The sequence below is a fragment of the Eleutherodactylus coqui genome, chromosome 11 (assembly GCF_035609145.1).
Source record: "Eleutherodactylus coqui strain aEleCoq1 chromosome 11, aEleCoq1.hap1, whole genome shotgun sequence".
Taxonomy (NCBI): domain Eukaryota; kingdom Metazoa; phylum Chordata; class Amphibia; order Anura; family Eleutherodactylidae; genus Eleutherodactylus; species Eleutherodactylus coqui.
In genome coordinates, this window is record NC_089847.1 from 107,160,810 (window position 1) to 107,304,988 (window position 144,179).

The 144,179-nt window shown below is 44.0% G+C and overlaps 1 protein-coding gene across 1 annotated transcript; it reads left to right on the forward strand.

Annotated features, from left to right (window-relative positions):
• The first annotated feature begins 5,527 nt into the window (after positions 1 to 5,527).
• Positions 5,528 to 118,884, forward strand: BBOX1 (gamma-butyrobetaine hydroxylase 1). Its single transcript, XM_066583222.1, has 8 exons — positions 5,528 to 5,757; positions 8,107 to 8,525; positions 32,182 to 32,296; positions 60,510 to 60,708; positions 95,531 to 95,636; positions 107,778 to 107,974; positions 116,100 to 116,266; positions 118,612 to 118,884. The coding sequence occupies exons 2-8, from the start codon at positions 8,142 to 8,144 to the stop codon at positions 118,770 to 118,772; spliced, it is 1,329 nt and encodes a 442-aa protein (XP_066439319.1). The 5' UTR covers positions 5,528 to 5,757; positions 8,107 to 8,141; the 3' UTR covers positions 118,773 to 118,884.
• Positions 118,885 to 144,179: the final 25,295 nt, after the last annotated feature.

The window sequence follows — 144,179 nt, forward strand, 5'->3', positions numbered from 1 at the left end:
GTGATTTTCGAGGAAGGGCTTTAAATCTAAGCCTTTCCCTGAAAATCATCACTAGCTATAGTAAAAAATATATACCCACCTGTCTGCCGGGGCTCAGGTGTGTCTAGCCGCCGCTTGTTCTCCCTGCATTTTTAATCCCCGCCTGCTGAAAAGCTTCAGAGCAGTGCACGGAGAACAAGTGGCGGCTAGACACTCCCGAGCCCTGGCAGACAGGTGAGTATATATATTTTTTTACTACAGCTAGGGATTATTTTCAGGGAAAGGCTTATATTTAAAGCCCTTCCCTGAAAATGACTGCGAGGGTGACGGTGTCCTATTGCTTTCAATAGGGCAATGCCTTCCCCATTGAAATCAGTGGGAGAGCTTCGCGATCCGGAACGGATTAATGGCTTTTCCATTCATTTCAATGGGGAAAATTGATTTGACTTACGAGTGTTTTGGATTAAGAGCTCCGTCACGGAACAAATTAAACTCCTAACCCAAGGCACCACTGTACAGTATTCCACAGGAAAGCTAAATGAGAGCAGAAAGTGCCATGCAGAATGTATATTCACAGATATATGGAAACAGAGCAAAGCTTACTACATAGATATGGTAGTAAAACCAAGCTTACTATATTGATATCATACCAGAACCCAGTATACTACATAGATACAGTACGAGAACCAAGTATATTGCATAGATGCAAGGACAGAACCAAGATTACTACATAGATACAGCAATACAACCATGATTACTACATAGATATGATACCAGAGCCAAGTTTACTACATAGATTTGGTAATAGAACTGAGTTTATTGCATAGATACAGTACCAGAACTAAGCTTACTGCATGTGATAATACCAAGTACCAAAACCAAGCTTACTACAAAGGCACATGGATGTCTGTGTTAGAAAGAAAAATCCACTACCAATACTGTACAGTACAAAATACTGTATATAAAAATTTATATATATATATATATATATATATATATATATATATATATATATTTGCAGCAGTAAAGAATACACCAAATTATTGGGTGTGGAAATGCTGCAGAATCGCCACACCTTTAACCCTTTGCGTAGCAACAGGTGAAATCCGCAATGAAAATCTATAGAATAAATTGACATCCTATGGATTTTGTACATGAATGAGTTTTTTTTAAAGGGACACTATCACCACCCAACGAATACCAGGGTCAGATTACGGTTGCCCACATTACAGAGCAGTTCTTTATGATTGGGCCCTTTGAGGGCCCCCTTCCAGGTTAAGCCACACCCTTTGAATCCCCTGACAGTAATAGATCGCGCTAGTGACTCCTTCATAGTAATAGAATATCTCTAACTATAGTCAGTTAACAACTAGAGATGAGCGAACGTGCTCGGCCACGCCCCTTTTTCGCCCGAATACCGCGATTTCCGAGTACTTCCGTACTCGGGCGAAAAAATTCGGGGGCGCCGTGGCGGCACGGGGGGGTAGCAGTGGGGAGTGGGGGGGAGAGGGAGAGAGAGAGGGCTCCCCCCTGTTCCCCGCTGCTACCCCCCGCACCGCCACGCCTCTCCCCGCCCCCCGGCACCCCCCGAATCTTTTCACCCGAGTACTGAAGTACTCGAAAATGGCGGTACTCGGGTGCGTAAGTACTCGAAACGAGTACGTTCGCTCATCTCTATTAACAACTCTTCATAGTGATAATGATTACAGTGCGGTTACCTCCAGTGATCACATATGGTGTCATCTCTGATTGGTGTCATTCTCTCTCCCTTTTTCTTCTCTATCTGTGCCAGACCGTCACAATGACTTCTCCCAGCCACAACTTGTCTCTGCAGAATTTGACACAAAGAAATCTTTGGCTCCTTGCTTTTCCTCCCTATGTTTTCCACATCTCTACACAATCCAAAATGTCCCACATAGTAATTAAGCCCCCCCAGTAAGTGCTACTTTTAGTGCTCTCCTCACAGTAAAAGTGCCCCTTTTTCTGCCCCAACAATAATAATGCCAGTTTCCTGCACCTTGTTGTTAATAATGCCACCTTTTCTGCCATGTAAGTAACAATGCCCCCTTGATCTGCCCCTGTTATTAATAATGCTGCCTTTTCTGTCCCTGTAGGTAATAACTCTGCTTTCTTCTGCTCCCGTTATTAATAAACCTGCCTTTTTCTGTCCCCATTACTAATAATGTAACCTTTTCTGCCCTGTAAGTAATAATGCCATCTAGTCTGTCCTCATTATTAATAATGCTGCCTTTTTTCTGCCCATGTTATTAGTAATTCCCAGCTTTTCTACTACTGTAGACAACAATGCCACCTTTTCTGCCTGATTATTAATAGTGCAGCTGTTTTACCACTGTAGTAATTAATAATGCCACCTTTTTCTGTCCCTGTTATTATTAATGCCACCTTTTTATTTCCCATTATCAATAATGCCGCCCCTTTTCTGCCCTCATTCCTAATAATGACACCTTTTCGGCCCTGTTGGTAATAATGCCATCCTTTCTGTCCCCGTTAGTAGTAATGCTGCCTTTACTGCTCCAGTAATTAATAATGTCACTAGAGATAAGCGAGCATACTCGCTAAGGCAAATTACTCGAGTGAGTATTGCCATTTTCGAGTACATGCCCGCTCGTGCCAAAAGATTCGGGGGCCGGCGGGGGTGAGGGGTGAGTTGTGGGAGTGAGCATGGGGGAGCAGGGGGGAGAGAGAGAGAGATCGCCCCCGCCCCCCATTCCTCCCAGCTCTCCCCCGCCGGCCCCCGAATCTTTTGGGACGAGAGGGCATGTACTCGAAAATGGCAATACTCACTCGAGTAATTTGCCTTAGTGAGTATGCTCACTCATCTCTAAATGTCACCTTTTTCTGCCTCCATTACTAATAATTTTTCCTTTTCTGCCCTGTAGATAATAATGCTGCCTTCTTCTGTCCCCTTAATAATGCTGCCTTTTTCTGCCCCCGTAAATAATAATGCCAGCTTTTCTGCCCCCTGTTATTAATAATGTCATCTTTTCTGCCCCTGGAAGTCACAATGAAACCTTGATCTGCCCGTATTATTAATAAGGCCGCCTTTTCTGCCCCTGTAAGTAATAATGCAGCTTTTTTATGCCCCCATTATTAATGATGCCAACTTTTATGCCCCATTACTAATGCTGCCATTTTTATGCCCCCCAGTAATAATGCCAGCGTTTCTGCCCCTGTGGATAATAATGCCAACTATTCTTTCCCCGCTATTAATAATGTCATCTTTTTCTCCTCTATTATTAATAATGCCACCTTTTCTGCCCCCATTAATAACAGTGTCATCTTTTTTGCCCTGTAGGTAATAATGCCACCTTTTCTGCCTCCATGATCAATAATGCAACCTTTTCTGCCCCTGTAAGTAATAATGTTGTAATATTATGGGAGTGTGAAAAAGATTGCATCATACTTGCATAACATGCAATTCGTCTTTTCCCATTCCGGCCGTTGGAACAACATGCAAGTTTTTCACTTCCGTCAAAAAACACATATACAGCAATGCGAATCATACGCTTTTAATGTGGAAACATGTCGTAGAAGCATGAAAATCGGAGGTTTCCTAGTGCAGTACAGCTCCGATTTTCTTGCACCTATATTGCACTTGCACATATAAGCACAGCCTATATGTTAGACTCATTTGGTGGGGCAAATGACACTGAGATGTTGAGAAGTTTTCGACTTTAGCTTCTAGAATACGTTGAAGTTCTCAGGGCATTGAAGAGTTTGTGAGCTGTTGTGACGGAGATCCGGCATTCTGCATCACGTGGAAGGAGCTGTGATGTGTGCCAAAGGTTACTGGGTGAAAAGTGTTTATTGCCATGTGATCCTCACTAGGTGAGAGGTGCGTGCGGGCACAGAGCGGAGTACAACAAACCAAGGCTGTAGCTGGTTCACCCCCCAACTACGGGAAATACTACAGAACTGACTCTTATTACTAGATTTCGCTCATGAGAATAAATCCGTTCAAAAGAACAGATTTCATGTTCTTGCGAGTTTTGTGCGCATCGCACAAAACACGCGCAGGAATATTGCTCATGTGAGGAGGATACCCCGACAATACACATAATGCCCCTCTACTGATATCCCCAGTTATCAGTTGTAATTTGTGGATTATTCTTACATCCAATGTTTAAAGGGGTTGCACCAGAATTTAAAGGGGTTTCCAAGGGAGAATACTATGGATGACCTATCCTCAGGACAGGTCAACAATAGTTAATCGTCTGGGGTCCGTCGCTCGGGACCCCAACCAATCAGCTGATTGTGTGCCCGCTGACACGGCTCGCATTGATTTCAATGAGAGCCGCGCTTGCAGTTACAAGTGCCGGCCACTACACTGAGGACGGAGCACAGACTTCTGCTGCTACCGCTCCGACCCCTATGTAATTACAGTGCTGTCAACGTGTGCTATTCTCTGCGTGTTGCGTATGTACATTTTGCTCACGCAAGTACGCCCGTGTGAAGAATGGCCCAAAAGAAAGGTAACCTAACCTATATTTAGAGTATGTAGAAGTTTTAATCTACACACTTCTTCACACGGACGTATTTGTGCGCGCAAAAATTGCACAAAGCAATACGCAAAGAATGGAACCCATTGATTGAATTGTGTTCATTTTAATTTGCCTCTTATGCGCACGCATTTCGCAAGTGTGGAAAGAACGCAGCATGTCTACATTTGCTCACTGAATGTGCCCATAAAAGTCTATGGGTCATGCGCAAATGATGCACAACGGAATACACTCTACGCTGCGCAATTTCACAACTCATTAGTCATTTAATCAGGGTGCGTTCATTTGCCGCACGCACATGAATATGCCAGTGAGTGCAAAAAATACACCAAAACACGCGCAGAAAGGCCTCGTTCTGACGTGCGCACAAATACGTATGCGCCCGTGTAAAGGAGCACCTAGGGTTCGTTTATGCCTGCCGATTTTCTTTGAATGAATGAACGATGTCAGAGTTTGCTCTCGTTCAGTCGTCCTGCGATGTTGTGAGATTTGGAAATTGCAGCATGGCGTATCTTTCTGCGTTTTGCGATTTTTATTTTTTTTTCCTCACCCATGTTTCCCTATTGGCCTCCTATTTATCGCTTCGCACTGCCTGAACTTGCGATATTTGTGTGATGCGTTCTCAACATTAGAAACTCCTATTGAGCGAGAAAATTGCAAGCGGCAGCGATGCAAGATTATTTTCAGGAAAAAACATCCCAAAAATGCGATTTTGCTGCAATTTTCTTGCAGCGATATCGTGATCGCTAGCGTGAAGGATCCCTAAATTACCGAGAACGACTGAATGATTGGTATTTAACCCGAACAATTAGTGAACGAGCCAACGAGGATCTTTACACCTGCATAAAGTGAAGAATGAATGAAAAGCGGACGATTTATCATTCGCTCTTTGGCTGCGTTTACGCTTTATTTTACGATAATCGTTGCATGTAAAAGGGCGTTTATTCCGGGCGTCTCGCTTCTGCAACCGGAATATAAGGACTCAATACAAAGGATGGAATGTCGCTGTTTGCATCTCTCCCTCCGGCTGCCCGTGGATTGTGCGCAGGCTGTAGGTGTCACGTTCCCAGAAGCCCAGGGCTGGATCTGATGTGGCTGCGATCCAATGACGGGGCCAGGAAAAATAATCTGCCGGCAAGAAGGAACAAGCGTGACGGGGAGGGACAGACGGGCAGACAAGAGGAGGCGACAATGTTGGGGGCATCTCATAGACCCCATTCTGTAATGCTGAGGTTCAGGAGGCTGTAAGGCTCAGAAGGTACCGTGCTCGTATTATGTTTCCAGCTCTCCGCTCTTACAATGCACTCACAGTGGGCAGGAAATGCTGTGGATGGGGGAGGGGGAGTCTCCGAACTAGAGAAGGGCTGTGTAATACAAGAAAAGTTGGGCTGCAGTACAGTCAGGCGGTGATCACATGCTCATTTGTTTTGTCTAAGGCCATGTTCACATTTGGCGCACATTTTCCGTGCGGACTCTTCGCATTGGAAAATCCGCAGTATTTGCAGTAGCAGCAAAGTGGATGAGATTTTGAAAATGTGCACTAAACCCGTGCGGAAATTGACAATTGGTGCAGAGTTAAAATCCACATTTGCTGCGGAATCCATCTCTTCTTAATGAAGGGGAGAATTCCGCACGAAAGTCAGTATCAAAATCAGCACCAAATGTAGCAGGTTTTGATGCAGACTTTCAGGCTGGCTTCACACCGGCGTAGGCACAAGTGCGCACGCCTCGACGCAACGTTTTTACTGTATTTTTTTTCTGCTCACATAGCATGTTCATTTGCGTGCAGCAAAAAAACGCACCGATTGTGCTTGCTAATTAGTTCCAGATGTGTTCTATTTGCAGCGCGCTTACGCAGTTTTTTGCGCATTTCCTAGCGTATTGCGCACGAATATGCAGGAAAATAGAGAATGTTTTCATTTTTTTGTGCAGTTGAAATACGCACGCAAATATGTGAATTTCATCTGTTTTTTTAGTAGACAAGAACTGCCTCCTTAACTTCTGGCACCGACACTTAACCCCTTAACGACCACCCATACGCCTTTTGACAGTGGCTATTAAGGAGCTTTATTCTGATGCACATGCCTTTTTATGGCACTGCTTCAGAAGCCTGTTATGGGTCTCCCATGCCAGGGGAACAGCCTGGCACTTGCTCAAACAGCGAGGACTGGAGAAACCTCCGATCCCTGCTGTTTAACACTTTACATGCTGCAGTCAATGTGAGCTCCGCATGTAAAAGGCTGACAAAAAAGTGGGTAGCTCCATCTATCACCCATTAGACCCCCATGAGATCATTGCAGGGTCCCAATGAGTTGCTGTGCCACCTTGAGGCTTAAATATGGCATGCAGGTCAACCAGCTACGGTGGCCTATAGGGCGAAGCTTCTGGGTGAGCTTCATAGGCATTATAATACACGGCTATATGTAAATATAGCAGTGTATTATATAAGACAGCATTCACACGGACGAGAATCTAGTACAAGGTTTACGAGACAAACAAAACTTGCCCAAATATGAACTCCGTTCTTTTGGATGGACTTATTCACATGACCAAAAATGGCAGCATAGGTACAAAAATAGCAAAACATAAAAAACCTGTATATATTTGGTATCATCAGAATCGGGTGTACCCAGAGAATAATGTTATCATTTCATCTGCTTTGCATGATGAACGCCAAAAGAATCAAATCTAAAACCTAAATGCCTGAATTTTGTTTTTTCAAAACCCTATTAAAATAAATCTAATAAAAGTTATATATTACATTATATGTGCCCAAAAATGATGTAAATAAAAAATACAACTTATCCTTCAAGTAACAATCTCCAATACAGCCACGTCGATGGAAAATGTAAAAAGTTATGGCTCTAGGAATGCAACAATGAAAAAAAACTAAGAAATTAGTGGTCATTAAGGCGTAAAAAGGCTTTGTCCTTAAGGGGTTAAGGCTAGATTCAAAGCAGTGCTATTCAATCAGTTGTTCAGCTCCCAGGAACCAAAGAACTAAAAAAAATCAGAAGTGCCCATGCCAAACCCAAGAGATGATAGATGGATTCCATTCACTAGAACGGGGTCCATCTGGCTTTCGGGAGGGATGCCCTGTGGTATTTAACCAGACAAAATTGGGCAATATGCTACACTGTTTCGTCCAGCATTTTGTGCCAAATCTGCACTAGAGGCTCCAAATCTGATGTCTAAGATGACAAGGAGTCCTTAGGTCCAGATTATAGCTTGTCCGCTGCCACCCATGTAATGCCAATATACGGATGTAGCCTACATGTATTATTCTGGCAACATGTCCATCACCTTCATCAAGTAATAATCAAGACAAATCTAATGAATAGAACTGTAGAACTTTCCATCTTGGAAAGATCTAGTAGACCAACATATGGGTAAATTCAATGGACAAGACCCCAAAAGCAGAATGGACTAGCTAAAATCAGCCAAGCAGTTGGTGGGGAAGGTTGTTATGGTATTTATACCTAAATCTACCATGTTCTTTGGGTCAAACTATTATTTGGCTTCATCATCCAATCAACATGTAGTAGACACATCTTTTTAGATTCATGTTCCTCTATCTTGGAGTAATGCAAATATTTATTTCCTTTAGAGTGGAATTCTAAGAATCGTGAAGGTTGGTACACAATGTGGGCTGCTGCAGCTAAACGCTTATTACGGAGCAAAGTCCAATTCTCTGTAGCAAACACATCACTAACAGTTCAAAGGAACAGACGTTCTTCTTGTAGTTCTCTGCTTTATTTCTCCCGCTGGCAGCACAGCAGTCCTGTATATGATCAGACTTGTCTCACCGAGGCCATGATCCGGAATGTCAAGGTTTTGGATGCTCAGCGCTTTGTCTGCGTGCACTGGGAGGATGGAGGACAAAGTCTGTACCCATATGTGTGGCTGAGAGATAACTGCCAGTGTCCTGAGTGCTTCCTTCAATCCGCAAAGGCAAGAAAACTCTCCATTGAGAATTTGGATGTGAACACCAGTCTAAGAAACGTTAATCTGACTGACGCAAATAAGGTACTTTTCATATGTTCATGAGATCATATTGATAGCATTTAGCCCTATAATCTCAATACTACTCAGTACTATTCTGATGCACAATGTATTATTTCATGGTCTAAGATTCTCGGTTCTCCCGGTTTTCCAGGTCGGTGGCAGCCTGGTAGACTTTGGGTTGGCCTAATTTCCAAGGATGGACCTAGGCCAAGCTCCACCAGAGAGGTCATATCCCTTTCTCCCCATATGCAGGCAGCTGGGACATAAGAGACCCGTGACCCAGTTTCAGCCGCACTGGTTCGGGTGAGAGTTGGGTCTTGAAATAGACCCGATTAGCAGCCATGGCCAGGAGGCTTTGGGAGTAGCTTACATAGTTAACGGGATTCATCACTGCTGATTAAAGTTGTTTTTTTTTAACAGGCAATGATTTGAACCGAGAAACTTAGTCCATTTACAGTGTACATTTTAGTCCGTGGGATTCGTTATAACTAGAGATGAGCGAATATACTCGTTTCGAGTAATTACTCGATCGAGCACCGCGATTTTCGAGTACTTCCGTACTCGGGTGAAAAGATCCGGGGGGAGGTGTGGCGGAGCGGGGGGTAGCAGCGGGGAACAGGGAGAAGCCCTCTCTCTCTCCCTCTCCCCCCCACTCCCCGCTGCAACCCCCCACTCACCCACGGCGCCCCCCGAATCTTTTCGCCCGAGTACGGAAGTACTCGAAAATCGCAGTGCTCGGGCAAAAAAGGGGCGTGGCAGAGTAGGTTCGGTCATCTCTAGTTATAACCAACAGCTAGTTTTGTTAGGACAGTCCTTAGGCCTGTTGACAAAGGATACCTGCAATAGTTCTGCACCCAGCTGACCAGGGCTGCTTTATTTTCAGGCCTACTGGCACGGGCTCAGCATGGTTGGAGGAGAGGGAAACTGTTGGCTTACTGACTTCCAGGCTTCCCGACTCTCCCCTATTCATTTCTTCCCTTCTGGAGGATCCTGGCCATGGGACTACTGCTGCTGCCCTGTAGCACAATTCAGGGGTGACTCCTCATCCTCTCGTTGAAGCATAGCAGCTTCCTCTACACACTACTACTTCCGGTACCTTCCCACTCAGTTTTGTTCCTCTATTACTGCCCCCTCTTAAACAGACAATACAATATCAATTAAACAATATTATTCTAACACAGAAACACAACATTTCTTAAGACCCATTTAGACACAACGATTAACGCTCAAAAGATGTCTTTTGAGCGACTTTAGAGCAATAATCGTTGTGTGCGTTACATGGCAAGATGATCGCTCAAACGTTGAGCGATCACCTTGTGCTCTGAGCAGGGGATGCAGAAGACAATCAGGGCCGCTTGTCTTCTGCATCCAGCTGTTCTCTGCTCGGAGCCCCCGGCTGTTATACAGGTGAGCGCTCCGAGCGGGGGATGCAGAAGACAAGCGGGGCCGTTTTCTATCCGTCCTGATCCTTGGGCTATTTCATTGTTACACAAGAATTGTGTAAATAAAGCCTCATGTGGCGTAGAGTGTTAAGGCAGCATAAATGCAGTCCTAAACTCCAGCTCATGACCTGAAGGTTGCAAGTTCAATCCCTGCATAGTTCACGTAGCTGGCTGAAGGTTGATTCTGCCTTCCAACGTTCTGAGGTCAGTAAAAGCTTGGTGGGGGGATGCATAACTGATTTATATATTTATTTTTAATTTTACCTGTCCAATATTAATCCGGGACCTCTGAATGCATTGATTGATTTAACAACATAATGTTTTTGGTATAACAATCTAGTCAAACATATCTGCATTATGAGCAATTCCCTAATGTATACCTTTGAGGTGATTCCCAGTGGCTTCTCTATAGCCTGTGTACAGAATATAGAGTGTATTATAGCAGGTTAAAGACTTTGTTCCATAGGTCGTCTGCTGTAAATGGCAGTAGGCGTGTTGATGGATTTAAGGGGCATACATATGGTTTAAAATTAGATAGTTTTAACTAAAACAGAGTTTTATTGGCCACATATATTAGTCAAAATACTTTCGACTGAATTGTCGGCTGGGAAGAAGAACAAAGATCCTCCAGATCAGGTAGAAGACCCATCCAGGGTAGGATTTTTGCCCAGGTGAAACATTTTTTCTTTTTTTTGAAAAATTTTCAATAGAAAGGAAATTTTACTACTGTGAGTGTTTGTGTAGTGATTTATGGATTAGTAATTTGTCTTCTAGTTATTTGGCAGTACAGTACATTTTAGGGCCATTTCATACTAGCGTTTTCACTTTCCGTGTAGTTGTTCCGTCTTGGGAGTAGCAAAATGAAAAGAAAGCATCTCAGCTTTCCTGCCCATAGAAAGGCATTGAAACAAAAAAAAAGACCTTCTGTTTCAGGGCAGTTTCAGACTAATGTGGTTTTCTCCTATTATGCGGCCATGATAATCACGGCTGCATAACAAGCCGAAACGAAACCATTAATTTTAGTGGTTTTGCTTTCACTAGGTCTTTTCTACGATTAACGGCCAAGAAAAGATAGGACTTGCTTTATCTTTTCTACGTGTAGTGAATACTACATGCGGAAAAGATCTGTCAGCACCTATTTTTCAAACTCCTGCGCTCTGGCACAGAGTTTGAAAAGCCGGAGAAGGGGAAGAAATTCCTCTCATTCAGGCGCAACTACACCCTGTTCTGGCTAATGTATTTGTGTCTATGCTCATCTGAAACCGCCCTCAATCTGTTTCTCAATTTTCCGTCTAGTTTTCATTTTTAGGCCATGTTAGTTTGTCCAGGCTCGGAAGGTCACTGTTATGGTGGCCATCCAAAACAGGTAGTGGAACTAAGTTGGCTGTTTGCCTTTTACCTGTCACTGCAAAAGGTCCCCGTGGTATTGTCTGTTAGACACTGGGGCCTTCCTCTCTACTCTACTGTATAGACTGATTGGGTGACAGGGAGGTGTGTCTTCTGGTTGGCCAATCAGCCATGGAGTATATTTAACTCAGACACACCCATTCCTGGGTGTAGGTCATTCTGTAGTCTAGCTGTGTGTGTGAGGATGTGTGCTGTGCAGCTCTCTGTCTGGATCCAGTTTGGTGTGAGTCTAGCTCTATGTTGTGTGAGATGGGTGTAGCTTGTTTGTTGATGTCTGAGTCTAGACTCTATGTTCTCTCGGTATTTGCCTGGATGCAGATCGGAATTCATTTTTGGTGGTGTTTGTTATCCTCCGACTATAGGTGTGTAAACACCTAAATCCCCTCCCTTCTGTAGAGGTGTGGACGCCTGAATCCCCAACCCGTCCATAGTGATGTTGATGCCTGAGTCCATTTTGTTCATAAGGGTGTGGACACCTGAATTGCTAGGGATAACTTTCCCTTTTATGTATGTCGGTGTGGTCCATTTTGGGGCCTTATGTCTTGGTGTGAACTCCTTTCTTCTTTTGTTCGTGTCGGCAATGTGGATAAGGTCTGCATGAGTGAAACAGTCACTTTAAATGGAGCAGAGCTGCGATACTAGCTAATAAGAACACCATGCTTTTTTGCTTCTGGAAGAAAGCAGCCATGGCTTCGAAGTCTGTACAACCACTTTAAGGCAAAAGCAATTGGAAATACAGAAACTTACACCATTTATTAAATAAATAAATCGAAGTTGACAATGGTGCATCTCCAGTATCTTCCGCTAAATGCGGTTTTCTTACCTATATAAATAATTTGCATAAAATCTATTCTACATAATGAAACAATAAAATAATCCACTTCTGACTAGTTACTTGTCTCCTGCACTAAACATTTATTTTACAAGGCAGACGGACACATGAAAGGAAACCGCGTATCCCTTTAAAGATAATCGTGATGAGAGTCCGCATCGGCTTTGATGCAATAATAGCTGTTGTTTTTTCTTCCTCTAATGGTGCATGTGGGTATTTACGTAATTAACCTAACCTGCTTTAAAGTAGCCATCATAGCATTGCAAATAGAGGAAATGAACAATTAACTTTGATTAATGAATATACTTTTGAAATTGCCTGCAACAGTCATATCAGTCCTTTGTACTGTACGATAAGAGAACTGGTCCATTTGGAGTTACTTTGAAGCAGAGGTCCTCAACTCCAGTCCTCAGGGACCACCAACAGGTCATGTTTTCAGGATATCCTATGGTGAGAACACCTGTGGCAATGTCTGAGGCACTGACAATAATTACATCACCTGTGCAACACTGAGGAAATCCTGAAAACATGACCTGTTGGCGGTCCCTGAGGACTGGAGTTTGGGGAACACTGCTTTAAAGGATTAAGTACATTATGTATTGTTTCTGTTGTCTCTAGTAAACTAAAGATCATCGGGAGACATGAAACAAAACTGGTCCAAACGTATGGTGCTGGACTTGGTAGACAATGGAGGCTGCAGTGCTTGCACAAGTGCCACTTAAAATAGCTGATTGGTGGGGGTTCCAGAAGTCGGACCCCCACCGATCGGATACTGATGATCTATTCTAAATCCCACCGATGTGGCTCACTTTTAAGGGGCAGGGCAACCCACCAGGCGGAATTGTATGTGGCGTCATTAATAGGGTATAAGCCGGCATGGTGCCCCACGCGTATCAGGGGGACTGTCACTTTTCTACGCCTTATCTATGTATAAGCTGTGACAAGGGGGTTCACTCGCCTCTGGATCACCGTCCACGCGGTTAGGGAGTGGCGCACCTTGCGTGAAAAAATGCTCAGCAGTCTGAAGTTTCTTTAAATCTGGCTCCTGCCAGCCTTTATTTACAGCACATCAAACACCATACACAGTCCATAAGGTTTTAGGGTTCACAACCCACAGGTTCCTGTCACTAACCCTTCCTGGGGCATCTGGAGGGCGTCTTCCTCCGTCAGACAGGGTGACAGACCCAATTAGTCCAATTCAAAGGCCATAAACACCCCTACTGGGTGTGAGGTTAGGGTTGTTGTCCCTGTCAACCTCAGGGCCTTTGCTGGTCCTCACTGGGCCCCAGCTTGCAGCCTGTCCTGCGCTGCTAAGCTGTAACTTCCCCCTTTGTTTCTGGCAGGAACTAGCTTATATGCAACCAATTCCCAGAACACCCATCAGGTGTTAACCCTATCTTATCCTTTTGCAGGTGTCAGAATGCCTATCTAGCACCCTCTGCAGGCGAGTCTGACACTGCCCTGCTACAAAGCTTGATACTAAACAGCCACTCACCACCAATATGTGGTAGTCATGTCAGTTTTTTTTTAAATCAGTATTTTGCACCTCTGCAATGCTCCTCCATATTGCAATTTGGCTAAGATGACCAGATTTTCCCAGGGTCAAAGCGGGACATAGGGGTGTGGTCAGGGGTGGGGCTTATTACAGCACATTATTTTACTTCTGTCATTATAAAAAGTACAGGGCCATTTCCAAAAAGACAGGGAGCAGATTCCACAGCATTTCTACATCCCAAAAAAGGCAAAGTCCTTACCATTGGTGATTTAGACTTGAAATACTATTCGGCGTACCCCCTCATTTTCTCCAAAGGCTTCCAGCTGTCAGCACTTCCTGGCTTCTGATTCCCCTCACCTCCTCCAAAGGTGTTTTTTGGATGCGGAAATGCTGCATAATTTGCCACAGAGTGGCCTCAGTAGTAATAGTGTCCCCCATATTAGCCTCAGTAGTAATAATAATCCCCACAGTGGCCTCAGTAGTAATAGTGTCCCCTATATTGGCCCCAGAAGTGATAGCGTCCCCCTGAGACCCATATACTTACCTCCTTCTTACCTTCATAGCATCGCTGCTCCTTTGCTTGGTGCTTCAGCGGGTGGCAGTGTTTGCGCCGGACACCTCCTCCCTTTTACTCTCCTCCTGCAGAACCAAAGAAGAGAAGTCAGGGGAGAAGGATCCTGGCTGGTAATAACCTTCACGGTGACCCAAAGTCCTGAAAGCAGACCAAAAGGCTGTCCTGCTTAAGGACTTTGGGGAAAGCGGGACACAGGGTCCCAAAGCAGGACTGTCCCACCTTAATTGGGACGCCACCTTAAATTTGTCTGTCTATATACTGATGGATGTGGTTCTATACCTGCCCTTGTATTTTGTATTAGTATATCAGTTAATATGGGCGCTGGCAATGATTTGTTTCTATCCTAAGGGCTTCTTCTGACAGATGTATTTGTATGCGTTTTTGCACACGCAAAATATATGTGCATAATTTGCAGAGAATAGAACCCATTGATGTCAATGAGTTATTCTTATTATTGCCTTTTGCATTGGCATTTCTTGCATATGCAAAAAAAATAGGACCTGCCCTATCTTTCTGCGTATTTCACAACAAAGATCCCATAGAAGTCTATGGAAGGTGCGCAAATCGCTGTGCAATTCCATGAAGAAGAGAACACATCTGAACCTCATTAGGCTAAATAGCCTTATGAAGTACAGTACTATACGCCAATAACGTGCAAATCAACCTTGTGCACTGCTCAAATGCATTGGACTGAGGCAAGTGTATTTCTGCATACAGTTGTCGAAGAAGACCTAGGTTTGAATTTCCATATACAAGTGTTTTAGCTATAGTATTTCTTTAATTGAATAAATGGGCAGATCCACACCTGTGATTTCACTGTGTTGAATGGTAAGGCCCGAAACCAATGATATCACCTGCAGTGTTCCCTTGTTGGCCGGAGTAGCCCGAGTGGGAACTCCGTCTTGGGTCACAGTGGTGGCTCCTCTGACCAGAGGGATGACGCATCCAGCAGACCAGATCCCTCAAAATGGTAGTCAACTGTAGGTAAGGTCTAAATGTCAGGTGACGCCAGTGCCTTACAGATGAAATGTAGTGTAGAAATAAAGAGTTTAGTCCAGTGAAACAATGGTAAACTGAAGACACACAGTTTACTTCATATCAGCAATCCAAAGATACAGTGAACAATTTGCAAATTAATATTTGATAACCGATGCAACAAATTCTTTGACAGTCAGAATAAGGTGTAATTTCTCTTCCCTCTACTCCCCTCAAGAAATCAGACTTCTGGGTTAGGATTCGAGCTTAGGATCTTAGTGGTTTTTCTTGTGGCGAAATGGAGGGTTTGGAGTGGGCCATGCTGTGGTTGTCACTAAATTCTGCTCTTGCAGGGACAAGATAACTCACAGTTGAAAATGGCCACTCTTCCTTCGGACTTCATGGGGTCTACCCTGACTTAGGCTCTTACCTAGCAGGGAGGAGCAAGACTCTCTGCCCACTCACTCCACGACCTGACTCCAGGCGTTTTCCTCTAGGGATTTCAGCCCGACTAAGGCCGAACCTGGGGGGCCCCAGCTCTGACAGGCTGGTACACCCTTGAACTCAATTTGCCTACATCTTCCCTCTTGCCTCTCCTTTCTTACTCTTTTCCTTCCCTGGCCTACGCTTAACCTAACTCCTCCCTCTAACTAATCCGAAGCTAGACAGCGATGACTGACAAGACACAGAACAGGTTAGGGTATACTAGGCATAGACGTACATAGGTTGGTCGACACCAACAATGACCTCTCTGTGAAATGGGGGAAGACAGTACACATGACTCTACAACAATTAACAACACAGAGACAAACATATAGACACATAAAGACATTCCACCTGAGGAAGCTAGATTAAGCGCTGTGGGGTCCCTAAGTCTGGGCCAACACACACTTATGACTGGATGCAAAATTCCAAGTGGGATGAAGTTGGCATCCAAGAAATGAATGCACTTGAGCATCAGCTACCAACCTAGGTAAAAGTTACAACGGTTCTCTGGTTTCAGGAAAAAATTCAGTCCTGGGAGGGGTGTATATTACCTGCACTTGTTCTGCTGATCCTCCAATCTGCCATTTCTGGGTCGCATTCTCGGCTGTCCAAGATTGCTGCAGCAATTATCTAACTATTTAATGCACACTGGGCACTACTCTCTGATTGATCAATGCTGATTACATGAACAGATATTGCAAACCAGAGTAGGTATAGTATATTAGTAGTCTAACACTAGCAATGTATCGTGTGAATTAGATAGTCTAAAGATTGTGTCAGCCATCTCAGATTACTGAAAACAGGACCTGAAAACAGTGGATAATTGGGACGGCAGAGAATAACAATTTCGGGCGATATATAACCCCCCCCCCCTCCCTTATGGTTATGGGGCACAATCTTGTGCCGAAACTGGAGGGTCACTTTAACGGGAAGTTTTACCTTTAAAACATTTATGGTGTCATTAGTAAGGGCCCCTGTTCTATTATCCCCACCTATTGCCAGTATGAGCAGGTTATGACATGCCTACAAGTGCAGAATCTTTTAGACTTTTGACTTTGTGTCGGAAGAGTGAACTTGGACCCGCTTTGCTACACACACTGATTTGGCTTAGGGATAATTCTGAAGGCAGCACTTGGGGAACTCTGGAGAGTTCCGGGATATCGCCAGCGCTAGCCCCATTGAAAAGAGATGGAGAATGCTGCTGACTTTTGCCACAGCTGTGACAGCTGTGGCAGAAGTCCGCGGCATGCTATCCCATTGCTTTCAATGGGATCGGCACTGCTGCCGATCCCATTGAAAGCACTGCTTTCTGGCAAGCCCCGCAGTATGATTATCGGGGAAGGGCTTGAAAAATAAGCCCTTCCCCAATAATCATCAATAAGTGGTAAAAAAAAAAAAAATTACTCCCCTCTCCAGCGCTCAGATGCGTCTTCCGGCTGGCTCCCCTTCACTGCTGTTAAGCTCTTTCAGCAGACGGGGATTTAAAAATCCCCGCCTCCTGAAAGGGCTGTGCTGATTGGCTGAGGGCTCAGCCAATAGCAGCTAGTGCTTAGCTATTGGCTGAGCACTCAGCCAATGACAGATAGTCCTTAGCTATTCATTCATGAATAGCAATATCTTAGCTATTAGAGAGGTGAGTAATTTTATTTTTTATTTTTTTACCACTTATAAGTGGTTATTGATGATTATCGGGGAAGGGCTTATATTTCAAGCCCTTCCCCGATAATCATACTGCGGGGCTTGCCAGAAAGCAGTGCTTTCAATGGGATCGGCAGCAGTGCCGATCCCATTGAAAGCAATTGGATAGCATGCCGCGGACTTCTGCCACAGCTGTGGCAGAAGTCCGCGGCATTCTCCATCTCTTTTCACTGGGGCTAGTGCTGCTGCCGCTGGCCCCATTGGAAGCACTAGCGATATGCCGGTTCTATTCCGACGTCTTTCTTGCTCTGCGAGACGAGAGTTTTCCCGTGCTCTCGCAGCGCAAGAAAGAAAAAATCGCCAGTGGGTGTCCACCCTAAGTGGTAGCTAACAATGCACAAAGCTAAGGTGCAGTACCTGAGGATGTAGACTGAGATGAAACTGGTAGATAAGAGGAAGGCAGGCAGCATAAAGGTCAATATGGAGAACAGGTGCAAGGTCAGTACTAGGAGAGCAGGTTCAGTATGGTAAACTATTTAGATCAGGTCAGGCGGCTGGCAGTAAGAGTAGACCAAGTTCAAGAATAGAGAAATCAGAATAGTCAGAAAACAGGCTGAAATTAGATTACTAGGAAACACAGGAATCACAAGAAACAGGCTAATATAGCAGGAAAAGACCTAATTGCTTAGGCTGCTTCTCTAGGGGGAGGGTGCCTAATATATGTTAGTGAAATGTTCTATCATATGTGTAGCCATTTTGTAAGCAAGCTTTTTCCGAGTAACTGACTACTCGGACGAAAAGATTCGGGGGGGCGCCGTGGGTGAGCTGGGGGGTTGCAGAGGGGAGTGGGGGGTTGGGGGGGAGAGAGAGAGAGCTCCCCCCTGTTTCCCACTGCTACATACCGCTCCACCACGCCGCCGCCCCCCAGCGCCCCCCGAATCTTTTCGTCCGAGTAGTCAGTTACTCAGAAAAAGGGGTGCTTGAGTGCAAAAACACCCGAATCGAGTATGCTCGCTCATCTCTAATATTAAATGATTTTTTATTAAACCTTGAGTGAATCACTAAGGCTTTTGTTCCAGAAGATAACTATATGGCCTTTAGACTGGCCGGCGGGTCAAACTGACATGTTCACATATGTTCCTAAACATTCTCTCAAAACAAACTTATTGTTTAGAGAGAATGTTCCAAGAAGTTAATCATGTATGGTCACCTCTGCGCCTGCGTGCGTTTGGTTGGCATTTTAGATGTTAAATCCTTTATCTTCTATATTTTTATATTGTTTATGTTCTTTGATCAATGGTAACAAATTATTTATAATAGTTTTGAATTATTGTAATTGAGCATGTGACTCTATAAAGGGGCTGCTTGTCACTCCATTAAACGGATTACTTTGGATCACATTTCATGCTGTGTGATTTGATGTTAGTCTTCTGAGCTCATCTTACCTCTAATAATTGAATTTGGACCCTAATAGCATATTGTATAGCAAATATTGGTTTGCACCAACATATAGCAGACCTGACAGCTGATAGGTGGAGAACATTTTTGGGAAGCTCACTCTGGCCCTTTAAGAAGGTGAGCTGGGGCGCACACGTCTTCCTGGTAGAGACAAAAGACCCCATGGAGAAGTGAATATGACATGATCTGCGAGAGTGGGGATGTAAATAGCTACCCTGGAGCCATGGGAATAGCGAATAACTGTGCCATGACACTTGGGAATTATCGATTCTCTAAGTCTGTAGTTGACAATCTCCCATCAACTATAGTGCACATTACAATTATACTGCAGTGAATGAGAGAGTTCTGATTGCAGACTCCAACTACAGAGAGCTCCAAGTCAGAAAACAAAGAGGCAGGGGCGTAACTATAGGGGATGCAGGGGATGCGGTTGCACCCAGGCCCAGGAGCCTTAGGGGGCCCATCAGTGCACTCTTCTCCATATAGGGAGCCTAGTACTATGCATAAAGCATTACACTTGGGGGCCCTGTTCAGATTTTGTATCGGGGCCCAGAAGCTTCAAGTTACGCCTCTGCAAAGAGGGGTGGGCCCTGTCTGCACCAGTGACACGTTAGAAGATGTTAACATTGAACCTTCTCTTAAGTTGAACATACTAATTAAATTTAATTCAATCAACATTTAACGGACATTTATTAGTCTTGGGTCATCGTAAAGCTACCTTTATACAGGATGACTGTTGGACGCATAATGCCAGGAAGCTGTCCCTCCGCCTATGGCTCTTATAGTTTCACACATGAGCGATAGTCATTCGGGTAATGGAGGTGGAGTAGTCGGAGATCTCTTCCGGCTGCCCGACTCCATTCACTGCAAACAAGCCATGGTTCATAGATGAATGAGTGCCTTTCTATATGGACCTTAAGTCACTTGGTTTTTAGGTAAGTTAAAAAGGTTGGCCCTTAGGTGAGCTAAAAACCAAGCGACTCCGAAAAGTAAGAGTTTTCTTGCTCAGTGCCATGCCGGTGGCTATGTGTACACAAGACAACTATCATCCAAATTTGCTGTTTCCAGTGATTATTCAGGCAAGAATCGTCCCTTGTAAAGATACCTTACATAGTATTTTGTGAGGGAAACAAAATTATAGAATAATCAGTTGATATGGTTGAAATCAGTTATTATGGTTAACTTTATCTAATGAGTATTATCAGCATTAACCCTTTCCAATCCACTGTCTGACCTCCTAAGACATTATGATTTAAGGCTGTACAGCTCAGATGTTGGAAGACATCCGTTGGGGTTCTCTTACTGTATATTGCCAGCCTCTCTGCTGTCGGAGCCTATCCAACATGTCGCCTCATGCAGTACTGGCTTCAGCCAGCATATAGTGCCGTTGTATAATGGCAGAAAAAGAGTAAGCCCCCTAGGAAAACCAGCATACAAATTGGATTGAAAAGGGTTAAATTGATCAAAAGAAGGATAAAATGTTATTCAGTATGTGAAATCCATGTGGATTCTAGGACTTCACCCCTCCTATAGTAATGCCTAGATTACTCTTATTCATACTGCTCTAAAACAAAAGTTTAGTCCATGCTAACTTGACCCCTTGATGTTTTAAAGATCCATCATCATCGTAAAACTGTCATTTTTGCCTTGTGAATGTGCAACTCATCTTTATGAGGTCCATCTGTTTCGAAAACTAACACATTCATAGGAATGTCACTTAATGTTAGAATCAGGTCCCCTTGGGTCCTCCATAAAATCACAACTGATGCATTCTGAAGTCAAAGACGAGCCCTTTAACCCTAACCCACTTTCAAAAGTCATACCATATAGTAATTCTCAAAATATATAGTAACAGTAGATGACCTATTGTTAGTATTCTTATTTTTGCCCATTTATTCAAAACCTCGGCTTAATATGAAGAGTGGGATGAAGCTACTGGTTGGGTCGGCCATTAATCATTTTTTTAAAGGCTGTATTAAAAAGTAATAAATACTAAGAAAACTAGAACATTAAAGTAATCGGCTGAGATTTATGAAGAAGGGGAAATGTTCTCCAACTTTTTTTTATGAACACGGAAACTGGTAAAAGGTTCAAGACAGCTGCCTCAACCAACCTGATACTTCACACACAAGAGAACGCAGCGCATGGACACCTGTTATGGATTAACAGGGCAGAAGATCACAAAATAATATATCCTGTCTGAGATTTACAGCATAGGTTCCTATGGGAAAATACCAGAAACTGGTAAAAAAAAATGTTGCTTGGTCATATTGAAGGTATTGAAATGTATTCGCATTGCAGCAATGCTAATGACATCATTTAACCCCTTGAGTGGCAGGTTTCCTACCACCCTGTCGTGCCCACCAGGGCAGGTTTTTTAAAATGGTCTAATCATTGAATTTCAACTAGTTTTGCAGTTGCGTCTCAAGAGCCATAACTTTTTCATTTTTCCATTGACATGGCCATATGAGGGCTTGTTTTTTGCGGGACAAGTTGTGATTTTTGAAACAGGGGGGAGGAAAAAAAGAAAAAAAGGGGCCATGTCATTAAGGGGTTTAATAATGTATTAACTTCCTTCTCTGGGTCATTACGACGCACAAGGATACCACATGTGTGATTGTATTTTTGATTTTTTACAAAGTAAAGGGAGACAAGTGTTTTGTTTTTTTTTTAATTTTTTTTTTGCCCCTTTAGGGGACTTCCACAGGGACCCATCAGGACCCCTGATCACATTCCGGGGGTCCGATGGTGACAGCCCTTTACATGCTGCAGTGACAACCCTTTACATGCTGCAGTCACATAGACTGCAGCATGTAAAGGGTTAACACTAGAGATGAGCGAACACCAAAATGCTCGGGTGTTCGTTATTCGAAACGAACTTCCCGCGATGTTCGAGGGTTCGTTTCGAATAACGAACCCCATTGAAGTCAATGGGCAACTGGAGCATTTTTGTATTTCGCCGATGCTCGCTAAGGTTTTCATGTGTGAAAATCTGGGCAATTCAAGAAAGTGATGGGAACGACACAGCAACGGATAGGGCAGGCGAGGGGCTACATGTTGGGCTGCATCTCAAGTTCACAGGTCCCACTATTAAGCCACAATACCGGCAAGAGTGGGCCCCCCCCCCTCCCAACAACTTTTACTTCTGAAAAGCCCTCATTAGCATGGCATACCTTTGCTAAGCACCACACTACCTCCAACAAAGCACAATCACTGCCTGGATGACACTCCGCTGCCACTTCTACTGGGTTACATGCTGCCCAACCGCCCCCCCTCCCCCCCACAGCGCACACCAAAGTGTCCCTGCGCAGCCTTCAGCTGCCCTCATGCCACACCCCGCTCATGTCTATTTAGAAGTGCGTCTGCCATGAGGAGGAACCGCAGGCACACACTGCAGAGGTTGGCACGGCTAGGCAGCGACCCTCTTTAAAAGGGGCGGGGCGATAACCCACAATGCTGTACAGAAGCAATGAGAAATAGAATCCTGTGCCACCGCCATCAGGAGCTGCACACGTGGGCATAGCAATGGGGAACCTATGTGCCACACACTATTCATTCTGTCAAGGTGTCTGCATGCCCCAGTCAGACCGCGGTTTTTAATTCATAGACACAGGCAGGTACAACTCCCTATTGTGAAGTCCCTGTGGACCCACAGCATGGGTGGCTCCCTGGAACCCACCGGCGGTACACAAAAATATCCCATTGCATTGCCCAACACAGCTGAGGTAGTAATGTCGTGCTTAATGCAGGTGGGCTTCGGCCCACACTGCATGCCCCAGTCAGACTGGGGTTCTTTTCAAGTGTACAGATGTAGTAAAAACTCCGTGTGCACCTACAGCATGGGTGGCCCCCTGGAACCCACCGGCGGTACACAAAAATATCCCATTGCATTGCCCAACACAGCTGAGGTAGTAATGTCGTGCTTAATGCAGGTGGGCTTCGGCCCACACTGCATGCCCCAGTCTGACTGGGGTTCTTTTCAAGTGTACAGATGTAGTAAAAACTCCGTGTGCACCTACAGCATGGGTGGGTGCCAGGAAGCCACCGGCGGTACATAGAAATATCCCATTGCATTGCCCAACACAGCTGAGGTAGTAATGTCGTGCTTAATGCAGGTGGGCTTCGGCCCACACTGCATGCCCCAGTCAGACTGGGGTTCTTTTCAAGTGTACAGATGTAGTAAAAACTCTGTGTGCACCTACAGCATGGGTGGCTCCCTGGAACCCACCGGCGGTACACAAAAATATCCCATTGCATTGCCCAACACAGCTGAGGTAGTAATGTCGTGCTTAATGCAGGTGGGCTTCAGCCCACACTGCATGCCCCAGTCTGACTGGGGTTCTTTTCAAGTGTACAGATGTAGTAAAAACTCCGTGTGCACCTACAGCATGGGTGGGTTCCAGGAAGCCACCGGCGGTACATAGAAATATCCCATTGCATTGCCCAACACAGCTGAGGTAGTAATGTCGTGCTTAATGCAGGTGGGCTTCGACCCACACTGCATGCCCCAGTCAGACTGGGGTTCTTTTCAAGTGTACAGATGTAGTAAAAACTCTGTGTGCACCTACAGCATGGGTGGGTGCCAGGAAGCCACCGGCGGTACATAGAAATATCCCATTGCATTGCCCAACACAGCTGAGGTAACGTCAGCTGTAATGCAGGTGGGCTAAAAATTCATTTGATTACACTGTAGGCGAGGGCCCACAAAAATTGCTGTATCAACAGTACTAATGTACATCCAAAAAATTGGCCATGGCCAGCCAAGGGGGCAGGTGAAACCCATTAATCGCTTTGGTTAATGTGGCTTAAGTGGTAACTAGGCCTGGAGGCAGCCCAGTGTAACGAAAAATTGGTTCAAGTTAAAGTTCCAATGCTTTTCAGCGCATTGAAACTTTTAAAAATTGTTCAGAAAAATTATTTGAGTGAGCCTTGTGGCCCTAAGAAAAATTGCCCGTTCAGCGTGATTACGTGAGGTTTCAGGAGGAGGAGCAGGAGGAGGAATATTAGACACAGATTGATGAAGCAGAAATGTCCCCGTTTTGGATGGTGAGAGAGAACGTAGCTTCCATCCGCGGGTGCAGCCTACGTATTGCTTACGTATCGCTGCTGTCCGCTGGTGGAGAACAGAAGTCTGGCGAAATCCAGCCTTTGTTCATCTTGATGAGTGTTAGCCTGTCGGCACTGTCGGTTGACAAGCGGCTACGCTTATCTGTGATGATTCCCCCAGCCGCACTAAACACCCTCTCCGACAAGCCGCTAGCCGCAGGACAAGCAAGCACCTCCAGGGCATACAGCGCGAGGTCAGGCCACGTGTCCAGCTTCGACACCCAGTAGTTGTAGGTGGCAGAGGCGTCACGGAGGACGGTCGTGCGATCGGCTACGTACTCCCTCACCATCCTTTTACAGTGCTCCCGCCGACTCAGCCGTGACTGGGGAGCGGTGACACAGTCTTGGTGGGGAGCCATAAAGCTGGCCAGGCCCTTAAAGACTGTTGCACTGCCTGGGATGTACATGCTGCTCGATCTCCGCACCTCCCCTGCTACCTTGCCCTCGGTACTGCGCCTTCTGCCACTAGCGCTGTCGGCTGGGAATTTTACCATCAGCTTGTCCGCAAGGGTCCTGTGGTATAGCAACACTCTCGAACCCCTTTCCTCTTCGGGAATGAGAGTGGGCAGGTTCTCCTTATAGCGTGGGTCGAGCAGTGTGTACACCCAGTAATCCGTTGTGGCCAGAATGCGTGCAACGCGAGGGTCACGAGAAAGGCATCCTAACATGAAGTCAGCCATGTGTGCCAGGGTACCTGTACGCAACACATGGCTGTCTTCACTAGGAAGATCACTTTCAGGATCCTCCTCCTCCTCCTCCTCCTCCTCCTCCTCCTCCTCAGGCCATACACGCTGAAAGGATGACAGGCAATCAGCCGGTGTACCGTCAGCAGCGGGCCAAGCTGTCTCTTCCCCCTCCTCCTCATCCTCCTCATGCTCCTCCTCCTCCTCCTGTACGCGCTGAGAAATAGACAGGAGGGTGCTCTGACTATCCAGCGACATACTGTCTTCCCCCGCCCCCGTTTCCGAGCGCAAAGCAGCTGCCTTTATGCTTTGCAGGGAATTTCTCAAGATGCATAGCAGAGGAATGGTGACGCTAATGATTGCAGCATCGCCGCTCACCACCTGGGTAGACTCCTCAAAATTACCAAGGACATGGCAGATGTCTGCCAACCAGGCCCACTCTTCTGAAAAGAATTGAGGAGGCTGACTCCCACTGCGCCGCCCATGTTGGAGTTGGAATTCGACTATAGCTCTACGCTGTTCATAGAGCCTGGCCAACATGTGGAGCGTAGAGTTCCACCGTGTGGGCACGTCGCACAGCAGTCGGTGCACTGGCAGCTTAAAGCGATGTTGCAGGGTGCGCAGGGTGGCAGCGTCCGTGTGGGACTTGCGGAAATGTGCGCAGAGCCGGCGCGCCTTTACGAGCAGGTCTGACAAGCGTGGGTAGCTTTTCAGAAAGCGCTGAACCACCAAATTAAAGACGTGGGCCAGGCATGGCACGTGCATGAGGCTGCCGAGCTGCAGAGCCGCCACCAGGTTACGGCCGTTGTCACACACGACCATGCCCGGTTGGAGGCTCAGCGGCGCAAGCCAGCGGTCGGTCTGCTGTGTCAGACCCTGCAGCAGTTCGTGGGCCGTGTGCCTCTTATCTCCTAAGCTGAGTAGTTTCAGCACGGCCTGCTGACGCTTGCCCACCGCTGTGCTGCCACACCGCGCGACACCGACTGCTGGCGACATGCTGCTGCTAACACATCTTGATTGCGAGACAGAGGTTGCGGAGGAGGAGGAGGGTGCTTTAGTGGAGGAAGCATACACCTCCGCAGATACCACCACTGAGCTGGGGCCCGCAATTCTGGGGGTGGGTAGGACGTGAGCGGTCCCAGGCTCTGACTCTGTCCCAGCCTCCACTAAATTCACCCAATGTGCCGTCAGGGAGATGTAGTGGCCCTGCCCGCCTGTGCTTGTCCACGTGTCCGTTGTTAAGTGGACCGTGGCAGTAACCGCGTTGGTGAGGGCGCGTACAATGTTGCAGGAGACGTGGTCGTGCAGGGCTGGGACGGCACATCGGGAAAAGTAGTGGCGACTGGGAACTGAGTAGCGCGGGGCCGCCGCCTCCATGATACTTTTGAAGGACTCCGTTTCCACAACCCTATACGGCAGCATCTCAAGGCTGATGAATTTTGCTATGCGGACGGTTAACGTTTGAGCGAGCGGGTGCGTGGCGGCGTACTTGCGCTTGCGCTCCAACAGTTGCGCAAGCGACGGCTGGACGGTGCGCTGAACTACACTGGTGGATAGGGCCGAGGACAGCGGAGGTGAGGGTGTGGGTGCAGGCCATGAGGCGGTAGTGCCCGTGTCCTGAGAGGGGGGTTGCATCTCAGTGGCAGGTTGGGGCACAGGGGGAGAGGCAGGGGTGCAAACCGGAGGCGGTGAACGGCCTTCGTCCCACCTTGTGGGGTGCTTGGCCATCATATGTCTGCGCATGCTGGTGGTGGTGAGGCTGTTGGTGTTGGCTCCCCGGCTGAGCTTTGCGCGACAAAGGTTGCACACCACTGTTCGTCGGTCGTCAGGCGTCTCTGTGAAAAACTGCCAGACCTTAGAGCACCTCGGCCTCTGCAGGGTGGCATGGCGCGAGGGTGCGCTTTGGGAAACAGTTGGTGGATTATTCGGTCTGGCCCTGCCTCTACCCCTGGCCACCGCACTGCCTCTTGCAACCTGCCCTGCTGCTGCCCGTGCCTCCCCCTCTGAAGACCTGTCCTGTGTAGGCGTTGCACACCAGGTGGGGTCAGTCACCTCATCTTCCTGCTGCTCTTCCTCCGAATCCTCTGTGCGCTGCTCCCTCGGACTTACTGCCCTTACTACTACCTCACTGCAAGACAACTGTGTCTCATCGTCATCGTCCTCCTCACACACAGAAAGTTCTTGAGACAGTTGGCGGAAGTCCCCAGCCTCTTCCCCCGGACCCCGGGAACTTTCGAATGGTTGGGCATCAGTGACGATAAACTCCTCTGGTGGGAGAGGAACCACTCCTGCCCAATCTAAGCAGGGGCCCGAGAACAGTTCCTGGGAGTGTTCCCGCTCCTGAGCAGGTGTCATTGTAGCGGAGTGAGGAGGCTGGGAGGAAGGAGGAGCAGCAGACAGAGGATTCTGATTTGCAGCAGTGGACGGCGCAGAACTGCGGGTGGACGATAGGTTGCTCGAAGCACTTACTGCCATCCAGGACAGGACCTGCTCACACTGCTCATTTTCTAATAACCGTCTCCCGCATGGACCCATTAATTGGGCGATGAATGTGGGGACGCCAGAAACGTGCCTCTCTCCTAATCGCGCAGCAGTCGGCTGCGACACACCTGGATCAGGAGCTCGGCCTGTGCCCACACCCTGACTTGGCCCTCCGCGTCCTCGGCCGCGTCCACGTCCTCTAGGCCTACCCCTACCCCTCAGCATGCTGTATTACCAGTGATTTGATTTCACAGGCAGGAAATAAATTGGCGCAAGACTGCAGGCCAAATATAATTTTTTCCCTTTTTTGAAAACGAAAGGCCCCACTGCCTCTATTGAATGAATAATCTAAGTTTAATAACTGTGCTGTGTCCCTGCTAATGTGTCACAGAACTTGAGGGTAGCAGAGTTATTAACTGTGGCAGAGCAGGTATTTTTTTCCCAATTAAGGAAAGCAAATGGCGAAGCCAGCAGTAAACCGTAGCTGGGTGCGTCTGATTTTTTAACGTTGTACACGCAGCTCACACGTGTCCACAGCCCTTAGGACGGACAGAGGCAGGACAAATAGATTTCGTTTCCCTTTTTTTACACCAAAAGGACCCACTGCCTCTATTGAATGAATAATCTAAGATTAATAACTGTGCTGTGTCCCTGCTAATGTGTCACAGAACTTGAGGGTAGCAGAGTTATTAACTCTGGCAGAGCAGGTATTTTTTTCCCAATTAAGGAAAGCAAATGGCGAAGCCAGCAGTAAACCGTAGCTGGGTGCGTCTGATTTTTTAACGTTGTACACGCAGCTCACACGTGTCCACAGCCCTTAGGACGGACAGAGGCAGGACAAATAGATTTCGTTTCCCTTTTTTTACACCAAAAGGACCCACTGCCTCTATTGAATGAATAATCTAAGTTTAATAACTGTGCTGTGTCCCTGCTAATGTGTCACAGAACTTGAGGGTAGCAGAGTTATTAACTCTGGCAGAGCAGGTATTTTTTTCCCAATTAAGGAAAGCAAATGGCGAAGCCAGCAGTAAACCGTAGCTGGGTGCGTCTGATTTTTTAACGTTGTACACGCAGCTCACACGTGTCCACAGCCCTTAGGACGGACAGAGGCAGGACAAATAGATTTCGTTTCCCTTTTTTTACACCAAAAGGACCCACTGCGTATATTCAATGAATAATAACTGTGTTGTGGCCCTGCCTACACAATTCTTTCCCTGTAGTATCAATGGAGGGTGCAATGCTCTGCAGAGGCGATTTTGATTAAAAAAAAAAAATGCAGCACAGCTAACAGCAGCCAGCACAGTACTGCACACGGTTAAATATGGCCCTAGAAAGGACCGTTGAGGTTCTTGAAGGCTACACTCACTCCTAACACTCTCCCTGTCTATGCAGCACTTCTGTCCCTAATGCCGGGTGCAACGCTCTGCAGAGGCGATTTTGAGAAAGAAAAAAAAAAGGCACTGCTAACAGCAGCCAACACACAGGTATTACTGGCCCTAATAAGGACCTTTGGGGTTCTTGAAGCCTACACTAACTGCTATTTCTCTCCCTACAGCAGCTCCGGTACCAGCAGCACTGTCCCTCATCTAACTCACAAGGCATCTGAGGCGAGCCGCGGGAGGGGCCGACTTTTATATTCGGGTGACATCTGATCTTCCCAGCCACTCACAGCAGGGGGGTGGTATAGGGCTTGAACGTCACAGGGGGAAGTTGTAATGCCTTCCCTGTCTTTCAATTGGCCAGAAAAGCGCGCTAACGTCTCAGGGAAGGAAGTGAAAGTAACCGGAACACCGCATGGTGTTCGTTACGAATAACGAACATCCCGAACACCCTAATATTCGCACGAATATCAAGCTCGGACGAATACGTTCGCTCATCTCTAGTTAACACAGCAGAGATCGGAGGTTTTCTCTGATCTCTGCTGTAAGAGCTAGTACCTATCTGTCCTCTGACAGCTAACACCCAGCTCTCCCTGCCACAGAGACCATCGGCTTGCTTCTGACAAGCCGATGGTCTCTATGGCAACTTGTAAACAAAGCAGGACATTGCCGACATATCAGCAATATCTTCTGCTGGTTTTTCAAAGCCCTTGCACTGCTCTCTGTGGGACTGTGCAGGCAGAGCACAGTGCCACAGCTTGTGGCATTGTGCTCTGCAGCTCCCATAGTGATACATAGCCCGGAAATCTTCCGGGCTATGTTGCTATGAGCAGTGGAGCTCGTCCCCGGAAATTTTCCGGGCGTGCCACTCAAGGGGTTAAAGTGACATTAAAAGTAAAATTGAATAGTAAAAACACAAAAACTTCCCTTTATTGGTTTTTAATAGTTTATAAAAAGTTTTAAAAAAGAGTTGAAAGTTGTGGGAATTTTTTTTAAATGAAAAAAACTGATCCATCCCTTTCTGGCCCTCTCTATTTTGGCGCAGGACTAACTCTGAATGCAGTCTTTGGGGTTAAGGGAAGAAGCTAGCATACTTGCAGCTGGGGAAGGTTTCTGCTTTTGTAAACTACCCGTCAAAAGACAATCAGTGTTAATATTCTTTAATGGAAATTCTTATTTCAGCCTCTATTGTCAATATATGAAGGAAATACGCCTTGACAATATGAAATATGTACTGTACGTTGGCAAAACACTTGTAAACTTCAAGCTGCATTACTTGTCGTATAGTAAATAAGCAATGAGGGTGAGTCAAGAATGATCCATACCCCATTTATATTAAAACTTCTGTTGGCCGCACTGTCTTATCAACACTTTCCATTGTAGGTTGCTTTCTTCCCAGTTAAAGCTGTACAGGTTTGAATGTGTTACGTCAGTTAATTTGTGACTGCAGTGCAAGTAAAGAATGGCTGCCCTACTTGTGATTTGTATGAAGGAAGAGCAGTGATTCAGTGATTCGTTTTTTGTAGTCTCAGGGTGTGTCTGGCCCTGATATTTATTGGACTTTTTGCACAGTATGAAGAAAGTATTTTCTTACAAAGAAGTGTGTATGAATGGATAGAGAAGTTCAAGGAAGGTCGCACAAGCGTCAGCCATGAAGAAGGAGCCAGACATTATCAGGAAAAAGGTCCAACAATCAACAGTGCTCATTAGAGTGAGATGCCTACTGAAGTGTTGAGGCCTAAAATTCAAACAAAACACAGAGGACTGCTATCCAAGGGTATTGTGTTGTTTCATGACAATGTATGTCCCGGGACTACTGCCCATACTGTTGACACTCTCCAAATAATTCATTTTGAGACGTTAGAGTATCCTCCCTATAGTCCTGATCTTGCCCCATTGGATTTCACCTGTTTGGTCCCCTGAAAGAAGCCCTAAGAGGATGAAGATTCACGTCTAATGAAGAGGTGAAGACAGCGAAGCATTCATGGTTCACAGATCAGCCTAAAACAATATTTAATGAGGGAATACAAAAGTTTGTTGACAGATGGACAAAGTCCATTGAAAAGCAGAGAGATTATGTCAAAAAAATATATATTTGTCTTTTCTGAAAGTTGATTAAAATAAATTCTAAAGTCAGAGTGCGGATAATTTTTGACCCACCCTCATACTTTTCTGTGTTTACATTCTGTATCTTAAATTGGCTGAAAAAGATCAGAGTTCTCAATGTAAAATTAATTGTCACGGTCCAGTTTCTCGAAGGTCTCATGCATAGGAGAACATTACCATTTCATACACTACAATCTCTGAGTTGTAAAGCCCTATAATTAGAGATAAGTGAGTATACTCGCTAAGGACAATTGCTCGATCGAGCATTGTCCTTAGTGAATATCTCCCCATTTGGGAGAAAAGGTTCGGCTGCCGGCGCGGGTGACAGGTGAGTTGCGGCAGTCAGCAGGGGGGAGAGAGAGAGATCTCTCCTCCGTTCCTCCACACTCTCCCCCGCAGCTCCGCGCCCGCCGCCGGCAGCCGAATCTTTGCTCCCGAGTGGGCAGGTACTCGCTAAGGGCAATGCTCGATCAAGCAATTGCCCTTAGCAAGCATACTCGCTCATCTCTACCTATAATATGACTCTAATAAACTCATTGGGCCCAATTTTAAATGAGACATTCAAAGCTTTTTCATTCAGATACCATATATTTTCGTTAAGAATGCTACAGAAATATTCTCATCTAAAAGCATTACATAACACAGTGTAACAGGACATATAGCAGGTGCCATACAATACAATACTGCTGATGGAGTTACCAGAATGCAAAATGTTTATTGAAAACACAACAATAAAAGCAAGCAAATGAATAGGAATGCATATTTAATTGACTTGTCACCTTTAACTCTCTATACACTAGTAACTACAGCATAGTAATACCTTCCAAAAATTTTAATGATACTTTACTAATAACTGGATGGTCTAACAAGAATACAGAATATGGCACACAACATATTTCTTAAGCAGTTGTGTATTTTCCCATGGAAAAAAGGCTCTCAGTCCTATAATGAGTTTTTCATGCTCACCAATCACATAATGACCCTCGGAAGCTTAAGTGACAGTAATAGTCTCTAACAGTTTAAACCTGCTGATTACTAATTAACGCTACCTTGATGTGTGCACACATACAGTTCTCTTAGAGGCTGGTCTCACTTACAGTTTGTCACATTGAGCACCAGAAACATTCCACAACTTCCTCAGGGACCAGGAACACGATTCCCAGCTCACTCTGTCTTGCTCCATCATTAATAGTCAGGCTTTTCAGCTCAGGGCCACAGCAATGCCATCTCCTCTCTGGCATCTGGCACACTATGAAGCCAAAATTATCCTTTTTATGCCAGAGCATCAATCATCCAGTTAGTGTCTAGTTGGCCTGCTCAGTTCCGTTGAGGCAAATTTTGGCTCATGCAGTGATTTTGGCACAATTTTTGGTGCATCTCTCCCATTATCTCTCTATGCAACGTTGATGTGGATCCTTACAATAGCACCCTGTTGAGGAGCCTTATGGCATCACATGGAGTTCTTAGTAAGACATTGTAGAGATTATGAAATTTGTAGTAAATCTATTTCCTAGTGTTTCTTATTAATATTATTATTATTGTTGTGGAGGTACAGCATGGGATGATGTGTGCACGTTTCGTCATAGCGGTTTCTTTTCTTTTTGTGCCATCACAGGTGTCTATTATATGGCCAGATGATCACCAAAGCGAATTTGATGCCAAATGGCTGAAGCAAAGATGTTTTTCAAAAGAGTCCAGGGCAGAAATGCAAGAAGAACTCTTTCTTCAAGGTATGTGCAAACAAGTTGTAAAAGGGAAACCTTTGATTATGCTTTCCTTTTTAGAAAAGCTCTACAATGTCTGTTATGTTATGAACTATTTTCCTACATATTATACTAATGTTAACAAGAAGTCACACAGCATGTCACTTCCATTAACTAAGATGATTTATCAAGTGAAGTCTGAATATTGGGTTTGGAGATCATTGCCATCCAGAACGCCTTTGTAATTGGCAAAAAATTGGGACACTCTGAGAAGAGCCCTGCATTCCTACTTCTACAAGCCTCAAAAAAGATATTTTCACGAAGTCTTGTAGATGTTTTTTTTTTTCACTGTACTATGCAGTATGAATTCTTATCTTTAGGTACCGGTTGCAAGGTTTTCCAAAGAACTAAAAAAAAAATTAGCTTTGGCCTACTTTTAACAGTCCCTAGGATAGAGGAGGAGCCCCTATTAAAGGGAGGAATGGGCCAGAGCCATCTCACAGGGTTTCTTGGGACCACATGTGGTCCACAGAACTCTGGTCTGTAATTGCAGACCATGGAAGAAGTGACCAATGTTTCCTGTTACCTTCTACACTTGGGTCTCAAGCCAGATGGAGCATATCCGCTTTCCATATTGCTTTCTCCCCTACTGAACCAAACCAAGATGTTGCCGATCTCTCAATACACCTGTTTCCATCAAGCCACCTGCAGTCACCTGACTTGTTAAAGAAACATGCATCCAATTTTTTAATAAAACGGTAATAATACTAAAAAGCTGGTGTCATCCTTGTACATACTCATGTGGCATCTAACCTGTGGTAGTCATAGAAGGTTAAAAATTCTAAATGCAGTTTTATTGAGATTTATTATTTTAATAGCATAATTGTATTTTTCTACTTAAAAATACACTTTAAATTAGACTCCTTTTAAAGAGGACTTTTACATCCTCTCACAAGCAGAAAGGGTTCCATAACTGTTCAGACACATCCTCACTGATTCTTCTACTACTTTTATTTTTGCTACAGACCCCTCCCCCTGCCATTCTTCCCATTCACCCACAATCATTCCTGCTACCTTCGGAGCCCCATACTAGTCTATTGTCAAAATGATGGCTTCTACTTCCAGTACTAATGGGTAATATGATGTTTGATTGACATTGGGCAGTGGAGACCACCCTCTTGACAGTGGCTTAGCATCAGGCTCCAAAAGTAATGAAAACCTTTGCAGATGAATAGGGGGAGGGGCTAAAACAAAAGTAGAAGCAGCAAAAGAATCAGGTGGCACACGGTTGTGAAGGTATGCAGCCCATTCAGCTTGTCAAAGGATGTGACAGGTTCTCAAGTGACCCTCCGGTTTCAGGACAAAACTCTGTCCTAGGACAGGGGGTATATTTCCTGCAGTTGTTCTTCGGTCGCCTCTCTGATCCGCTAGTTTTAGGCCCTGTTTTTGGCTGTCCAAGATGTCTGCAAGGATTTTTTTTATTAACCTAACATACATTCTCTAATTGGGTAGTGTTGATCATATGAGCAGCTCTGGCCAATCAGAAAGCAATTATAGTGCATTAGTAGTCTAACACTACCAGAGCACTATGGAGATTAAGTAGTCTGAAGATTGCGAAGACCATTTGAATGGCCAAAAAAAAAAAAAGAACCAGGAACTAGCATATTGAAAGGATAGCAGAGAACAACTACAAGTAGTTTACCTCCTTCCCCCTCTGGTCCAAGGACAGAATTTTGTCCTGAAGCTGGAGGGTCACTTTAAGGTAGTCTGAACCATATCTTCAGACCATGGTATTTTTTTGTATACAGAGCAGTTTATGTGATTAAATTTAGCAGTTCATATACATTTACTGTATAGATTTCATGGAGATAAGCATGATGAGCTTAGGTAAGTCAGGACACACCATCACGTAGTAAGTACAGCATCATGGTTTCATTAATGACTAGATGTGAGCAAGACTCTTCAGTCTGAGACAAGTTGTGTTTTAGATTACCAATATGAGTATGACAGTACGATGAGTATGACACATTGTCTTGGATTTCTTACGGTTTGGATCATGCAGACTGCTGCATTCATGTATTAGAGCCCCTTAAGAGTTTTCATAAGATTACAATCAAAGGTCACTTTTTTGTGTTGAACATCTTCTGAGGAATATGGGTATGAAATCCCCCATGTAACTGTGAGTTTTACAATTGTAAAGAAGTTGTAAAATTAATGATAACTAGGATTTCATTCTGGCATTCATTTTTTTCTTCCCTAGAGTCTCATTATATTATTCAACTTTTCTTGGCCTTTATCCTCGAAATGATCCTCAATGCCTTATGCTTTTACAAATTTCAGCTTTCTACAAATAACGTAGTCATTAAGTCAAATACTGAAGTTTAGTAAGGCTTCTTTCACATTACATTTTAGAGCTCCAATGCTGGTTCCGTCCGGCTTCTATCCTCCATGTGTTGCGTCCTCCGGGAAATGCAACCACAAAAACACAAACAAAAGGCACAACTGTGCAAAAGGAAACAAAAACTAAGGGGAATGCTCTCCCTGATGTCCCCTAACCCGGGAGGGGGCCCTGCCTACTCGGCGGACCGACTGCTCTGACAAGTGCGAGCCCGCACGCGTGCCTGGGCCACTGACAAGTCCCTATAGGGGAGCCCTAGCACAACAGAAAGTAAACCGAAAACCAAACAAAGCATAAAAGAACTTAGCTAGGAGCTTCACCCAAGGTGTGTTCCTCCGTCGCTGTCCAAAGGTAACTGAAGGATTGACCAGCACAGGAGATCATGCTGGCACTGTTTAAATAGGAGCCAAGCTACTCAGCACCAGGTACTGACTGACATTACTCCTGTAACTATCACGCCCCTCAGCTCCAGGGGAAGCAAGGTCACACCCAAAACCTGGTCTGGCCTGCAAGCCCGGTGCAAGCCTCAGAATGGCTGCAACACCATGCAGAAAACTGCATGAGGACAGAAACCTAGATGGCACCATAGGGGAAGGATATCCGACTAAGACCTCTTTGTCTCCCTCTCACACTGTTTGAATTATAATAATGAATTATCATACTCACTCACAGAGGGGGGCCAGAGTTGAGGCAACATTTGACGCCCTCCAAATTCAAAAAAGCACCAAAAGTTCACCAGAAGGATAAGGCAGATGATTCATCTGTGATTGTGTCTTCATTATGAACAATCTCAACAACTGACTCAATGCGTTTCGGAAATAAACATAATTCTTTCTTCCCCAGGAGCAATAATCAAACAGGTCATACACACATACATTTATATTCAAACTCTTTTAGAGCTGATGTGGTCGCTTCTCACCACATCACAATGGCGTCTGGCATTAGACCGGAAGTCCAAAGACAGGCCCATCGGAAAAGCAGTTGGAGCGCACCAGGCCAGAAGTCAGGCACATTGTGCATCATTTCACATCACTTCAAGGAAGCTGAGCTGTAATACCAGATATAATTCATAGAAATGTGTGGCGCTGAAGGGAAACAGCCATGTTTTTTTTAACCCTGGACAGTATCTTTAAGGCAGTTCAAATCCCAGAAGTTCTAAGTGGATTTAAGCAATCTGAGTCAACCCTACAATGAATCTAAATCAATTAAAATTGAAAAACGATCCAGTTGTTGCTTAAGGCATGACAATTAAAGACAATAAGGCTTTACATTTGGCTGCTTTGTGTAACTGTCTCAGCTGTCACAAAATATAATTTTATACTGTAAACGATGAGCATCTCTGATTTATTGTATAACCGCTGGTTCGGGAGCTGATGCCAGAATTTATTTTCCATTCTGGATTCCAGAGTATCACAATACATTTCTTGTTTCATTCCATTTGGCAATGAAACCACAGATTTGCTCTCTAATGGATTCAGTCTCTTGATGGTTACTATATACAGTAGCTGGGGAAATACCACTTGGTTGTTAGGACACAAGAATCATTGCGAAGCACGTCAAACTCAGAATTACTCTTTATTTGTAAGTAATACATACAAATATGGCTATGTTTCTTGTATTGGTCATGACTGGCAAAAAGAAGGAGTAAAGGTTGTTTCATATTTGCATTGGAATCTCCGGTCGAAGGTTCAGTCTCAGATACAGCAGCTCTTTTTCTTTTGGCAAAAAGCCGGGCTAGTGAGCGGAAAGCAAATTGACTCAATTATGGTCAACAGGGTCCATTTGGGGCTGTTCAGTTCCATAATAAGATGGAGCCATTTGACCATGGGATTCCCATTTCCTGTTCCTCGAAACGAGAACCCCCCAACACAGATGTGAAGCAACCCTAAGGTGATAGAATGAAATGCTTTCTATCCAATTGTACAGTGTTAGCCAACATTTTTATATGCTGTCAGGGCTGACCTTATGGGTATGTAATGTGTGTTGTTGTACAGGACACGTGTAACAAGAAGAAACAAGTGATGCACCATTTACTCTGATGGGCAGGGTAATAATGGGAGCTATCATAACTGATCTGACTCTTGACCTATGTATTAACCAATCTTCAGGAAACGGCAGAAATTGCAGCTACATTCTGTAGTCTACTGATTGTACTTAAAGGGGTATTCCCATCTCGGTAATGCTACTTCAATGTGTCCTAAATCTCAAAAGAACCCACTCGCACATAAGATATGTACTTACATAATGCCCCATTCTAAAGATATTCTTGCACCTTCGCTCTTGTTGTTTAAAGCTCGTTGCAAGGGGAACTGGCAAACAGAGGCAGCCGTGCTTGCTTCACCTGGTGATCTAGACCTCAGGAGCCCTTGCACACTAGCTTCTGGCCCTGTCACCATTATCACTGTGCTCTGCTATTTCTTTCAATAGCAGGGCTTCTGGCTATCATGACCAAGTCCTTGTTGTTCGTGCTGTCCAAAAAGGCAGCAGCACTTAAGGATGTGTCATCACATTGTAAAAGGTAAATAGGTTGAATGTGAAGAATAAGGTAAATTTACTCCTTCGAGAAGAAAGCAACACAAGGGAAAGAAGAAAGTGAACACATGGGACTTTGTCTCCATATTAAGGTAACAAGGCTTCTGACAAAGCAAGCAATGTTGTACCACGCATAACAATTGACAATGAAGAAATTGAATCAGTCCAAGATTTCACGTTCCTTGGATCCAAGATAGACCACAGTGGTGAATCAGGGCGCGAAATCAAATGAAGAATCAGGCTCAGACGCAGTGCCATCTACAAAATGGCGAGGACAAGGAAGAGCAAAGACATCAGCATTACAACAAAGATCCGAATAATCAATGCAATCATTTCCCAATAACTACATACTGTATGCGTGCGAAAACTGGACACTCAAGAAAGTAGACAGAAGAGGGGTCAAGGCCTTTGAGCTGTGGTTCTGGTGGCGTATGCTGCACATACCATTGACAGAGATGGTCACAAATTAGGTGATCCTAGACCGTGTCTGACCAAAAGTATCACTAAAAAAGCAAAATCACCAGACAACGGCTTTCATACTTTGGTCATGTCCTAGGAGCTAATTCTCTGGAAACAACAATAATGCTCGGCACAGTCAGTGGGTCCAGAAGAAGAGGATGCCAAAGAACATGCTGGCTAGACACAATCAAGGTTGACACAAACCTGACTGTAGAGAATCTGAAGGAAGCAGCCAAAGATAGGGAAGCATGGCGTATGCTGATCCACAAGGTGACCGAAAGTCAGCTACGACTGAATGGATAAATCATCATCACTCCACTGAGGATGCACTGGAATTTTCCACTTACCCCCTTCTGGAATGCTTCTCAGAGGTCCTGGAAATGGATCCATAAGTCTCCCGGAGTAACACCAGGTGATCCCCTGAATGGTGGATGCTTTTTCAATAAATAGTCAAGCCAACCACCTGGGTCTGTCATCGGAGCAGGTCACGCAAGATGGAAAGTTGGTTACCAGACATTCCCATACATCAGCCAGCCAGATATCTGATTTTCCTAGTTGAAAAACTTCCAAGACATTCCCATGAAGATGCCCATCAACCAGCAGGTAACTCTGTGGTGCTACAAAGAGATTGCAACCAGGATAAAGCCATGGCAAGACACAAATGATGTGTGATTTGAACATTGAACGCTAGAGAGAGAAAGAAAAAAAAAAAGCTCGGCACCCGGCGGGTCACATACAAAAATGCTCAAGTCTCCCATTAAAGTCAATAGGGTCTGTTACTTGAATAGAGCTCTCGAATTTTACGAAAAGCTCAACTCGAATAACGAGGACCCGAACATTTGGGTGCTCGCTCATCTCTATTGCTAACTAGAGATGAGCGAGTATACTCACTAAGGCACATTACTCAAGCGAGTAGTGCCTTAGCCGAGTATCTCCCCGCTCGTCTCTAAAGATTCGGGGGCCGGCGCGGGTGACAGGTGAGTTGCGGTGGGGAGCGGGGAGGAGCGGGGGGAGAGAGATCTCCCCTCCGTTCCTCCCCGCTCCGCCCCCGCCGGCCCCCGAATCTTAAGAGACGAGCGGGGAGATACTTGGCTAAGGAACTACTCGTTCAAGTAATGTGCCTTAGCGAGTATACTCGCTCATCTCTATTGCTAACCTATCCTGAGGATTGGTTATCAATAGTATAGTCTCAGAAAACCCCTTTACCTTTTCTCACACCTATTTGGTGGCATAAGGACCAGGCTCCTTCCACATCTGTGTGATTTACTCTTTTATGACTTCACTGTGAACATTGCTTCAGCTGAATAAATGTATGGAAATGTTTATGTCTGCAGTTAACAGAACAGTAAATTAAATTGTAATACAAGGAAACAGTCTTAGGGTGCAAGTGATACTAAGTATAAATGTAGTACTAAACATCTGGCTTCAAGGACACGTTTTTAATCCACACCAGACAATAGAGAAAAGGTCTACCAGGACATGGTTACATATGTTGCATGCATTGTATAAATACAGCTTTTCCTCTGCTTCCCAGACATGGGACTTGGGACTTCATGGTGGTTTCCAGTGCTGTTCATGCAGTGCACTTTAGTGAATATAAAACAATTTAGAACAATGAAACCAATGATTTAATCACCATCGAGAATCTGACCAGAATCCCTGGGAAGCATTTTAATAAAAAAATTAATGACCACAAATATAATATATCATCACGCAGATATTTACGAAGTCGTAATAATCATTTCAAAATGTGATTTAAAAAAATTTAATAATCCTGAAGATTAATGTTGTAAATGTAATTGCATACTTTGCAACTTTTCTCAATGATATTGTAAAGATTGGCATTTACAAGTCTCATATTTGCCATAAAATTAATGGTGTTTATGCATTGGCTCAGGGATGTAACTATAGTGGATGCAGGGGATGTGGTTGCACCCGGGCCCACGGGCCTTAGGGGGCCCATAATGCCTTTCTTCTCCATATAAGGAGCCCAGTTCTATGAATTAAGCATTATAGTTGGGGCCCTGTTAAAGGTTTTGCATTGGGACCCAGAAACTTCAAGTTACGCCTCTGCATAGACTAATGCAGACCCATCTACCTTAAAGGGGTTGTGTCAAGATCAGTGGATGTGGACCCACTGTACCACACACTGGTTTGACTTGGTGACAAATCTAGAAGCAAGACCTATGGAACCCCGGTCTTCATGCTTTTGATAGCATCAGATGGGATCTGGGCTTCAGTGTAAGATCTCTAAGCCATTACACTAGAAGTTGTCCACGTTTTGTGGCTGCTGATGCTACTACAAACTAAGATGTGGTACCTGAATAGGTGAGGCAAGATGGCAGCCATGAACTTTAATAGTTGGCACAAAACTAAAAAAGAGGGACTGCTCTTTTTTCCCTTTTAAGAAACAGTGCAACTATTATCCACGGGCTGTATTCGGTAGCGCTGCATTTGGTAGTGCATCTCAGTCCTTTGTAGCCTCATATGACCTATTTTGAAATTCAGAGCTTAAATGCTGCTAAGCAATATGTTGTTGTTAGCCGTTTAGTCGTTCACCACCCTCGGTGACTCTAAAGGCTCCCTCCCTCCATGTTTTTCGGTTTTTCACTGCTTCTTTCAGTTGTGTGATATTCACGCCAGTATCCGCTCTGACAGTATTAGCCATCGTGTCCTTTGGTGGCCAGGTCTTCTTTTGCCTCTGATCTGTCCAAGCATTATAGATTTTTCTAGCAACCCTGCTCACATTACATGGCCAAAATTCAAAGCTAGTACACTTCAATGCTGCTAATGCAATATATTCTTTCTACACTTCCCTGACCTCCCTGTAAATGTATATAGCTAAATTGGCTCCCTCAGCACCTGCCATCCAAAGACTGTGGGGAGACCTCAAGAGACTTTCCACCAGTCGCCAAAATTATGCTCATGATTAGTGTTGTGGGCAACTAACCAGTCAAACCCTGTTTCTGGTCGAACTTTGCTAAAAGTTTGGTTCACTAAGAACTTAACCTCAGGTGGTGCATACTGGCTTAAACCGCTGGTGGTTCTCCTGTGGTTAGCACTGTAGCCCTGTGTTGGAATCTCACAACATCTGCATGAAATGTGTATATTCTTCCTGTGTTTCATAGCAATAATCTTTTTTTTTATAGTACATACATCTTGTATAGGATTTAACATCACTTGATATTGTCTGTCACCTTTGGGGCTCATAATCTATATTCACCTATCTGTATGTTTTTAGAGTATAGGAGGAAACCATGCTGATATTGTCCTTGATCAGATTTGAACCTAGGACCCCAGTGCTGCAAGGCAACAGCTCTAATTACTGAGCCATTCTTCTCCTTTCTCCTTTGCCTACATCTTCTTCTTCTTCCCCTCTGTCTTCGTCATCTTCTTCTTCATCGTCTTCTTCTTCTTCCCATTGTTGATAATGCTCAACTCGATCATTCCACTCAATTTCAAACTGTTCTGATTTGTATAGAAAACTTCATTCCATCACTTGACCAGAACACAAATAATTTCAGATTGTTTGGGTTCAATGCGGATTTTGCACATTGAGGCCTCGGTCACATAGGCGTTTTTTGGTCCGATCTGCAGACGCACTTGCGATCTGCAGATATATAGACCCAATGCATGTCCGGCACATGTCCGTTTTTTATGCGGATGTGCGATAAATTATAGGACACAACGATTCGCAGAACACGCCTATCTGCGTTCTGCGAATCGTTGTGTGCTATGTATGCCGACCCCATTGACAACATATACTAAAGATCGTTCTCCTCTGCCACAGCTGTTACAGCTGTGGCAGAGAAGAACGATGTTCGCCCATTGAATTCAATGGAGCCGACAATACAGCCGGCTCCATTGAAAGCAATGGGCTGCTGGCAAGCGCTATATGAATTTTCGGGGAAGGGCTTAAAATATAAGCCCTTTCCTGAAAAGCATCCTGCAAATGTGTAAAAATAATTTAAAAAAAGTATACTCACCTTTTTTCTGCAGCCGGAGTTCAGCCGCGTCCAGCCGGCAGTTCTCCTGAACTGCTCTCTGTAGTATTCAGCAGACGGGGATTTAAAATCCCCGCCTGCTGAAAGGGCTGCCTCTGATTGGTCACATCCCTCACCAATCAGAGGCAGCTCTCACTCACCCATTCATGAATTCATGAATGGGTGAGTGAGTGCTGCCTCTGATTGGCTGAGCGCAGGGACCAATCAGAGGCAGCTCTCAGCTGCCGGCAGCCCATTGCTTTCAATGGAGCCGGCTGTATTGCCGGCTCCATTGAATTCAATGGGCGAACATCGTTCTCCTCTGCCACAGCTGTGCCACAGCTGTGGCAGAGGATAGCGGGCAGTGCTCCTTTGATCGGGCCCTTTCGCTGAAACCGCTGCTAGGTGCAGATTTATCAGCGAATCGTCGGCCCCTGTCACGCGATTTGTGGATGCGCATCCGTTATGCAATCCGCAAATCGCGGGAAAAAATGCCCATGTGACTTAGGCCTGAATATTTATAGTTATTAGAGTAAAGTTTCTAACATTTTGTCTTTCTGTCTATTCACACAAAAATATTATTACAAAGCCTTATTTCCCACATATAAGTCAATGGAGTTTGAAATTGAAATATGGTTTTGGGATGGGAAATACTTCTGTTGAAAAATCATTTTTACTGATTCACTCATCTCTCCTAATAGTAAATGAGTCCTAGCAGGTGAAACAGTGATCTGTTGGATAAGGTATCATTCCCCGTTCCAACACCCACACCTCTCTAGTGTTATATGTTCTGATTTTAGGTTCTTTTATGATTTTTGGCCTCATTGTCGGACTTACATTTTGCTTAATGATTTCACCATCTGTCCAAATGGCATGAGGTTCACTGCACCAATAAAAGCTATTTAGAGTTTAGTTATATGTGTATTTTTGGACAGATTTGTATGATTTTAACACCTAATAAAACTTTGAGTCTGAATGCTTGTAAAAAAATGAATCATAAAACAGTTTATCATAATATTTTAAGTTTCAGAATGAGTTTAGGTTCTGTTTATATATTTTTTTGGAATTCATTTTGTTACACATGGCTACCTCACGTTCTTTCATGTTTTTATGTTCCTTTCATTGTATTCTTAGACCTCGTGGTCGAGAATTGGTTATGTTCACGTGCTCGCTTCATCACATATCCACAAAGTCAGGAAATGAGTCCTCATACTGGAATAGTGGGAGTAGACCTGAAAATTACCCTTTTCTGCCCCCAGTGGTCAACTGTGCTCTTAGATCCACTTATGTGTAGCACGAATACAAAGTACTTAAATGGTCACTAACTTTTCACACGACTTATGCTCATCTAACAGTCTGTTAGTGACATTAATTTTCTAGTAAAAGTGCAACAAAAAATTTTTTTTTTTACCACTGAAAATCATAGAATGGTAGAGTTGGAAGGGACTCCCTGCTAAATGCAGAATTCATTAAGCATCCCAGACAGATGTTTGTCCAAACTCTGTTTGAAGACTTCCATTGAAGGAGAACTCACCACCTCCCATGGTAACCTGTTCCACTCTTTGATCACTCTCACTGTCTAATATCTAATCTGTGTCTCCTCCTTTTCAGTTTCATCCCATTGCTTCTAGTCTTTCCTTGTGCAGATGAGAATAGGGCTGATCCATCTGCACTGTGACAGCCCTTTAGATATTTGTAGACAGCTATTAAGTCTCCTCTTAGTCTTTTCTTTTGCAAGCTAAACATTCCCAGATCCTTTAACCGTTCCTCATAGGACATGGCTTGCTGACCGCTCACGATCTTGGTAACTCTTCTCTGAACTTGCTCCAGTTTGGCTGTGTCTTTTTTTAAAGTGGGGTGCCCAGAACTGGACACAGTATTCCAGATGAGGTCTGACTGAGGAAGAGTAGAGGGGGATAATTACCTCACGTGATCTAGACTCTATGCTTCTCTTAATACATCCCAGAATTGCGTTTGCCTTTTTTGCTGCATCACACAGTTAACTCTTGTTTAGTCTGTGATTTTAAAGTATACCCAAGTTTTATTCACAGGTGGTGCTGCTTTGCTCAATTGCTCCCATTCTGTATGTGTTTTTTTTTTCATTTTTCTTGCCCAGATGTAGGACTTTGCATTTCTCCTTGTTAAATACCATTCTGTTAGTCGTCGCCCACTGTTCAAGCTTTTCTAGATCTTTTTGAATACTCTCTCTCTCTCTTCCCTAGTGTTAGCTAATCCTCCTAGCTTTGTGTCATCAGCAAATTTGATCAGTTTCCCATCAATTCCCTTCTCCAGATCATTTATAAAAATGTTGAACAACACTGGGCCTAGGACAGAGCCTTGTGGTACCCCACTTGATACATTCTTCCACTTGGATGTGCAGCCATTTATGACCACTCTTTGAGTACGATCACTCAGCCAGTTGTGAATCCACCTAACAGTTGCCTTGTCAATCCCATATTTGGTCATTTTTTCAATAAGTATAGTATGAGATACTTTGTCAAATGCTTTACTAAAGTCAAGATATACTGTATCTGCATTTCCCTGATCAACCCAGTCCATAATTCTGTCATAAAAAGAAATTAGATTCATTTGACATGACTTGTTTGTTGAAATCCCATGCTGGCTCTGGTTAATTACTCCATTCTCATCCAAGTACTTGCATACATGCTGTTTAAAAATTTGTTCAAAGACCTTTCCCAGTATAGAAGTCAGGCTCACAGGCCTGTAGTTTCCTGGATCCACCTTCTTCCCTATTTTGAAGATAGAGACAACATTTGCCCTTTTCTAGTCTTCTGGGACTTTTCCTGTTCTCCAGGAATTTGAAAAAATTATGGTGAGTGGTTTACGATATATATTCGAGTGTAAGCCGAGCCAAATATAAGCCGAGGCACCTAAGTTTACCACAAACTTAGTGACTCGAGTATAAGCCTAGGGTGGGAAATGCAGCACCTACTGGTACTGCATACATGGAAATATTCCCCGTGAGGAGTCCCCATGTCACTGAAGACTGTGACAGCATTGTCACAGTGTTCAGTGAAAAGGGGACTCCCCATGGGGATTAAAGAATCCCCTGCCACAGCTGTCACAGCTGTGGCAGAGGATCGCAAAGCTCTCCCATTGATTTCAATGGGGATGCCGCTGATGGTGGCACCATTGAAAGCACTAGGATGTCAGCACCCCCGCAGTGATTTTCAATGAATGGCCAAGCACTGCCTGTGATTGGCTAAGTGCTGTGACCAATCACAGGCAGTGCTCAGCTATCATTCAATGAATGGCTGAGCGCTGCCTGTGATTGGCTGAGTGCTCAGCCAATCACAGGCGTGCTTGGCCATTCATTAAAAATCACTGTGGGGGTGCTGACATCCTAGTGCTTTCAATGGTGCCACCATCAGCGGCATCTCCATTGAAATCAATTGAGTGCCCAGCCAATCAGAAGCAGCCCTTTCAGCAGGCAGGCATTTTAAATCCCCGCCTGCTGAAAGAACTCCATTACAGTGATGGGACCCAAGCGGCTAGATGCGCCTGAGCCTTGGCAGCGGCAGACAGGTAAGTATATATATATTTTTTTTTTAAATTTTTTTTTTACTACAACTAGGGATAATTTTCAGGGAAGGGCTTATAATTAAAGCCCTTCCCAGAAAATTACTGCAGGGGTTGCCGGCAGACCATTGCTTTCAATGGGGCTGCCGGCAGCAGCCGCAGCCCCATTGAAAGCAATGGTGCAGGGGACCTTCCCTCAAGTATAAGCAGAGGGGGCTTTTTAAGCATAAAAAATGTGCCCAAAAAGTTGGCTTATACTCCAGTATATACGGTACCTTTGCTGTTTCCTTCAGTATCCAAGGATGTAATTCATCTGGACCTGGAGACTTGAATTAATTTGATTTAGCTAAGTGTTCCCTCACCATCTCTCTATTCATAGATAGCCTGCATTCCTTTATTCCTACAATAGTACAGGGAAGATGAGTTGATGTTACATTTACTTTCTGAGAGAAAACATACAAAATAAGAACTTAAAAGTTCGGCCTTCTCAACATCATTTTTAACCAATTCACTATTTTCATTCTGAAAAATCTTATAGCATCTTTGACTTTTCTTTTGCTTTTGACATACCCCCAAAATTCTTATTTATTGCTTTTGGCCTCTCTTGCAAGCCTCAATTCATTGTTATCTTTAGCTTTTCTGCCACTTGCCCTACAGTTTCTGCAGACTGTATTATATTATTTTTCAGATATGCCCCCCTCTTTCCATTTGATAAACATATTTTTCTTCCTTTTAAGCATGTATTAAAGTTTTGTGCTCATCCATCCTGGTCTCTTTAAATGCTTCCTATTCTTCCTTCTTTTAGGGATTGTTAATGATTCTGCTTTGAGAATCTCATTTTGCAATATTTCCCAACCTTTTTGAAAATGTATGTTCTTAAGAACATCCTGCCATTGGATTCTTCCTATCTTCTTTCTGAATTTATTAAAATCTGCCTTTCTGAAATCCAACCTTGAGGTCTGAATCTTCTCAGGTCTTCCTCCCCTTTTATCCAAAATTCAAGGATAGCATGATCACTGACTCCTAAGGTCCCAGCCACTCTTACTTCCTCAACCATTCCCTCCCTGTTGGTAATAATATTTCACAGAGTAGGCAGAGCAAAAAGTCTCCAAATTTAACTTGAGTAGCCCTTTCACAGTGGTGACTTGAATTAAAAAATATAATTTTTATTTTGAACTTTTTAAAAATGCACATATAGGGGCACAACACATAAAACAACAAAAACAAAAAAAGTAAGTAAGGGGCGTGGTAAATACCATCCAACCACACCGTCACTAAAGATGGGCATCCAATTGTGCTGTGTGTGTGGGTGTTTGTGTGATCTGGTCACCGGCGACCACGAAGTTTTTTTGTCCTGCTTAAAGCCGGTAATGTATGAGGCAGGGGTATATTGGTACTTGGGGTTTGTAAGATAATCCCCAGTTGTTTTGGTCTTTTTTATTTATAAAGCCCACACACCGTAGATGGATGCAATTTTTAGTGATTTGAACGTTCGTTTCTTCACAATTCTTCCCCCCCCCCCCCTTTTTTTCAAAGGAGGGTAGAGGTACCTGCCCAATTCCTAAATGGATAGTCGGAATTGGCCTTGGCCGTAGGGATCATCTCCCGAGGTTGCTAGATATGTATGATGCCAACCTCCAGAGAGAGTCTCCCGGTTAGTATAGGACGGCCTCGCCTCTATAGATAAGGGTCGTAGTGTAAATACTTGACCCAAGCGTATTCGAATTTCCCTTTTTAGTATGCTGATTCTCGTATTTAATTGCTCGACGCGTTTCACCACTTCAATTCTCGTGGATCATCAGGAGCATTATAAATCGGGATTGAGTAGAGACAGTATATTGTCAACAAGGTTTTTTCTTTTTATTGCAGATGCTCCATGGGAAAAGACGCCGTGTTGGGTGTTGTTTGTATTTAATAGGTCCTCTTTGATAATACAGTAATAGATATTACAGGATTCATTTAGTTAGTTTTATATTTGTGACCCAGAAATTTAAGGTAAGTATAATACGATCTTGATCCAAAACATAAAGATAGCGGCGGATAATATGGTAAAACCGTAAGATTTGGTAAGGGTGAATGATGGACCATCACTTGTGGTCTTATTTATAGTGTCGCATGACGACCATGGATGGAGGTTGATTCAGAATTATAGTTCTTAGGCCCAAGAACAGAAAAGGTACTAGAGGGTTATCTGTTAGATGAAGCAATTAAATGACAGAATTTCATTTAGGCCAACTGGTTGTGTGGTTCCGCACCGGAAAATCCAATTGGCCTCTTTACGAAGTAGCAGGCTGTCAGGGTTGCCGCCTCTACCATCCGATCTAATTGCTTCAATCCCTTGGAAAGCCAAGCATTCAGCATTTCCATTATGGTGTTCCCACACATGGGTTGCTACGGAGGTGATCTCTTTCCTCCCTATATTGCCAATATGACCCAGTATTCTCCGTCGCAGTTGTTGACGCGTTTTTCCGATATACTGTTTTTTACAGCTGCATGTGATCAAATATACTACATTGGTTGACAGGCAATTGATGAAATCACGTATTTCATACTGTTTACCTGTAGCATTCGCGGTAAAGGAGTTGCCTTTCAGAATATATTTGCATGCCAGACATTTGGAACATTTAAAGGTCCCATTTGGGATTGAGCGTGTGAGCCAGTTCTTACAAGAGGTGGTTGGTTTCAGATGACTTTTCACCACGTGGTCGCGAATATTCCGGCCACGTCTATAGGTGATTTTAGGGAGATCGGAGATATGCTGTTTGATATCATCATCTTTCTGAAGAATTTCCCAATAGGACTTAAGGATGTTGAAGATTTCCTGGTGTCCAGTGTCGTAGGTGCCAATAATTCTAATTACGTTTTTGTTATCTGGTCGCTGTTTTGGGATAAGGAGAGAACTCCTGTTGCAAATGCGGGCATGTTGTTCAGCTGTGTTTAGAATTTCAATAGGGTATTTACGTTGTCGAAACCTATTGTGGAGTTTGTCACATTCCTTGTTGAAGCAGTTGTCGTTGGAACAGTTGCGTCTTGCCCTTAGGAACTGGCCTTTAGGGATGCCTCGTCGTAGGGGGAAAGGGTGGTAACTGTCCCAGGCTAAGAGGCTATTGGTAGAGGTTTCTTTACGATATAAATCGCTCGTGAGTTTGCCGTCTGCTTCGATTTTGATAATGATATCCAGAAATGTCATCGTATTCTCGTCTATTGCAGCTGTAAATCGTAAGTTTAGATTGTTATCATTGAGCCACATTACAAACTCTTCGAAAAGCCGTTTAGTGCCGGTCCACAGTATTAAGATGTCATCAATATATCTAATCCATGTGAGGATATGTGTGGACCATGGCATGTCGCTGGAAAAGACGATTTTCTCTTCCCACCAGCCCAGGAGCAAATTTGCGTAGGTGGGGGCACAAGATGTCCCCATCGCGGTGCCCCTGAGCTGGTGGAAAAATTTCCGGTTGAAGAGGAAGTAGTTGTGTGTTAAGATGAAGCTCAATAGTTCCAATATGAACTCACTATGCTGTTGTAAATGTCGGCCTCTTTGAGTTAGGAAATGTGAGGTGGCTTTTAGTCCTATGTTATGCGGGATTGAGCTGTACAGGGCTTCAACGTCGAGGCTCGCTATCATTGTCTCCGGACCCACCACTATTCCCTCAATTTGACGCAGGACATCCATAGTGTCCTGCGCAAATGACGGAAGCGATGACACAAATGGTCTCAGGACCTTGTCTAGATACTTGCTGGCATTCTGTGTTAGGTTATCAATGCCAGAAACAATAGGGCGTCCTTTTAGGGGGTTCGTCCCCTTGTGTATCTTTGGCAAGGTGTAGAAGGTGGCCAGTCTAGGTGTGTCTACAGTCATGAATTTCAGCTCGCGTTCATTGATGAGTCTCGACAGCTGTCTCTGTCTAATATAACCACATTGCCGCCTTTATCAGACGGTTTAATAATGATGTCCTCGTTCTTTTCTAGAGCCTTCAGGGCCTTCTTTTCGTTTATGCTCATGTTATAATTTTTGATATTGGAGGTTTGAATCTTTTTTATATCCCTTAGGACCAAATTCTCAAAGATATCCAATTCTGGACAACTCATTGCAGGGGGATGGGATCTATTTGTTGGCCTGCTACATCAAAATGTGCACCGACATTCTTGATGATGTAACCACATATGCTGTTTTGGAGGAGGACCCCACAGACAAATTCAAACAAGTATTAGACCAAATTCTCATGACCGCCAAAGAATCGAGACTCATCAATGAACGCGAGCTGAAATTCATGACTGTAGACACACCTAGACTGGCCACCTTCTACACCTTGCCAAAGATACACAAGGGGACGAACCCCCTAAAAGGACGCCCTATTGTTTCTGGCATTGATAACCTAACACAGAATGCCAGCAAGTATCTAGACAAGGTCCTGAGACCATTTGTGTCATCGCTTCCGTCATTTGCGCAGGACACTATGGATGTCCTGCGTCAAATTGAGGGAATAGTGGTGGGTCCGGAGACAATGATAGCGAGCCTCGACGTTGAAGCCCTGTACAGCTCAATCCCGCATAACATAGGACTAAAAGCCACCTCACATTTCCTAACTCAAAGAGGCCGACATTTACAACAGCATAGTGAGTTCATATTGGAACTATTGAGCTTCATCTTAACACACAACTACTTCCTCTTCAACCGGAAATTTTTCCACCAGCTCAGGGGCACCGCGATGGGGACATCTTGTGCCCCCACCTACGCAAATTTGCTCCTGGGCTGGTGGGAAGAGAAAATCGTCTTTTCCAGCGACATGCCATGGTCCACACATATCCTCACATGGATTAGATATATTGATGACATCTTAATACTGTGGACCGGCACTAAACGGCTTTTCGAAGAGTTTGTAATGTGGCTCAATGATAACAATCTAAACTTACGATTTACAGCTGCAATAGACGAGAATACGATGACATTTCTGGATATCATTATCAAAATCGAAGCAGACGGCAAACTCACGAGCGATTTATATCGTAAAGAAACCTCTACCAATAGCCTCTTAGCCTGGGACAGTTACCACCCTTTCCCCCTACGACGAGGCATCCCTAAAGGCCAGTTCCTAAGGGCAAGACGCAACTGTTCCAACGACAACTGCTTCAACAAGGAATGTGACAAACTCCACAATAGGTTTCGACAACGTAAATACCCTATTGAAATTCTAAACACAGCTGAACAACATGCCCGCATTTGCAACAGGAGTTCTCTCCTTATCCCAAAACAGCGACCAGATAACAAAAACGTAATTAGAATTATTGGCACCTACGACACTGGACACCAGGAAATCTTCAACATCCTTAAGTCCTATTGGGAAATTCTTCAGAAAGATGATGATATCAAACAGCATATCTCCGATCTCCCTAAAATCACCTATAGACGTGGCCGGAATATTCGCGACCACGTGGTGAAAAGTCATCTGAAACCAACCACCTCTTGTAAGAACTGGCTCACACGCTCAATCCCAAATGGGACCTTTAAATGTTCCAAATGTCTGGCATGCAAATATATTCTGAAAGGCAACTCCTTTACCGCGAATGCTACAGGTAAACAGTATGAAATACGTGATTTCATCAATTGCCTGTCAACCAATGTAGTATATTTGATCACATGCAGCTGTAAAAAACAGTATATCGGAAAAACGCGTCAACAACTGCGACGGAGAATACTGGGTCATATTGGCAATATAGGGAGGAAAGAGATCACCTCCGTAGCAACCCATGTGTGGGAACACCATAATGGAAATGCTGAATGCTTGGCTTTCCAAGGGATTGAAGCAATTAGATCGGATGGTAGAGGCGGCAACCCTGACAGCCTGCTACTTCGTAAAGAGGCCAATTGGATTTTCCGGTGCGGAACCACACAACCAGTTGGCCTAAATGAAATTCTGTCATTTAATTGCTTCATCTAACAGATAACCCTCTAGTACCTTTTCTGTTCTTGGGCCTAAGAACTATAATTCTGAATCAACCTCCATCCATGGTCGTCATGCGACACTATAAATAAGACCACAAGTGATGGTCCATCATTCACCCTTACCAAATCTTACGGTTTTACCATATTATCCGCCGCTATCTTTATGTTTTGGATCAAGATCGTATTATACTTACCTTAAATTTCTGGGTCACAAATATAAAACTAACTAAATGAATCCTGTAATATCTATTACTGTATTATCAAAGAGGACCTATTAAATACAAACAACACCCAACACGGCGTCTTTTCCCATGGAGCATCTGCAATAAAAAGAAAAAACCTTGTTGACAATATACTGTCTCTACTCAATCCCGATTTATAATGCTCCTGATGATCCACGAGAATTGAAGTGGTGAAACGCGTCGAGCAATTAAATACGAGAATCAGCATACTAAAAAGGGAAATTCGAATACGCTTGGGTCAAGTATTTACACTACGACCCTTATCTATAGAGGCGAGGCCGTCCTATACTAACCGGGAGACTCTCTCTGGAGGTTGGCATCATACATATCTAGCAACCTCGGGAGATGATCCCTACGGCCAAGGCCAATTCCGACTATCCATTTAGGAATTGGGCAGGTACCTCTACCCTCCTTTGAAAAAAAGGGGGGGGGGGGGGAAGAATTGTGAAGAAACGAACGTTCAAATCACTAAAAATTGCATCCATCTACGGTGTGTGGGCTTTATAAATAAAAAAGACCAAAACAACTGGGGATTATCTTACAAACCCCAAGTACCAATATACCCCTGCCTCATACATTACCGGCTTTAAGCAGGACAAAAAAACTTCGTGGTCGCCGGTGACCAGATCACACAAACACCCACACACACAGCACAATTGGATGCCCATCTTTAGTGACGGTGTGGTTGGATGGTATTTACCACGCCCCTTACTTACTTTTTTTGTTTTTGTTGTTTTATGTGTTGTGCCCCTATATGTGCATTTTTAAAAAGTTCAAAATAAAAATTATATTTTTTAATTCAAGTCACCACTGTGAAAGGCCTCCCTGTTGGTAAGAATTAGGTCCAAGATAGAAGATCACCTTGTTTTCTCTTCCAAATTTTGGAAGATAAAGTTGTCAGCAAGAGCGGATAAGTATTTGTTGGATCCATTACTTTTACCTGAGAGAGATTCCCCAGCAAACGTCTGAATAGTTAAAATCTCCCATAATCAAGTTTCAAGTGGCTGCCACTAGCAGTCTCCCTTCTGGCACCTTTGCAACACACTGCCTGTTGTTAGACATTTGGCCTCTGTAGTAACAAGGACATGGGGACGCTGGTAGTTACTACATACAAAAGAGGGGCAGGCATTCATATGCTGTCTTGCAACTGATTGGAGCAGCACTATGCAAGGGAGCATGAGAAATGTGGAAGAGGAAGTCCAGTACAATGCTGGAGGAACCCTTGGCTTAGGACGTCCCTCACTTGTAAGTGGATTGCAAACAACAGGGCAGCAGAAAAATAGGAAAATCTATATTGAAAACTGATTAATAGAATGCACATTGGGTACAAACAGCAGCAAAGCAGGAACTTTGGACCTGTGCTGCTTGAGAAAATTTTTGAAAACTCAGATAAGCTTTAAATCAGAATCACCCGGGTATCAGTTGAGAAAGGTTGTATGGTCTCCTTAAATGTTGTGTGCATGGCAGTGGATATTTGCAATTTGAGATAGACCCCCAACAGCCACTGGCTTCTGTGAAGTTTATACCTTTAATATGGACTTATGGAATATTTAAAGAAAAAAGTGATACAGTAAAAGAACAAAGGGAAACCTCTATGAGCTAAACTATGGAAACATGACTGGTGTGGTTATTTGAAGCCATAATCCGCGATTGTGGTTTAACTATAATGTCCCTGCAAGGTACAGGAAATGAATGTGAATTCCGGTCTACAGTGCTTCATTACATGAAGTGAATACAGATATGAAGAAAGGGTTTGGCAATGTGTTAGCCAGTAGAGCAAAGTGTGATTGTGCAGGGGGGGGTGTCCTCTCTGTATTTGTATATTATATATGTGCCCTGTCCAAACCAGTTCCATTTTAGCCTGAGGAAGGATCGATAGAAGATCCGAAAGCTTGCTGTAACATCATGTATTTTTGTTAGCCATTAAAAGGTATCCTATCTACAAGATCACTTGGTTTCTCCCACTGAGAACAATCACACTTTACAAATACAAAGTCCTCGGCAATTGATTCCAACTTGCGTGATCTACACACCAGCAAAAGAAAAAACAGATATGTACAACAGGGTCCACAGAGTTCATCTATCTGAAGTCATCTTCAGATGGGCAGCTTTCTGACAAGCATTATGTTGTTTTCTAGTTTATTAAGGAATTCAGTTTACTAGTTTCCTGTTATGCTCTTCACACACATATAAGTTTAAGGTTGTTACGGCCTGCCAATTTTGGCAAAAACTGACAACTATCTAACGTGTATGAAGTCCTCCCAGATGTACTGATCAATCATGTTGAATTTCAACATGCCGAGTAGGTGTCTACCTCAACATAGCTCGGAGAAAAGAAGAGAGAGGGCACATGATCGAGAATGTTAAGTATGTTACAGATCTAAATAAGGTTCAGGAGGGAAGTAAACATATTAGGTAGCTAAACACTAGAACAAGGGGGCACAATCTGAGATTAGTTGGGGGACAATCAGAAGCAATGTCAGGAAATATTATTTTACTGATAGAGTAGTAAATGCTCGGTGCAAACTTCCAGCAGACAAGGTTGGAAAATCAATAATAAATGAAATCAAGCTGCCTGGAATTAAATAAATAAAAAGGAAGTAATATAAGGACAGACTAGACTCTGTGGTCTTTTTGTGCCGTCAATTTTCTATGTCTAAAGTATGTTTCTATTTTGGATAACTTGAGCTGTGTTTGCTTGTTTATGAAGAGGTTCGGAGAGACAGATGTTGGCCAAGTCAACATGTGGCCGACAGCTATCTCTCTTGAATCCCCCGCATACACATGCACACTTGACTTGGCCGAGCCAAGTGCTCAGAATCGGGAGAGCTGAGAAAGCCACTATCAGACATCTCTGATTCCAGCATATGTCCCCAAGATAAAAAGGATTAGACAAGTTGAAGTCCAAGTGCCTGAGCCTTATCTCCCCTGACAACTGAAGGAAACTCTTAAGGCCATCATACACATTAGATGATTGGTCAATCCCACCAAAGTCGACAGGTTTGGACAATATACATGTAATGTGTATGACCAGTTTAGATTTTTTTAAAAAACAACAAAAGGATGTCACATACAGCTTTGTTCCTGCAGTATATAACACATCTCTAGTGCTATGAATATAGTTGTGGACATGTCTGGCTGTTGGACTAGTTTTAGGAAAGGTCTGTATTTTCAGATGTCTTCCCTGACAACGTAATTCTTTGGGAAGATGAAAATAATGACAAGAAGAAACCAACTTCTTATTTCCATTAAAAAAAATAGCAAGCTGATATGCTTCAACTTCATGTCACTTATCTTTCAACATACCAAAAATGACCAAATTAGGCAATAATCATCTACTATCTTTAAATAGTTTTCTATGTGCTTATGACTCACACGGGAAAACCGATTTTGCTAATATAAGAATATAAACTTTAAAAGGGTTTGTCCAGGACTAGAAAAAAGGGTCAGTCATTTTTCCAAAAACAGTGCCATGTCTGTCCATGGGTTGTATGGGGCATTGCAATGCAGCTCCATACACTTGAATGGGGATACCAAAGAAATATCTACTAACATTAGTAAAGGCTCCTATACACATTAGGCTTTAGTTGTCCATACGCACCGATAGTGGCAGCTTCAAACAACTTTCTAATGTGCATGGGGGCAACTCCACTTTTCCCTAACAGATGATGCCAGGTAAAAGAAGGATTGGAGACAGTGAATTTCAACATCCGATCCTTTCGTTCCCCCAGGAGATAGGCTAGAACCACTGCTGTCTGGCTGCTGCTAACCTTCCTGAAAACATGAACATTCGGTCCATCAAAACGTTCATGTCTATGGGGCAACCATAGCTGTTGGACAAGCAATCGTTCATCCAACAGTTGTTGGAGGTGTATGAGCGCCTTAACACCTATCCAGTGCATTTGTCTTCCAGGACACCCTAATGGGTGCCATTCTTTTCACCCTAAAGTAATTGGCTATGCATAAACTCTACTATAGTCCTTGCAACTGATTCAAGAGTAACTTTTATATGTCCAACTTCATTTCAAGGTGCAGGAAAAAATTAATCTGCTCAAGTGGTTGTGTGGCCTCATACTACTTCAAATTCCCATAAGATAATGCAGCTAAGCTACCCTGATTATAGCTGTTCCCTAATCAAACATGGCTCATCCTAAACCTCTGGACATCCACATTCAACTGTATTTCAATTATCGTGTCTTTTCGTTCATTGGTTCTAATGGTTATCGTCATAAGTTGAGATGGATCTTGAGAGCTGACAATCATAGTTCATTTGAGTCGTTAAATGATGACCTTAGATAAACTTAAATAGTGTACACCTTTGTCCTACATCTAATTAGTCTATGAGTCATCTCACTAGATTTTTTCATATAGCAGTTTGAACCGAACTTGTCTTGAGGGCTTTTTACTTTAAAAAAGATCTGAGATAAAACAAAAATCACAGACTTCATTAAGTTGTTAATACATGAAGCTTGCATGTGTCATACTTTCCCAAAAACTTCAAGGAAGTATGAGAAATCATTGTCTGTGGGTTCTGTAGGTTCCTCAAAAGCCCTTTTCTTCATTTGCCTTGAGAAAATTACAAAAGACGTTGATAACGTCTGCCAACCATGACGGAGAACTTGTCTTGAGGGCTTTTCCCTTTAAGAAAGGATCTGAGATAAAACAAAAATCACAGACATTATTAAGTTGTTAATATATGTAGCTTGCGTGTGTCATACTTTCCAAAAAACTTCAAGGAAGTATGAGAAATCAATGTCTGTGGGTTCTCAAGGTTCCTCAAAAGCTCTTTCTTCATTTGCGTTGAGAAAATTACAAAAGGCATCGATAACGTCTGCCAACCATGACAGAGTTGACAGGCTACTTTATGAACACATCAGCGAGTTCATGTTATTGTAGATTAATTACTGACATAACCTTGGAGAAGACTGGCTGTTGGCAATTTATCTACATGGCAGATATCTGGGGTTTCTTTCCATTCATACTGAGGTTCTGGTTTGCTTTTCTTGTCATTATGAAAATAAATGACTTTCGGCCTTTGAATTTGAATCAATAATTTGCACTTAAGCGTGAAATCTTCCAATTACATTTACTGCGCTACACTACAAAGGCAGTCTCTGGCATCTGTACTTTCCATTAAGTTTTTTACCATATGGTCGGATTTAAGCCATGTTGGTATTTAGATACAATTTATCTTCCTTTCCTAACACCAAAACTTATACCCCTTTCATATTGATTGCTATATTAATTTATATGTACCTTATATGTTCTGCACTTTTTGAAATTTAGTAGGGTCTTGGTATTTATGATCAAGAACTGGCAAAAGAGCTCAAGTAAACATCAATGGGCTACCTGAGCGTAACCGAGAAAGGTGAAGATCTTCTTAGGGAGGGAAACCTTCTCTACTTTTTGTAATAACTAGAGATGAGCGAACACCAAAATGCTCGGGTGCTCGTTACTCGGCACGAAATTTTCGCAATGCTCGAGGGTTCGTTTCGAGTAACAAACCCCATTGAAGTCAATGGGCGACCCGAGCATTTTTGTATTTCGCCGATGCTCGCTAAGGTTTTCATGTGTGAAAATCTGGGCAATTCAAGAAAGTGATGGGAACGACACAGCAACGGATAGGGCAGGCGAGGGGCTACATGTTGGGCTGCATCTCAAGTTCACAGGTCCCACTATTAAGCCACAATAGCGGCAAGAGTGGGCCCCCCCCCCCGCACTGTCAGCGTAAAGATCGTTCTCCTCTGGCACAGCTGTAACAGCTGTAGCAGAGAAGAACGATGTTAGCCCATTGAATTCAATGGAACCAGCAATACAGCAGGTTCCACTGAATGCAATGGGCTGCCGGCGATCGCAGGATGAATGGTCGGGAAGGGGTTAAATATATAACCCCTTCCCTGCAATTCATCCAGAAATGTGATACACTAAAAATATATACCGGCGTATAAGGCGACGGGGCATATAAGACGACCCCCCAACTGTCACCTTATACGCCGGCAATACAGTGGAGCAAAGAATAAAAAGCATTACTTACTTCTTCAGACGATCTGCGCCGCTCCTGCAGACTGTCACTCCTTCCTGGTCCACGGACTAAAGCTTTCTCTATGAAAGGCTTGAAATCCCCGCCTCCAGAAACACAGCCAATCACAGCAATTCAATGACATCACTGTCATTGGCTGTGATTGGCTGAAGGCACGTGTGTTTCTGGAGGCGTGGATTTAAAGCCTTTCGTAGAGAAAGCAATGCTCTGCCGGGAACCAGGAGGGAGTGACAGCCTGCAGGAGCACCGCAGAACACCAGGAAGGAGTGACAGTCTGCAGGAGCGGCGCAGATCGTCTGAAGAAGTGAGTAATGCTTTTTATTCTTTGCTCCACTGTATTCCCGGCGTATAAGGTGACAGTTGGGGGGTCGTCTTATACGCCCCGTCGCCTTATACGCCGGTATATATTTTTAGTGTATCACATTTCTGGATGAATTGCAGGGAAGGGGTTATATATTTAACCCCTTCCCGACCATTCATCCTGCGATCGCCGGCAGCCCATTGCATTCAGTGGAACCTGCTGTATTGCTGGTTCCATTGAATTCAATGGGCAAACATCGTTCTTCTCTGCCACAGCTGTTACAGCTGTGGCAGAAAAGAAGGATTTGTCTTCTATATGTTCTCAATGGGGTCGGCGCTGCTGCCGCCGGCCCCACTGAGCGCATATAGAGACGATTTATGGCCTTTAGAAGGGCCGTTGGGGTTCTTGAAGCCTACAATACACCTAACACTCTCCCTATAGCAGCTCCAACACGATACCACTTTCCCTGAACTAATGTCAGAATACATCCGTAGCGAGCCGCGGGAAGGGCAGAGTTCAATACTCGGGTGACACCTTATCTCCCCAGCCACTCACAGCAGGGGGGTGGTATAGGGCTTAAACGTTGCAGGGGGGAGTTGTAATGCCTTCCCTGTCTTTCAATTGGCCAGAAAAGCACGCTAACGTCTCAGAGATGAAAGTGAAAGTAACCCGAACACCGCGTGGTGCTCGTTAAGAGTAACGAGCATCCCGAACACCCTAATATTCGCACGAATATCAAGCTCGGACGAGTACGTTCGCTCATCTCTAGTAATAACCTTCTACATATGGATTTGACCAATAAAGCACCATGAAGTTTTCTTTTGTCTGATGATTTGGTCAAGGGACACTGTTTTATTTTCTTTGCTACCCACAAGTTGAAAGTATTAGAGTATCAATTACTTTCCTGTTCTACTTGTTTATTATTCATCTTTCATATCCATTAGGAACCAAAAATAAGTAATCCTTGTTTTTATAACAAGTCATTTATTTCATCTTGTTTGGGTCTTTGTGCTACCAAGTGCCAGATGTGCTTCTTGAACACTACATCTTTCAGTGTAAATACACTATCCTACCAAAAGTATAGTATTTGGACACCTTTAAGAGTATAATGGGTTATGTCTTAATAGAATGTCACATGTCTTAAACCATGCTACATAATGCAGAGCCTTGAAGGTGTCAGCCATAGTTTGTAATGGAAACGGCACGCTATGGATATATGGGGTTTGTTGCTGCACATAAGCCATCCTTTACAAAGTAAAATGTATACATAATATCATCAAAGGATTCAGAGCATTTGGCGATATTCATGTGCCCAAGGGTTAAGGCTGATGGTCAATATTAGATACTTGAGATCTATGTGAGTCACTGCATTAAAAACAGGCATGATTCTGTAATGCAAATCACTGCATGGACTAAGGAATACTTACAGAAATCATTGTCTGTGAACACAGCTCACTGTGCAATGCGCAAATACAAGTTAAAGCTGTATCATGCAAAGAAGTCATATAGCAACACAATCCAGAAACGCCAACGTCTTCTCTGGGCCAAAGCTCATTTAAAATGGACCGAGGCAAAATAAAAAACTGTTCGGTGTTCAGATGAATCAGAATTTGAAATTCTTTTTGGAAGAGCGACCATCCAGCCTCTTATCAGTGCACAGTTTGAAGGCTTGTATCTTTGATGGTATGAGGTTACATTAGTGCCTATGGCAGGGGCAGATTACACATCTTGAAAGTCACTACCAGTTCTGAGCAGTATGTAGAGGTTTTAGGACAACATATGCTCCCATCCAGGCAACATCTCTTTCAGGGAAGGCCTTGCATATTCTAGCAAGTCAATGCTAAACCACATACTGCATCTTTCACAACAGAATGGCTTCATAGAGAGTCCGGGGGCTGAACTGGCCGCCTGCATTCCAGACCTTTCCCCAATAGAAAACATTTGGCGCATTATGAAATGAAAAATCCGGCAAAGACGACCCAGGACTGTTGGGCAGCTGGAATCCAACATCAGACAGGAATAAGACAACATTCCTCTCCCAAAACTCCAGCAATTGGTCTCTTCACTTCCCAGATGTTTACAGGCTGTTGTAATAAGAAGAGGGGAGGCTGCACAATGGTAGACATAGCCCTGGCCCAATTTTTTGGAGATGTGTTGCTGCCATCAGTCTCTAAATGCGTTAATTTTTTTTTTAATGAAATCAAAAAATGCCTGACTTACACCAATATAGTTATATGAGATCTCCAAATCATTGCATTCTTTTATTCTTTACATTTTTTGGAATTGGGGTTTTGTGGTTTAAATTCATTCTATGTTCAGTTCAATGAACATCCATCTTGTAAAAAGTTAATTCGTCCAATGAACAAGCACACAAGGTTTTGTCTCCATAAAGGCCCCGATAGTACTGCTGATCTTTGGGGTAGGTAAGCAGGCGCACACATAAGCACCAGAAAGGGAGACCCCCTTCCTGTTTTTATGCACCAAGTTTAGAACATTGGAATTCAATCCAATCTCGATAATGTCTACCAAAAAGTTGCGATTAAAAGATCCACATATATAAAATCCTCAGAAATGGGGGATGACTTTATAAAATATTAATTTTATTCTATTATGCTAAAGCCTACCCGAAAGTGTACTAACAGATTATCATTGACTACCACAGAATCACCAGTGTAATATTTCAAAGTTACTTGTGAATTAGCAGAAAGTTCTAGTATGAAGTCCTAAAAAATGTATTTCTTGCAATATACGTAAATATACAAATATATGTCTGAATTATCATCCTATTTTTATTGCAGAACGTCAGTATTGGAAAAGTGATCTGAAAATACCTACAATGTCATATGAAGACGTCCTGAACTGCGACCAGACGACTTTCCAGTGGCTCTGCACCCTACGGAAAGTGGGAATTGTTTTGTTGGAAGGCGCCCCAGTGAAGCGGGGGGAATTGATTACACTTGGCAAGAGGATAGGTTACATGAGGCATACTTTTTATGGGTAAGTATATGCATTGTTTATTATTGGTTTACTCGAAATGGCTTGACTAGGCCAAAAGACTGATCTGTGCTTGGAAGTCAAGTTTCCACTACTTGTCTATCTGAGATAAATATTTATCATGAGAGCTATTTCTCATTTCACAAAATCTGGAGACAGTTTGGAAATAACAATCGGTATCTTTTTATGATGTTTGCTTACAGAAGATTTTGGACAGTATTTCACATTGCTGAAATGAAATCACACATTACTCATCCAGTCCAACATATTTCAGTAAATACAAATTGGAATTCAGGCTTCCAAAATGGAGACTTCTCACACCCTTCCTCTCTTTTAACTTCCATTTACTCCTATCCCTGAGGGGGCTCTTGCACATGGTCATATTAAGGGTCTACGAAAGCTTTGAGTTTTGGAAAGCCAGATCACAGCACCTTTATGGCAGCTTCAGGCAAGCGTATGTACAAACATGCTCGCCTCAGCGCAACGTATGTGCAGAGTGATATAGCTTGATTTGCGTGCATATCATCACATAGTAGTATACTTTTTGCGCACACATGGTCTGTTCACATGCATGTGTGACACACCCCAGCCTTGATTTAAAAAGCTATTTAGATTAAGGAGGTCCAGATGTGTTCTTTTTTCATAGAATTGTGCAGCGTATTGCCCATGTTCCTGTAGTTTGCGCATGCATTTGCACGCCTCCCATGAACTTTTATGGGGCGCTTGGTGTATGCAGGAAAATAGAGTAGGTTTTATTATCTCCGCACGTGCAAAATATGAAGGTGAGGTCGAACCCATTGAAATCAATGGCTTTTAACGCAATCCTATGCAGACAGCCGCGATTTGGTCGCGCAAAATATCGCGCAACAAACAAATCGCGGCATGCTCTATTTCTGTGCGGGGCTAGCAGAGCCCCGCACAGAAATGTCACTCACCCGGTCTGTGCATGCGCCGGCTGCGCGGCAAGCCGGCACATCAAAGAGCTGGAGCCGGCGGGTGAGTACGCGCTGGTCCCTGCAGGCGCTCGGGTCGGGTCCCGCAGTGAGAATCCTCGCCGCCGGATCCGACCCGCCCGTCTGCAGGCGGCCTAAGTCTGTTTAACCTTACTGTAACTCTATGTCTTCTGTCTCAAATAGAGGCATGCAGAGATGGCATATTCCATTGGATGCCGTACTACGGAGGGCATGAAGTCATCAGATGGCAGCACCCTATGTTCTTATATGCACCTTACTATCTGTACTGTCATATGAGAAGACAGATGACTGACTTCTTCAAGATTAACATACTTAATATCCTGAAGTTTTGTGTCCTAACAGCTTCAAGGCTATGTACACCATTGCACAGTTTTTTTTTTAGTCAATGCGTTTTTGGAAATTAAGACTTTTTCTAATTGGTTTTCATTAAAACTTTTTGATTGATTTCTATGCTTGTATTGTTTTCCAAAGCAATGCAGACTGGAGGACTGAAATGTTAGCAAATTCTGTTAGTCAGAGTAAACTGGCAGCTTCTTCCCTAGCCTGCTACCCAGTCTTTCCATTGAGCTATTACAGAGAGCTGTATGTCAGTGTCACAGTATAGTGGAAAGATCAAGAGGACAGACAGCAGAGAAAGCTAATATTACAGGGGGATGCAATTCACTGCAGGAGACTTTTTTCTGCACTTAGCAGTGAGGGGAATTGAAACCAGAAGCTCCTGAGAGAGAGGATAAGATCGACCTAGAGATAGCTGTGTAGTATTGAGTGGGCGTGGTTATGCTACACAGCCCTTGAAAAAGGAGAGGGAATGGGAGCTGAGCTTGTGTACCTTCATGAGACAGATCAGCTGATCAGTGTTGGAACATCCCCCAGCTTAAAATTTGAGTGTAGAAGAGCCTGGAAACTGAGCATGAGGCTTTCTAAATGCATGAGGAGGAAAATACAATAAAAAAAAACCATATAAGTACATCATTTATTTTTGCATGGATTTAGTACGATATGTATTTCTTTTTCATGCTCAAAAGTTTTCATGACCTTTAAGGGACTTTACATGGGCAAATTATCATGAACAAACGTTCATTCACCCTGCCATCTCCTGGTCTGGAGATGTTGTTGATCAGCTGACAAACAAGAAAAATCTTGATTGTAGGGTGATTATATCTTTTATGTAGCATACAAAATCATATGTTTTAGGCAGCATATCACCCTGTGTAAACAGCTGTGTGTCCAAACAATTACACTAACTTGTTTGGGCACATACAGTAGTAGTGCTCATCGCTCCATGTACATAGAACTGAACAAGCCCTAAAGGGACAATACAGAGATCTCTCCCATCATCTGTTTATACTCAGGACTGTAACAAGGAGGCACCCTCTATGTCTAGAGGAAAGAAGGTTTCATCACCATCATAAAGGGGGTTCTTTACTGTAAGAGCAGTGAGACTATGGAACTCTCTGCCTGAGGACATGGTGATGGCGAATTTGATGAAATTTGATGAAAGTGTGATACAATATTATATGTTAAAGTCACTGATTACTTCAGAAGGGTTGTTGATCCGGGGATTATTCTGATTGCCAAAGTCCTAAATGAGAAAAATCGGCTTCTCACTCATTGGGATCAACACTGGTGGGGAAGGGATAATAGGCTGAACTAGATGGACATTTATCTTTTTCCATCCTGCGGCCTGTGTCCCGGCAGCACATGTGCATCAGGGGTTGCATTTGTGCATGCACAACAGTGTTTTTGCGGTATTTCTTGCATGTGCAAAACGTGGGCATTTGCACATACAAAAAAATACTCTGCCACAGTCTCATCCATTGAAATGGCTACTAATTACTTTAATATGTTTTATTTCCCTATGCAAATGCACAGGAAAATAGAGCATGTTTGGTATCTTTTTTAAATCAATGGGTTCTATTCACTGCGAATTGTGCGTGCAAATTTTGCGTCCTTAAATACGACAGTGTAGGCAGAAACCAAAATTGGCAGCAGCACGCAAAATAAATTCACTATCAGAGGTATACAAACCTATAATCTAACCACATTAAATAATGCAAGGTTCTTAGTATATAATTTGATCAAATTACATTGGCCCATCTACCAACGTCCAGGTGACCAAGCTCTCAGATGGGTCCTAACATTAATACCAGGTGGATATCTTAACCTGGGAAAGCTGAGTTCCTGGTATCAATGTTAGGACCCATCTGAGAGCTTGGTCACCTGGACGTTGGTAGATGGGCCAATGTAATTTGATCAAATTATATACTAAGAACCTTTTATTTTTTACTGTGGTTAGATTATAGGTTTGTATACCTCTGATAGTGAATTTATTTTGCGTGCTGCTGCCAATTTTGGTTTCTGCCTTTACTGTATGTTGCAGCCATGGTTTAGCGTGCACCTATACATTTCTATTGGGATATATTTCCAATGGGTAGTGCTGACCCCCCTTTTTTTCCCTTTCTATATAAATACGACAGTGTGACACAGGCCTAAAATACTATGCAATAAAAAAAACTAAGAGAAGGCATCGGCGCATGCACAGAAGCCCGCGGCAGGTCCAGATCGCGTGGGACATCACGGAGGACGGGGTTGAGTATTTCAAGCTGCTCCCATGGATTCAATCCACGAGGGCAGCTGAAACGTTTACTTTTTTAAGTCTCCCCGGTGATATCTCCTGCCTCCCGGCTACCTTCAGATTTCAAATCTCCCGGGGTGATCCAGGCCTCCTGTGCGTGCACGTGACGTCATACATCTGGCGCGCCTGCGCAGAAGAATGGTGTCATGTCCTGGAATACCATATTGCCGCAGGACATCACAGAGGACGGGGTTGAGTATGCTCAGCTGCCCCCATGGATCCGATCCATGAGGGCAGCTGAATCTTTAACTTTTTATTGACATTTTTGCGATCAGCACTATCTGATGGATAGCGCCGATCGCATTGCCAGGGGGAGTCTCCCTGCGGCCCTTCATGACAGTTCTATGTTGCCGGCTACCTGCAGTAACCAACAGCATGTTGCTGTTATGTCCACAGCCCACGGGGCTTTAATCCTCAGGGGATGCATGTTTTTACGTCCCTGAGGATTAAAGCCCACTTAGCTGGGACGTAAAAAGGCGATTGGGCCATCACTAAGAGGTTCAATGATTCCAAGCTCTATCACAGGAACTGCAATTTGCACAACTACAGTTCTAGAAAAAGCAACAAGAGTCACGCGCTCATGGCCACTCAGCCAATAACTGGTTGCAGTGGTCATGTGCCATTCATGGCAATATCTCAACTGAAGCCAGTGATGGTCACATGTACAATAAACGGAGTGGCTGGGACTTGGGCTCCTGATCTGCACCCGGGGGGTCATTTAAGAAGGTGAGTATGGTTTACTTTTGAATTTTACGCCACTTCTCGTACATTCGATTTTTTTTTTCTCAGACCCCAAAAAATCTTTCACATGATGGCAAGTACAACGGATCAGCAGATCAACAAATACTGTTATCTTTATTTACTATCCACATGAGTAGCACAAAGGTTGTACTCTTTCTATGAAGCAATTGTTGCATAAAACATTTGGTCCTGCAATAAATTGTAAACTGCCGAGCACTAAAAACAAGTGTGATATAATATGAGTCATCAGCAGAACTGCCAAAATGGGATTTTATTCAGATTGATATCTTTGTGAGGAAGTTAATGTAGTGGAAAAGGATAATTATACTAACTGTGGAACAGTTGGAATATTGCACCATGCTTGGCACAATGATCCAGCAAATGGGATATAACTGTATGAATTATTTCAGCAGGAAGTTCTTCATCCATAACTTCCAAAGTGGCGGGTGAGGGCCGTGTAAAAATAACTACAGCACAAAAATCATAGGTGCAAAATAGATATGTTATATACACATCGTTATATGTTATGGGGCACTGTGCACAGGTGACATTGCAACATAAGACTCCAGGTAACAGAGTGTATACCACAGATTCTGCTGTATGATGACTATAACCAAAATTGGATTATATTGGGGGCAAAAGGGGCAATTGTCCAAACCCCTCTATCTTTTAGGACCTGCTACAGCCCTATTTCAACCATACCATCTGCTGTAACTAGCTTCCCTACTGGGTTGTCTCTACAAGTTTTATTGTGTTACCCAGCTGTGGCACTGAAAAGTACTTTCAGTTGAGGACCAGAGATGAACAAACTTTTTCAAAAGTTTGGTTCAGTTCACTCCTTGAATTTCGGCAAAAAGTTCGGTTTGGTCCAAATTAGTTCAAACCAAACCAAAACTTTGCCAATCAATACCCAGCAGTAAAGTATTTTCTTTACTGATGGTTCCTATCTTGTCAATCACAGCTCTTTTTTCTTCTTCTCTACTGGTTAGTGGAGGCTAACCCAGTCTATCCGGGGGGCAGCCGCTGACAGGCTTTTTCAGTGTGTTGTGCTTCTGCACAACCACTTAAGGTGCCAGCAGTTCTTGTATTGTATAATTCACTCTGGCCGCTCGGCATTATGGAGTGACCGCTGCCTGCCAATTCAAGGCAGCAGTGTCACCCTTAGTTCTCTTGGCATCAGTGCTCACATACTGGATCCCGTAATGCCAGGAATGATGATGCTACAACCTCTGATTGGCAGGTGGCAGTCACCTGACTTCCATTGTCAACGGAGATCGGTTGAATTGCAGTGTCGCAATGTTGGACCACTGAGGAGGACAAGTACCCTTTTCTTTTGTTTAGTTTTAAGTAGCTCCACATTTTAGAAGTTGTTTTCGAACTTGACAACTTGTGAGCGCTAAGTGATACTAGCATTTTGGTTGCCGATAACCACAAGTGGAGAAGCCCATTGAATACTGGTTTATACATGCACCATTCAGTTCAATGAGAATTCTATATGGTAAATCCATAGCAGTAAATCACTTTCGTGATGGCTATAGGCAGACAGAATGTTATCTCTATTTTTGTGGAAAGGTAGTTTTATAACAGGAAAACAGAGTTCCGACTACTAATTAGATACAGTACTGGCCAAATTAATAGGAAAATCTCAAAATCTGTATTGATATATAGTGGGCCTCAATACTGTCTAAAGGAAAAACTGTCTTTGTTGCTCTGTGACTGGTTGCTATGGGTAACAAAGACAGTTTTTTCTACTAGCCAGCTTTGATAAATAAGGCCCAGTATGTGTTGGTTGTAAAAATTTGTTGTTGGTTGGAATTTTATGGGTGCGATGGAAGGCGCTATTACTTACTATATAGTCTAGCCATGAAACGTTGGCAGTAAAACACATCTGTACGTTGTATAGGATTTGCCCCTTTGTGTTGTGTATAAGATTGTTGGTGAGTTGATGGAGCTTTTGCAAAAATGGGAAGAAAGTGTGATATTTCACCTCGTAAAAGGGGGAAAGTTAGACTGTTGCTTCAAAATACTTCAATGACTCAGTCCAAAATAAGTAGGAAATTATTCATAAATCAGTAGTGTCTTGGTTAGGATCAGGTCTTGTCAATGAACAGAAAGGGGCTCTGTGTAGGGAAATGAATCATCAGCCCTAACAATGACTGTTTACTCTTAAAACTGCCGGAAAAAACCGAAAGGCATGCTCCAAATATTTGAATCTGCTAATGGAACAAAGTTGTGTTAAGTTAAGCTGCAGGACTGTGAAGAGGCGACTGTGCGATGCAGGTTATTGACCTTATCTATCCAGGAAGAGGCAACTTTTGACTCCACAAATGAAGACCAAATGCTTTACTTGGGCCAAGCAGTTTAAGAATTAGTTATAAAGATTGGGAAAAATAATGCTTCTCTTATGGTACACTGGTGAGGAGTACAAAAACGGAACAGCAATGAGAAGCGTGGGATATGATGCAACACGTTTCAGAGCCAGCATACCAAACTTGTATAGTAGCATTAATCTTATCCTGTAATGAAAAGGTGGGAAAATTAGCGTGCCTATATAACCGGAAGTGAAGCGCGGCCAGAGCAGGCATGCGTTCCAGTGGGAGAAAGTCTTGCTGGTGCAATCCAAAGTTGGAAGTGGCCAATGGATCATGCTGTCAAGCACTGGGGTTTGGGTACGAGAAGTCCCTGGGAAACTGCCCCCAACCCCTGTCTCTACCTACTTGCCCCCCTGGGCTAACCCCTAGGGCGACAAGTCAGGGGCAGGAGTCAGATTACAAACAACACAAAGGCTGGTCAAGTAATCCGGGTTGGTAACAGGAGAGTACGCAGTACAAGGGGTCAGGCAAAGGCAAAGTCAGGGTACACGCAGTAGTCAATCAGGGAGTCAGTCAAAAACAAGGAATGTGAGTGCTGCAGAAGAACAAACAAACACTGGCAAAGACAGGAGGTAACAGAGGCGTTTAAATGCTGTCAGAACCCCTGCCCCAGCAGCTGATTGAGGCGGAGAGTCCTGACAGCCACAGGAACCAATCACAGGGCGCCGGGAGAACCAGTCCCCCGGCAGCAGCATACTCAACAGGCAGCCCAGCTGCCCGGGTCTCATGGCAACGGGACACAGCGGGCGGCACCCGCCGCTCCCCTAGCAACCCGGCGGCATCCAGGAACCCTGCAGCCAGGGAAGGCCACAAAGACCGGAGTCCCCCTGCCTCGCCCCCCAGCAGCCCAGGTGCCAGGACTGGCGGTGAGGGCACGGAGACCCCTGAGAGCCACCGGTCCTGACACATACTGGTGATGCAATAACCTATATCACAAGATTTCACCCGCCAGCTCACACAATGCCTATCAATCAATCATAGCTGGTAATGTATAGGAAAATAAAACAGATCGCAAAACAAAATGCATATAACAAGAAATAAAAAGGCTTACACAGAATTAGAAAAAGAAAGGGGGGAGAATACTTATGAATGAAAGGAACTTGGAATGAAGCTTTTTTTAATGTAATATAAAATGGATGAAGAATGGACTGCAGAACACTCACCCTTAATTTTGGAAAATTATTAGGATCAAGAGAGATTCATATAAGGTTAAAGTTAAAGTTTCAGCTGCCCTTACGGATCAGATCCGTGAGGTGAGCTGAGACTACTCACCCCCATCTTCCGTGGTGTCCCGTGGCGTTCTGGTCCTCCAGGACCTGACGCCAAGCTTCTGTGCATGCGCGCCAAACGTCATAACGTCACGCGCCTTGCGCAGAAGTGTCCCGGGGAATTTTAAAACTCCCTGCTCCTGGCTAGTATGAGTAGCCGAGAGCAGGGAGTTATCACTGGGAGCTGCTGTATGCAGTTCCCAGTCACATGATCGCTGTTATCCAATGGATAACAGTGATCATGTAAAAGTTTTAAAAAGTGTAAAAAAAATAAATAAATAAAAGAATATGATCCGTGAGGGGAGATGAAATTACATACCTAAGGTCCCCAGATTTATCTGTGGACCTTACCCTGGCTTCTGCGTATGCACTGATCGTTTCTGAACAAAGGACAAACAGGTGTATCCATTTGGGGTGCAAATCCTCATTTTCATGAGCATAATAGAAAAAAACTGTCTGTAAATTGACATGTTTGCTAAAATATGAAATGTTATTTTTTTTCCTTTAAATTGCATTAACTCCTGAAAATAAACTGTGGGGTCAAAATACTCATAACACCCCTCAGTGAATGCATTAAAATGTGTATTAGAGATGAGCGAGCATACTCGCTAAGGCAAACTACTCGAGCGAGTAGTGCCTTATGCGAGTACCTGCCCGCTCATCTCTAAAGATTCAGGTGCCGGCGGGAGAGAGCGGTGAGTTGCGGGAGTGAGCAGGGGGTAGGGGGGGAGGGGGAGAGTGAGAGAGAGATCTCCCCCCCTCCCCCCGTTCCTCCCCGCTCTCCCCCACCGCTCCCTGTCCCCTGCCAGCACCCGAATCTTTAGAGATGAGCGGGTAGATACTCGCAAAAGGCACTACTCGCTCGAGTAGTTTGCCTTAGCGAGTATGCTCGCTCATCTCTAATGTGTATATTTTAAAATGGGGTCATGTGTGGGGGTATCTATCATTTTGACACCTATGAGCCTTTGCAATCTTGGCTTGGTGTAGGAAAACAAAATGTTCCTCAAAATGTTGATCATTAATGTTAAATTTGTACATCTCCAAAATCGTTAAAAAAACCTTTTTCCATTTTTTTCAAATGTGCGTCCAGAATAAAGTAAACATACAGAAATATATATCTCATCAAACATTTGTAGAGTATCTTGGCACATATTTGAGATATTGCAGTTAAAAATTTGAAAAAATCAAAAATATTTCAAAATGTTCCCAATGTTGGCACTTTTAATAAATATACACAAATTGTATTGGTCTATTTGTACCACCTAAATGAAGTACAACATGTGGCGAAAGAAACAATATCAGAATCACTTGGATATGCAAAACCTTTACGGAGTTATTCTATGTTAAAGTGACACATGTCAGATTTCCAAAATTTGGCCTGGTCATTAAGGTGCAAACAGGCTTGGTCACTAAGGGGTTAAAAATAATCATATAATTCTACAATAAAAAGATGAAAAAAAATAAAATACACAATAAGGCCTTAGTCACACAGGCGTTTTTTTTCCCGCGATTTGCGGATCGCATGACGGATGTGCATCCGCAAATCGCGTGACTGGGGCCCAAAAATCGCCCGAAAATCTGCTCCTAGCCACGTTTCATTAGAAACGGGCTGGAGTTGTCCAGCGCATTGCATTCAATGGAGCCGGCAATACAGCCGGCTCCATTGAAAGCAATGCGCTGCGGGCGAGCGCGGGATGAATTGTCGGGAAGGGCTTAAATATATAAGCCCTTCCCTGCAATTCATCCAGAAATGTGTTAAAATAAAAAAAATATATATACTCACCTTATCCCGGCAGACGGAGTTCAGCGCGGCCGGCCTGCAGTGGGTGTGAAGGGGGTGTGAGTCAGACCTGCCCCTGATTGGCTCAGCGCTGAGCCAATCAGAGGCAGGTCTCACTCACACCCATTCATGCATGAATTCATGAATGGGTGTGAGTGAGACCTGCCTCTGATTGGCTCAGCGCTGAGCCAATCAGGGGCAGGTCTGACTCACACCCACTGCAGGCCGGCCACGCTGAACTCCGTCTGCCAGGACAAGGTGAGTATATATATATATTTTTTTTTTTTTTACACATTTCTGGATGAATTGCAGGGAAGGGCTTATATATTTAACCCCTTCCCAACAATTCATCCCGCGATCACCCGCAGCGCATTGCTTTCAATGGAGCCGGCTGTATTGCCGGCTCCATTGAATTCAATGGGCAAACATCGTTCTTCTCTGCCACAGCTGTTACAGCTGTGGTAGAGAAGAATGATTTGTCTTCTATATGTTCTCAATGGGGTCGGCGCTGCTGCCGCCAGCCCCATTGAGCGCATATAGAGAAGAGAACAGGAATTGCAGATCGCAGATAGGTGCGATCTGTGATTTCTGTTCTATAGTTTATCGGACGAGCGCATAAAAAGCGCTCATGTGTCCGATACCATTGCAAGCAATGGTTTTAAAAAATCGCCGGACGCATGCGCAAATCGCGTGAAAAAACGCCCGTCTGACTAAGGCCTAAGAAATACAAAATATCAAAAAATACTATACAGATACAAATTAAAATTTCAAAAATATTAATAAATCTATTATAACAGCAATTCAGTGCACAAACAGGTGAAAGAAGCAAGTAGTAATCAACAGTAACACTGCTAGTCCAAAACTCTGGAGAACTTCAATAAATACTACATTTAATGTGCATAACCATCCATTATAATGGTAAAACCCTTCTGGGTTTTGTCTTTTTCTGTGTGGAGCCACTTGGAAAAAGGAAGTGATCTTGGAGGTTCCTTTGCACCTTCCTGGTAAAGTAGGTTTTTCCAGTTTCTCTTATTCTTTTATTGGTTACTGTATAGAGGATTGTCCTTGAGCGCTTTCTGCCTTTTTTGTTTTTACATTATCTTAACTTCGCCTCTCTAATGAGTCAGTGATTGAAATGACGATCATTGCTTATTAGTGATGAGCGAGTATACTCGAGTATGCTCGAGCGAGTATTGCCCTTAGCGAGTACCTGCCCGCTCGAGACAAAAGGTTCTGGTGCCGGCGGCGGGCAGGGAGCTGCGGGGGAGAGCGGGGAGGAACGGAGGGGAGATCTCCCCCCTGCTCCCCCCTGCTGACTGCCGCTACTCACCGCTCCCCCGCGCCGGCAACCAAACCTTTTGTCTCGAGCGGGCAGGTACTCGCTAAGGGCAATACTCGCTCGAGCAATTGCCCTTAGCGAGTATACTCGCTCATCTCTATTGCTTATATGTAAGCAGGAAGTTGTGAGTATCATTCCTCGAGGACTGCGTTGTCCAAAAAGTTAAACATCTGGACAGACTGATAGTCTGGAATGTCATCTCGGTAAAGGGTCCAGGTCATCTGTATACACTAAAAGAGATTAATGGATCAGTTCCAGTATCAGAATATGATTGAGAATTGCATGTTTAATTAGCTTAATGAGAGGTTTCCAGATGAGAACTGTATTTGTATGCAAGATGGAACTCTTGGCAACACGGCAAAAGTATGATGCATGTTTTTAATGAATCCAGACTTGAGGGGCTTCCATGGGCGGGAAATACAGCGAACCCAATAGAGAGCATTTGATACAGCCTTTAAAAAATTAATGTAAAATTAATGTAACCAACAAAATCAAACTAGTTGAGAAACCACAGAAAGTCTGGTTCATCTGTCCCGAAACAAAGGACATGACCATAAAACCCATTTGAGGAAAGGTGAAAGTGCTATTGAAGCCAAAGGGAAACATGCAAGGTATTACAATATGCTGCTTGATGTTGCTTGTATACAGGATTTTACTTATTAAATGTTCTTTTTTGGTAATTTCCTTCTGGGTAAATTTTAAGAAAATTGTTACAAATTTGCAATTCTGCTATAAATTGGAATAATAATGAGTATTATGATTTTAACCAGCAGATAATCTTCGGTAGCTCTAGATTAAATCAATTCTATGAAGGCCAAAGAGAAGGTTTTGGCCTTATTTGCTTATGGGACCCTTGCCCTGCTGAGGTTAATACATTTAACCTCCTCCACCAGGTAACTGTGCGAATTGTCAGACCTCTAGCAAGACATTTGTCAGACATGCAGAGCTTTCTACGGCGCCAGTATAATCATGGGCTTGAGCGAGGCAGTAGATGCCAGCGCAAGCAGACAAGGCCTTCATTTTGTGACACTATAAAGAAGTGCAAATTGCATTTTGATTAATACGCATTGCCTAACTCGCTATGCTTTTTCCATTTTACGAAAAGCGACGCACATATAGAACTCGCCAGGGTGACTGCAATGAATTAAGAAAATATTTTTTCTATTTTAAGTGGGCTGGTTAGTATTAGTACCGATAATGTAACAGGCACATTATGCCTGAGAGCAAAGGCACAGATGTATTTAATATTTATGTTATCCGCCATTTTTTTAATAGAATTTTTTGTACAAGCAGTCAATGTAATTGGAAAAAAAAAATTCTTCCACTGTGTGAAATCATCAAAGCTGGTGCAATAGCTCTCGAATACACTGCTGAAAATAATTGGCAGTACTCCTCTTTGGGCTATTTTCATTGCATACAGCACTCCTGCTTACGCAATTTGTTTGTATTAAAGCTCTTTTTTAATAGTAAGGAACCCCTTTCATAAGAATCAACACACGTTCCAAGTCTAGAAAAGCCTTTTGTAATTTTAACATAGTGACTCTAAAGTGAATGCACATTCCAACTGATATTTGAATTGCAGTCTGCTAGGTTTAAAGGGACTCATACAGAAACGTTTGCCCTTTACTACCTTTACTGTAAATTGGGATTATCAATTCTACAAAGGGGGTGTTGGCTTTGGTGCAAGAGGTTTTCTGGGAATTTTAAAATTTCGATTATAGGCAGGGAATGTAATAACAGAATGAAATGTGCAGTGCAGCTTCTCGAGTCCCCGCCATTCCAGTCCCTGAAGCTCCTGTAGTGGTAATGGCCATTCGTCATCGTGATCGCCGCAGACGATCACCAGCCTCAGCAGTCATGAACTGTATGGGAGTGAACCAAAACAGTTAAACTCTGTTTCGAGTCAATCTTTGTTAAAATTTCTCAGCCAAATCTACTAAAATTCCAACTCCTATTTCTCTTCTTCTTTCTCATCCTTAATAATGGTGGCTCAGTGGTTAGCATTGTCGACTTGCAGTACTGGGGTTCAGATATGACCAAGAACAACATCTGCATAGAGTTTATACGTTCTCCCTAGAAGGAAGAAGGTGGATCAATGGTTAGCACTTCTGTTTAGATGTTGTCCTTGGTTAGGTTTGAACCTAGGCATCACTGTAAGGCAATAGCACTAGCCACCATGCTTTTTCTTCCTGAGGAGGAGAACAAACACAAACACAGGGAGAACATACAAACTCCATGCAGATGTTGTCCGAATCTGCGGTAGAACCTCTGACCGGAGGTTCCAACGCAGCTGTGAGACCGGTCATGTATTGTTGAGCGATTTTTTTAAATAATTGAGGGGGAGTGACCGACTCGATTTTGAAACATAATTGTGAATAGGGACTTATGATTCCAACTTCCATTAAAATCAATAGAAGTAAAAAGCAGGTTCTCTAATTTGGCCTCCAAAATGTTTCTTAAACAGTGGTGGTGGTGGCAGCGGCGACAGTGGTGGCCTAGTGTTCAGTATTGCTGCCTTACAGTGGTGAAGTCCCAGGCTCAAATCCCCATCAAGGTGAGATACAAATCCAATACTCCAGTACAAGGCAGCACTGCAAACCCAACGCACCTGTCCTTTCTACTCAAAACAGAGAGCCAAAATTGTGGCAATGTTTGCTAAAATTGAGGTCAGGATGATCTGATCCGATTTAGCAAAAATTGACGTGATTTTATTGTGCGGCCGATCCTGACGAATAACACTAATTTATTCCACAAGGTCAATGTCATCACAGAAAAACTACATAATGCAGAATTCGGAATCTCGGTAATTGTGCTAACGACACAATAAAATTAACATGTCATTTTTGCTGCACCATAAAAACAAGACCCACAAAAACAATGCAATTATGTTTTGTTTTTTTCAGCGCATCATATGGCGTTTTTCAGTACTTTACATGGTACCTTTGAAAAATATAACTGGTGCCGCAAAAATAAACCCTTAAACAGCTATGAAGACGGAGAAATAAAAAAGTTATGATTTTTTGAAAGTGGTGAAAAGACAATAAAAATTTAAAAAACGGAAAATACCCATGTCCTCAGTTGAAGTTAACAGAAATAATTTTTATGTATATTGAGTCAATCCATTTATCAGTTTGCCCTTGCAAGAAAGGCGCTAACATTTATTCTTCCATGTTATTTCTCATATTCTTAGAATATGATGTAGAATAGGGATCTCTTTAACCCTTTCCAATCCACTGTCTGACGTCTAAAGACATTCTGATTAAAGGCTGTACAGCTTCGATGTCGGAAGACATCCGGCAGGGTATTCTTACTGTAGATTACTGGCCGCTCTGTTGTCGGGGGCCTCTCCAGTATGTCCCATACCACAATACTGGCTCTGGCCAGCAGATGGCGCTATTGTATAATGGCAGAAAGAGAAAGACCCCTAGGAAACCCTGAATCCAAAATTGGATTGCAAAGGGTTAATACTGTATCTAAAATGATACAGCTGTAAGAACTAACATGCTTTAGGGAAATACCGTGCTGCCTCCTATCCTACACCACTGCTCTTATGTAGCGCACATATGTTAAAAAAGGAACATTACAGATATATATATGCTGTAAATTGGTTTTCCTGAATAGTCAGTATTCGATACGGTATCTCATGTTTGACATGAAAAGGTTCCATTTGATTTTGCCAATGAAAACATAAGGTACCGGGGTCATCAACTAGTCTCATTTCCTGCGGGAATTCCAGCAATGAATATGTCATCTGACGCATTCCAGATGTCAGTAACATAGGATGTTGTATGGATGAACTATTCGTGACTCACTTATCTTAATGGCAGGAGATGTGTGCTAGAATGTTTAGAATTACATTTAGAAGTACATTTGTTTTCATTTTGTCTAATGTTAAACTGGAAGAAAAAGAGTCTGGCCCGATTCGCATGATGTCACTACTGGTAGACATTATAAAATGTGACCCTATTCTTTTTTCCGCAGCTCGAATAGCAATTTTGTAGTTTGAAATGAATTAGGAGAATTGTTTTGAACCATCCTAATGTTCAAAAAATGACTCGTGGGTGTAATTTAAACAGATTTATCCTAAACGGTTTAGACACTGTTAGAAATCTGAAGAAGTAAAACAATATTGGCCCTCCAAGTATTCCGGTGAAAATGTAACAGAAAGATCATAGAAAGTTGAAAATTCTGGAAGAAAACATAAGGACTTATTCATATGGGCGATTTTAATGTACAAGTTCTGGGCAAGTCTGAAACTGACAGAACTTAGAAGAACTCTGTTCCATTAAAGGGTTGTCCAGTTCTTTACTAATGTTGACCTATCCAAGGGCGTACCTATAGGGGGTGCAGTTGCACCCAGGCCCAGGAGCCGAAGAGAGTTCATAAGGCCTCTCACCCCATATAGGAAGCCCAATAGTATGAATAAAGCATCATAATTGGAGGCCCTGTTACAGATTTTGCATTGGGGCCCAGAAGCTTCAAGTTATGCCTCTGGCCATACTTGTCTAATGTAGGAATGTAAGCAGGAGCTATTGGTCATGAATGTTTCTCTATGAGACCGCAATATCAGTCCCAAGCTCATAAGAAGATTGGCTTTTATGTTATGATATGAGCAAAGGCGTAACTAGAAGCTCCCGGGCCCCGATGCAAAATCTGTAACAGGGCCTCTTATCTGCCATGTGCTATTTATATTACTGGTGTTTTCTTATGTGATGGAGGGGAATGCATATGGTGTGTTCATGCATTCTGTTTCATTTCACACATTGACTTCAATGGGAACTTTAAATGATATCTTTTTGGCTACCTTCTGCTTTTTTTGAATAGTGTGAAAATCAGATTACACTCGGATGACGTGTTAAAATTGCAAAACCTAACAAAAACTGATATAAATCACCAGACGCCCACAGTTAAATCAGTCAGTATTTCACTGACCTAAATTGCACTTGCCTGTTGTAAATAAGGCCTTAGGGTTGATATATACATTAGATATAGATCAGTCAAACCCAACGATGTCAGAATTGCGTTGGTTTTTCCAAGTACTATGTTACAATTTTACTCCTTGTCAATGGAGGTCCCTGTTTGTCTCTTGACTTACCCTTAAGCAAGATGGCTGATTTTGCCTCTTTCAGAAGCCTTCTTGTTTCCAGTTTGGGTCTACAAAGGTTTTCACAGGAAGCCTAAAACCATGTTTTAGTATTGTTGACTAAGCTGTTCTGCTTTCTCATGCCCCAGGGAACATTCTTTTCCAGATTGTTCTCATACCCTTGTGGATTATATACCATACTATGTTCCTTGAAAGCTGTTTCTCAGAAGTATTCTAAACTGTACTCAGATCACCTTATGCAGGCAATTAGATTCCAGCTCCTCTGCTCTTTGGCAGGTTTCTTTCCACCCTAAGCTTACCTTAACAGATGATTTTGTTGGGACCAGACGAGCATCTACTGTGTATGGTGGCCTTCCAATAGCAGATCTAAGAAGAAATAAGCCTCAGGGTGTTGCGTTTCCACTGCCTGATCCTTTTGTTCTCAGGAGATAAGCTGCTGTCAGAAGTGTCTGGCAGTGGTTTTCTCTCCTATCTTCATTCTGAACACATGCATGCTTGGCCATACTTCCACAAAACTTTGCGGCTTTTTGACTTTTTTTTTTTATTATTCTCGCCATTATCTTAAAAGTGGGTAGGAACTTGTGGAAGTGATGTGGCCTCCCACAACCTGACTGATCTACTGTAATTTTTTCCAGAAACCTGTGTAAATCATAGTGCAAATGTTCACTAGCTCATAACTGCTGTAGAATTGCTTCTCTGGCACAAGGACTAACCAAAGATGTGCTAATTTTTTTAAAGATGTGTTTTTGGCAGTTGAGTTGAAAAATATGCTTAAAACGGAAATCCTCATAGCACTTAAGCTAGGCACCAGCTTGGATATTGAAGACTGCCTAGACTAGACACCAAAAGGGGCAGAAAACAAAGGGGACACCTGGGGAAGACCAAAATACTACGGTTAGGCACTAAAGAGGGCATCCAGAGCAGGCATACAATGGGGGCACCTGAAGCAAGCACCAAAGGGAACACTCATGTGACTAATGCATTTGAAGGGTTACACTTGTGGTGGCAGCTATATTAAGTACAGACTGTTATGAGTGTTTCTGCAGCTTTCAGGAACTTTTAAAGTAATAAAAACAGTAATGTGTACAATGTGTGTGGCAGGGCATACGGGCAGCAGAACTTTAAAAATTCTTCCATCCCAGTGAGGGACTAAGGGCACCTAATTTCCATTTCCATATTTTGGAGGATATGTTGACTGAAAGTCATCTAATATTGGAGTTTTATAAGATGAGATGCATACAGTATATGTATGCTTAGCACCCGGATATTCTAGGAAGAGGCTTTTCAATGTTTTGACCACCAGACAAGAAATGTTCTAATGAGAATTGTATAATAGGAGATACGTGTATCTATGACTGATTTACCTCATGTCATAAAACAGGAAAAAGCTTGTTACAAGATGTATTCAGAATAGCTTACATAACTGGCATTGCCTGGGTATCTTTTGATATCCTGGTTCCTTCCCTCACTATTTGAAATCTGGCCTCGTGCTGTTCCGGAGTCTCTGTAACCCTTGATGGCTCTTTCCTTCTCCTTTTGAATTTGGACCTCATGCTGTTTCAATGTCTCTGCAGCCCTTGATGTCTTAGCTCTTTCCCTCTCTTTTTGAATTTGCAGTTCATGCTCTTCCGACATCTCTGCAGTTCCTTCCATTCAATACTTGAATTCAAACCTTGCGCTATTCTGTGGTTTCTGATGCCCTTGATGTTCTGGTTCTTCCCCTCTCTTTTTAAATTTGGGCTTCATTCTTTTCCGAGGTCTCTGCAGCCATTGATGTCTTGGCTCTGTCCTGCTTGTTGTTGGTCATGTTGTTTGCTTGTCTTACTCGCTTGCAGTAATTTTACTTTCTTTGCTTTAGTTTGGACCTGTCTGATCGATTTCTGTTCTTTTGGAGGCATTACAGATCCACCACACCACTAAATTATTAACCACGTTGAATGCAAAACATTTTGTTTTACCATAGATTATGCAATAGGGCTCATTTATTAAAATTGCGTAAAAAAAAGTTTGTTGCGCATAGCAACCAATCATCATTCCTTAAGCTGCTCTAGTAAATTGAAAGCTGTGCTGTGATTGGTTGCTAAGAGCAAATAAGTTTGTTTAAGCTCCATCAAAGGCATGTAGGAGCCTATGAAGAACAAAGAAACCATTCTATACAAACACATATATAGTGGTATGGTATGCACTGTCTGCAAACTAGAAAAGATGCAGGATAAATGATATGGGCTTGGACTAATGTATTGGTGTAATTCTATGATTGAACTATATTAGTCCAATTTTCAAGGGTGTAAAGCATGCCTGCTAATTTTATGGGACAGACAGCTGTCAAACCAAATGTTGTCCTACTGTACCTTATGAAAAGGGTTTCTTCGGAAAGCTAATAAATATGAGATCAGCGGGTATCTGATTTTCAACACCCCTGCTGATCAGTTCTTTGGGCAGCAAACTCTGCAGGCAAGTTATAGCTGGAAAACCTTTCATGGTAATCTGGGCCACATAGAAAAGACCAGAGAAGTAGACAACTACAATCAGAGTCATGTTTGACTGTGAGTGTGGTGTGATGTTTCCCATGGAAATCAATAAGAAACATTTACCGATCCTCCGACGTGCGTGAAACAAGCCCCGTAGGATCGAAATTCCAGAGAAGTGATGCCTCGCATCCACAGGTAAAATGCACTTTGGCAAGCGCGATATCAGGCTGGGTTTCTCGGCCCAATATCGCGCTTACCCAAGGTTTATTCCATTATTTATTTAGACTGTCGAGGGACATCAGGATATGATCTTTGGTGTACTCAGTATAGCAAAGAATTATTCCCTGTGTCCAGGGGCGTAAGTAAAGGCTCAGGGGCCCTGATGCAAAAGGTGAGCTGCCCCCCCCCCTCCTCTATCTGTATCTGTACCCGTACCCATACCTAAACCATGCTGCACAGAGACATAACTAGAAGCTTCTGGGCCCCAATGCAAAACCTGTAACAGGGCCCCCAACTATAATGCTTTATTCATAGTACTGGGCCCCCTATATGGAGAAGAGAGGCCTTTGGGCCCCCTAAGGCTCCTGGGCTCGGGTGCAACCGCATCCCCTGCACCCTCTATAGTTACGCCCCTGCCTGTGTCTAAACTGCAAAGCAATCTATTTAGCTGTTCAGAAGGCTCAGCCTAATGACAGCTGCACCCACAATTACCAGCTCTGACCACTACACAAGGGTTAAAGCTATCTGCTTCTGCTTCTGTAAGCCATGTTGTGGCCCTGCCAGCAGATATCTGAACAACTGATCGGCCAGGGTCCAGAGAGGTGGAACCCACGGCACCAATCATGAGGATAGGTGATCAATAGTATATACCCGGAAAACCCCTTTAATATATACCTCCATTCCTAACATGTTTTATGGTTCGTAGAAAATTTTCTGTAGCAAACTATGGACGCCGCATAGACTTTTCCCCTCCTACCACCTTCATGGCTGCAACTGGTAGTTTGCTGGCACCATGGGTTTACCCCATTTGATGCTGATTTGGCCCCACCTATAACATGGGGCTACTTTGTAATATTTTTCAGAGCCCACTTTGGGTTCCTAATCTACCCCTCACAGTGCCTATTTGGAACCAGTATCTACAACTATACGGCCACTTGGTGTTAACATAGTTCTTTGTACAGTGGTTTTCATTTAATAACGATATGGTGATATTTTTGATTAATCCCTACATGTGGTGATAATACCGTGTTTCCCCAAAAATAAGACAGTGTCTTATATTAATTTTTGTTCAAAAAGGTTTAACTTTTTTACATGTATAGCTGCCTGGTCACTATTTAAATTGACTTTTTTAATTAACTGTTAGTAGGGCTTATATTTCAAGCATCCTCAAAAAGCCTGAAAAATCATTTTGCATCCTCAAAAATTCTGGAAAATCATGCTATGTCTTATTTTCAGGGTATGTCTTATTTTCAGGGAAACAGGGTATGTGGTCATGAGATGGCGGTATTATTTAGGGCTCAGTCAGACAGGCGTTTTTATGCGCGTATGTTACCTGCGTTTGTGATCCGCATCTATATAGAACCAATGCTTTTCAATGGCAGCGGTCACATGCCCGATATTTACCTGCGCACAAAAATGCGCAGCGGTAAATATAGGGCAGCGGATTTCATCCATTACTGCAGCTGTCACAACCGCAGCAGTGGAAAGCGGCCAGCGCACTTTATCTGCGCAAAAACGCAGCCAAGTGCGATTTTTTTTTTCTGCGAGCCGCCCACTTTGGTAATGCGAATTTTTGTGCATTTGCGTTCTGCGCACAAAAAATTTGCACATTAAAACGCTGGTCTGACTGAGCCCTTAGGCTAGGTTCACACAGGGCGGATTTGCCGCGGAAATTCTGTCTGGAATTTCGCTGCAGCAAATCCGCCTGCCGCCGCTAATCCCAGGATTAGCCAGCCATGTGGATGAGATTTCTCAGAAATCTCGTCCACACGGGAGTGCCGCGGGTTTTGAAGCAGCGCTTCTCAGGGCAGAAATCTCGCGGTTTTTCGCTGCGGCCAAACCGCAAGATTTCCGCCGGGATTACGGTGTGTGTGAACCCAGGCTTAAAGTGTCTTTTTATAGTTCCATTCTCCTGCCTGATCTCACATCAGACGTAGAGAGATGCAGGGTGCATACCTGATAGCCCAGAAAGTCTCATAGTTCTTTAAATTACAACAAGTTCTAAGAAAAAGATTCTCTAGGCATCTAATGGTTTCTTCAACAACTGTATCATCCAAAGTATACCCTGATCTCTCAAAGACCAATGTTAGGTTGGTCAGACGAAATAAATTAAAGGGACACTCTAACCCCATCGACGACATCCATTGTAAACATATGGCGGATATACTTAGGGCTTGTATGGAATGGACTTGGGAGCGGAGCTCACTCCACACATGGAAGATGGTAACTGGCTTACACAACTGACAGTTGACAGCAGCCTGCAGTGACCCGAACTGGAGACAACTTTGTTTCCCGCTGTTTAACCCCTTAGATACCACAGTCAATGTTGTCTGCGGTATCTAAATGATTAGACAGAGGACTCTACCTGTCGTCCACCTGCCCCCCTTGTGACACTTTTGTGGGGTGCCATATATATAACATTGGTCTTTGAGAGATCAGGGTATATTCTGGATGGGATAGATAGATAGATAGATAGATAGATAGATAGATAGATAGATAGATAGATAGACAGACAGATAGATAGATAGATAGACAGACAGACAGACAGACAGACAGACAGATAGATAGATAGATAGATAGATAGATAGATAGATAGATAGATAGATAGATAGATAGATAGATAGATAGATAGATAGATGATTCTGGGGGATTAGTGACTTCTCAGAACTGCCATCTTTATGTATAAGACAGTTGTCACATGCAAAGGGACTCACTTCCACACAAGGAATTCTCTTTAATCTGGCTTCTGCTAGCTGTATTGATTCTTCTCCGCAAGAATATCACACACATACAGAGCACAAAACACAAATCCAGGCCATCTGGCCTCTAATTAAACATATTACAAAGACCCTCTAGTGCCAAAAACTTCACGAAACAATAAACCAGCACAAGGTGCATCTCCTCCCCTGTCAGGCGAAATGATTACTACCGTATGGCTTACACGGGCCTCCTTGCATAATCTATCTGTCTGTCCAGACTGGGAGCCACAACTGAGGACCTCACACCTCTTTTTACTAAGCCCTCTCAGGTCAAGAATAACAAAACAGTTGTAAAGCAGAGAACCAGCGTTTTGTACCATATTAAAAGTTTAAAAAAAACAAAACAGTTTCCCATTTATTACATAAAAAAATATAAACAACTAAAAAATAAAAAAGCTGGTATCGCCAGACCCAAATAATCAAATAAATAAAATTTAAAAACACCTAAGAAAATTGTTGCCTTCTGTTATGTCCACATTTGGACATGCTGGATCAGTACCCTGAAATCTTCACACAACTGCACACATGCTAAGCACCAAAAGAAAGTGAACTAGACAGCTGCGCACAGGACTCACAAGCAGAAATAGCACAATGACTGACAAACACCCAAAACACTCACCTAGCATACCTACATGCATAAACAGATGGAATTGCTACAGTGCATAGGAGGTATTGTTTCGTATTTTGGCCAATATACTTAAGCCCACAAGCCCACAACAAGGGTCCTCATTGTCTCATAGGCCCCTACTCTAACAAGACAACTATCCCATGAGTCCTGCCTGCAACCGGGGTGATCGTCCCAATAGGAATGGCCCTATGCTGGAACCTAAGGCCCTGGCTTGCCCTAGATAGAAAATGATCCAAGCAGAACAGGGCACAGTTCACACCTACACACAATGGCATACAACATGGAACAGGACTGTTCACCTCAAGTCTGGCCACGTGCACAGACACCCAGAACACATCGCTGTTCACACCTACAGAAACAACACCAGGGAAAATGAGGAAACCAGCTCCCTCTAGCCAGACAGGCTGGTATATATGTGCAGCAGACCGGTGGTGATTGGCTGGATGAAGAACTCCACCCCCAGCCAGCTCAATCATGCCACACCTGTGGCAGTGTGGTCCTGGAAACCCATAGAACTACAGGTCCCATGAGCACAACCTGACACCTCCTATGCCCATGATCCCCCATTCGCTGCTGTAATGATCAAAATGTACTTTACAACAGTTTCTATAACATTTAATTCCATTTTCGAAATGTTCCAGTAATTCTTACTAATTTTACCTCAGATCCATAATGTAACATTACGTTATGCTTGACAGTTCCTAATCTTTACCCTGCAAAGCCCTCGTGCCATATAAGTTTGCTGCAAGGTACAACTACTACTTTGTAGCAGTTCATAGAACTGCTGACTTAACCAGTTTTCTATTTCATGGGCTTGAAGCAAGCTTTCTAAGTTATATAATTTTCATTAGTACATTATTTTTAATAGCACATAAAGAACGAGAAAGACATGTGCAATTTAATCATGAGGTTCTCTTGCCAAAACCGTTTGCAAACTCTCCGTCTGTTTCACCGCTGTAACCAGAACAGCCAGGGAATCCCTGCCAAAGGGGGGTTTTCTAATTCAAATATTAAAAGTCAAGGCTAATGTTCATTCTTGTCCTGACCACCTCAATACAAAGGTTAACAATGTGTGCAGTGGACGTGGTCTAACTCTTTGTCTGTAAACGTTTCAAACGAACACAAGGGGAGTAACGGGGGTGAGGAGGGGGATCAGTTTTTTTGGCAGGCGTTCTACATTCTTTCCAGATTAGAACATAGCATCAAGAAGGTTTCCTTCTCCGTAATAACTTTAGACCACATATGAATTCTGTTAACGTCTTCCACTAGTACAGTTGATGATCCCAATATGATAATCAAAGAACCGCGGTCACAACAAATGTTCGTACTTAAGTTAGGGCTGTTTGTTTTTCATTACTGAGAATTAGTTGGCCACAAGAACGATACTATACACAGAAGACCTCATGTAAACAACGGTTGTGTAGTCAAAGGGATCCAAAAAGTTTAACGAATGTCCTAATCCCAAGTGATTTGACCCTCTAAGATTTAATTTTGTTTTGTTTCCATAGTGGTGACATTCGCTGAGCCAATAGCAGCCCATGATTTATTATATAGCCAGAAGAGGAATAAGTACAGGCCGCAGTAGCCGCCTTCTGTTGTATGTAAATTCTTTAGAAATTGCACTTGTAGCTCATCCTCCTTGTCTCCTTGTCTCACTCCCGCTAGAACATTCCTAGATCCAGGGAGTGCCAGGGTGGAATTTGCAATCCGGCTTTAGTGTAAGTGTGATCCAGACTGCAAACTGTTGCATAATCCATTTTGCTGAAAAAGAAAAGTTCCCAATAATCTTTTGGAAGAAGCATTTGCTGTGTACGATTGTGGTGCAAACTTATTAAAGTCCCGGTTTCTCTTTTATTGAAGGCTAATTTTACTAAAGAATTAGGCCTCGGTCACACGGACGTTTTTAGGTCCGATTTGCAGACGCGCTTGCGATCTGCAGATTTATAGACCCAATGCAAAGCAATGGGATCAGTCACATGTCCGTTTTTGATGCGGATGTGCCGATAATTTTAGGACACACCGATTCGCAGAATGCATGTAACTGCGTTCTGCGCAAATCGGTGCTTGTATATGCGCTCAATGGGGCCGGCGGCAGCAGCGCCGACCCCATTGAGAACATATACTAAGATTGTTCTCCTCTGCCACAGCTGTGCCACAACTGTGGCAGAGAAGAACAATGTTCTCCCATTGAAGTCAATGGAGCCGGCAATACAGCCGGCTCCATTGAAAGCAAAGGGCTGCCGGCAAGCGCTGGATGAATTTTCGGGGAAGGGCTTAAAATATAAGCCCTTCCCTAAAAATGTGTAAAAATAAAAAAAAAGTATACTCATCTTTTTCTTGCAGCCAGAGTTCAGCTGCGTCCGGCCGGCAGTTCTCCTGAACTGCTCTCTGTAGTATTCAGCAGGCGGGGATTTAAAATCCCCGCCTGCTGAATGGGCTGCCTCTGATTGGTCACAGCCCTCACCAATCAGAGGCAGCTCTCACTCACCCATCCATGAATTCATGACGCGGCTGAACTCCGGTTACAGGAAAAAGGTGAGTATATATATATTTTTTTTTTTTACACATTTTCAGGATGGTTTTCAGGGAAGGGCTTATATTTTAAGCCCTTCCCCGAAAATTCATCCAGCGCTTGCCGGCAGCCCATTGCTTTCAATGGAGCTGGCTGTATTGCCGGCTCCATTGAATTCAATGGGCGAACATCGTTCTCCTCTGCCACAGCTGTGCCACAGCTGCGGCAGAGGATAGCGGGCAGCGCTGTGCCGTTTCGCTGAAAACGCTGCTAGGTGCAGATTTTTCAGTGAATCATTGGCCCCGGTCACGCGATTTGCGGATGCGCATCCGTTATGCGATCCGCAAATCGCACAAAAAAACGCCCGTGTGACCGAGGCCTTGAGGGGCTTTCAGACGGGACGATTGTCGTTCAAAAAATCGTTCAAACGAACAAAAGTGAACAATAATAATTATCGTTCAGTCTAAACGCGAACTAACGACTGAACGATAATCGCGTGTTTCTCGTTCAGTTCCTGCAAGACTTAAAAACTATTGTTGGCTCGTTCACTTGTCGTTCCGTTTCAGCACTTCTCGATCAGTGTTTCACATATGGGATGTGAACACGGAACAAGAAGCGAACTATTCTCATTCAACGAGTCAACAATGAATGGGCCAGTCGAAGCAGGCTTCACGAGTGAGTAGGAGCTGGTGATGACGTCACTCATGCAAACGAGAATCATGTAGTGTAAAAGGAGTCTTAGGACTCTTTTATATCAAATTCTGATGGTCCGCTTTCTTCAAGGTATCCGGTATGAGCTTGGTGCAAGGTAGAATATTTCTCTTGCGCCAAGATCCGATCATCTTTTTGATCACCAAAGAGAGTAGTTCTCAGAAACGTAATGTCAAGCAGCCTAATTATATTTGTTTCTGCTGTTTGTAAAAGATTGGTATAAAAACGAGAATGTTTGGACTGTAGGAAAACATGTATAATTGGGTTAAAAACTCAGTGGAAAAAAACAAAGTGTTTTAGGTCACGTTCACGCATAGCGGATTTGGTGCGAATCTTCCACAGTGTAAATTCTGCACCAAAATCCATGTTTAATTCCGCTTGTAATCAACATCTGCAACAATAGTGGTGTAGCACACTTCACCCCTCAATTGAAATCTGCTGCGGATCCACATCAAAATCCAGTAGTTGCAGATAACCCTGTAAAGTAGTCAGCACAGAGGAGGATTCTTTATATTAAAGACAGCTTTGAAGAAACTGGAGACTTGGGAAGGGAAATGGCAAATTATGTTTAAAGGCTATGCACACCTTTGGACTCCTTTTTTTCTTTTAATCACTGTGTTTTTGGAAATGAAGACTTTTTGCAATTGGTTTTCATTAAAAATTTCTGATCGTTTGATTCCTATGCTTGTATTGTTTCCCAAGGAACTGCAGACTGGAGGACTGAGATCTTAGCAAACTGACTGACTCTGCCTCTAGCTTGCTCTCCTACTGTGAACGTGTATTCACTGACTTTCCACCGAGCTGTTACAGAGGGCTGTATGACAATGCCGGGGGATGGTGCAGGAGATCAGGACAACAGAAAACAGAGAAAGCTACTATTACAGAGAGCTGTGATTTATTCCAGGTTAATTTTCTGCTCCTTGTTAGCAGTGAGTGGGAATGGACTAGCAGCTACTCAAAGAGAAGATGAGAGATAGCTGTGTAGTATTGAGTGGGTATGGTTATGCTACACAGCTTCTGAAAGAGAGAGGGGAGGGGGAGCTGAATTTGTGCACATTAATGAGAAAGACCAGTTGATCAGTGCTGGGAATGCCAGAGAGCCAGACATTTGAATGTAGGAGAGCCTGCAGAGCAAGTATGAGGTTTTCTAAATACACGAGAAGGAAAATTGAATGCAAAACAAAACAGATAAGTGCATTATTTATTTCGGATTTAATAAGATGTGTGTATTGATTTTTCATGCAAAAAGTTTTCATAGCCTTTAAGATAGAACATTTTTATGCTCATCGACCAAGAAAACGAATGTTATAATTATGTATGTTTCGTAGTAAACCGTTGGGTAAAACTACCACTGAAAGGGACTTGGGTATATTGGTGGAGAGTAAACTTAACTTTAGTATATAGTGCAAGGTAGCTGCTGCCAAGGCAGATAAAATCATGAGATGCATCAAAAGATGCAGTTGACAAGAGCGTAGCTTCGAAATTACTAATCTGACTGCATATAAAATATTGTGTAGAATATTAGGAGAGCATATCTGGGGTCAATGCATGGGAGTGTGAACAAAGTAATGAAAGCTGAGATGGGAAAATGCTGCTATAGTTAATGGGAATACATAAACAGCATAGCACAGCCACTATGTCGTTTCCGTTAGTTGTTGAGTTACAGGAACAGTGTGGTGTGGTGTGCTACACTGTTTTCATAGCTCTTGTTGACTTCAGTAATTTTGCTATAGGTGTTCGAAAACAGAGGGCCAGGTTTTCCCATCCTGGCCATGAAAAGCTGAGATGGGAATACACCTTTAAGGTTATGGTTGGACTGCAGTACCAAGAAAGATCATGGAATGTTTTTCAGTTTGGAAAATGTTTTTGTGAGTTATAAATCCCCTGCTTCTCGTCACACAAACACAAAGTTAAACAATAAACTTCTGGCTGCATGACACCACCACTAGGGGAACTGAATAGTAAATCCATCATTTAGTATGCTCCTAAACTCCCCCTAGTAGTTACTGTAGGCAGCCAGAACTTTATCATTCAACTTTATGGCTATGTGAAGGGAAGCAGAGGATCTGGAACTCTGTAGCTGAAAAATATAAAGATATATCATGAAATAATATATCCTATGAAATATGAAATAGTGGTCGAAGGTGGGCATTCAAAACAGAAGATCTATACGCGGCAAATTTTTTGCCTCTCTTGACTAAAGTAAAGAGCCTGCTGCGATCTTACTACCTCCCTTGTATATCTTGGCTAGGTAGGAAAAACGTCTTGAAATCTTATGTGCTTCCTATCATCCTCTACCAGATTCGCCTCCTCCCGATATACCTCCCTGCCAGCTTCTTCAAAGCTATACGTGCAGCCTTTTCAGGATTTGTATGGAGGAGGAGTAGACCGAGGTTGGCCTATTGTCTACTGGGGAAGAGGAGCAACGAGGGGGGCATTGACATGCCATGCGTCCTCGACTTTTACCTTGCCTCCCAACTGAGCTATTGGATGGAACTGACCCATCCGAACAGAGACCAGCTTGTCTTCTCATTGGCTGAAGGGTATTATGGCTCTACCCTTAGGGAGGACCTCTGGTTCCCCGGGAAAAGAAGTCGCAAGGGTCTGCTGGTCAGCCCCCTCCTCAAGGGTCCATTTGAAGTCTGGGCTGATCTGGGGGGGACTTTAGCCCCTACTCCTTCTCCTTGCACCCCACTGAGTGCATTATATAAAATTCTCAATCTGCCGCTAAACCCTTGCATGGTTAGCATTTGGAGAGCTTTCAAAGACAATAAAGTCAGAGACGTCCAGACGGTGGCCCATAGGCCTCCCTCGGACATAGTCCAGGACCTCCTACCCAAGCAGTCACTCCCTTTACTACAATGCATCCATGGAACAAAAGTGCTTGGAAGTTTCCTCGCCCAATACAAATCAACTAGGCTACCTACTCCTTTTGAAACAGCCCTGGTGGGGAATAACCTTAATACTAGGAAAATAGTTTATCTGCGAAAATACATTATTTCCCCTCCTGTGCTTTCAAAACCTGCATTCCTTACCTCTTGGGAGAAGGAACTGCATATATCCTTATCCCCCAGGGACACTAAAGTCATTCTGCAGACTGCTTTTGGATTATCTCCCTGTATCACCTCACAGGAGTCTCACTACCAGCTTCTGGTGAGGTGGTACAGAACCCCACAGTGGTTGTTTGACCATAAGCTGGCCTCGCACGGCAGATGCTGGAGATGTGATGCAGGCATCGGCTCCTTCCTACACCTTTGGTGCGAATGCCCGCCTTTGACTACCTTTTGGCGCGACGTTGAGAGGGTTCTGAGGAAGCTAGCCCCAAATCTTAAAATCACCCCTGAAATGTTCTTGTGGAAGCCTTCTGCCTCCTTTTACCCTCTAAAGCATAAACTGCTGGCCTTCCTGCTGGATACGGCCAAGTCCCTTATCCCATCACTCTGGCGGCAGCAGGATCCTCCCTCCCTGTCCCTTTGGAGGGATAGAGCTGATCTTCTCTCGAATCTTGAGGAACTGGTCAGCTTGTCTAAGGGCACTCACGATAATTTTCTAAAAATTTGGAGTATGTGGCGCTCTATGAGAGACGAGTCGACCTCTTTAGATGCAGCTTGACAGACGAGGGTGAAGTCGAACTCCTCTGAAGCCCAATATTTACCCGTGACTGTCCCCCCTTGACTTATTACTCCCCCCCATCTGAGGACAAGTCGCTCCCCCCGAACTATTTCTCAAGTAGACGCTATTACTGGTCCCCATAAACACCCCACAGTAGAGAAGCTTACTCCCCCTATGGCTCCTACTATCCTAACCTCCTACCCCCCTCTCCCCTCCCTTTCCTGTCTTGTCTTTGTTGTCTGTCTCATGGTTTTTGGAGAGGCCCACTAGGAGTTGTTAACCGAGTCCGATCTCGGGGTGGTCCTTTCCGAACTTTGTTTATCTAAGAATGTTGTGAAAATAACCATTTGTAACATTGAGCCAACTGACTCTAAGGCCGCCTGCAGACGAGCGGGTCGGATCCGGCAGCAAAAATTCTCGCCGTGGGACCCGACCCGAGCGCCTGCAGAGACGAGTGCGTACTCAACCGCGTCTGGCAGCCCCGGCTCTTTCATGTTCCGGCTGCGGCGCAGCCGGCGCATGCGCAGACCGGAGCCGGCGGCCGGGTGAGTGCGTGCCCCGCACAAAAATAGGACATGCCGCGGTTTGTTTGCCGCGCGAGATTTCGCGCGGCCAAACCGCAGCCGTCTGCATAGGAGTGCGTATTGTAATGCACTCCTATGCAAACTTTCAGTGGCGGAAATCCCGCGGGAAATACCGCCGCGGGATTTCCACCCGTGTGCAGGCGGCCTAACACTCTGGATATGCTGTTAACCCTGATATACTGTAAAATCTCAATAAACACTGATTTAAAAAAAGAAAAAAGGTGGGCATTCACTAAATCCAAAAATAAGATAGACATTTTGTGGATTTCTTTACTCGAGTCCATAAAAGTTGCAGTATTCATAATGGATTAGTTGTTAGTCAACCAGGTATAAAATACTGGATTCAGGATTTTTTTCAAAAAGTTGAATAGGGAACAGTAGTAACACGTCTAAGGTTAGAGTCATGTTTAGAAGGTCAGTCTTGAGAAGTCTAGGATTGCTGTCAGTTACATGCAGTGTAAACACCAAGTTGAGTTGTTTGAGTGTGAAAGTTGCACCTTCCTGGTATGGAGAAGTGAGAAAGTACAAGTTATGCCTTGTAGGACTGTGTTATAGGTGAAGAGGTCAGATTTTATTCGACAAAGAACAAGCAGATGGAATCTGAGGTGTTATGAACTTTGTGCTTCTTAGAAAAAACATCAGACTGCTAAATGATGTTCCCCAGTGGCCATTTCTCGTGAAACTGAAGATACATAGGTGCCTTGTGTGTAGGATCTTAAAACTCTGAAATACATGAATAAAGTTAGAAAGATGTAATTTCAACTGTAAATGTCAACTCATTACTATACTTAATTGATCAAATGGATTTTGACAAGACAAGACTCACATTCAATCTGAAAACTATTGTTGCAGTGTTAGCTAAGTCAAAAATGTGTTATTACTCTCAGCATGAAAAAAATAATCTTGTAGATAAAATACTTTTCGATGAATAACAAAGATAAATGTTAAATTTCAAGCTTTTGAGACAGCTTAAGTCTCTTCATCAGGCATGATCTAGCAAAGTAGCTGAAGAAACACACACACCATATATATACATTAACATGCCAAAATTCATGGGATACCAGTATGTAAATTGATTATGAAGTGGCATTACCTTATATAAGTTGTGAGGTGCTTTCCTGTGAGGTTGAATGCTGGCCAGCATGCTCATGACGAACAATGTCAAATATCAGAGTTAGAATGAGGCGTGATAGTTGGTGCCATATGCATGGGGCACTCAATTTCCAAAGTTGTGTGAGAATTTAACATTTCTTGATCCACAGTGTCACGTGTGTAGCAGGAATATGTCAATGAAGGTATTACCACCCACAATGGACAGCACAGTGGCTGCCCATGGGTGCTTATTGCTCACAACCGGAGGCGTCTGGCTGGAATTGTCCATGTGAACAGACACGTGACCCTGGCAGAAATCACATTCACAATTAATACAGGAGGTCCCACAGGTTAGTGCAATGTTCTTTAGCTTCCATGGGATATGGAAGCAGGAGACCCACTAGCATGCCACTGTTAAAGCCATAACACCAGACACAGCACCTTACCTGGGTTTGTCAGGTTTCTAATTGGATCCTAGAGGACAGGCAACAAGTGCCATGGTCCAATGAGTCATGATACCAATTTCAGGCTGATAATATGGTTCATGTATGGTGCAGACTCTGTGAAGCCATTGACCCAGTTGTCAACAAAGCACTGTGCAGACTGGTGGTGGTTCTATATCAGTGTGGGGTGTGTTCTAATGGCATGGGTTGGGTCCACTAGTCCTCCGAAATATGTCATTGACCAGTGTCTGCTACGTTACACTGCTTGGTTACCGTTTTCAGCTATTAACTTCATATATCCCTACAATGATGCGATATTGCAGCCAGATGCGATTTGTCCAGAATTGGTTTGAGGAGCATTCTACAGAGTTCCTATGGATTATGTGGCCTGTTCGTTTGCCCAATATAAGCCCAATCAAGCATTTATGGGAAGCGGTGGAGGGGTCTATTCACACCCAAGATTCTGTACCTACAAATATCATGGAGCTGTGGGGGGCTATCCAGATGGCTCAACATAGCTCCAGACATCTCCCGTACAATTGTGGAATTGATGCCACGTTGAGTTGCTGCATTTCACCGGGCTAGAGGAGCTAAAGGAAGTCCTACACGATATTTGTTTCTTTTGGCATGTCAGTATATAAGAGATCTCTGTCTGACATATTGAGCCCTATGGTTCCATTCTGGTTCTGTCCTGCTTTCCATCATTATGCAATTTTCTGCATTGAAGAGAGCAGTTCTATCTATTTTTGGCCATGTTCTGTTGTACAATTACAAATATAGGGCTTCTCCAATATATATTTTTTCAGGTTCAATATATGCATTTATTTCCATGTGGTACATGACTGTGATATGGGACAATGCGTCTCACAGGTGTATGGACTTCCCAAGGGAAGCCCCAGTTGAGATCCCTTGAGTAATCTCCAATACCAACAGCTGATTACTTATAGATGCTATTCCAAAGTACTGTACGATAATTGATAGGCAAAAGTGTGGTTATACAAATCTGAGGTCAGAAACCCGAACACTTAGGGAAGGTTTGCCCAGCCTTAGCAGGTCGTAACCAACCAGATGAGACATGCCTAACATGTTAAGAAGTCTTGTGACCCAGTATAGACAGCATGGCAACGGGAACATAGGAAACTGAGACATTGGCAAATGCAACAGGCGCCATCCCGTTATATGTAATTTCAACACCCTATCAGAGGAGCGTCTTAACGAGAATCTATTGATGTGGTGTCTGTAGTCAAGCCACATATCAATACATAGTGCGGAAATTGTGAACATCTGTAATATGCTGCTCATATTCCATAATGCAGAAAACGGGTTGTCTATATTAAAGGCAAACATTGATCCTATTAAGGCCAAGAAATGTTCGGATGTGATTTTTGTTGTAACGTGAACAAAGTGATTCTGACAACTAGCTATGAACTTCAAAGTCAAATACTGATTCATTTCCTGCTGAGACAAGAAGTTGATATTTTATAGACTTTTGTGGGTAAGCTATTCTGGTATCAAAATAGTGTTGGAAAAGTCATCTGGAAGACATACAGAAGATGTTTATCATTCTAAGATGTATACAAATGAAAAACTGATGAGTACTGGGAAGATAGATATCCTTGAAGGAGTACTTTACATTTAGACCATATCATTCCAATTTGTACATGCTCAACATGCTACTGGATAGTTTTCTCTTGGGTATGCGCAACCTTTGAAATTCTTTAAATTCATGATTAGGCTATGTTTGTAGTGACCCTGTACTGCAACTACATGGGAATGTTGTTATCTCTGTGTTTATACCTGTGAATGTATTATGCACTTAATCACTGTCTAGTTCCTTATAGGTGGTGGCTAGGCGGAATGCAGTTTAGAGGGGGTAGAACAGTCAATATTCTAGTTTCTTAGTTCAACCAATCAGCATCAGGCTGATGAGAGGCACAATGCCTATAGCAGTTTCTGCAGTTATGTTATAGTGTGTAGTGTACAAAGTTAAGCTGGTTTAAGGATCAATCACTCACAGCAAACCTAGGATTCGGCTACTGTTGAGTAAGCAGTGAATTGAGAAGGTTGTAGACTCCAAAGCCGTGATGCAAAAACTCACAGTAGGCAGTATTAAGCTACAGGAAGGCTACAAACTCCAGGGTTATGATGCAAAACTCACAATAGATAATATGGAGCAGCAAGATAGCAAGCACTATAGCCACCACCATCAGGACTGGACTTAGTTTGAATTAAAAATAATTGTCCATTCATCTTTTATGGATATTGTACAGTGAAGCTTTGGAACAAGTAAAATTGAATTGAACTGTTTTCCCCATCCTGACTCTGGATTTTTACTTCTATTGGGGTTTGCATTACACCATACCAGAGAGCAGTGACTAGCACTTTTACCATCACCCCATACTTTACTCTGCGAGTAACCAGTAAGGGAAAGACATTACTGTAATAGTTACCAACAAGGAAAGACCCATCAGCCCTAAATATCAGTTTCATTCCAGTTTATCACATGTTCACACTTGCATTAGAGGCTCCATACATTGTATTAAAGGCCCATTTACACACAAAGATAATCTTTCAAATTACTAAAAGATTGAAGGATTTTGCGATCTATTTGCATAAAGTGATAATGGCCATTACACTTTATCATCTTCATTTGCACGTAAAGGGGCCTCCAGGAGCTGTTTGCAGAGCCCAGCACGTGATTTATCACACGCCCAGCTGTGCACACAGCTGCATTGTTCTGCTCGCAGTTGCCGGCAAATTACAATAATGTCTGCAGGCTCCCGTACAGATAACAGCATGTGGTCTATTGAGAGACACTTTATCTCAAGTTCACCCTAAAATCATCGTTCAAACGAAAAAAGTCCATGATGCCCACATTTACATGTAACGATTAGTGCTCATTTTCGGTCGTTTGAAGGAATTTTGAGCAAATCATTACGGAAAATAGGCATTGAGCTTCTGTTAACACTTCCATCAGATTTGATAATATGATCAGCGCAGCATGCGGTGCCATGCTTTTCTGTCAAGACACAACAAAATCACATCACCAGTATAAGTACAACCATTCCACCACAGTGCCATACTGTAGCTTCGATCATGAAGAGAAGCCAGGATGCATATGTGAACAAAACCTCTGACTTGCTAAATCTGTACTCAGTATTCCAAAATTTGTTTGTTTTTTAGAAAATTAGTGGCTATTGTCCCCAAAATGTAAGCCAGTACCTGAGATGTCTACCCTTACTATCTGTCTAGAACTTGAACAACTAAGGCAATTTGATTGTGAATGTTTATGGACAGATCTTTTAATACTTGGATCATATGACTGTTAATATCTAATGTTCATGGCTATCTCAGGATGGTCAAAGATGACCTCTGCTATTGTATCCATACTCATCAAACAACTGTGCAAACACATTTTGTGAAGCCTGGAAAGATGAAGGGGTCCAACCATTCAACCCAAGTGCCAAATGGTTAGTCTCTATCCATACGGCATGGAGTGGAAGGGTCTTACCATGTGTCACCAACAAAGGTTTAAAGCAAATTTAGCATAGTATTTCATTAATGTCTGCCTTGTGTTTCAGATATACCTGGCAAGTGCAAGATAAGATCGATGCCAATAATGTTGCCTACACATCTGGAAAATTGAGTCTTCATACTGATTACCCTGCTCTTCAGTATCCTCCAGGGGTAAGTACTGTAATACTTTAGTAATATGTCTCAAAGTATGATGCTATAAAGAATCTAGTGTTAGTGTTAGGGTGCCATACTAGGTACAACTTAGTAAAATAAGGATAGCTAGTTTACACACCGGGCGTTGCCCGGTATATATCTATCTAGATAAATATTGTCTGAAGATATTTGTTAGAACTACTCATTGTTGAAAACCTTCCAGCCTTACCACCCTTGATGCAATGGTTTTGTCTATCTCTTTTTGAAATCTGGCTTCATGCTGTTTCAGGATCCTGGAAGTCCTTGATATAGTGGCTCCTTCCCTCAGTACCTGTAGTCGGGGCTTCCGCTGATCTGTGTTTTTTGATGCCATTGATGTCCTGGCTCTTCCCCTCTCTTTTTTAATTTTTTGCCTCATTCTGTTCTGAGGTCTCTGCAGCCCTTGATGTCTTGGCTCTTTCTCGCTCATTTTTAAGTCGTTAGTCACGTTGTTTGCTTGTCTCACTCGCTTACAATAATTTTAATTTCATAGCTTTTTACTGGACTTGTCTGATGGGTTTCCATTTTTCAGAGGCATTTTTGATCTACCACATGTCTAAATTATTCATCACACTGAATCACAAAGCATCTTATTTTACCATAGATCATACAATAGGCCTCATTTACAGAGCCTTGTGTGGCACTGAGTGTTAAGGCAGCAGAGATGCAGTTCTAAGCTCTTGCTCACGACCTGAAGGTTGCAAGTTCAATCCCTGAATGGTTCAGGTTGACCTATCCTTCCAAGGTCGGTAAAATGAGTACCCCACTTGGCGGGAAGTAATAAATAAATTACTTGAAAGCACTGTCAAATAAGTTTGCGCTATACAAATAAGATTTATTTATTGAAACTGTGTAAAAACTGTGCTTGTTGCATGTAGCAACAATCGTCAGTCCTTAAACGCATGACACAGAGTTTAGACAAAAATATGAAAAATGTCTAAAAATGACTCTATCAATACAGCTTACCTATGGAAATAAAAAACATCCTTAGAAACATTTTAAAAATCAGAAGCACAGTGAGGTACATAATGTGGTTGTGTACATGAGGCCCATTAAAGCAAAATACCCTTTCTGATCCCCTAATGAGTATTGTGTAGATACTTGGAGCTTGAAGTGGTCTGGAAAAAATGAAAGCTGAGCTCTGATTGGTTCCTATGGGCAACAAGGCCAGCATTATCGCTAGAAAATTTGGATATATATGAGACCTATCTTTAGGTTTCTCTCCAAATGTATTACTCAACTAAAAATGTTCACTTCCGGTGACTTTTATTCCATCGCACCCAATAGGAGTGTCATATTTGTGATCAGCGATACTATCCCCGTAATGTTAGGCCCGTGTTAGGTCCTAATTAGAGATGAGCGAACGTACTCTTTTCGGGTGTTTTTGCACTCGAGCACCGCTTTTTCCGAGTAACTGACTACTTGGAGGAAAAGATTCGGGGGGTTGCAGAGGGGAGTGGGGGGGGGGGAGAGAGAGAGAGAGCTCCCCCCTGTTCCCCACTGCTACCCCCCGCTCCACCACGCCGCCCCCCGGCACCCCCCGAATCTTTTCGTCCGAGTAGTCAGTTACTCGGAAAAAGCGGTGCTCAAGTGCAAAAACACCCGAACCGAGTACGCTCGCTCATCTCTAGTCCTAATAAGCAACCGATTTTTCAGTCTTTGTAAGTTAAGCCATAACATTTTTATTTTTCCATCAACGGAGTTCTATGAGGGCTTGTTTTTGCAGGATAAGCTCTAGTCTTCAATGATCCCATTTCGGGGAATATATAACTTTTCAATCCCTTTTTTTCCTTTTTTCTAGAGGCAAGATTAATATTATCAATAAATCTGGCATGCTTTTTTATTTATGTTACAGTATTCACTGTAATTCTGACGGTCCGTGCAATTATGTTGATACCAAATTTGAATGTTTTTTTAATGTTTTGAAACTTTTTCACACTTTTTTAACCCTTTGCAATCCAATTTTGGATTCAGGGCTTCCTAGAAGGCTTTCTCTTTCTGCCATTATACAATGGCGCCATCTGCTGGCTAGAGCCAGTACTATGGTATGTATCATGCTGGAGAGACCCCCGACAACAGAGTGGCCAGTAATGTACAGTAAGAATACCCTGCCGGATGTCTTCCGACATCGGAGCTGTACAGCCTTCAATCAGAATGTCTTTAGACATCAGACAGTGGATTGGTTAAAAAAGATCTGTTTTTTTGTATTGTTGCATTCAAAGACCCCTGACATCAATGGTGTAGGATCTTTGTTTGTTTTTTGCAGAATGAGTTATACTTTTTAATGATACCATTTTCTAATTCATTACTACTCGGGTGAAAAGTACTCGGATGCGCTGTGGGTGAGCGGGGGGTTGCAGTGGGGAGTGGGGGGGAGAGGGAGAGAGAGAGGGCTCCCCCCTGTTCCCCGCTGCTACCCCCCACTCCCCTCTGCAACCCCCACCCCACAGCGCACCCGAGTACTTTTCACCCGAGTAGTGAAGTACTCGAAAATCGCGGTGCTCGATTGCGAAATCGCCCTTACCAAGTACGTTCGCTCATCTCTAGTTGCTACCAAAAATGTGTTTTTTATGTTTCTTGTATTATAAGGGGATCGGTATTTTTTTAATCTTTTTTTAACTTTTTATTTTTTTCCCACTTGGAGACTTCAGTTTTATCAACAATGATCATTCCTATAATATACTTCAATGCTTTAGTATTGCAGTGTATTATATCGGCCCATAAGGCTGCTCTCTAGCTCGGCCTCATAGGCTACTGTAGATGGCAGACCTAGAGGCCATCCTCTAGCCTCCATGTGCCTTATCAAGCAATCTACACCCTGTGATCAAATCGTGGGTGTCTAATGGGTAACAAATGGAGCCTTCACCCTCTGTCAGCCTTTTACATGCCATAGTCACACTGACCGTGGCAAGTAAAAAGGAAAATGGATAGGATCAGAGATTTTTTCCACTCCTGGCTGATAGAACTGAAGCCTAGGTGTCTTTAGACAGCCAAGCCCCCACTTCTGCTGGCATAGAAGACCCATGCCGGCCTTATTCTGATGTGCCATAAGGTGCATGCATCAAAACCTTAGTGACTGCTGTAAAAAGGCGTATCGGTGTCCACTAAGACATTATACATGGATGTTAGCAGCTGTAAGGGATGTAGCTATAAGGGTAGTAGTCACATCTGGGCCCTGGTGCTTAAGGAGAACCAAAGGCACTAGTATGATAAATGGGACATTTTATGTATGTCAGAAGAGTCCCTTGACGAAGGACTGATCAAAAAGGGTCCTTCACTTGGGACACCACCAATCAGCTGAAATCAGTGGGGACAGCTGGCAGTAAGTGTTTAGTTTTCCTGCAGGACCACCATAGCAGAAATAAAGCATTACATAGTGCTTATTCAAGTGAATGGCTTGGACCATGGAATGCAACCTCCACCCTGACCAAGAAATAAGGATCCTGAACAGATGATCCCCCTTTAACCCCTTAAAACCACACAAAGTGACCCGCAGCCAGGACATAAACTTATATCATGTTAAGGTGACCAGATTTTCTCAGGGTCAAAGCAAGACAAAGGGATGAGGTCAGGGGGTGGGGTCTATCACGATATATGTTTTTACCTCCGTTGTTATAAAATGTACAGGGCCATTTAAAAAAAAGACAGGGAGCAAATTACGCAGTATTTCCGCATCAAAAAAACAGTCAAAATCTGTATCACTGGTGCGAATTTTGACTGGAAATCATTCTATGCGACTGTTACGATGCGGTTGTGGATCCACTGTTTCGTCCTGCTGGGTGGAAAAATCTGGCAGTACGGACAGCTGACTTCAAAACGGAAAATACGCGACAGCTGGAGCTCAGTACAAAGAACGAGAACGAAGCTGACCCTGAACTCAGATGGGCTAAATCTGTTCCCCACCTGGAGATACCCCTGAAGGTGAAGAGGTCCAGGCCGCTTTTCCTATCCCTAACTGCTAGCCCTCCCTTACCTACCTGGTGATGACAGGAACCCAGAGACAGTTACACCGAGCCGACTCCCACAGTGGCCTCAGTAGTAATAGTGTCCCCCACAGTGGCCTCAGTAGTAATAGTGAACCCCACAGTGGCCTCAGTGGTAATAGTGACCGCCATAGTGGCCTCAGTGGTAATAGTGACCCCCCACAGTAGCTCCAGTAGTAATAGTGACACCCACAGTGGCCTCAGTAGTAATAGTGACCCCAGCAGTGGCTTCAGTGATAGTAATGACCCCACAGTGGCCTCAGTAGTAATAGTAACCCTCCCACAGTGGCCTCAGTGATAATACTATTACTACTCCGGCTGATATAGAGGACACTATTACTAATAGCGTCCTCTATATCTACCCCAGTAGTAACAGTGACCAACCACAGTAGCCCCAGTAGTGATAATGACCCTTGCCCCACCCCCACATTGGCCTCAGTGGTAATCCCTTTACATCTGGGTCTTATATAGGGGACACTAGTACTAATTACTAACAATGACCAACCACAGTAGCCCCAGTAGTGATAATGACTCTTGCCCCCCCCCCCCCCCCCCATACACACACACACAGTGGCCTCGGTGGTAATCCCTTTACACTTGGGGCTGATATAGGGGACACTATTACTAATGGTGCTCCTATATCGACCCTAGTAGTAACAGTGACCCCCATATTAGCCTCACCCTGAAACCTTCTTCTGGTCTTCAGAGCACCACTGCTCCTCTTGCCAGTGCTGCTGTGGGCTGATGCATGTGCGCCCACAGCAGCGTTTCCTCCCTTATTCTCTCCTTTTGTGGAACCGAGGAGGAAAGGTCAGGAGAGGAGGGGACGAAGATCCCAGATGCACACTGCCCTCAGTATGCGCATCCGGCCGTGGCACTATTGAGTGAATACCAGCTGGGGAGCTACGGCACCCCGGCTGGTAATCACTTTAATGGTTACCCCGCATCCTGAAATGGGGACAGACGGCTGCCCCGCCTGGGACCCTGCAGAAAGCGAGACACAGGGTCCCAAAGCGGGATTGTACTGCCTAAATTTGGACGTCTGATCACCTTAGTCATCTGGATGGTGCGGGATCAAAAGCTGAACCTGCGTCACCCCATAGCGGGAGTCGGCTGTTACCCCCTACATGCTGTGATCTGGGGAAATGGTAAACATCACATCGCACTCACCTGCACATCGCGTGACATGCAAGTGCCATGTGATGTCTTTAAGGTCCCATCGAAAACAACAGGTGAAAAAAATAGGACATGCAGCGATTTTTTACTTTGCAGCACCATTGTCAAGGAATCATGTGTATGGCTGCATTCAAAAGAATGGAGTCCACTAGAGATGAGCGAGTATACTCGCTAAGGCACATTACTCGAGGGAGTAGTGCCTTAGCCGAGTATCTTCCCTCTCGTCTCTAAAGATTCGGGGGCTGGCGCCGGTGACAGGTGAGTTGCGGCGGGGAGCGGGGGAGAGAGAGAGATCTCCCCGCTCTCCCCCGCCGGCCCCCGAATCTTTAGAGACGAGCGGGGAGATACCTGGCTAAGGCACTACTCGCTCGAGTAATGTGCCTTAGCGAGTATACTCGCTTATCTCTAGAGTCCACATTTTGCGCTCTTGTGCACGTAGCCTAAATTGGACAAAAATTTTAAACTGCTCGGGATAAATAGATAATAAATAAATTGTTTACTATCTGCAACAAGGCCGGATTTACCATTTGACAGCTTTGATACATGAGACTCTGTAAAGGGCCTCATTTATCAAAACTAATGCTAAAACTAGCCCGTAGCAACCAATCACAGAGCAGCTTTCAATCCTTAACCCGCTGTGGTAAAATGAAAGCTGCGTTGTGATTGGTTTCTACAGGCTACAAGGTCAGTGTAAGGACATTTACAAGCGCATTTGTGTCACGTATTTGCACGTGCGTGTTCTACTGTACCTTTTTGAGCACAAGTCGTACGTATTTGTGCTCACAAAAAGTCTCAAGTGCGCAGGAAATTAGAGCAAGTTGCATATTTTTTTGCGCTAAACAAATGTGTTTGCAAAATACGCTTAAGTCGACAAACCCATTTAAATCAATGCGTTCTATTACCTGCGTATTGCCATGCAAATTTTGCGCATGCAAAAGGCTGCGTAATTATGTTCAAGTGAAACAGGAATTAGTGTTAGGGTGTCTTCAGACTAACGTATTTGTGCAGTGCATTGTGCGCACCGCATATGCATGAAAAAAACGCAACAGTATGTGCAAAATGCTGCGCTAAATCACCAGGAAAAGCATACTTCATTAAGCTAAATAGCCTTGTAAATCAGGGCGGGCGGGCGTCATGCGCATTTATATACAGGCCATGCATGCACAAAAATGTGCAGTACTATGCGCAGGCATGCGTGCAAATCAACCTCGCTCACTACACAAAAACGCTGAGGCAAGCATATTTGCGCATACGCTCGTCTCAAGAAGCCCTTAGACAGTTTTGATAAATGAGGCCCCATGTTCCTACCATAAGTCAAAGCTCTCGTAGCATCGGTGGGGGGGGTCTCAATGGAGACTTCTTGGAAGTCCGAGTTCTTGAAAGCTCATTTTGTCTTTTGGACTAATAACACACAAACCAATAATTGCCAATATTGTAAAAGTTCAAAGAGAAAACCTAGCGTAGGTAGAGGGCTGTGTACACGAGAACAGATGTGTGTGAGGTCACATCCATGTACGTGCCAAGGATTACATACACCCATAGGATTACGGGATTTTGGCCAGTCTCAGCCATTCATGGAAGCACAACCATATAGATTAGCTTGGACTTTGGATCTGTAAATGACGTTATCCTCCAATGTTACATCTGTGGTTTTATGTTATTTCAATTAACGGTAACAGACTCTAGTGCATACAAACAATGGCGCTACGGAGCGTAGAAGAAACATCAAGGATTATCAAGACAGCACATGTCCTTCATTAAACTGTAAGTGTTTACGGCCACTGGAGGAGATTCAGAAAATCATCTTTAGTAAGCTATGATGTCCTCGGCCAAGGCTGCAGAGACGCATGTGTTCAGCTTTTGTCTATGGGATTATGGGAGTTCCAAGAATAGGGTTCAGATCTACTTGTTGAATACCATTGCCATCATTTAGGGCAGCAATCTCCTTACAATTTGAGTTATCAGGGCATATTTTCAAGCATTGTGCTATAAAAAAGTTAATTTCTATGAAGTCCTGGTTATTGAGGAAGTTTTTGCTTTTTATTCAAGACCAAAGACGTTGTGTTTTCTCGCCCAGGTGCCAAAAAGTGTGAACGTGAGGAGTCAGCCTCCAAATACAGTCCCTTTGGATCAGCATCCTTGTAAAACTCATTTACTTTGGCTGGGGAATGACTTGTATTTCCTAAAGTATGCTACAGAATAATATATCACTTTATCATATTCACAGGGTTGACAACTATCTGTAATTTCATGGCTAGTCTGTAAAAAGAAATGTGTCTGGGATTTTTTTTTTTCAACCATAGGACCTTTAATGAGATTTCATTGATTATACGAGGGGGTGCTGATAAGTCTTTGGCTTTGTGTTCTTTTTTTGTTTCTATGGTAACGAATGTTACATCACATGAAAGCCTTATGTGTCTAATATAGGCTTTCAAAATGTTGTGTTTGTAGCTTATGGCAACAGTGATCTAGGCACACGGGAAAACAAAATGGCGGAGTCTAAGGCGATATTCACAGCAAATGAGAGCGGAGGAGTGATAAAACTCTTGTTTCTGCAAGGAAAGTCCACGAAGGATATTCATGGTGATATGTCGGAGACATTGGGGATCAATGTTCTACAGTTAAGAACTTGGTTGCCAAATTTAAAACGGGCCACTTCAGCACCAATGATGAGGAACGTCCTGGACGACCGAGAGAGGTTGTTGTTCTGGAGATCATCGATGCTGTGCATAACCTCATACTGGAGAATCGGCCAATTTCAGCTGCAGGAATAGCGGACATCATGGGGATTTCTGGTGAACGTGTTTGTGTCATTATCCATGAACATTTGAACATGAAGAAGCTATCTGCAAAGTGGGTCCCCAAATGTTTGACAACAGATCAGAAAAGCATGCGAGTGAAAACTTCCCGGTCCATTTGTCAGCGTTTCCGGACTGATAAGAACGTCCTGGATCGACTGGTCACTATGGATGAGACCTGGATTTATTTGTATGACCCTGAAACTAAGGAGAGTGGAGGAACAGTGGTTCTCCTCGCCCAAAGAAGTTCAGGGTGCAGAAATCAGCCACTAAAGTGATGGCGTCTGTGTTCTGGGAAAAGGAGGGCGTGCTGCTAGTGGACTACCTTCAAAATGGTTCCACCATCAATGCAAGGTGTTACATTGAACTTTTGGACCAATTGAAGGCAGCTCTGAAGGCCAAAAGGCGCGGTAAGCTGTCCAAGGCAATCTTGTTCCTGCAAGATAACGCCTCCGCTCACACTGCACAAGTGGCCACGGCAAAACTGGTGGAGCTAGGCTTCCAGCTGGTTGACCACCCACCTTATTCACCAGATCTAGCTCCCTCCGACTATCATCTGTTTCCAAACCTGAAGAAACACCTCAAGGGGACCAAATTTCACACCATTTCTGATGCCATGGCTGCTACGGATGACTGGCTTGAGACACAACCAAAATCTTTCTTTTTGCAAGGCTTACAGAACTTGGAATACCGATGTAAGAAGTGTGTTGACATCAGTGGAGAGGATGTGGAATCCCGTTTCTTTCTGGGAAAAGCCAAAGACTTATCAGCAGCCCCTCGTAACTATAATAATTATAATAATTTTTTAGTTTGTAATAAATGCTACTAATGCCTTTATAGTTGTATCTGACCTGCAGGCAGAGACGTAGCTAAAGGCTTGTGGGCCCGGATGCAAAAGTTGAGCATGGAAGCTTCCCCACAACTTTTCTCTGTATTGTTGGGTCTCTTAAGAAGTCCATCGATGTAACACTGGCAGGCGGGGGCATTACTGGAATCCTAAAAGATTAGGCAGAGGCTAGATGTAGAGGGCCCCAATGCAAAATCTTTAACATGGGCCCCCAGCCATCCTTGTCCCATTTATAATACTGGTATTTTTTATATGATAGAGGGGGCTTTAGGCCCCCTAAAGGCCCATTTTGACACAACGATTATCGCTCAAAAGCTATCTTTGCGTGTAAATATGCCCATCTTTCACTTTTCTGCCAAACTATGAATTTGGGCAGAACAGCTAATAAAAAGGACCGCACACTATGTTCTGCCCGGGAGCACTGATTACATTGTCTCAGCTGTCAGCCCTGCGGTAGAACAAAGGGAGCTGTATTCAGTAAACAGTGGTTGGTCTGTTCCCTGAGTACAGCTTCCCGCAGCTCACATGCTACTAATTGGTACTAATAGGCATTAGTACCAATTAGCAGTTTATGCAAAATGATCGCTCAAAATCCATCTTTTGAGCGATTAATTTTGTGTGTAAACGGGCCTTAAGCCTACAGAGCCTAATAGCGACTGCTACCTCTGCATCCCCTATAGTTATGCCCCTGCCTGCAGGCATCCCTCTATCAGTTCTAACAAAACTTGTTAATCAGCTTGTAGGGGTTGTTCATTTCTCAGGATAGATTATCAATAGCTGATCGGTGGGGGTCTGTTACTTGGGATCAATTAAATATTGCATTCAACATATAATACAGTGCTGTTACATCCAGTGATCATAGTTTATGTCTTCTCTGTTTGGTGGTTTGTTTTTGTTAATCTTCTTTATCTGTGCCCAGACCGCCATGAAGTCTTCTTCCAGCTGCAATGCATTTCTGCACACTTAGCCCATCCTTCTACTACCTCTCTCAGTGCCATTTGATAGTACCGCCTATGTGGCCTCTCAAAGTAACAGTGCCCTAAGAAAACTATAGTGCCCACTCTAGTTAAAGGAAGGGAGAGGCGAGAGACACAAAGTACAGTCAGCAGAATTGTCTTTGCAACTTACAGTACTGCTGGTCTGGACACTGCTGTGCAGAGGCCGACTCTTCCCCCTCTCTTCAGCTGTAATATACAGAAAGCAGGCGAAAGGGGGAGGAATCAGCCTTTGCACTGAGCAGAGTAACCCCTGGACTAGCAGTACTGTGATTATAAAGAGACTTTTGCAGCTAGTCAGACTTTCAGGGAGGGCCTGTTGAGTCAACAGTAAGACAGGGGCCCCTCCTGTCAAAGGTGCTGCATAGCAGTTGCATGGTCTGCTTACATTATCGGCGCAGCACGCCACTGCCAGTGTGTGCAGAGCTGGAAGCTGACAGCTCTAGACACTTGGCAGTGGCCCTGTTTTGTATTGCAGTCAATATCAATTTTAGAGGTCTATAACCAGCACTAGATTTCTCCTTTCCCCTTATTCCTCTCACCATAGGAATGCACTAGAGCATCAAACAGCGGGTCGATTAACATCAAACAGCGGGTCGATTAAAGCATCTCCAGTAACTTCCTTAGTGCCAACATGGCCATATGGATACTTTGCTGCATCTCAACAGCATACATGTGAAACGACATTCCGGATGCTATGAACCTTGCTGGCATTGTGGATGTTCCTGGGTTGGTATTGCAGTCACTATTCCTATTGAATTCAATGGTAACAGTGACTGCAATACCAGCTTCCAGTTGCTGTTATGTATACAGAGCTGTCAGTTTCCAGCTCCATACACAATGACTGTAGTCTTACAAATTGTTGATCACTGGGACCTTGAGGTAAGTAATAGTTAAAGGGCAACTCCTGTGAAAACACATTATTCCATCCCTGCCTCCTCACCTGATTGCCTGTGACACTGTAATGATTTCCTCTGTGTATTCCAGCCACTTCCATGTAGTGCAGCCCCCTGTCTGATGCTTCTCAGACGTCATCTTGAGGGCTGTTACCCACTGGCGATAGACTTTCCTGCGATGTGAGAGTGAGTGATATCAATGGTTTCATTCTAATTTGCATCGTGTTCACTCACGACTCGCAGCGCTAAGCAAAATCTGCAATATCGACCATTGATTTTAATAGGGCCGGTGGCAGCAGCGGCAGCCCCATTGCAATCAATGGGAGACGTTTGCAAAGCAGGCTAGGAATCCCCCATAAAGAGGAGAGAGAGGGGGCAGAGCTACAGGAGATCTCTTACATATCTCCCCATATTTGGAGAGATGGGGGTGGGGCTAGAGGGCTTTCCCAGTCTTTTTATTGCGGAAAAATGGAAAAACCTATTAAATAAAAAAAGAATTTTGGTATTGTTGAAGTTGTACCGACCTGCAGAAAAAATGTATTGAGTCATTTATGCTGCATGATTCAGGGCTTATTTACACAAGCGTATATTGGTCAGGTTTTCACGCCCGGCCAGCATACGCTTCCATCTAAGCAGTCCCCCCTTCCCTCCCCCTCATCGGCTCTCTGCCTCTCTCCTCCAGTCTGGTGTTTGAAATGGAAGGGGGCGGGGTGGAGCTAAGCTCCGCCCCACCCTCTCCCATTGCTGGCTATGGACAAGGGGCAGGCACGTAGCTCCGCCCCTGCTCCCATTGCAAACTGCTCGGAGGGGAGGAGGGAAGCAGAGAGCCGGTGAGGGAGAGGGAAGAGGGGGACTGCTCAGATGGAATCGTATATCGGCCAGCTGTGAAAACGCCGGCCGATATACGCTCATGTAAATAAGCCCTAACGCTGTAAAGCAAAACCCCCAAAAACAATGGCAGAATTGATGCGTTTTCTCTCCCTCTATCATAAAAAAAAACGTATAAAAGTTTTACAATAGTGATGTACCAAAAAATGGCACCAAAAAAAACTAGTTTGCCTCGCAATAAACAAGTCCTTGACGGGAAAATAAAAACGGTGTGGCTTTTGAAAAGTGGCAATGAAAATCCCCTTAAAATGGTTGCGTCCTTATGCCCAAAATAGGCCATGTCCTTAAGGGGTTAATATTATTCTATTCAATCAAATGTTCTTTTTATTGATGCTTTTGCGCGCTGAGCTCTTTTTCTGTCCGTCCGTTGTGCCTCAGGGCGCGTTGATGGCTGTAGTGTATGAAACTTTGATTTATTGTATTGCAATTTAAACTTTGGCAATAAGATGAAAGCCCCTCTTACAGGTACAATGTTACAGTATCTGCTGCGTAATGCACTGCCTCCGCTTGAACTCACTGCGCAATTTCATCCATCAGGTACAATTTCTTCACTGTTTAAAACAAGCTGAAACTGGAGGTGAGAGTGAAGTGGTAGACGGGTTCCATGTGTGCAACAGGCTGAGAAAACAGAACCCAGAAGCGTTCAACATCCTCACATCCACGCAGATCGACTTCACGGACACCGGCGTTGATTATTGTGATTTCTCCCTCCAGTCCAAACAACGGATTATAGAGTAAGCCCCTTTTAAATGTAGTTAAACTAGTGAATTTATGCAATTAGCTATGAGAAAATATTTGGAAAGGAAATGACTGCCCCCTTGTGGCATAAAAGTGAACAATAGGACGGTGTGCCGCAGAAGGGATTGTTCGGATACAGATATCCTGTCTTAACTGCTGGACAAATTCATCCTTATATTTACATGTAAATATAGTAAAAAATATGGTGTTTGGGCCAAATATCACATTCATGAAGCCTTCGATCCACTTTACAGCACTGTGCAAAAGTTTTAGGCAGTTGTAGAAAAAATGCTGCAAAGTAGGATGCTTTCAGAAATAGAAGTGCGAAGAGTTCTTGTGTCAATTAATAAAATGCAAAGTGATGAACAAAATCGAAATCTAAATCAAATCAATATTTGGTGTGACCGCCCTTCGTCTTCGAAGCAGGATTAGTTCTTCTAGATACACTTGCACACAGTTTTTGAAGAAACTCAGCCGGGAGGTTTTTTATAAACAGCTTGGAGAACTAAGCACAGAATTCCGATAGTGAAAACGAAACCATTGAAATTAATTTTTTTTTGTCCTGTTACGTGGCTGTGATTATTATGGCGGCATAACGGGAGTAAAACACGCCTCTGTGTTCAAGCCCTTAAACGGACGTAGGATAGAACTTATTGATTTCAGTGGGTTCGCTTTCATTTTCTTTTCTCGCGCACGCAAAAAAATAGGACCTGTTCTATTTTCCTGCGTATTTGCACACCATAGAAGTCTAGGGGAGGTGCACAATACGCAAGAACATGCGCAAAACACTGCACAAAACTGTGGGGAAAAAAACATATCTGGACCTCATTAGGCTAAATAGCTTTTTAAATCAGGGTGGAGGGTTTCGCGCATGCAAGTGAAAAGACCCTGCATGCGCCAAATAGTACAGTTCTATGTGTAGACACACGCACAAATTAACCTCATCAACCTGTATTTGCGCACACACTCATCTAAAGAAGCACTAAGGCTGGGTTACCACAGGGCGGAATCCCGCCGGAAATCTCGCGGTTTGGCCGCAGCAAAAAACTATGAGATTTCCACGCGCTGGTTCAAAACCCGCAACACTTAGCCGCGGGTTTTGGAGTGGCTTGGCCGCATGCTTCTCCCTTGCGATTTGCACAGCCGCTGCTAAACTTCCTCCCACCTGCCTTTTCCGGCAGCTCCCATAGGAGATCATCAAAAGATAGGTCCTATCCCTTTTTCTCAGCTCCCATAGGAATCTATGGCAGCTCCCTGTGATTTTTGTCAAAAGATAGGTCACCGCGCATAGGCCAGACCGTTAGAGGGACAGACCAATTGGCCATACAAATGCCAATTAATGATTTATTAAGTTGACCAGCACTCATTATAAAGGACTTAAGGGCTCTTTCACACGGCTGCTGTGATTTTCAGCCTCCCAAATCGGCCCAAAATCGCATGAATGACAGGCAGCTGTGACAAAGTCGCAACTGCATCTCCCATTCCCTCAAGCATTCAGACGGCTGGGTGCGTTGTATATACGCCGCAGCCTGGAATACAATCAGCCAAGGGGAGAGAGTTCAGCTCTGCTAAGCTCCCTCTTTCTCCCCGCCCCTTGCTGGCTGCTGGCAAAGGGAAGGGGTGGGACAAGGCGGGAGTTTAGCAGTGCTAGTCATGCTAAACCCCCTTCCCAGCCTATGGGAGCTGCCAACAAGGGCAGGAACTTTAGCAGCATGAGCCGCTGCTAAACTCCCTTCCCCTTCCCTTTTCTAATGGTTCTCATAGGCTCCCATAGGAGTCTATGAGAACGTCCGGCGTATTCCGGCAAAAGATAGGACAAGACCTATGTTTTCCGACCGGCGTAAAAGCGGCTTGCCTGATAAGATAGCGCAAGTGGAGCGCACTCTGGCCGGAAAATGGTCTATCTAAACAAATGCATTGGAATCCAATGCTTCAGATGGTCACAATTTTTGGTTGGCGTTTTATTGTGGCAAAATCACCACAATAAAACGCTCGTGTGAATAAAGCCCAATACAAGATGAGGATCACCCAAACGAACGACTGCAAGAACAGTCGTTTACTGCATGGGATCATACGTGCAGCCGTTCGTTTCCATATTTATCAGCAGCGTACAAGGGGATGGGTTGCAGATAAGCAAGGACTTCTATACCTGCATAAAAGATCTGATCATATAAAAAAAAGAACATTTGCTCATTGGCCAGCTGATTGCTTGCATATTTACATGAGATAATGGTTTGGAATGAACATTCGATAAGGCAATCATTGGCCCGCGTAAAAGAGCATTAACCCGTTTAGGACCAGGCACTGTAAATTTACGGCGCCTGGTCTTGGGCTTAAAGCGCCGCCGATACTAAAATTATGGCGGTGCTTTAACCTTCCTGGCTCTGCAATCAATTAGTGACAGCTGATAACCCGGAGGAGAAGGCAGGAGGGGTTTTCAACAGCACTCAATGAGCACTGTGTACAAGAAAGTGAAAGTAAGAGTCTAACTTTCGCTACGGGAGCCAAGGGGGGCACGTGACCGCGGGGGTTCCCTGCTACAGCAGAGCTGGGGGTCATACTAGACCCTGGCCAGCTCTGCCAGTGAGTAATGTCACTACAGGGGTTGTTTTCCCCTGTAACTGGGACTCCTATGGATGCCCCAGCTACAGTGGGAAAGTGTCAAATAAAAAAAAATAAAAAAATGTGAATGTCCCCCAGAGGTCTTATATGACGTCATGGGGGACATAGATAGTAAAAAACATAATAAAAAACATCAGTAAAACAAAATTTCAGAATAAAACAACAATATATACATAAGAAAGAAAATAACCCAAAACCGACGCCAACCTAAAACGTTGTTATAACCCAAAACCATACATATTATATATCAAACTTCCGAAAAAAAATGAGGAATCCACTCCCATACTTTATTTTAGTGTAAATATACAAATTTAAAAAAATTTGAAATGTTAAAAAAAACCTTTTTTTTAGCTTTTTTTCCCCCAATAAAACTAAAAAACGGAAAAAGTCAGTGAAAAAGACATTAAAAGAATAGCTCTATAGGTCACGGAAAAAAAACAGCAAAAATAATTTTGATAGCTAAAGGAAACAAAATAGGGCAGTAAAACCGCCACATGGGTAAAATCCCTAAAAAGTGTCTGGTCCTTAAGGTACAAAACAGCCTGGTCCTTATGGGGTTAAGGTTCATTATAGACCAGGCGATTCTCATTTGAGTGAGCGAAAGAGCGAGTGATGTCACCACTAGCTTGTTCGCTCTTGTGCAGCCTGTTTAGACAGACAGATACATTGTCGGCTCGTTCAAAAGAGCATCGTTCGGTTTTTCACATTCGCTGTATAAGTGACTGAGAGGGACTGAACGAGGACTGTTTAAACCGAACGATAAGTGAATGAGCCAACGATGCATAAAATGAACAATGAGCAAAACGTGAATGATTTTCATTCTTCATCCAGTCGTTGTCTCGCATTTAGACCGAATGATTATTGTTTACTTTCGCTCATTTGAACGATTTTTTTGAGCGATGATTGTTCCATCTAAAAGGGCCCTAAGGCCTCATGTCCACGGGGAAAATCAGGCCCATGGAGAATCCGCAGCGGGTCCCTCCTGCCCCGCGGACATGAGGGCTGAAAATAACAATTACTCACCTCTCCGCACGCTCCAGATCTTCCCTTCTTCGCGGCTTGATCTTCTCTCCGTCGCGGCCGGATCTTCTTTCTTCGGCCCGGCGGATGTGCTCACAGGGAAGAACCGGAGCGTCCAGAGCAGGTGAGTATATTCTGATTTTAGGTCTCCCGCGGATCCAGATGGCCTCCATAGGCTTCAAAAGAAGCCTGCGGGAGCCGTCCCCGCGGGAGGCCCGCACCAAAATGGAGCATGTCCATTTTTTTTCATGCTCCAGATTTTTTTTAATTCACTTTTATTGACCCTCCGCGGGTATTTATCTACCCAGCAGGTGGTCAATGCATCCCTATGAGATGCGGATCCGCGTGCGGGTGATCTGCTGCGGATTTTAATTGTTCTTTTGCCCATGGACATGAGGCCTAAGGGCGGCTTCAAATGAGCGCATGCGCAAAGACGCTCAACTCAGCGCAATGTATTTGCACAGTGAATGAGGTTGATTTGCACCTTTGTCTGCGCATAGTACTGTACGTTTTTGCCCATGGAGGGCGTGTTCATATGCTCGCGGGACACCCCCCTCTGGCCTGATTTTAAAGGCTATTTAGCCTAATGAGGTCCAGATGTGTTCTTCTCCCCACAATTTTCCATAGCGTTTCATGCATCCCCTTGCGTATTGTGTGCACATTTTTGCACTTCCCTTAGACTTCTATGGGGCCCTTTCATGTGCAAATATGGAGGAGAATAGAGCAGGTCCTATTTTTTTCGACACAACCAAAATGTTTGCAAAAAATCATTAATTTGAAAGAACCCATTGACATAAATGAGTTCTATTCTCTGCATATTGTTGATGTACATATATTTTGCATGCACAGAAATGGGTTTTGAGACTGGACCACGAGAAAATAGGACAATGCATAGACCCAAAGAAGAGCCCTGTGCGGCACAGAGTGTTAGGGCAGCAGAGATGCAGTTCAAGGCCCAATGCTTTCATTATAAAATCCGCGCAGGAGATCCGCAGCTCCAGAAGCCCATAGGGATGCATTAGTATCCGCACGGCAAATAAATGCATGCGGATGTGATATTTTTTTCCCCCGGCGTGCGGATCTCCCGCATGGACAGCTCCCGAGGCTTCCATTGACATCCGTATTTGCGGCACACCCGCAGCTGTTTTTGTGCTGTGCCGCGGAGCCGCAGGAGAGCAGGCGATTTAAAAAAAACAGTGCACAGAAGAAAGAAGATCCAGCTGCGGTGGAGGGGAGACCCGCAGCGTCCAGACAGGTGAGTATTCTGTCATGGCTGCGAGCACGTGTGAAAACCGCTGCGGGATTCCACCGTGCGTGTCCGTGGACATGAGGCCTTAGGTCCCCTGTCCACGGCCATGACGGAATATCACTAGCGATATTCCGCCGCGGGGAGCAGGGGGGGAGAGCTGTCAGGTCTCGGAGAATTGCGGCTTGAATCCCGCGAGTGGCGGATCGCTATGATTCTCCAATCGTGGACGTCAGGGCTGCACTTTCCATAGTATGTCTATGGAAAGTGTTCACTGCGTTACCCGCAGCCAGATTATCGCCGCAGATAACGCAATGAACTATCGCCTGTGGGCAGGCAGTCTTAAGCTCTCGCTCATGACCTGAAGGTTGCAGGTTCAATCCCGGTAGCTTTGTTCCGGTAGCTGGCTCAAGGTTGGCTCAGCCTTACATCCTTCCGAGGTCAGTAAAATGAGTACCCAGGGGGGTAAAAGATGACTGGGGAAGACAATGGTAAACCACCCTGCAAAAACAGTCTGCCAAGAAAATGTCCCAATGTGACGTCACCTGAGGAGTCAGTAATGACTCGGTGCTTGCACCAGGGGACTTTACCTTTACCATGGACCCAAAAGCAAATGGACAACATGGAAAAATTTTCCCTAGATCCCAAAAGAGTTTATTCTGCCACCAGATTAAAAAAATCAGTTGACCTGGATATTCCAACTCTAGTATGTTCTTCTGTAAATAGAAACATATGAAGACCAAAGAGTACAGTCAGAATATATGCTGAAAATCACGGTTCTGCTAATCTTGTTTCTTTACTTACGACCTTGGTGAACCACATATGGAAAATCGTGAAGATTATTCTACCTTTGGAATTTTCCAAAAACTCAAAAACCCCTAAAAATAATATACCACATACCAAAACATGAACAGTTGTACAGGAACTCCTTGTAACTGGGGCAGAATTTTGGACATTTATCAAATATAATCTTCTAAATGAAGTCATGAATATGCTAATTGATAGAGTTGAAGTAGAAACATGACTTTTGTCAGTAACCACAGCTGAATTACTTTGATTGGTAATTGCAGCAAATTAAATGCGTATGTGACATTGCGTACTTGGAACATAGGGCAGCACTGTGACGGGACTTGGGACATTGTGGTTCCTATACAGTTGACTGAGCTTCCATGGACCTCAATGCTCTGATTTTATCAATGTTGCTGTATCCCATTCATTACAAGCCAGTCTTCACTAAACATTCTGTCAAGTCAGTCACTAATTCAGTTGATGCTGTCGTAGACCAGGTCTTCTGAAATCATTATCTAATCAAGTAGGTCATGGTATTGCCATGATGGCAAGAAAAGGGCCCATAAGGCCAATCCTCTCCATATAGAGAGGCCAGTACTAGGAATTAAACATATTTGGGGGCCCTGTTACAGATTTTGCATTGGGGCCCAGAAGCTTCAAGTTACACCTGTGATCGAGGTCAATATTATGGGCGGAAGTTAAATCTATAGTTGTACCACCCAGAGTCGTGGGAGATTCGATGGGCAGATAATCTACATTAGAATGCATTTTCATGAAGCTGAAAGCTTGTAAATTCAGTTTGGCCTCGTTGTTGAAATCTCTAACTAGTATGATGGGCACTTCTGTACCGACTATCATGTTCTCATTGATCTTTGTAGTCTCAGAGTAAGCCATCATTCCCCCAAACAGCAGCATTTCCAAATCAGGGATGGCCCTGTGGCTCCCAATAAGCCTTTTGATGTTCGGCATTAGTGATTTTAGACTTTTTGTACTTCCCATGCGTCATTCTATCCTCTTGAATGCATTTTGGATCATGTTAAAGCCATTTATTAGCCATCTGTGGCAACATTTCGCTAAAAAAAGAAATTTTTTGCACTTCGTCTCTCCACAATTTTCTCAAATGTCCACTTTTTTTTTTTTAGGCTGCATTCCCACAAACGTATATCGGCTCGGTTTTCACGCCGAGCCGATATACAGCATCCTCATCTGCAGGGGGGGGGATGGAAGAGCCAGGAGCAGGAACTGAGCTCCCGCCCCCTCTTTGCCTCCTCTCCACCCCTCTGCACTATTTGCAATGAAAGGTTGCGCAAATTAGCCCCGCCTCCCCTCATTGCAAATAGTGCAGAGGGGCGGAGAGGAGGCAGAGAGGGGGAGGGAGCTCAGTTCCTGCTCCTGGCTCTTCCATCCTCCCCCCTCCTGCAGATGAGGACGACGTATATCGCCTCGGCGTGAAAACCGAGCCGATATACGTTCGTGAGAATGCACCCTAACACTGTATGCTTGTAGAACTAGCTGAGACGAATGATGCTGGAGTCCAGAGCTACACTAATTTTTAGCCGCACGGCGATGTTAGTACCTCAAGGTGGCATATTAAAACAGATATATTAAAACATGAATTGTTCAATGTTGACTGAAAAAAAGGACATGCTCTATTTTTCTGCGTATTTGTGCACCAAAAGCCCCATAGAAGTCTGTGGGAAGTGCGCATTACGCAAGAACAGGCACAAAACACTGCACAACACCATGAGGAAAAGAGCACATCTGGACCTTATTAGCCTGGGTTCACACACACCGGAATCCCGCCGGAAATCTTGCGGTTTGGCCGCAGCAAAAAAACGCGAGATTTCCGCCGGGAGAAGCACTGCTTCAAAACCCGTGGCCGGCTAATCGCGGGATTAACGGCCGCAGGCAGATTTGCCATGGCAAAATTCCGGACGGAATTCCCGCGGCAAATCCGCCCTGTGTGAACCCAACCTTAGGCTAAATAGCCTTTTAAATCGGAGTGGGAGGGTGTCACGCGCGCAAAAACGTACAATTCTAAGCGCAGACACGCACAAATTAACCTCATCAACCTGTATTTGTGCACACACTCATCTGAAGAAGCCCTAAGCAAACAAATTATCATTCATCGTTGAATCGCTGGCGGTGTTTACACTTCATGATTACCTTCAGGTTTGCGCGACTCAACGAAAAATTGGACAGTAATTCTTCCATGTAAAAGGGACCTAAAGTAAATCTCTAAAACTGAACGATAGATTGGCCAGTGTAAACAGGCAGTCGTTCATTTATGAGCATCTGCCTGTTCACTGTGAATGGCCAAAATATAAGGATGCTGAATAGAGGACCTTCCTATATTAACTCAGAATTCCTTTATTGGGTATATGGGGGAACTGGACAATCAATTTTAATGTATTAGAAATAGTAACATTTTTGTTCCATTTTAGGCTAGATCCTACTGGTGGTCTTCTGCGAATTAATTTTAATAATGCCACAAGGGATTCCGTTCTCAATATACCCGTTGAAAAGGTGCAAGCATTTTACTCTGCTCTTAAAGAGTTCATGGATTTGATGAATCAGCCAGAAAATACTTTTTATTTCAAAATGAAACCAGGTTAGTAACATGATTCACATTTCACATTACAGTGCAAGTCCTTTATTTTGTTGAATGGCACATAGGACCTCCAGTAAACGTGCCCTAAATATGACCAGCAGTATATGTACTCTCCAAGAATGGGTGACAAGCTTGCTAACTTAATCCATAACATTTATTAGATATGCATTAAAATGATCATAAGATAAACATATGCTAGAAAAAAACAATTTCACCAAGCCGACGGTGATGTCAAAATTCAGGAGATCCCAACTGTGAGGTCCTGATCTTCCTCAATGCATAATGGCAGCATAACAAAAGGAACAAAAACTGGATACTTGTTTGTGAACCTGTTGTTCCTGCAGACTATTATACCCTACAATGAGAGGGTAACAGCCTAGACAAGAGCGACCCCATGAAAAGATCTTGCTAAGGAGACCTTAGTGATGACCCTGCTAGATACAAGGTCCTGTTAGAGCGTTCTGCTGTGGTCTGTTGTTCTACATTGTATCCCAGCAGCTCAGCTCCACAGGTGGGGTTGATTAAGCTGGCTGGGTGTGGATTGCTTCAGCCAGCCAATCCCCCGGGTCTGCTGCTCATATATACCAGCTCCTCTGCTAGAGGCTGCTGGTTTTCCCTATGTTTGTTCAGTAGGTTCAGTGTCATGAAAAGTGTCATGTTCCCGCTTGTCTGTGCAGTTTGCCTTTTGTGTAGTGTGAACTGGGTCCTGCTGTGGATCCTTTATTATCTAGGACGAGGTAGGTACCTAGGCTCCAGCGCAGGGACATCCAGGTTGGGATGATCGCCCCGCATGCAGGACAGTTTCCTGGGGTTACTTGTCTCGTTAGTGTAGGAACCTACAAGACAATGACAACCCGTGAAGTTGGCTCGCGGGCTTAAAGGGGTTGTCCTGCGCCGAAACGGGTTTTTTTTTTTTCAACCCCCCCCCCCCGTTCGGCGCAAGACAACCCCGATGCAGGTACCTAAAGAAAGCTTACCGGAGCGCTTACCTTAATCCCCGCGCTCCGGTGACTTCTATACTTACCGGTGAAGATGGCCGCCGGGATCCTCTTCCTCCGTGGACCGCAGCTCTTCTGTGCGGTCCATTGCCGATTCCAGCCTCCTGATTGGCTGGAATCGGCACGTGACGGGGCGGAGCTACACGGAGCCGGCATCCTGCACGAGAGGCTCCATAGAAGAAAGCAGAAGACCCGGACTGCGCAAGCGCGGCTAATTTGGCCATCAGAGGCCGAAAATTAGTCGGCACCATGGAGACGAGGACGCCAGCAACGGAGCAGGTAAGCATAAAACTTTTTATAACTTCTGTATGGCTCATAATTAATGCACAATGTATATTACAAAGTGCATTAATATGGCCATACAGAAGTGTATAGACCCACTTGCTGCCGCGGGACAACCCCTTTAAGTATCTTGGGCAAAATCCGAACGAATACATCGTACATGCTATATTTATTCCATCTGGCTAGGTGTGCTGGTATGGAGGAGAGTGGCAATCTTTGGTTTATGCCTGTCCGCCGAGTATGAAGTCCATCTCTCTGTCCTATGGTTCTGTCTGAGTTCCTTTGTCGGCAAGTGTGAAATCTGTTTCGAAGTGTCCGTATTCTGAGTTCCTGAGTTCTGCAATTTCATCTGAGTTCTGTCTGAAGTCCTGAGTTTGGTCATTTGGAAGATGTAACAGTCCTCCAAAGTATCAAAATTGCCCAACATTTTTCACCTACAAAATTTAATAAGGGACAAAAAGAAATTCAAGGGTTCACTTAAAGAGAATCTGTCACCTACTTTTAGCCCTATAAGGTAAGTTTAAAGGCTGAAAGCAGGTGACCTACTGAGTCTGGGAATGTAAGTGTTATATTTGCCTTCCCTGTCATTCCCCTGGTGTTATAATAGGTGGACTATTTAGCAGCATGCTCAATATACTGCAACGGTGGATTTCAGTGCTCAGACCGGTAGAATGGCGGGGAAGGTAAATATGACACAGTTATATCCCCAGACTCCACGGGTCATCTACTTTCAGCCCATAAGCTTAGCTTATAGGGCTAAAATTAGGTGACAGGGTCTCTTTAACTTTTCTCCCTGCACTGTGCATTTACTCAGTGTGCTCAATAAAAGACCTGAATGGAGTAATTATTTATGTGTTAATAGTTTAGTTAGATTGACTAAAGTTGTGATTTGCATAACAATCACACCCAATTTTTTAGCAATTACTGCAATAATCTAGGTAATTCCAAAGGGTTCACTAACTTTTTCTTGCCACTATATGAATAGCACTGTGCCACAAGCCTGTGTAGCTGGGATATGCCCATTTGTTTTTATCTCATGGAATAACTTTGTGTCTGTTTTCTTAGGTCAAGTGGTGACATTTGACAACTGGCGGATCTTGCATGGACGGAAAAGTTATGAATCGGGAGCAGATATCTCACGTCATCTGGAGGGCTCCTACCTGGATTGGGATGTGGTGATGTCCAGACTGAGGGCTCTGAAGAGCAAGTTGCAAAATTCAAGTTGATTCTTGCCCATATTATATACAAAATGTATATGTATATAATATGTAAATATAATATGATTAGATGGATGTATATTAGCTCTGACAGCTACTAATAAATTATTTTAACAAATCAGGTGACATTCCGGTAATCTTTATTATTTGTTATACTCTACACCACCCCACCTATCTTACCCATATAATGCACTGATCAGTCATAACTTTAAAACCAATGACAGGTGAATAACTGACTACCTTGTCACAAGGATACCTGTCTAAGGGTGGGATATTTTAGGTAATAAGCGAACAGTCAATTCTTAAAGATGATGTGTTGAAAACAGAAGGAACGGGCAAGTTTGACAAGGGCCGAATTGCGATGGTTAGACCACTAGGTCAGAACATCACCAAAAAGGCAGGATTTGTGGAGTAATCTCTATATACAGCGGTTAATACTTGCCAGAGGACAAAGGACAACCGGCCACAAGGTTATGGGCAACCAAGGCTCATTGATGGGTATAGAGAACAAAGGCTGGTCCATCTGGTCTGATCCCACAGATGTTTCTTACAGACTGCTGAAATAGTCATTACTGGCTATGCTAGAAAGTTCTCAGAACACATGGGGCATTGCAGCTTGCTATGTATGCGGCCATGTAGCTGCAGACTAGTCAGCGTGCCCATATTGACATCTGTCCACCACCGAAAGTTCATACAACTGGCAACAAGGTCATGGGCAACCAAGGCTCATTGATGAATGTAGAGAGCAAAGGCTGGTCCATCTGGTCCGATCCCACAGAAGCGCTTACAATCTATGGGGAAATAGGGATAACACAAGAGGTAAAAATGCTTGGTCTGTACAATGGTCCAGCCATTTTTTCTAAACAGGGTGGTATACATAAATCTGTATGAGCCAGTCAACAGCTGGTATCTATGTATGTGCAGATATGAAGTGCATCAGGGTCCCTTTACACAGGACGACTGTGGGGCAAACGAGGCTTATCAAATTCCCTAATCTAACTCTTATCCCTCAAAATCTAATCTCTTCATCAATCAGTATCCTTCATAATTCATGCACTCTAAAGGTCCCTTTACACGGGACGAATGTCAGGCAAACGATGCCTGACACTCGTCCTTGTGTCTCCGCGCTCCCATGCTGTCACACAGGAGCTAGCTCACAGAGCGGCCAGCAGGGGGGTAGGGCAGTGCAGGAGATTTCTCCACTCTCGCTCCCACGCCCCTCTCCAATGAGATACACAGCAGCAGATAAACGATGACCTTTAGAGTGCATGAATTGTGAAGGATACTGATTGATGAAGAGATTAGATTTTGAGGGATAAGAGTTAGATTAAGGAATTTGATAAGACTTCTCAAAGATGTGTTTTTAGAGCACGTTGAAAACTGTGAGTGAACCTAACTGTACAGGTTAGAGCATTCTAGAGAACTAGGGCAGCTCGGGGAAAAAATCTAGGAGCCAGAAGAGGGAGGTTTGGATTATTAACTTGATGTTGATTATGCCCTCAAGACAGCGGGTGTACTTTCTAGGAGTTAAGATAGTACCACACACTGAAATGGAAATATCAGGTTAGGGTTGTTTAGCTGATGGTAGAAACACAAGAAGCTCAGTTTTTGAGAGATTCAATTTCAGATAGAGACAGGACATGATGTTTGAGACAGCGAAAAGCAATGGCGGATTATAATAGGGAACATAGGGGTGGCTTCCCTGGGCCCGAGGGTAGGGTTGCCACCCGGCCGGTAATCCACCGAACTGGCTGGTATTTTTTCTATCAGACCGGTGCCTGTATTTTTTTTTTACCGTCCCTATTACAGCTGGTATTTTCAGAGCCTGATGATGTCATGTCATATGATGCCCTGTGTGGGAGGAGTCAGGGATCACATGACCACAGCGGGCTAAGGAAATGTAGGACTCTGTAGTGGTGGTGGGACTCTGCAGCTGTGTGTGTGTGTCAGGATCAGGATGAATGTAGTGGAGCTGTGTGTGTGTTAGAGCTGTGGGGTTCTGGATGGATGAATTGAGTGAGTGAGTGAGTGGAGTTGCGTGTGTGATGTCTGGGGGTCAGAATGGATGTAGTTGAGCTGTGTGTGCCATGTGTGGGGGTCAGGACGGATGTAGTAGAGCTATGTGTGATGTGGGTGGGGGTCAGAATGGATGTAGCAGAGCTGTGTGTGTGATGTGTGTGGGGGTCAGAATAGATGTAGCTGAGCTGTGTGTGTGATTTGTGCTGGGGTCAGAATGGATGTAGCTGTGCTGTGTGTGTGATGTGTGTGTGGGGGTCAGGATGGATGTAGTTGAGCTGTGTTTGCGATGTGTGTGGAAGTCAGGATTGATGTAGTAAAGCTGTGTGTGTGATATGTGTGGGGGTCAGGATGGATGTAGCGCAGCTGTGTGTGTGATGTCTGGGGATTAGGATGGATGTAGCAGAGCTATGTGTGTGATGTCTCGGGATCAGGATGGATGTAGTGGAGTTGTGTGTGTGCGATGTGTGGGGGTCCAACCGGCGCTGCAGTGACAGTGTCGGGACCCGAGGAGGAGAGCGGAGGTGCAGTGCATGTGGTATGAGGTATGTACCATGTACCGCATGTAATCTTGTATGTTTAGGTGGTATACGGTATACCAGCTATACATATAATTACATACAGGACATATCTACCTTACATCAGCATCAGTATATACAGGGGAGGTATATCTCCTGTATATAGTGATATGGACCATGCTGGGGTAACCTGGTTATCTCATGTATATAATTATATATGTGTAGATTGATTGTGATGCGAGCGTTTGCAGACTGCAGCGTGTTCTCGTGAGTAGATGATGTGTAAATCACATTAAATGTCATCTACTTGCGAAAACACGCTGGCCTGGATCCCACACATGCGCACACCCGCTGGATGGGATCCAGGAGATAAAGGAGGAAAAAAATGCTGTGATAAGCGATGCCCCGGCATGCCATTTTTTACCATGGCCGGTATTTTTTCGTGACAAAGCTGGCACCCCTACCGAGGCTCCCGGGTGGCCTATGGCCACCCAAATCACCCCTATTGATAATCCACTGCTATTGAAATGCAACAAAAAGTTATACTCATCTGAGCCGCTCCTTCTGCTCTCGGCCTCTGCAATCCATGCTGCCAGCACTGTTCACCTGCTGAGTTCCTAGTAGAGCGATCATGTGAACTGGCCTCAATGATCACATGATCACTGTACCTGGAAGTGAGTGTGTGAGCAGTGCAGACTGCAAAGGTCGGGAGTGGGAGGAGTGGCACAGGTGAGTATAACTTTTTTGTTTTACTATACACCTATGAGTGAAGTAGGGGGCTGGGGCTTAAGAGTGGCACCACTACTGAATTGGGGGACTTGGGTCTATATGTGGCATTATTACTGAGTAGTTACCTGTAAGGGGTATTATTACTGAATTGGGGCCTATTAGGGGAAATTTTCACCGAGTGAAGCCTGTAAGGGGCATTATTTCTGAGTGGAAGCCTATATGGGGCATTTTTATTGAGTGAGGGCATATATGGAGTATTATTACTGAGTGAGGAGCCAAATGGGGCATTACTACTGAAAGGAGGCCTATATAGGGAATTATCACTGAGTGGGAGCCTATATGGGGCATTATTACTGAGTGGGAGGCTGTATGGAGCATTATAAGTAAGAGGTTGCTTATATGGGGCATTATTATTCATTGGGAATCTATATTGAGCATTATTATTTGGGAAGGGGGGGAGGCTGGTGAGGTGCATTATTACTGATTGGGGGCCAGTATGGGGCATTATCACTGAATTGGGGCCTGTGAGAGGCATTATTACTGACTGGGTGCCTATGTGGAGCATGAATAATGAGTGAAGGACTATTTGGGGTATTAAGATTGAGTGAGGACATGCCAGGTGTATTATCATTGATTTGGGGCACTTTTACTGTGTGTTGGACATGAAAAGTGGCACTTACTATATTGGGGCCTACAGGGGGCACAAAAAGGGAGATACTATTTCTGTGTGGGTTACCTCATTACTGCTGTTTGGGGCACTATGGATGGGGAGATTATGTGGAAGTTTGTAAAACAATGCTAGGTCCTGGAACATTGAGGAGTTAAAGATGTCTGTGTGTCAAAATCTGCAGAGACAAGTTATGGCCACAAGAAGTCATCATGATAGTCTGGGCCAGATAAAGACAAAGGGAAAGTGAACGACTCCAGTCAGAGGAAAAGTCACCTGTGATCACTGGATATAATGGTACTGTAATCATTTTTACAGTCTGTAAAGTGCCTGTGTAGATCTAGTAAGTACTACTAAATGGTCGTTGTATGGAGGGGATAATATTGGTCTTTGTATAGTGTTTTTTTTAGTAGCACTATTGTGACATTATGTGATCATGGTCTGGGGGGAATTATTTGGCCCTCATATAGTGTTATTATTGGTAATATGGATCTTTGTTGTGGTCTTTATTTAGTGACAGTATGTTGGTATTAATAATTATATGGGGGTAATATGCGTTCACGGTGTGGAGGTATTATTTGGCCCTTATATAATGTTACGATTGGTCTTGGTAAAGTGGGTTTTGTTGTGTGACAGTATGGAGCTATTTATACGGGCCATGATGATTACAGTGATTCAGTTTGGTGTGGCACTAAAAATCAGCACCAGTACCAGCATCTGGTACATATCAACATACTCTTAAGGGCAATTACTATCAGGGTATTTTCACACACACAGTGGATTTTTTGTGGACATGGGGGCCCATGTTGCATGAATGGCCTCAGACCTTTGGTCCCCTTAATTCGCCACTGGCGAAAAGACAGTCACTGGTATTTTGCAGTAGTGAACAGGTGATGTGTATAAATGGGTGTCATCAGAACAGAGATGATACTGAAGGCCAAATCTGGTGATAGTTTATTAAAAAATGGCTGAGTAGATAGAAACGAGGAGACGATTTATGATTAAACCCTGAGGAACCACAAAAGAAAGAGGAGACAAAGTAGAGTCAATAGAGTGGAGCATATTGAGGAGAAGTTGGTGGTCTACAGTGTCAAACTCTGCAGAAAGATCCAAAATAATTAGTAGAGTAGTTGCCATTAGAGCTAGCTGTCAGTTGATCATTTAACACTTTAGGCCCCCTGTCCATGGCAGTGAATCACGCCGTCCGAAGCTTTCCATAGCATTGCTATGGAAAGCGCTGGCCCCCTCGTCCACAAGCGGAGAATCATTGCGATTCTCCTTTCACGGCTGGCAATTCGAGACATGCTGCGAATTGCCCTGATTCTCCACGATCAGCCTATCCATCAGATTAGGCTGACCTCTGGAGAACCATCTGCGGCTCCGGCTCCCATGGCGGAGATCCGCCATGGGATACCGCAACGCCCGTGGACAGGGGGCCTTAGTAATGGCGGTTTCTATGGAATGTAGTATCTTAAAACCCAACTGTAAGGGGTCAAGCAAAGAGTTCCCAGAGTTAGCTAATTGGGCAAAGGTAGACTAAGAGTTTCATCAGTTGCATGGCCTGAAACCAGCTCAGTCTCATTCAATTGAATGGGAAGTATAGGGGGAGTCAGCAGCACTCACCACAACCAATACGAGGGGGGTCTCTTCAAGAGGTCTACTGCAAGCCTGAGCTGGGATTGGATCCAAGTCCCATGAATGTACAATCCAATAGAATAAATTCAGGCAGCAGATTTCAGGTGCAAAAAGCTTTATGCATCCATAGCAATGCCAGATGAACTCCTCATCATCACATAGAATGGCGACGTTTTGACCACGTAATCAGGTCTTTGTCAAGCTAGAAGGGATTGAAGTGACTGTGGCACTCATCGGTCAGCTGAGCAGCAGGGATCCCGCCAGTAGACTCCATCCAACCTCTCAACTATTTGTAAAGGGTTACCCACAAGATGTTAACACAGCCTCTACGATGTCACAAGCCCAAAGTCAGACCCTAAGCTTAGGAGATAGTGGAGAAGGACACTTCAGCCTGCCCCCTTCACAGGTCATAAGTCTGTAGCAGCTCTGAAGGATGTGAGACTTAGCAACTGTGTCATAGCAGCAGGCCAGGAAGTATGAGTTACAGTGAGAGGTGCTGTTTGGAGAGACCAGAGACATTGAGGCCTGTAGTGTGATTGCTGCCTGGAGGCTGACAGCAGGATACAGCTCCAGGTGAAAGGGAAGCATAGTCACCAGTAGAGAGAAAGTGACCTGGGACGCTGTCCAGAGAAAACTGTGACTGTGTGAACATGCTGTTAGGAGGTTCCAGGATACAAGAATGAAAGTGGCTATGAGCGCTCTGTGGAGGATAAAGCTGTCAGAGATCATCCATGGAGAACATCGCAACAAGTCACAAACTGTAAGTGAGGCTGACCTCTATCTGTGTGGTGAGTGTGCACACTCATAGGGACTGAATTAGTGTAACAGGAGACAGACATACAGAACACCTCTTGACTATCCCTGGCTGTGACTTCACCGGGTGTTGTGTAACTCGCTGTTTTAGTGGAACAGGTCCCAGCTTCTCTCCTCCTCACTGCTGGCAGACTAGGGAGCTGTTGAATCCTAGATTCCCCGTTGTGTGTTGTAGCTGCTCGCTCTGCAGACCTCCTCCTACACTACCTCCTCCAACGACTCCCTCTGCAGACTCCTCACTGAAGACTGCCCTGACTCCTCCTTCACTTCCTGTCTTGTTCCCACACTTTTTCTCTACTCCTCCCACTTAGCATACTGGCTCATACTGCAGTTTCCCACTCTGAACTCTCACCATCCCCCTCAAACAATCAGTGAGGGCATGACATACAGTCAATAAGCAGCCAGCTGTTGCCAAGCTTTAAGCTTTTAGCTTAGGAAGAAGGGGGAAACAAGGTTTCTCCCACGTATGACACTTTCTATGTCTCCTTGAAGCACATAGCAAAGTGTGACAGGACAATGAATGTGTGGCTATTCTGGAGGACATTCTGGGCCACTACAGTCAGCGTGGAGGCTTCCGCTCTGACCTCTGTGTTATTGCAGCGCTGACAGCAATCACTCGCACAGCTGATCGGTCGGGTTCCAGAGTGGCGGATCCCAGCCGATCAACTATTGATGATCTATCCTGAGGATAGGTCATCAATAGTATTTCCACGGAAAACCCCTTTAACAGTGCTCATAGCATAACGTAGAAGCCACTCCTTTTATGAGCTTAGGGCTCCCTCTTGTGGCGAGAGTTGATATTTTAGTCCCATAGAGAAATGTGCTTATATTCCTTCCTTAGATATGTATGGCCAGAGCTTTTGAGCCACAATGCAAAATCTGTAACAGAGCCCTCGACTATAATGCTTTTTTTTTATAGTACTGGGCTCTCTATATGAAGAAAAGAGGTGTTATAGGCCCCTAAGCTTTGCTGGTGCAACTGCATCCCCTATAGTTACACCCCTGTTTATGGCATATCCAGAGGATATGCCATAAATGTCTGACAGATGTAACTCCCACCTCTGAACCTGCACCCATCTCCAGAACAGAGGAACCCTCTAATCCCTGCCTTAGCTGCTTCCAAAATGGTCATAGAAGTGAATGGAGAGCCAACCATGTGCAGACACCTCTCCATTCATTCTCTATCTTGATGCAGCGTCTGGATCTCCAACCAAGACTGGCATCCCCATTCTGGAGAAATCTGTAGGTCTACAAGGTGGGATCTACATGTTTTAGACATTTATGCCCATCCATAAATGTGTAAGGTTGGAAATAACACTTTATGCTTCATGGTGTAGAACGCTGAGGATCCAGGACTAACAAAGTCTGCATGTAGAGCAACAGCCTCCCATCCAAAAAACGACAAAGCCTCCATACACAGAACACTGTGGGTAAAAGAATGGAGATCTCGTATTCCAGGATTCTTCTCCTGATCAGCGAGCCAGATTTCCCAATTCTTTTACCACTTTGCTTTTCCAGACAGAACAAAGTAATATAACCTAAAATAAAACTACAAATCATGGGTGAGCTGCTTTTCTTGCATTGCCAGCACTAAGAGGGATCTTCAAGGAGTTAGATGGTAATAAGAGAACCGGGAGAGAGATGTGAATGGAGTCAGAGTTGTTGGAGGTGGAAGGTGAAGAGAATAGAGATGGAGGAGAGAAGGGCTGCCACTCCTGCCAGAGCTGAGCCGGGACGATTTCTCTTCCCCTAGGAGTTCTTTCCGCTCCAGGGACTGGAGTGCCGGAGATGCAGGGAAGGAGTTGGTGTGGGAGTGCCAGTACCACACACTCCCCCGCTGAACCACTACCCAAGGAAACCTGTAAGGAACTTGTTACTGCTAGCAGCAGATGTGAATGTGTTTATGAAGACTGTGTAATCTAAGAGTGACTGTCCCAAGAGAAATGTCCATCAGATAACAGCGACTGAGGATGAGTTTGCTTTAGAGAACAGGACTTTGTGTTATTTAAGTGTGTCAAGAAATGTAAAACTAGAATTTGTTCAAAAGTACTTATTGCTGTATTTAAAAAGTACAAGTATCTGTCTGTAACGGAAAAAGCAACCCGGTTAAATTGTGAGTAAAAGGAAACCGCGTGTCCCCGGTTTTTAAAATCAGGGTGAGTGACTTGTCACTGAGCTAGAGACACTGGCGTCACGATGACAATCTAGAGCACATGTGTCAAACACAAGGCCCGCGGGCCGAATCCGGCCCGCTGCCTTGTGTTATGTGGCCCGCGGCGTGCCGAGTAGTGATTACCAGCTGGGGTGCCGCAGCTCCCCGCTGGTAATCACACTGACAGCGCTGATCCCTTCTCCCCTGAGTCCCCTGCTCTTCAGTTCCGCAGGAGAGGACTCAGGGAGGAAGCGTGCCGTGCTGCTCACTGATGTCAGTGCACACCCGGACGCATATGAACTTTTTCCACAAGACTTCTGCACTTGTCAGCAATTCCAGCAATCTGATTGGGGAATCAGCCAACCCAGAGAACCAAACAACCAATCAGGTTGCTGGAATTGCTCAATAGTGCAGAAGTCTTGTGGGAAAAGTTCATATGCCACCCGGGCTCAGCACGATCCGAGGAGGAACGGTGCTGACAGCAAGGAGGAGGTAAGCATATGGCTGGGGAAGGGGGAAGTTAATATTGCTGCTGGGGGGTGAGGGTTAATATTGTTGTTGCTGGGAGAAGGTTAATAATGCTGATTGCTGCCGTGGCTGAGGGAGTTAATATTGCTGGTGTGTTGGGGGAGGGGGGGGGGGGGGGTTAAATTGTTGCTGGCAGGGGGTTAATATTGCTGCGGGGGTCGGGTGGGGTGGTAATATTGCTGGTGGGGGTTAATATTGCTGCTGGGAGGGGGTTAATATTGTTGCTGGCAGGGGGTTAATATTGCTGCCGGGTTGGGAAGGGGAGGAGGGGGGGGGGTGTTAATATTGCTGCTGGGTGGGTGGGGGTTAATACTGTTGCTGGGAGGGGGTTAATATTGGTGCAGGGGGGAGGGGTTAATATTGCTGGTGAGGGTTAATGTTGCTGTGTGGGGGGGTTAATATTGTTGCTGGGAGTGGGTAATATTGCTGCTGGGAGGGGGTAATATTACTGTAGGGGTCGCTATTACTACTGGGGCCACTGTGGGGATCGCTATTACTAACTGGTCTACTGTGGGGGTCAATATTTTTACTAGAGCAACTATGAGAGTCACTATTATTACTGCGACCACTATAGGGGTCACTATTTTTACTGAGGCCACTATCAGAGTCACTATTACTACTGCGACCACTATGGGGGTCACTATTAGGGCTCGTTCACACGGGCGTAATTGCATTTCGGTCGCACAAATACGCTACGTATTTGCGCAATCGAAAATCGCTTATGCCTGCGTATTTGAGCACGCAGAAAAGAACGCAGATGGGCCCCTGAGATGGTGCGCAAATATGCATTGAATACATAGGCTTCCTGCGCATTCACCACGTATTTGCGCGGCCCATTAACTTCAATGGCCTATTGGGGTGCGTAGTTTGAAACAATATAGGTCATGCTGTGTGAGAATATACATCATGTGACTGAGCTCATTGACATCAATGGCTTCTATTCACTGCATATTATGTACGCAAATACGCTGGTGTGAACGAGCCCTTACTGTACTGTCTTACAATCGGCCCTTTGAAGTTCACCAAAAACCTGATGTGGCCCCCGGTGAAAATGAGTTTGACACCCCTGATCTAGAGCTATTCTGTGGTAACCAAGTTTACGTAAATCTTATCTCCCCTGCTAGTCGCTGAGCTGAGTTACTCTTTGGCCTTCTGGAAAGGGAGACAGTAGAGCCACTGTGAATTACTGCCATCTTTTGCCCTACTGTATTCCCCGCTAAAAGGCTTGGTTCTCAGGCGCTGCAATATGAAAAAAGGCATCTGACTAGTGATCTTCCTCTGATTGATGCTAAGCCCCTGGTTGATGCAGTGGACAGGCGGAAGCCGCCAACATCGAGGGTGCTGAATTTCTGGACAGCCTCTTCAGGAAAAAATCTGTTATAATATTATAAAAACCACCTACATCCATGGAAAAAGGCAACCAACTCCAAGCACCACTAGGGGTTGTTGTCTCTATTCTTCAGCCTTGTAACTCATTCTGCATGACCCACAAAATTTGCTGTGGGACCATGTGAAAGGTGAGTAAGTTTATTATTTTAATATGGTGGACATTATGGGGGACTATTTATTACTGCAAGGGGGCAGTATGGCTACAGGGAGACATTATGGCTTTATATTCCTTAAAGCGGCATTATAGCTATTTATTACTATAGGGGGACAGTATGACTCCTTATTTACTACAGGGGTACAGTGTGGCTTGTTATTTATCCCTCAGAAGGTGCTGTGAGTTACACTGCTATAAGATATAAAGATGAAATCATGTGTGCCACTATTAACCCTTTCCAATTCACTGTCTGACATCTTCCTACATTCTGATTGAAGCTTATACAGCTCCAATGTCAGAAGACATCTGACAGGGTATCCTTACCATCTATTGCTAGCCACTCCGCTATTGGAGCCTCTCTGGTGCACACACACTGGCTTTAGCCAGCAGATGGCACCGTTGTGTAACAAGAAAACGAGAAAGCCTTTTAGGAAACCTTGAATCCAAAATTGGATTGGAAAGGGTTAAAAGTTTAATATAGGGATTACAAGTTGTGTTTGAGAGAAGCTGTCATGTCGATCTGTACTGGATGGAGAAGAAAAACCCAATGCTATTTAGAGATGATGTCACATGTGCGAAACAATGTCATTGTTTGTTCTGCTACTTTTAGTGCAGCCTTGACTGTCCCTCTTTCCTTTCCTGTTAAGTTAAAAGGTATGAGCAAGTGGTCACTGGCAATGGGGGCGGCAGGTAGCCTCAATAGGATGTGATTAAACATATGCTAATAGGCAATTTTTATACCATAATATTGCCAGGAGAGTTGGCTCTGCAGTGCCTGCTGGATGGGCGAGTGCTGAAAGATAGAAGTGATTATGCCTGGGGGTGCTTAGAGTTGGTAGCCTTTTTACATGGATATAAGTGTCTCTTAAGGTACTCTAATAGATCTTTTGGCCACACGTAGCTTAAAATATTGTCTCATAGATTTCTGAGATCTAAAGTGTATTTAGTAATAATATATTTTATCTATTTCATATAGATAAATATTAAGGACACACCGAGGTATATTTCAATATATTAAATATTAATTTAACAGCCCTTTTGAAACATAAATGAATTTTTGAGGGGATTTGGAAAATTTGCTGACAGTGCTATTTTAGAATCTGACCACTAGATGGCAGCAATAATTCACCTCATTTTCTATAGCGTTCTGCATTAAACTTACTTGTTCCACTGGGGTAGCAGAAGTCATAAAGGGACAGCGAACACAAGTCAAGGCTGCAATGTGTAGAGAGAATGTATCCTAACTAGTTTTAGCACATAATGAACTCTGCTTAAAAATTGAGTGTAATTGTTTCTCATATCCCTAAGTTTGTCCATTATGTACAAGAGAGGTTCCTTGTAATATGCAGCCAGGTTCAATGTTTGAGCAGCCAGTTAGATATGTAGTAATACTATAAGAGTGCTGGAGTAAGTGTATGAAAAACAGACCTCACAATGCTGTTTTTTTGTGATGAAAGATTATGCAAAAAAGCTCTTCTAATGGCGTCCCTGTCGCGGGTGGTGGTAAAGCAATGCAGGATTCAGGATACGATGCAGCGGATGGAGTTATTAAAGTTTACAATATTTATTTATAAACACAGGAATAGACATGAACAGTAATAATATGGAAATAAAGGTTAAGCAATTAAACTTTTACATTGGAATACCTTGTCGTTAACTACACACAAAAAATAAGAGAGAAGTTGTCGTTTTGCTGCAAAACTCGGCATGCAGTTACATCTGGTACTATTGTATCTTGTCTCCCACCACCAGAATGGGTGGAGACCTAGTGATGGGCTGTATCCACCCACTGTACGCCCACAAGCAAGTGATTGGTTGCCTTTAGCAAGGTCCTAGCAGCGTGGGCATTTAGTTTTACCTGGGATAAAGGGTTAGGGTGAGTTTCAGCATTAGGCTTACATTATTAGCTATAAATGCTTCCATATTAGAGAGGAACGCAGTAACATGGAAGCATTAGCAGCTAATAATGTAACCCTAACACTGAAACTCAAACCCTCCATCCCAGCGATAACTCATTCCCCATGCTGCTATGAGCCATCAGAAGAGAAGAGAGATGCGGGGGGTGAGTGACAGGAGCCGTGAGCGGAGAATGGAGACGTGCAGGGGGGAAGTGGAGTGACAGGAGCAGAGAAGGGAGTCCGGGCGGGGGGGGGGGGGGGGGGGTTGAATGGCAGGACCCTAGAGGCTGACAGATGACATGAGTGCCAGGACCTGGACGGGAGCCAGCCCTTCAGCCAATCAGGAACTAGGGGCGTCATCTGGCTATCAAGCAGCCTTACCCTTGTTGACACCCATCACTTCCGGTGTTGACAAGGTACAATAGTACCGTTACATCTCAGGCAGATATGCAAATGATTAGAGTTGTGATGTGATTAGATGAATGGTCTTGCCACCTGAGACCCTAAAAGTGGTTCCCCCATTTGGCCTATGAAAGGGCTCTCAGAGGCTCCTTGTGGTTAGTGACCTCTTTTTTCACTTGTATATAGCTTGTTGACCACCAGATGCCTCTATGACACAATCAAAGAGATTTTGCTCAGTTAACAGAGTTTGAGGGGGGGCATTATTGGAATGTGAGAAGCTAGATGGTCATATTGATGAATTGCCGCCACCTGAGCTGCTCTGACCAGACTATTAGGACGTACGGGGATCAGTGGATGTGTGAGGACATGCACACAAGGCAACCGGAATCAGTACGCCTTCGACAGATCACCAGTAGAGAGGATCATCTGACAAGCACGAGTAGCTGCAACTGTTTCTAGCCAAGCCAGAATCCTGCTACACACTGATGAGGGGCAATCACCCCAAAATAGTCTGTCTGTGCATGGTTGTCTTTTCCTTCTGGAGAAGATTTTGGTTTTGGCTCATAATTCCCAGTCATTGTTAAAAGGCTTTTTAAAAAGTCTGACATTGACTTACAGGAATGCTGCCTTCCAATAGGTGGCGCTGCAGAGGTATGGTTCCATCTTTCCATTTGCATGGATGGCTTTATAAGTGTCCTCACTCACCTTCTAGGTGCTCTCCCTAAGGACAAACAATACCATTCCAGTCCCAATTTGATGCAAACATGCAGTAATGTTTGCACATTTTACTCTCCATCACCATGGCAACATTTTAACCTTTTAGGGTAGCACCTTACATCCTCACCATAGAGGCAAATCATGCCACTGCTGTAAGGCCTGTGATGAAATGTTATCTGCCATTGAACACCTTTAAAGGGGTTGTCCAGCGATGACAAGTTAAGTTAAACACTTCTGTATGGCCATATTAATGCACTTTGTAATATACATCGTGCATGAAATATGTGCCATACAGAAGTTATATACTCACCTTCCCTGCGCTGGCGTCCCCGTCTCCATGGTGCCGTCTAATTTCAGCGTCTAATCGCCCGATTAGACGCACTTGCGCAGAAGGGTCTTCTCCCTTCTGGTCAGTCCGGGCACGAGCGGCGTTCTGGCTCCGCCCCCTTCTACGCGTCATCGCGTAGCTCCGCCCCATCACGTGTGCCTATTCCAGCCAATCAGGAGGCTGGAATCGGCAATGGACCGCACAGAGCCCACGGTGCACCATGGGAGAAGACCCGCGGTGCATCGTGGGTGAAGATCCCGGCGGCCATCTTGGAGGAAAAGAAGGAATAAGTTGCAGAGAGGGGATTCGGGTAAGTAAAATTTTTTTTTAAATTTCAACACATCCCTTGGGTTTGTCCTGCGCTGAACGGGGGACCTATGCAAAAAAAAAAAAACGTTTCGGCGTGGGACAACCCCTTTAACTGCTTCTCCTCAAGATAAAATTCTATTTATCTACCCCTGCCACTAGGGGGAGCTCAGTCCAAAGAGATTTAGACCTCCCAATGAGCTGAGCAGCAGTTCTATAAGTCCATAAATAGTGAGCTCCACCTAGTGGTAGCTGCAGGATAGGGTCCATTGTGAGTTTTGTGATAGGGCTCAATGATTTATTTGTTAGTTTGCTGTTTTATTTGTACATGCTTTTACTTAGTGCAGTAAAAAAAAAAAGGACTGTGATCACTACATGGAAACAATCAGTAAGCTGCTGTTGACAGATTAGTTATTCTTACTACATGTCTCTGTGGTGGAATAACTCTGTAGCTAATGTGGGCAGGGGAGCTACTCTTTAAATGATGCATGATATCACCTAACACCACTTGTCACCACTGGGCTTTTCCTGCGTGGTACTTTACATTGATGTGACAACAGCTAATAGAAGCAGAAATGTGGCCAGTGACAGCTGCAGTTTATATATGTAGCACCTTGTAGTATTCAGCATTGAAGGACAAAAGACTGGGACTGCAGATGACGGCATGACATAAGGAAAGAGAAAGAACAGACAGGTTGTGTTCCTTTGTGCTGCTATTTCTGTGTTTTGCGCTCATTCTGTATTGTGAAGAAGATGTGAGATCTTGGGTTCCCCATTGGCTGTATTACTAGCAATCAATGTTTCGTAACAGTTTTTGTGAGGGTTTTTAATACATCTAACAAGTATCACCAGTAATGATGAGCGAACTTTTGAAAAGTGTAGTTAGTCTGCTTGGCTAATTTTCGGCAAAAAGGTTGTGACCATGGGCCACACCGATCATCTGAGACCACGCTTCTGTCTGGATTCGGGTCTGCTAGTCTAATGATGCTATTATGAGCAACCAGGTCTGGCTTGTCGCACTCGGATCTTGCTCTGCTTGCTGTTTCTTGCCTCATTGGTCTCTTGAGCCTTTCCTCTTGCTCTCTACCAGTCACTGGGCACTGCTCTTTGGGCCTGGTCTTCCTACCCCCTTCTTAGGGAACACCAGTTTTGCAGTTGCAGGAGGCCCAATGCAGACTGGACCCTGGTTTCACCCCCAGAAGGGGCATGTGGCCGCACACACCACTTCTGATCCCAATATGGCGCTGGCCTGGTGCTCTTATATTGGCAGTCTTCTCTTGATAACATCTGTGGTGACATGGTGGCCACATCACAAGGGGATGGCCAGCACTTCCCGACAGTGACCCAATCTTCATGGCTGGTAATGCTTGCATCCCCACCTACATCACTCCTGGAACGTGACTCCTTCAGCCCACATCGTAGGAGGATAGGACTTCAGTTCAGCCCTTCATGGGACTATCGAAGTGGCAGCAGCTGCTCATTTCTTCTGGTGGAGTATGAAAGGTTAGAGCTACATGATTTTCCGGTTTTACTTGGAAGTTGCATTTGAATTAACACTTGCGGTTTTTGTTACCTCCCATCATGTTTACTCTACTCCAGACCCCCAAAAAGTCACTATTTTCGCATAGGAGATAATAGAAATGAGAAGCACCTGCAAATTTCCAAAATGTTTCGTTTTTCTGTGAATTATTAGCACAGAGTCACTCAAGTTCATAGAAATGCAAAACGGCTGTTCTCTTCTCTCCACCTTCAGTCTACTTTTTCCCTGTAAGGGTTTTCACTGAGTGCAGCGCAGTGCCAGTAGCCTGAGAGCAGAAATACTGAAAAATAAATGAAAAATAAGGTCAATTGTCTATAGACATGACACAATCATAAATTTGTAATAGACGTTATATTTGACGTCCGACCAACATTTTATGGAAACAATTAAAGACCGGCTGTGAGTGTCAGCCTAAAGTTAGATGGCAACCTGTGCACAATTCCCCTCTGCCCGTCATAAGAAAAAACTGATGAGTAATCTGCCTGTAACTTGCATGTGCATAAAGTAGCAGATAACAGCTCAATGAATAAATGATGTACCAGAAGCAAGCTCATAACATAAATACAGCCCCAGAACCAAGCTCATAACACACATTCAGAACCAGAATCAAGCTCAACACATCGATACAGTACCAGAACCAATCTTATAACATAAATACAGTCCCAGAACCAATCTTATAACATGAATACAGCCCCAGAACCAATCTTATAACATGAATACAGCCCCAGAACCAAGCTCATAACACACATTCAGAACCAGAATCAAGCTCAACACATCGATACAGCACCAGAACCAATCTTAGAACCAATCTTATAACATGAATACATCCCCAGAACCAAGCTCATAACATAAATGCAGCCCCAGAACCAAGCTCATAACATAAATACAGCTCTAGAACCAAGCTCATAACATAAATACAACAGAAATCAACCATAATACATACATACAATATCAGAATTTTGCTCATATTATAAAACAGTACCATAGCTTAGAGACTGTGCTGCCTCAGAACATCGGAGAGGATGAGACAGAGCCATAGGATGATTCATGTAGCTCTACCACACGAAAGACGAAGCTCATATGGTTAGGTAGACCTAAGGGAGGTGATTGACCCCAGCCTACATCTGCCTTGTGGCTACACTACAAGCTGGTGGTCAATGCACTGGTCGCACATAGCTAAGGCAGACCATGCCTGCTATAATGTCAGTACAAGAGTAATAATAATCTAAATAAAATCTAAAGGATTACAGTCCCTCTAGTCTTTATCTTAAAGGGTTGTTTCGCAATCGACATGTCTCACCTTTCCCCAGCAACTAAACCAAAATCAAGTCAAGTTTTATAGAAAATAAATGAATCTGCTTTAAATATTTCACTTAAAAGGGCTTTATACTTATCTGACTCCCTGTTCCTTTACTTTCCACCCAGGAAGCGACTGCTTGTCCATTTATTGGACCTAACTCTTTATTTAGTGCTAAAACACATCCAAGGAGAACATTATGTACACATGTGAGGGCCCCCATTAATGTGCACTATGGCTATAGAGCTATAATGGAAAGTATGTGTTAGAAATTGCACCAAAATCATAGCATGTGCCTAAATTTGGTGCAACAGAACTGAGCATGCTCACTGGACACTGGCTGATTGGCTGATGCTCTGCTATAAAAATTGAAAATGTTTTGATGCATAGTGAGCTGACACAGGACCAAAGGTGCAGGAAGCTGGAGCCTGTTCTGCCTTAGACCAGGGAGGAGCTGTAGCAACACAGCCCTGAGTAAGTAGTGTGTGATGCAAGAGACAGGAACCAGAGAGATTGAGCTGGGACATCCTGTGTATTGAATCGTAAGTGAGGCTGGCCTCTGACAAAGACTATGTTTGTGCACACAAAAAGAAAGGGAAAGTTAGCAAATAATCAGCAAGTTTATTGTAGTGTCCACAGATTGTGGTAGGGAGATCAGACGGTTACATGTTGGTTACTCTATCTGCTGCATCATAGCTTTGCACAATACAAGCTGGGACATCCTGTGCATTGAATCGTAAGTGAGGCTGGCCTCTGACAAAGACTATGTTTGTGCACACAAAAAGAAAGGGAAAGTTAGTAAATAATCAGCAAGCTTATTGCAGTGTCCACAGATTGTGGTAGGGAGATCGGACAGTTACATGTTGGTTACTCTATCTGCTGCATCATATCCTGAGCCTTGCGTCGCCAAACCTTTCCCCGTGCCGCACATACACTGAATGAAACAATGAGTCCAATGTATGGCTCAAGCAGCGGCTCCTCCGGTGGACAGTGAAGGAACTGGAAGGAAGTATAAAAGGCACACCCCTAGAATCAGTAGCCCCATCCTATAAGCCCACAAACTTAGTTTATGGTGCTCATAGGACCTGAAAGGTTCACTTTAAAAATGGAAGGTGCTAAAAGATGGGCATCACTTTAAGACATTCAGGATGTTTCTACGTCTTCTTCCTGTAGGAAAAAGTTCAAAGCAATTTCTATTTGAAAAACTTGTTATTTTATTCTAGCGTATTAGAGGAAAGATTAAAGTTATGTATTCTGTGATAAATTTGTGTACAAGCTGCTAAATATTCACACCAAACATTTGCCCGGTGTAATTCACCATTGTGAGATGCTATTTGTCTTCTAATGGCTTTATAATTAGTTCTAAGGAAATAGAGGCAAACATTAACCGGTGATAAGATTGGCGCAATGCAGCGAGCAAAACAATGGTAACATTCATCTTCACACAAAGCAAATTTGTTAATAGTTTCTTTTGACTGAGCTGATAATTATGTTGGCCAAATGGAAGTTAGTTCTTTGTCCTGAACATGAGGGTCATGAATGTCTTTCATGTACCATAGCGTTCCCAGCACAGCACCCCTAATTATATAGAGAGCATGAACATGGACATCAGACTGTTCATCAGTGCCCACCACCACCGGACACTATGTCTACACCTCACTATCATCATAGCGTCCATGCCAGCTTTTGTCTCTATTGCACCTCTTGGTAGGTAGTGGGGGGGGGGGGGGGGCAGACTCTTGGCTGTATGAGTCCTAGAAATCTCTTACGGCGGCCATGCTTGTTGGAGAAATGTGTGTCTAACCATAACTTCCCCAGGTGCCATCAGCTGATTGTTGGAAATTCCAGGACTGGACATACTGTAGACAATATATCACAAATAAGGGACCATCCTGTGTTTTTGAGACCATAATTGAATTCCAGGCCATGCACCGCAGTCACTAGTGGCCAGGATTATGGAAACAGCCAAACTGGCAATCCTATACTGTGTCCATAATGACCATAAAAGTGAATGCGAGTTATGGGAACAGCATAGAACGGTGATGGGCAACCTTTTGAGCTCGGTGTGTCAAAATTCGCCAAAAAAACGAGCATAACTCGGGTGGTGTGTCACTTTGAGAAAAAATCCATAAATATATTTATAGTTTAAATAACAAATATGTATAATTGCAATGTATAACTGTATTTAATAAACCCAAAACACCCATAGCACAGGCCCTCGCCTCTCCCAGCCTTCCCTTCACTTATCTCAATAATGATGAGCCCCCAGCGGCGACAGCGCCACCCACAGCAGTCCCCAGCAGTGACAGCGGCCCCCCAACAGCGCCACCCACAGCGGCCCCCAGCATTATCTGCCCCCCACAGATGCCCCCCACAGAGGCCCCCAGCATTATCTGCCCCCCACAGAGGCCCCCCCAGTGGTGACTGCTCCCTTACAGCGCCACCCCCCCCCCCCCAGCGGTGACTGCCCCCTTACAGCGACCCCATTTGGTAGTCAGCTACCTGCATGGTGAGAGGAGGATGCATCTATATGCACTCCTCACCTAGTAAGTAACGGCCATTTTCTGTGATTGTTTTTAATTTTTTGTTTCCCCTTCTGTGATGCATTTATATTAGTGTAGGGACCCACTACAACGCAAGGAACCGTGAAGTGGTGAGTGGGCTAATGTATCTTGGCCAACATCCAACCAATGCCTTGCATTTATTATCTATCATTCACATGCAGTGTGGCATTAAGACTCCAGGGGGAGCCCAGGGTGGCAGTACCAATGTGGTTCACTTTTTGAAATGCAGGGCAACCCGCTGAATTATCATGCGTCATTAAAAGGTTGCTGGTCTGCATGGTGAACCACATATATCAGAATGGTCTGGCACCTTGTATCCACTATGTGTGGGAGTGTACACCAAGCAGCCACCCCCCTCATTATCAAGAGGCAGTGTGAGTGGGTGTTTTATCGGTGCCTACACAGGTGTTATTGCCTCCTCCATTTGGTAGTCAGCTACCTGCATGGTGAGAGGAGGATGCATCTATATGCACTACTCACTCAGTTAGTAACGGCCATTTTCTGTGATTGTTCTTACAGCGGCCCCCCAGCGGTGACTGCCCCCCCACGAGACCCACTTACTTACCTTGTGGAAGCTCCACTCCTCCTGTGCCCGGCGCGCTGCCAGTAGCGATGATCTCTGGCGCACACTGACGTCTCCTCCCCCGGACGCTCTCGCGGAACCAACAGGTAGGAGACGTCGGGGGATGGAGGATCCTGGCTGCACACTGACATCACAGTGTGTGCCAGGATCAGCGCTGCTAGTAGTGCTGGTTAGTGAATACCAGCAGGGGAGCCACGGCCCCTGCCGGTATTCATTAACAGGGTGAGCAGCCGCGTGTCAGCGACTATGGCTACGCGTGTTAGTGCTGACAGGCGTGTCATAGGTTCACTATCACGGGCATAGAACAACCAGTTTGACTGTTTCTTGAACCCCGACTCCTTAGAGGCCCCAATAGTAATAGTAACCCCCTTAAAGGCCCCAGTAGTTATAGTGACCCCGTTAGTGGCGCACGTAGTAATCGTGACCCCGTTAGTAGCCCCAGCAGTATTAGTGACCCTGTTAGTGGCCTCAGCAGTAATAGTGATCCCCATAGTGGTCTGAGTATTAATAGTGAGCCCTTTTGTGGTCCCAGTACTAATAGCTCACCTGTTCATGGCCCCAGTAATAATAGTTTCCCCCACAGTGCCCCCAGTAGTGATAGTGATCCCCATTAGTGATCCCAGTAGTAATAGTGACCTCCATAGAAACCCCAGTAGTAATATTGACATCCATAGTTGGCCCCAGTAATAACAGTGTCCCCAATATTGGCCCTAGTAATAACAATGTCCTCCATAGTGACCCTAGTAGTAATAGTGTCCCCCATAGTTACCCCAGTAGTAACAGCACCATCGTTAGTGACCCCAGTAGTAATAGGTCACCCATAATGAAGCCTGTAGTAATAATGCACATGTTAGTGGTCTCAATAGTGATAGTGGCCCCAGTTGTGGCTCCAGTAGTAATACGGACCACCACAATGGCCCCAATAATAAGTGCCTCCCTAATGGCCCCAGTGATAATCTTGACCCACATAGTGGTGCCAGTAGTAATAGTGTCCCACCTATTGGTCTCCAACCCAGCAGCAACCCAACAAGCAGTACACTCACCCAGTCTGCAGCTCTGGTTTGCTGGAAACTGCAATTTCTGCATCTGACCCCAGACCTCTCTGCCCAGCATCAACCTTCCATACAGGCCCATGTTTCCATGCAGGAACGCAGACACCGACGGGAGAGGTCAGGGGTCACAGACTCAGTCGCAGCGGCCACTGATATACCTGGACTACAGGCTGGGTGAGTGAACTACTTGTGGGTTTGCTGCCCAGCTGGCAGTTATTTTTTGGCCAGGAAAAAAATAATAACCAGCTAAGTGGCAAGCTGCCACACCATTGAGGCTCTGCAGACTGCCGCCTGAGGCAACAGCCTCAGGTTGCCTCGTGGTAGGGCCTCCCCTAGGTGAGGCTTATCAATGAAAGGATTAATTGAGCCATTCTTTTGTATGCAACTATGACTGGTGCCATCTACTTGAACTTGTGCAGGAATCTGTCATCCCGCACGTTCAAGAGGACTTAGACGATGATGATCCTTAATTCCAACAAGATGGAGCACCCCCACACTACCATAATGACGTAAAGGCCTACCTTGACGACAATTGCCAAACAGCTGGATTGGACAAAGGGGTTGATTCCATTGCTTCGTGTTGTCCGCAGTGCCCGGACCAGAACGGTCATCAGTTTGAAAACAGGTTTTGGCAAAAAGAGAGAAACAATTAGACAAAAATAATTATTAATTTCTGTATGAATGAATAAACTATATGTTAATAAACACTGACTTTATAATCATTCAAAGTGTGTATACATTTTTTGGGATACTCTGTAAATGCTCATACATGCGTGACATATCTCTACAGATTCGTTAATGCATGGCCGCAAATGGCTGATGAGCATATAGAGCCGTCTGTGTCTCCATACAAGAACATACTATACTTTGCAGTTTTCAATCCCCAATTAACAGAGACATAACATTAAACAGGATCGAGGTCAGGTTTCCCATTGGCGCATTCAGACCACCCACCATGTATCCAATAAATGCATCATTGTGGCAATTAAATGAAAACAAATTCCTGCTGTGTTAATTACTTGCGCTGGATGGAGGCATATGGGGGCTGCACGGATGGCATGACGCTACACAGGGCGAACGATGGCTTACAGCAATCCTTTTGTTTTATTTAACTCACTGCTGGGTATGACAGGCACCCATTCTCTGTAAAAGTTAACTCTTTATGCTGAGGGTCAGGGGTTGGCTTGTGTGGGTGACAGGAAAATAACTGTCCCTCAGGCTACTGAGAATTAATAGTGCAGGGGGTCACTTATCCTTTGTAGGATTACGCAGAGGAATAGTGCACAAATCCGGTTCACAATAATGGTCCTATAAGGAATTTTAATGGTAATGCTTCAGTGCCGCAGCGTGTGGATGGCAAAATATCTGTACTAAATACATGACAGATGATTTTTCTGTTATCTTGGACCTAAAAAGTGCTTTTTTTCATGCATTTGGGCTAACAATCACTTTAAGGTTTGATTAAAAAATTTGCACCATTTGTTTTGTGCAGCATCAAAATATCCCTGTATATAGAAACAGGCCCACTTACACGCAAAGATGATCTCTCAAAATTTGTTCAAAAGATAGGATGATTGATAGTTTGAGCCATTGTTTTGCATAAGCTGCTAATGGACACTAATGCCCATTAGCAGCTTATTACCTTCATTTGCATGTAAATGGGCCTCCCTAAGCTGTATGCAGAGAACAGCAGGTGGTCTGTTATCTGCAGACAGTCCCTTTGTTCTGCCACAGCAGGAAAGCAGCTGAATACAATGTTGTCAGTGCTCCCTGCTATGAGCTCTCCAGCCAAGGGATGGAATTTAAACTCAACTAAAAATCATCATTCGGACGAAAAGCAAATCATGGTAGCATTTACACGCAACGATTATCGCTCAAAAGCCATCGTTTTAGGCAATTTTGAGTGATAATCGTTGCGCGTAAATGGGGCTTAAATCTCAATAGGAGATCCATCAGTTTGTTGGATTGGCAGCTTAGTTCCCCTCTGCTCCCTCCTCTCCTGAACATTATTAACCCTCTCCAACCCACTGTCTGATGTCTGAAGACATTATGATTTAAGGCTGTACAGCTCCGATGTTGGAAGATGTCCGTCGAGGTTCTCTTACTGTATATTGCCAGCCTCTCTGCTGTCGGAGCCTATCCAACGTGTCACCTCATGCAGTACTGGCTTTAGCCAGCAAATAGCGCCTTAGTATAACGGCAGAAAAAGAGTAAGCCCCCTAGGAAAACCAGGATACAAATTGGATTGGAAAGGGTTAACAACTAATTTATGACCACAAAGTTTATCTTTGTTATGGTCATGAATTAGCTGATAAGAAAATGCAGAAGAGAAGAGACAAGGGCTGAAAACCAAACCGTCACTCTAGCCTCACTGATGGATCTTCTATTGAGACTTAGTCTGCAGTTTCTGTGTACAGTGATATATAGAAGCTGCAGAAGACAAAGGTGCAAAATTTTCAAGTAAACTTTATTACAAAAATGATTATCAGCCCAAAATACATGCTTTTACATGAAAAAAATGCCCATCAAAAGGTATCCATAGCCTTTAAGTATTGATGACCTATTTTTAGAATTAGTTATCAATGTCAGATTAGTGAGGATCTGACTCCCGACACTCTTTCTGATTAGTTGTTTGAAGGCTATGGCTGCTACATAGGGATGTCACCAAGTTTTTCAAACTCCTATAGTAAATAGTAAAACTGCATACATATACAGTGATACCCTCTTCCCCACTTTTTCCATAAGTATGCTTCACTGCTGCCTCATCTCCAGTCATTCATGTATGTTATACTTAAGTATTTTACCTTATGTCTGCATTATGTTCTGATTATTATTGAGTTGGGGGGGTTATTGTCTCTCCTTGAGGAGAGCACCTAGAAGGTGAGTGAGGAGACTTATAGGGCCATGCATGCTCCTCTGCGAAATATGCAAATAAGGGCGATGGAAAAATACTCCTGCAGCGCCACCTATTGGATTATTATTGGGGCACAACGGTGGGTTCACTGGTACAGATACTGTTATTGGGGCAACTGCAACTTATACACTGTGGAGCATTGTGATAAGCACTTTACTTGCTTTAGGAGGATTTGTTCACACTCTTTTTGAGGAACTAATATGGGGCACAGTATTTGCCACATTAATGGGAGTAATACTCCTTGGGGGTACTTGTGAGGTAACTATATGTTGCTGTATTTTGCATAGTTTCCTATGGGCACCCAAAGAGCTTAACCTGAACTCATCAAGTCTCTGATAATCAGGCTTGTAGACCAGAATTTATCTTGTTATTTGAACGGTTCGTTAAATCTTAGGTGAAAGAAAAAGAAACAGTCCATACATCCTATATACCAACCAGAATTGGGTTGACATCCAATACATCTAGGAAATAGCCTATATCGCAACATAATTTAGATAGTAACTACCCCTCAATAATATATGCTGCAAAAGTGCAATATACCCTTATATATATAAGGTATGTACATATACACTAAATGGCCCCCTTTATTAGAGACACTGGCCCCCTCATGAGTGGGGCTTCTCTGTATCGAAATTAGTGACCCTGGAGTGCGGCATAGAATTTCAGTGTGAAACCACATTAACGATCTGTGTGACTTCCAACAAGGCCTGGTCATCAGTGCTAGATTAGCCATGCCAGTAGTTCAAAAAAATGCCAACCATGTTGGGTTTTCTTGTACAGCGGTGTGGAAAAGCGTCCAGTGAAAGGGAATCCTGTGGACATAATCAACTCGTCAATGAAAGGGATCAGGCATGCAAAGAATCATTGTGATGAACAGGCAGAGCCCATGTCACATCCTGTAGGTCGAGACAACGTTGTGGCATGGTGGCCTCAACACATGCCAAAGTCTGGTTGCCTGGTTTAACAGGTCAAGGGTTAATGCATCATGTGCAAAGTTTGTTGGTGCTGTCTGCCTTGCTGCATGGATGCATGCTGGATTAGCCATGCCTGAGAGTAAGCTGGAGGTGGGGTTTTCCATTCACTCTGCCATTGTTTCAGGTGCAGAGTGGCTATTTATTCTCACCCCTCCTGGTGAGCAGTGCTGCTTATTTCCATTCCACAGTGGATGACTTGGAGTGTGGAGCTCTATTGTGTCAGGTGGTTTGCAACATGGG

Coding starts and splice junctions, on each gene's coding strand:
- BBOX1 (XM_066583222.1), top strand. CDS start 8,142: ATGTGGGCTGCTGCAGCTAAACGCTTATTACGGAGCAAAGTCCAATTC. Junction 8,526..32,181: donor ATCTGACTGACGCAAATAAG/GTACTTTTCATA, acceptor GTGCCATCACAG/GTGTCTATTATATGGCCAGA. Junction 107,975..116,099: donor TCCAAACAACGGATTATAGA/GTAAGCCCCTTT, acceptor GTTCCATTTTAG/GCTAGATCCTACTGGTGGTC.